At 41.8% G+C, this 144,179-nt stretch overlaps 2 long non-coding RNA genes across 2 annotated transcripts; one reads left to right on the top strand and one right to left on the bottom strand.

Moving 5' to 3' along the window:
• The first annotated feature begins 41,765 nt into the window (after positions 1–41,765).
• Positions 41,766–106,145, top strand: LOC112544211 (uncharacterized). Its single transcript, XR_003087533.2, has 4 exons — positions 41,766–41,950; positions 78,845–78,899; positions 91,446–91,547; positions 103,266–106,145. It is a non-coding gene; the product is annotated as an uncharacterized LOC112544211 (long non-coding RNA).
• Positions 106,146–107,867: 1,722 nt separating this feature from the next.
• On the bottom strand, positions 107,868–119,012 carry LOC142830675 (uncharacterized). Its single transcript, XR_012906124.1, has 3 exons — positions 118,937–119,012; positions 117,854–117,947; positions 107,868–107,988 (listed from the first exon to the last, which is right to left on the bottom strand). It is a non-coding gene; the product is annotated as an uncharacterized LOC142830675 (long non-coding RNA).
• Positions 119,013–144,179: the final 25,167 nt, after the last annotated feature.

Genomic DNA, 144,179 nt, shown 5'->3' with positions numbered 1-144,179 from the left:
ACCGGTAGTTCGAATTAGAGAGCCTAATTCGAACTACCTACTCTGTGCCGAGTGTAGCTGCGGGCACGGAGTCCGCACTAAGGGGGATTTAAAAATGGCGGCACCCGGCAAGATGCAAATGAAGCCCGGGATATTTAAATCCTGGGCTTCATTTGCAACTTCGAATGCCTACTTTAGCCACCCTAGTTCGAACTAGGGTGGCAGTGTAGACATACCCTATGATTTGATTGGAATAATGGAAACATGATGGGATGACTCACATAATTGGAGCACTGTCATGGAAGGGTATAAATTGTTTAGGAAGGACAGTGGGGGGAGAAAAGGAGGAGGAGTTGCACTGTATGTAAGAGAACAGTATGGTTGCTTAGAGCTCCAGTATGTCGAGGGAGAAAAGCCTGTTGAGAATCTTTGGGTTAAGCTTAGAGGAAGGAGCAATAGAGTTGATGTCATGGTAGGTGTCTCTTATACACCACCAGATCAGGTGGATGATGTAGACGAGGCTTTCTTCAGACAAATAAGAGAAGCTTCCAGATCACAGGCCCTGGTTCTCATGGGGGACTTCAATCACCCTGACATCTGTTTGAGACCAATACAGCAGTACACAGATAATCCAGGAAGTTTTTGGAGAATGTTGGGTATAATGTCCTGGTATAAGTGCTGAAGGAACCCACCATGGGCCAAGCTCAGCTTGACTTGCTGATCACAGTCAGGAAGGAATTAGTAGGAGAAGTAGATGTGGCTGGCAACCTGGGCAGCAGTGATCATAAGATGCTTGAGTTCAGGATCCCAATGAAAGAAAGAAAGGAGCGCAGCAAAATACACACCCTGGACTTCAAAAAAGCAGACTTTGACTCCCTCAGGAAACTGATGGGCAGGATTCTCTGGGATGCTAACATGAAGGGGAAAGGAGTCCAAGAGAGCTGGCAGTATTTTAAAGAACCCTACTGAAGACATAGGAACACACCATCCCAATAAGCAGTAAGAAAAGAAAATATCATAGGCAACCAGCTTGACTTAGCAGTGAAATCCTGGGTGAGCTTAAACACAACAGGGAAGCTTACAAGAAGTGGAAACTTGGACAGATGACTAGGGAGGAGTATAAATACATTGCTCAGACATGCAGGTATGTAATCAGGAAGGCCAAAGTACAATTGGAATTGCTGCTAGCAAGAGATGTGAAGGTTAACAAGAAAGGTTTCTACAGACATGTTAGCAACAAGAGACCTTTACTGAATGAGGGAGGTAACCTAGTGACAGATGATGTGGGAAAAGCTGAAGTACTCAATGGTTTTTTTTTTTTTTTTTTTTTTTTTTTTTGCCTCTGTCTTCACAGACAAGGTCAGCTCCCGGACTACAGCACTAGCTAACACAGCCCTTGGTGGAGAAAGAACAAGTTAAAAACTGTTTAGAGAAGTTATACATACACAAATTCGTGGGTCCTGATTTAATGAATCTAAGGGTGTTGAGGGAGTTGGCAGATGTCATTGTAGAGCCTTTGTCTGTTATCTTTGAAAACTCGTGGAGATTGGGGGAGGTCCCAGATGACCGGAAAAAAGCAAATGTATTGCCCATCCTTAAAAAGGGGGAAGAAAGACAATCCAGGGAACTACAGCCTCATCTCAGTCCCCAGAAAAATCATGGAGCAGATCCTCAAGGAAGAGGTGAAAGTGATCAGGAATAGTCAATGTGGATTCACCAAGGGCAAGTTATGCCTGACCAACTTGATTGCCTTCTATGAAGAGGTAACTGGCTCTGTGGATGTGGGGAAGTCAGTGGATGTGATAAACCTTGACTTTAGCAAAACTTTTGATATGGTCTCCCACAATATCCTTGCCAGCAAGTTAAGGAAGTGTGGATTGGATAAACGGACTGTAAGGTATATAGAAAGCTGGCTAGGTTGTTGGGATCAACAGGTAATGATCAACAGCTCGATGTCTGGTTGTCAGTCAGTTTCAAGTAGAGTGCCCCAAGGGTCGGTTCTAAGGCTGTTTTTTTCAGCATCTTTATTAATGACCTGGTTGAGGTGATGGATGGTACCCTTAGCAAGTTTGTGGATGACATTAAGCTAGAAGGAGAGGTAGCTGTGTTGGAGGGTAGGGATAGGGTCAAGAGTTACCTAGACAAATTGGAGGATTGGGCTAAAAAATCAGATGAGGTGCTACAAGGACAAGTGCAGAGTCCTGCACTTGGGATGGAAGAATTCCAAGCACTGTTACAGGCTGGTGACTGACTTGCTAAACAGAAATTTGGCAGAAAAGGACCTGGGGGTTGCAGTGGATGAGAAGCTGAATGTGAATCTACAGTGTGTCCTTGTAGCCACGAAGGCCAACAGCATATTAGGCTGTATTAGGAAGAGCACTTCCAACAGATCTAGGGACGTAATTATTTCCTTTTATTCATCACTGGTAAAGCCACATTTGGAGTATTACATCCTATTCTGCCCCCCTCCCCCCCACTACAGAAAGGATGTGGTCGTGTTGGAGACGATCCAGCAGAGGGTAACAAAAATGATTAGAGGGCTAGAGCACGTGACGTATGAGGAGATGCTGAGGGATTTGGGTTTATTTGGTCCACAGAAGAAAAAAGTGAGGAGGGATTTGATAGCATCCTTTAACTACTTGGTTCCAAAGAGGACGGAGAGAGGCTGTTCTCCGTAGTGACAGATGGCAGAACCGCAGAGCAATGGTCTCAAGTTGCAGTGGGGGAGGTCTAGGTTGGATATTAGGAAAAACTATTAGACTAGGAGGGTGGTGAAGCACTGGAATAGGTTACCTAGGGAGGTGGTAGAACCTCCATCCCTAGTGGTTTTAAGTCCTGGCTGGGATGGTTTAGTTGGGGTTGGTTCTGCTTTGCGCAGGGGACTAGACTTGATGACCTCCTGAGGTCTCTTCCAGCCCTATTATTCTATGATTCTATGAATCACTGTCCTAGAAAAAGGAAGCAGTAGTACATTTAGTTGTTTGTGTGTTTGCATGTTTGTTTTGTAGCTGCTGGAGAATAGTGTTTTCACCAGTCAATTAAGAGATATCTTTTGTAGCTATGGAGCAGAAGTCATTCAGAGATAAGAACAAGCATAAGAACAGTCATAGTGGGTCAAGACAAAGGTCTTTCTAGCCTGATACCTTGTCTTCTGACTGTGGCCAATGCCAGCTGTCCCAGAGGGAATGAGCAGAGCAGGTAATTATCAAGTGACCCATTCCTTGTCACTCATTCCCACCTTCTTGCAAACAGAGACTAAGGACATTATCCCATGGGCCAGCAATAATGGGGTTCAATTTTGCCTAAATTGGGTCCTACACATGTTGATGTTGATTGTCCTCATACAATTATTTGTAATGGGCTATTATGACTGTTCAGAAAAGGGAATACTGGAACTCTAATTTATGTAAATCTACCCTCAAATCAGTACCTAGATGAAAGAATATGTAATTTCTCTTTGGAAGTACCCAATTGATGACAAAGTAGACCTTTATATAAAGTGTATAATTTGGTAGCTTGTTCTTTAAAACTACAACAAAAATGAACTTGACAAGTTATTCCTGCTTTTTCTCCCTTGTTTTTTATTTACAGTTCTTCTCATTACACTTATCTTTGTACTGTACATATCATGAGAAACCACAATTTGGAGTCAATGCAACTTTTAAACATAATTTTAAAATTATTTTTATGCTTCAGTTGCCTATTCAAATTCTGTACAATAAGGTCAAATTGCAATTTACAATCTCTTGTGCATATTGAAAATGCTTACTTTCTCTATCATATGTTTTCAATAGAAAAATAATATCAGTTATGTTTGTCTAAATTTAATTTTAGTAGTTTTTTATATGCAGCTTTCCAGCTTGCTATAATTTCTGGAAATACATCTCTTTCAAAGAATGAGAGTTCTACTGAGGATGCATTTTTACCCTGCTGTTAAAAACTGTGCATCATAGACAACAATTCATGGAGAAATATGTGTTTGTTCCTTTGAGAGAGGTGAACAGATAAATTGTCCAAGGTACAAGGAAATAGAGCATGTATAATGCTGATTTGAGATATTCTGTTGCTTAAGTGATGCATTAAATCAATATTCTACAAAGCCTTTTCCTTGTTAAGTTATTTACTTGGCTGCTGTCACAATACACCATTCAGGTCATCATATTTTTAAAACCTGTTTTTTTTTCTCTTGGCCTAATTTAACTTTACTGAAGGGAAGCAGGAATTTATATAATGAAACTACTTCAGATATTATAATTTTAGCGCCATTTGCATTTTTATATTAAATTCAGTCACTTGCCTACTAGAAAAAAGAAATAATTGTCTTTCAAGTAAATTATTGGTTTACTTAACCTATAGCCATACCTAAATTGTCATCCATAATAATATGATGATGGTGATAATCTGGTAGCACATCTTTAGAAATACTTCATTACAGTTATGAAAACTGGGTACTTCCAAAGAGAAATTATATATTCTTTAATCTGGGTACTATTTTGATTTGGGGGTATATTTGCATAAATTAGAGTCCACATATCCCCTTTACTGAACAGTCAAAATAACCCATTCAAAAATAATTATGGGGATAATCAACATCTTCTTTTAACAGGAGCTGAAGGTGTGCTCTGTAACAATGCAGTGATCCCTGAGGGAAACCTTCATCTTGCCATCACTAAATGGCTGAGATGTGAATGAAGTAAGTGCCCTGGCACTTGAGCACCCTGGAGGTACTCTAGTTTGTCAAAATCTGTAGGCGTCTCCTTGATCAGGAATCACCTCTGCTGTTCCAGGGTTGTACTCAGCTGCAGATAACATCAGTTTAAAACATGCAATTTATACAATTAATTTTGCCTTTAATCAAGACTTAAAAGGATAAGATCTCTCACTTCCTATTGTAAACTGTGTTATAGTCTCTCATCTATGCAATACTGTCTCTGAGATACCATTCACATACTGGTTAATTAATCACAGTACTACAAATGCACATTGCCAAGTTTGCATTTAAACATCACAAGTTTCCTTTAAATGAATTATTGAGACATTTTTAATTACAAATGGCAGACAATGGGGGATTTGTGATTGAAAACAATCCTTTTAAACATTCGCTTGGATGTGGAAATCTTATTTTCAGTGTGAGATTTTATTGTAGATTTATTATATGCAGCCGAATCATTAAAATTGCACTTATTTGCCAATGACTTTAAAAGTTTCAAAACAAACACAAATATTTATTTTAAAATTAATTCAAACTAAATGCTTAAAAAGGTGATAGTCTTAAATTGGATAATATTATTTTAAACCTAGGACATAGTACAGAAAAGGGCATGGACCTAAATGAATACAAGCTAAATGTCCTCATAAAAGTTTTTTTGACTGTGAGGGCTGCAGGAAACTCAGTAGATTTCCTGAGAGAAACATTGCATGGTGTCAGTGTTAAAAGAGAGAGGGTACGTCTACACTACAGCGCTAGTTCGAACTAACTTAGTTCGAATTAGTTAATTTGAACTAAGCTAGTTCGAACTAACGCATCTAGAACTAAAAACTAGTTCGAATTAGCGTTTTGCTAGTTCGAACTAGCAAGTCCATATTGAGTGGACTCTGAACAGGGCTTAAGGATGGCCGGAAGCAGTGCCGGCAGGGCATAAAAGGAGGACTTAGAGCATGGAGATGCTGTCTCAGGCTAGCCGAGGGCTGCGCTTAAAGGGTCCCGACCCCCACCCCGGACACACAGTTCTAAGGGGTGCCCCGCTTGCAAAGAAGTTCTGGCTTGGAGTGCCCTGAGTGCCCACACTGGGCACATCACACCACTCGGCCATCAGCCCGGCTGCACTTGCCGCAGGCTGCCATCTGGGGAAAGGGAGTAATTGGGGGGCTGCAGGAGAGCTTCCACCCCCAGAAGCCCGCAGAGCCAGCCCAGTCCTCCCCATCGGGGGCTCATACCCCATTCCTCCCTCACCTCCTTCCACTTACCCTTCCCTAGCCCCCCTTCTTATTGATGTACAAAATAAAGATAACGTTTCTTCCAACATTGACTCTGTCTTTATTGAAAAAAACTAGGGGAGACTGGGAAAAGGAGGTGGGAGAGGGGAAGAGAAAGGCTGGGAGAAGGGAGGGCAACTAACATGATCAGGGGTTGGGAACAGGTCCCAGATGAAGAAAGGCTACAGAGACTGGGACTGTTCAGCTTAGAAAAGAGGAGATGGAGGGGGGACAGGATAGAGGTCTCTAAAAGCAGGGGTTGGGTGGAGAGGGTGCATTCAGAAAAGTTCTTCATGAGTTCCCATAAAGAAGGACTAGAGGACACCAAAGGAAAGGAATGGGTAGCAGGCTTCAAACTAGTAAGAGAAAGTTGTTGTTCTTCCCAAAGCAATTAGTTAACCTGTGGAACTCCTTGCTGCAGGAGGCTGTGAAGGCTACAACTAGAACAGAGTTGAAAGGGAAGTGAGATAAAGTGATGGAGGATGGGTCCATGGAGTAGTCTTAGCCAGGGGGTAGGAGTGGTGTCCCTGCCCAAAGTTTGTGGAAGGCTGGAGAGGGATGGCACGAGACAAATGGCTTGGTCACTGTCTTCGGTCCATCCCCTCCAGGGTCCCTAGGGTTGGCCGCTGTCGGAAGACAGGCTACTGGGCTAGATGGACCTTTGGTCTGACCCAGGACGGCCATTGTAAGCTCAGGGCTCAGGGTCGGGGGTCTCAGTGGACCCCCTTGATTTTCATGCACACCTGGTCCTGGGTGGCCAGGCTGGCAGCTCTCCTGCCCTAGCCGGCCACTTTCCTGTGCCTAGTGCAGAGATCGTGGACGAGGTCCACGATGTCCGCACTAGCCCAGGAAGGTGCCCGCCTCTTGCGGTCCAGGGCAAGCTCCCGGGAGCCGCCAGCCTGGTCCCGGCAAGGGGGGGTGGGCTGGGGGGCATCGGATGGGTGGCTCTGTGCCGTGCCAGGTGCAGGGTCTGCTAGCTGGGTGCTGGCAGGCTTGCACCTGGCACGGGCACCGTATCCAGCCCGTGCCCCTTTAAGGGGTCCGGGGCCGGGAGGGGGGCATAGAGTTTCCCTGGTGTTGGCCAGAGTGGCCACCAGGGAAACCTGGGGAGGGCTAGCCTCCCACTAGTTCGAACTAAAGGGCTACACTGCCCTTAGTTCGAACTAGCTAGTTCGAACTAGGCGTTAGTCCTCGTAAAATGAGGTTTACCTAGTTCGAACTAAGCGCTCCGTTAGTTCGATTCAAATTCGAACTAGCGGAGCGCTAGTGTAGCACCTATTAAAGTTAGTTCGAACTAACGTCCGTTAGTTCGAACTAACTTTGTAGTGTAGACATACCCAGAGAGAGATGCACACTCGTTCTCTTATCCTTTTCTGTTAACTAGGTGGAGTATTTTCCCATCAGGAAGTGAAGAGATGGATCTGAAATTTGAAAACACTTCTCCACACCATAAGACATTTCTTGGATTGTCAGTTTTTCAAATGAGCTGTTTTTTTCATTAATAATGTCCTTGTTTAAAAAATGAATGTTTTCTTAGAATGCTTTTGTTTGTCAGTGAAAGAAAAGGGTTTAAAAAAAACCAAGAGAGTTATATTTATTTTCTTCCCATCTACCCCTTATTCTTTCTCCCTCTGTAGGCAAAATGGAAAAGGGGTTAAAAAAAGAGGAGGAAGTCGAGAGGCATGACACATAAAATATCAATAATTATAATGAAACAAAAATCATTTTGAAAACTGGCAGAAAAATATTCTGTTATTTTAAGTGTTTGCAATTCATTTATGGACTCCTGTTAAATTTAACTTCAGGTTTAGGCTTCATTCTGTCCATCCATGTATGGAAAGTATCAATTTTGATAGACTGGGAAAATAACACAGCAAGAAACAGTGCATAGTTCCCATCCTTCTAGCTCCTTACCAACAGGCTTAAATGTGAACTGCAGAGTTGCAAGCATTGCTCCACTGAGGGTTTCAAATCGTTGCTGGAACTGTCAACAGGTTTGTTAGTTCTGATTGTAAGACCTGTCCACTGGAAATGAGTTGAGACCACAAAATCATTTCAGGTAGGCCACTAGAAAATAACAACTTTGTCTCTACCAATCTGTACTGGGTTAAAATCAATGACCTGAAGCTCAACATCCATTTACAATCTTACTCTCTTCCAGTGCTCTCGGATCCAAAAACTTGCTCTTATCCTTTTTAACCACTCAGGCTGCTACTTCTGACAGGTAAAAAGTGAGCTATAGTTATTCTGGAAAAATCAATAATTTAAGTAAAGTTCTACTATAATTCAATCCTTGCTAGTATTGCTTTCAAACCTAGTATATTTGTGGTGTTATATGAATACATTGTAACTACAAGCAACTGTAAATGTGTCCAGTTCATACATAATATAACAACATTGAGGCCATGTCTACACTAGGAAATTATTACAAAATAAATTCAAAATAATAACTCTGAAATAACAAAATTGAAATAGCATGTCTCGACGATGGGGGAGCCTCAAAATTAGTCTGAGGCAGGCTCTGTTGTTGTTGACATGCTACCTTGAATTAGAGCTCTAGGAAGAACTGAAGAGTAATTACTTTTAATTACTCTGGGGAGTAGATGTTTCAAAATAGCAGCAGCGGAAATAACTATTTTGAAATAAATATTATTCCCTGAGGAAAGCAGGAGTACAGATTTCTAAATAATCAGCCCATTATTTCAAAATAATGGGCTTGGTAGTGTGGACGCTCTGCTTATTATTTCCAAATAATGAGAGTTATTTTGAAATAACCCCCCGTGTAGACCAGGGCAGAAAGTAATATTTTACTCCTTTCCTTGAAATACTTAGTGTAGTCATTATGAAGAACAATCATGTATATAAAGAGCTTAATCGTTCCATATATTTCACACAAAAAGGAGAGAAAACACCAATTCTAATGCAATTTTAAATATCTGTAATTGAAATAAAATGTATAATAATTTTAAATTAGGTTTGGTTACAAGTGGTCCCAATAAAAATACTTCGCCACATGAGTACTGGCAGTTTCTGACTCTGTTCCATCTATATTCATGTATTGTTTGTGACCACTCTGTCTTGCATGTGCTTGAACTAGATTCCTAGGGCATGTTTGCACTAGGAAATTACTTCCAAATAAGTTATTTCAAAATAATAACTCCCAAAATAACTATTTGGAAATAGAACCTCCACACTGCAAGACACCATCACAATAGTGTAGAATTATTTTGAAGTAGCACATTCATGCTGATTGGTCCCAGCATCACATTTAAAGCCCCTGGAAACACTCCAGGGAGGGCACCAGGAGAGCAGTCACTGTTGTAGCTGCATGTGAGGCTAGTTGAGACTTGCGCTTAAAGGGGCTTCTCTCTACAGCTATCTCACATGCCACTTCCCCACTGCCTACCTCCCTGTGAGACACCAAACTCATGCCATGTGCTCTGGCTGCCCTTGCAGATGCCACTGCACTGACTCCATGGAGCCGGAGTTGCTGCAAAGCAGTGCCAGGCTCACGGGCATCATGCTGCACTTCGTGGCACAGTTGATTCACAGTGCCCACATGATGATTCAGGACCACGACGACCAGCTGGGATGGGAGAACCTCTTCACTCAGGCCCTGATGCACCAAATTATCTATAATCCCCTGCACACAATGGAACATCATTTCTGTAGTGGAGGGAAACCAGTTCCAACTTGTGGGACCGTATCGTCCTGAAGAAAGGGATAACCAGCAATGGCTCCAGAACTTCTGCATGTGGAAGACCACCTTCCTCAAGCTCTGCGAATGGCTCATTCCTGCACTCAGATGACAGGACAACTGGATGAGACTTGCCATCCCCCTGCAGAAGTATGTCACCATTCCCCTATGGAAGCTCATCACGCCGGACAGCTACCATTCCATGGGGAACCAATTTGGCATGGGGAAATCCACAGTCAGGGCCATGCTCAGGCAGGTTTGTCTGTTTTACTATTTTACTGGGAGGGTGATAAAACATTGGAATGGATTACCTAGAGGTCCCAGTTTGGCAATGCCCTTGCTGAGATGCTTTAGTTAGGATTGTTCCTGCTTTGGGCAGGTTTTTGGACTCTGTGACCTCCCGAGGTGTCTTCCAACCCTATGATTCTATGTTTCTATGATTCAATAGGTGGTCAAGGCCATCAATGCCAGCCTGCTGTGTAGAGACATCACCCTGGGGAATGTTGACCCCATCGTCACTGACTTTGCTGCAATGGGCTTCCCCAACTGCAAGGGACCACAGATGGCACCATTATCCCCATCCTGGCCCGTGACCACTGTTCCTTGGACGTTATCAACAGAAAGGGGTACTTCTTGATGGTGTTGCAGGCCCTTGTTGACACAAGGGCCAGTTCACGGTTATTTACACTGGGTGGTCAGGGAAAGCACTCAACACCTGCATATTCCAGAACTCAAGCCTGTTCCAGAGGATGTATGCTGGCACTTTTTCCCCTGACACTACTATCAGAGTCATGGACGTAGACATGCCCATGTGCATCCTGCATGACACAGTTTACCCCTTGTTCCCCTGGCTAATGAAGCCTACGCGGGCAGCCTGGACTCCACCAAGGAGCAGTTTAATGCCAGGTTCAGCAGGTACTGCATGGTGGTTGGTGTGCCTTCAGCTGCCTGTCTTACGCTGCCCTCCCCAACTTTTACCTCTCCCCTCAGACCAAATAAAGAACCCTTTTAAAAAGGAGCGAGGGGTTCCTGTGTGACTGAGACAGTGTCATGGGCCCGAGTGTTCCATGTGCACCCATATGCACAGGCTGTTGTGCTAGTTCCAGGCTGAGAAGGCCGAGTGAGGATCACACAGCCCTTCACAGCCCACCTCCCGCTGCCACGTGTGTACAGGGAAAATGATGGAATTCACCTGAAGTGCCTTCCCCAGTATCGTACAAGCCCTGAGAGACATGCTGGGAAGGGGGCACTGGGTCAATGTTGATGATGACCTCCTGGCTGGCAGGCATAGGGTCCTGGCTAACCTGCTCCTTTTCCACAACCCCGCCCTCATGGAGGCTGACACAAGGCATATCCTGGCTGGAGTCAACAATGCCTCGCAGGGAAGGGGGAGGTGACTGGCCCTCATCTCAGGATGGCATCCAGCTACTCATAAAAGTGGCAGGTGTGCAGTGATGCTTCAGTGTGGGAACTTTGCTCCCTGGCCTTTATGTAGATGTGTGATTCTTTAATTTTCATCCAGACCTGATCCAGGGTCCTGCTGTGTCCTCTGTCTGCAAGGCTGCTGGTCATTCGGCCATAGACATAAGCATTGCGCCTCTTGATCTCCTCCCCGCCAGAACTGGATCTCATCCAGAATTTCTATACCCGTCCAGGCCAGTGCCCTCTTTCTCCCCTGGCCAGGAGCATAAGAGGTTGTTGTGGGCATGCTGGCAACCAAGGGGGGCACAGAGAGAGCACTGGGGTCAGACATGGCTCCTCAAATGCAGGGTGCTGTGTGGCATGGGGTTAGCCGAGATTGCCTGGTTCTACAAGCCCTTTCCCTTTTGCCTGGAGCTTTAAAGGGGAGCAGTGGAGCTGACAAGGGTGTGACCAGAGTAGCCACAAGTGCAACTGTGAGAGGTCTCTAGAGGCCAATAATAGCTGCTGAGCATCCACACTAATGCTGTTTTGAAATAACAATTGCCAAATGAGCGTTATTCCTCAGGAGAAGCAGGAATTACTATTTCAAAAGAACGGGCTTGGTGTGTATGCTCCACCTCCTCTTTTGAAAGAAGGGGAGTTATTTCAAAATAACCCCCCAATGTAGACCATGGCTTAGTGTGTTTTTTGGGTGAAATCCTGGCCCCTTTGAAGCCAATAGGAGTCTTGGCATTGACTTTATGGGGCAGGATTTTGCCTTGTGTCTGTCTGCTCTTAAATTTCCTAACATAGTGAACAATTAGTTCTGAAAAAATAATAATAACATAATAGAATCTGAAGTAATGAACATGTTTGTGTTTTAAATATAAAAAACAGAAGTGACTAACTATAAATGAATTATTTAAATAAGTATTTACTTAAACTTGTTAACTTTTTCATCCCAGATCTGACAGAATAAACATGTACAATTTTCATTGGGTCTGAGTTTTACCAAAGGACGCAAGGATTTTAAATCCCTCAGTGGTAGAAGGAATGCTGCAGCATTATTGAGAATCTGATACTACTTATAGCATATACTTATTTATGATTTGAAGTAGAAATACAGTGTTGTCCAATAGCAGTATTTTTTTAAAAGGTATGCACTGAGAATATGCCGGAGAGAAAAGCTGGGTTTAGTAATAAATAAGTCAAACTGAATGAATAATTAGCAGCAAATCATTTAATCAACTTATGATTCCTGTTTTTTTGTTTTCAGAATATGAGCACGCTTATTTCCTCAGATATATTTCATTGTATGATTGTTGTGTCAGTTTTAATCTAACTCTCTAACATTATTATGAACAGTTGTTGCAAATGCTTCATAGTAGGTACTGAAATCTGAGCAAGTTTGTTCATGGCTGGTCATATGCTGCCCTCTGTATCCTAATTTGATTAATATTACCCTTTATAATCAGGACATCTTGAAGGAGCTACTGGCATTATCAATGAGAGGCAGCAGCTAGCAAACCTTAAGAATTTTAGAATCTTTTCTTTTGATTTCTGGACCACATAACTGTTACCCAGGAAATAATTCACAGAAATATTAGGGTACTGTAAGATTTAATGGAGATGAGGGGAGACATTGTGTATGGAAACACAATTAGATCCTTTGTTATGGGTATTCCATTAAAAACAGTCAATTGTTAAACCTAAGAGGTAGAGTCTATTTCAGCATGTTTACCAGAAAGGATTGTGAAGAACTTCAGAGAGGACCTAAACAAACTAGGCCAATAGGCAACAGGATGGCAAATTAAATTCATTATTGATTAATGTAAAACAATGCACACAGGAGGGGGGAAATAAACTATTCATAAACTTTACAAGGTTCTAAGTTAAAATATCAACTCTGGAAAGAAACCTAAACATTGCTATAAACAGCTCAATAAAGACGTTTCCTTAATGAGCAACTGAAATTTAAAAACAAGTCTAAAATTGGGAAGTTGCATAAGAGAGAAAAGGAAGAGAATTCTATAATATCTTCATATAAATTAATGTTGTGTCCTTATCTGGAATGCAGTGTGACATTCTGGTCAACCCATCTCAAAAAAGGTATATTTCAAAGAGTAATGGAAATGATCAAAGACCTGGGAAAAATCTCAGATGAAGGAAAATTGAAAAGACTGGGTTTGCTCAGCTTAGAAAGGAGATGAATAAGAGGGGACATACGATTATTTAAAATAATGAATGTTCTAAAGAAGTCAGGTCAGGAACTGCTGTTCTCCCTGTATTATAACACTAGAACACGGGGACATTTCAATGAAACTAAAGGTGGCTAATTCAAAACTAACAAAAGGAAATACTTTTTCACACAACATATGATAAAACTGTGAAACTCTTTGCCACAGGAAGTCATTGAGGCCAAGAATTTAACAGGATTTAGAAAGAGACTCCACATTTATATGAATAATGAGACTATCCAGAATTATCAGAATTAATGATAATACAATTTTGGAAGGGATATTAAAACTTAAGGCTTTAATCAGTCTATAAGTATTCGAGACCGTTAAATCTATTTGAGGGGCAGAATATCCATATCTGCCTACTGTGGGGTTCTCACAACTTTCTCTCCAGTCTCTGGTACTCTCCACTGCCAGAGAAAGGATACTGGGTTAGATAGTTCTCAGGTAAATTTTATGGCAATTTGTATTTGCCTTTCTCTGTTCATTAGTGGACAGAGGGGCCAGGAATGCCTTGAAAGGTTTCTTTAATTCCTTCCTTTCCTAAGTTCTTTTCTTTGACTATCTGAGTGTATTTTCCTTTCTTTTATCTTTCCTCTGAAGCTCCTAATTATTCACCCCAACCATTTCTTCTGTCTTCGGCTGGGCTTCTTTTTAGTATATTCCCACACCCCCATCCAGCCACGGATCTTTTAGGCTAGTTTTGCTGTCTAATTTGTTTCTTCTTTTTTTCCTTCTTTCCATCTTTCTCCCTTCTTGTTTGCCTTCCAATTTGGCTTCCTCTTTGGGCTGATTTAATGCCTCTCTGATTTTGTCTTCTACACTAGATGGAGGGTATGTCTACACTACCACCCTAGTTCGAATTAGGGTGGTAATGTAGGCAAATGGAGTTGCAAATGAAGCCCGGGATTTGAATTTCCCGGGCTTCATTTGCATCTTGCCGGGCGCCGCCATTTTTAAATGTCCGCTAGTGCGGACTCCGTGCCGCGCGATTACACGCGGCACGGACTTGGTAGTTCGGACTCGGCTTCCTATTCCGAACTACCATTACTCCTCATGAAACCTGAGCAAGGAATAAGGGATCCTTTCAAGTAGGAATAAGGGATCCTCCGGAAAAGGGCTTATTTTCCAGAAAATCGCGTCTAGACTGGCGCTTTTCTCCGGCAAAAGCCCCGAACCGGAAAAAAGCGGCAGCCATATAAATGCAAATGCCGCGGGGGATATTTAAATCCCCCGCGGATTTGCAATTCTGAAATGTCTAATCTGCATCCCTTTTCCAGAAAAGGGGTGCAGTGTAGACACAGCCGTAGGGTATGCAGGAGGAGTAATGGTAGTTTGAATTAGGAGCTATAGTTTGAACTACCTAGCCCATGCCACGTGTAGCCGCAGGCAGGTAGTTCGAACTACTAGGCATTAAAAAATGGCGGCGCCCAGGAATATGCAAATGAAGCATGGGATATTTAAATCCAGGTCTTCATTTGAAAGTTCAAATTACTACATTTGCCACCCTAGTCCAAACTAGGGTGGCTAGTGTAGACATACCCGTAGAGAGGGACCTGTTTCCTTTCCTAGGCTGTGTCTAGACTGCATCCCTTTTCCGTAAAAGGGATGCAAATTAGACACATCGCAATAGCAAATGAAGCGGGGATTTAAATCCCCCCGCTTCATTTGCATAAACATGGATGTCGCTTTTTTCCGACTCGGAGCTTTACCAGAAAAAAGCGCCAGTCTAGACGGCGATCTTTTGGAAAATAAAGCCTTTAGGAATATAAGGAAGAAGGGATCTTTTGGAAAAGGCTTTATTTTCCGAAAGATCCGCGTCTAGACTGGTGCTTTTTTCCAGCAAAGCTCTGGCCGGAAAAAAGTGGCAGCCATGTTTATGCAAATGAAGCGGGGGGATTTAAATCCCCCCGCTTCATTTGCAATTGCGATGTGTCCAATTTGCATCCCTTTTATGGAAAAGGGATGCAGTCTAGACACAGCCCTACTGTTTCTTCTTTTTCTTATCTTTCCTTCACAACTTCATCTGTAGCTAAAGTCTCAAAGGCAGAAAAGAGAAAGCTTAAGAACAATAGACTCATAGGGCTAGAAGAGGCTTCAGGAGGTCTTCAAGACCACTCCCTTGCTAAAAGCAGGACTAATACCCAACAAAATCATCTCAGCCAAGGCTTTGTCAAGCAGGGACTTAAAAACCTTTAAGTATGGAGATTCCACCACCTCCCTAGGTAACCCATTCCAGTGCTTCACCACTCTCCTATGGAAATAGCTTTTCCTAATATCCAATCTATACCTCCTGCACTGCAACTTGAGAACATTGCTTCTTGTTCTGTCATCACTGAACAGCTTCTTTCCATCCTCTTTGGAACCCCATTTCCTGTAATTGAGTGTGCTATCAAATCCCCCCAATTCTTCTCTTCTGCAGACTAAATAAGCCATCCTTCAGCCCCTCTTCATAATTCATGTGTTACAGCCCCTAATAATTTTTGTTGTTCTCTGCTGGACTGTCTCCAGTACAGCCACATCCTTTCTGTAATGTGTGTGTGTGGGGGGGGGGGGGGGCGGGGGGAGGCAGAATTGGATGCAGTACTCCAGATGTGGCCTCACCAGTGCCAAATAAAGGGGTATAATCACTTCCCTAGATCTGCTGGCAATTCTCCTACTAATGCATCCTTATGTGCTATTATCTTTCTTGGCTACAAGGGCACATGTCCAACTTCTCATCCACTGTAATACCCAGGTTCATTTCTTCACAATTGCTGCTTAGCCCATGGGCCCCAGCCTGTAGCAGTTCTTGGGATTCTTCTGTCCCAAGTGCAGAACTCTGCACTTGTACTTGTTGAACCTCATCGGATTTCTTTTGGTCCGATCCTCCTAGGGCTAATGGGCAAGTAGTTTGTTGACCTGTTAGAGGCTTCTTCTCTGGCAAGTCACTTGCCCTCTTCAGCTTCTTTTTCTATTTCCTCTCCTCCAATGAGTAAAATACAGCAGGAAGTAGAGGAGAATCAAAAGAGAGTGTGTGTGTGGAGTGGCTAACCAGGCAATTGGAGAAAGTGAGGATCAGCCTAGAACTTTACCCCGGGATGAAGACATTGCTGAGCATCCAGGGAGCAATGGGCCATATTTCATACCAGCTTGTAGAATTGTTGTTGCACTTGATTTATTAAAGGTGATCATTCAAGTGGCAGCTATGTGATTGCTTCTCATGTTAGTGTTCAGGAAGGAAAGGTGTTTATTAAATGCTAGAATGGTTAGAACCTCAGTCTGCTATGCCCCAGAGAGATGGCCCTTCAGAGCAATATAGCCAGACCCATAGACGAACATCCCTGAACATTTTTTGAGGAGTAACGTTAGTTTGAATCAAGGGGGTTTGGTTCGAACTAACGCGTCCCGGTACGCACTTTCACTTTCGAAACAGCTGTTGAGTGGAGTAACACGCCGGCGAGATCATGCTAATGAAACGCAGGATATTTAAATCCCTGCTTCATTAGCAATTTCGGTCGCCTACATTTGCATCCCTACTTTGAACTAGGGAGCAAGTGTAGACGAACCCTTAATGTATAGTACTTCTCTTTTGAAAAGTATCTCTAAAATGAAATATGAGAGTTGCCCAAATGGGTAAGACCAAGGATCCATCTAGCCCAGTATCTTCTTTCTGACAAGGCTCTCCCTGGGTGTATTCAGAATCCTATCTGCTTGCATTAATGGCAAAGCTTTTTAATTTTGAACTACTCTGTATGATTAATCATTACTGTTTTTTACTAATTCAGGGAACAGAAACAATATCATGTGGCCTACATGTCCAAGAAAAACTAACCAATACAGGTCAAATTCCATCTATCAGATATAAACAAGCGACCTACACAATTTAAAAAAAAATTATTTGGAAAGAAATTTCAAATAAAAGATGTGAGAAGATTGTGTGCCTTTTACAGCCAACACACAAATAAAAAAGATTAAATTAATTTGAAAAGAAAATTCACTATAGATTATTATACAGCCTAAATTATTCTATCGTTATTCTTTAAGCACGCAGTGGAGCAAAACATAAACTGAAAAATGAAATTTAAATTTGGAGTTGCAAAAATGTTATTCATAAAGCAAAAATGGGATGAAAGGGGACCTGTGCTTCTAAATTATTTTTTCCCTATTTGAATTTTTTCCCTACTACAGATTGGCAATGAGAAATAGTCCTAAGCATCACATACCAGGAAAACATGAGTAGATGTTTTCAACCCGAAGTTCAAAGTACAAATATATTGTTCTTACCCATCATCACAATGGTAATCCAGTTATGCAGAACATTTAAGAGTTAATTTCAAAATACTTTGTTTAGTTAAATATAGTTCATCTTCACTAAGCTAATAGATTATAACCATGTCTAAAGAACAATATTTTAGAAGAATTAAGCTATCTTTTAAAAATATTCCCAGATAACAGAACATATGGTAGAGTTAAAGCATAGTGTGAGTATCAATAATTTAAGGGGAAAATTGCAGGTTTATAAGACAATAGCCATGCAACTGTGATTAATGCGTTTTTAGCATGTGGTACTAGATTAGCTGAAACAAAATCATTTAGGGCTTTTTCAGAAGTTTCCCTTCATGGTGATCAGCACCTCTGTAGTCCTTTTTATTGTATAGTTTGGCATAACCTTGTAGTATAATGTGGTTAATGATATAGTAAAAGTAATTCTTCTATAATTCAGTTTTATTCTTGCCAGATCAGTGCACCAGCAATGTGCTCTTGCAGCTTATGTTACTTATCAGCGTATTAGCACATCAGAAACATAAAAACTTCAAAATATTCAGTGGAGGCAAAGCACAAGAGTAAAAGGGAAAAGGCATTTTTACAGGGGGGGGGGGGAAATCAGGTGCCTAGATACTATGGTGACAGGGCTGTTTAAGTACCCAGATGGACATGAAAACAGCATGTTCTGAGTATAGCAGAATAAATAGTTTCGAGATGTGCAAAAAGACATCACTTGTGGGGAGAAATATTTGTTCCTTGCATAGTCAAAATTCAGCTGACTCTGGACCCAATTCAGCATTATGGGAGGGTAAACTGAAGTCAGAAGGTGGTAAACATATTTAAAGTTAAGTATATGCTTAAATATTTTGGTGTATTGGAGCCTTAGATAACTTTTGACTGAATTTTGAGAGGGCAAGGAATGCGGGATTAAGCATTTAGTGAGGCCAGTACTAAATATGTGCAAGACTTGTTTGAAATGGATTAAAAATTTAAAAGTTCAACTTTTGCCATTTGAAGTGCTACTTAATGAATGTGTGTTTGAAAATGAAACAAATGAAGTTGTGTTGTAATAGCTGTTGTGGGAAGTACTGTGTGAGGAGAATTTTTTTTATGGTTTCTTATACAGTTTAAATAGATCATGCATTGCCTCCTGTATCTGGGGGAATAAAAGCTGTCCTATTATATAAAGTGTTTTTCATTGAGCACATCACATTGTCCTTCACATTCTTATATTGCATCAAATACAATTATTTTTTCTCTGAATGCTTTCTCTGTATGAAAACTTAGTACAATAAAACACTTGCCCTCTTTTATGTTTCTATGCAAGGGGCAAAGGACACAATGCAGTGGTTGAAAATGTATAAGGAAATACAGAGAGATAGGGTGGCAAGTGTGAAGTTCAGCACTAGTCTGAAAGTTTTCCTCCCACAATCATTTAACACACAAGTGTAGCTCACTGAAATGCAGTAAACAACTGTCTCATTAATTGTGTTTAAGTAGGAACACCTGAAGATTATATCAATTTCCCCAAAAAAGTGACTATTATGTTTATCCTTAATATCAAGTACAGAGAGAAGAAAGACATAATAAAAGATACAAACGGACTAATGCTTGGAATCTGTCATTGGATTTCAGCTGTGTCAAATGCATATGAGATTGTGAAGACAGAGAGTACAAATGCACTCAACCCAGGTACTCTTGAAATAAAAAATGAAAACTGCTTCAGATTAACAAGGCTAAGTGGGTTTTCAAATTACTGAGGCAATGAGAAATTATTATAATAAATTCTAGGTAGAATAAAAATCCCCAGGAAAGGGAAACAAAATAAAAATGGCTTCTATCAATAGCTAAAATTTTGCTCTTTGTACTGTCCTCGGACTCAGTTGTCTATAAATGATTTTGCATAGTGATTGCTTTCCATGCATATTGTGAAATACGGTACAGTGCGAACACTGTGGTATAATTAACATCACAGGCATTAAGAATGCAAAATCAGCTTCCAGTTTGGCAAACTATCTGAATAACCAGAAGGCAACAGTCAATGCCATAAAGGCAGCTGTACAGTGTACAGCACAGACACTCTACAGTATAAAAGCAAAATAGATCCTTCACCGAATGAAAAGCAGGCAGATTAAGAGGGAATACCACTGTCCAGAGAGAACAAAGCACGCCAAGGAAAAATGATAGAATAGCTGAACTGATGAAAACAGGGAGTTCCAATGAACCAAATTCACCAGATCTAAAAATGTAAAGTACTGACCTCTGCTGACCTCAGCAAGATGTTAATTACTAGAGGATTAACACCCTTTTCATGTGACAGTGAGCACAACCAATCAATAGAAAATAATGTGCATGCAATCAGAGAACTTTAGCGACTAACAAAGGATTATACACAAAGATTCAAAGGATTATAAAAAAAGAATTTTCTGAATCTACCAGATGGACACGTTATATCTTCAGTTTCAAATAAGGTCCGTTCAAGTTTAGTATAGCAGGAAGATCAATTGAAATGGAAATATATTTTTTTAAAAGTCTGGGATTTATGCAGCCTGAATTTTAAAACTCACTATATCTAATGTTAGCATTTTGCAGTAATAGTTACTATGGAAAATTTTGGGTCAGACAGATTTTTGTATATTTTGAAAAATTACCAATGTGCTATAAAAAAGGGGATCAGGAAATATTCTGAACAGTTCTAAAAACATAAGTCCCCCAAAACTATTAAATATATTTAGATTATATTTTCCACAGCTGTGGAAATAAGGCAACTAATTCCTCTGTATATAAAGCATGGTTCAGAATTAAAACTAAAAACGAAACAAAAATCATTTAAGCAATATCTCTCATCTTCCTGTTATGGATTTCATATTGATGTATAAAATGATGACCAAGGACACAGTGGTTCTTTTACCACATACCCAGAGTAAGGGCCAGCAACATGCTGTTGTGCTTACCCAGAAAAATCTTGGGAGGCACATTTTCTTTTAAAACCAGATAAAGTTTGATTTATCTTTGGCAGTGAGTTCCACAAGTCAGTTATATGCATAAGATATATTTCTTCTTATCATTTTTTAAATTTTTCAGGTGATGCCCCCGATCCTGTATTATAAGATGGTAAGTTACTTGTTTAAACATTTCATTAATTTGCCTCAATCATGTCCTGTTTTATTCATTTCCTTTCTATATTAAATATTTTGTATCCAATTCCTATGCATCATAGCAATTTGATCTATGGTAAATTAGAGATTCTAGTAATTTAGCCTCTGAAATATATTCAGTTGTTCTTTCCAGTATGAATTTTGTACAAGTTGGAAAGAATCAAGTTTGACTTTCAGATTTGAAGCTAATCTTCTGGGGTGACACTCAAACAAAAATGTTTCTTGTAAACTGAGCAGATATGATCTGGGAGTCACTGAAAGACAGTAAACATGCATAATGTCACATTTAAAAGTAATTTCTCAGAAGAGAGCCACACTTGAAGTAAATAAAAGCACCTAGAATAGAACATTTCTATATAATTATGATGGAAAACATCACGTAGTTCTGTATCATAGGTATATTTTCAAAGTGCCGTAACAATATGAAATAATTGTAGATGTGCTTGAGCTGTAAAACTCTGATGTAGATCCACATTTTATCAATTTCTAGAATATTTGAAACCAGCCAAATTTTGTATGGTTCATTTTACATATCATAGAAGTAGTCTGTAGCGTCTGGACACAAAGATTTAGGAACCATCTCTACAAGTAATGAATCGCCACCTAATCTGGGCACGTGTGTAGAAGTATAAGACTAGAAACAAACTAAACATAAAATGTGTCCTTTGATTTCCTCAACATCTAAAAATAACATTGCCCCACCTCAAATTTGGTATATAAATGCCAGGATTTAATATTTAAAATGCAAAACCAAAAATAAACCACTATCTCTCCCTTGTCCCCCACAATACACAGAACTATCTCCTGACCAATCACAATAGATCCTAGTCATCCACAGCCATATATGCAAAAGACTTGGTAATACTAGTAAACTAAACAGTGGCTTCTGATTTAGCTCTCTCTTTCAGATGGGAGAAAGCTCAACATATATAAACCAAAAATCATCATCCGCATTTAATTCAAGAGTTCTCTATAAGACTTACTTCATCATTCTGGTGAAATTCCTCCTGTCAGCTGTTTCTTTTTCTTAACTGGATGGGTGCACAACACTTCTGTTGAAATTCTTACAATTACAGATTTGAAATTCAAGTTCTGTTTCCATTAATATCCACACATGCAACTTTGAAATATGCTTTCTGCAAATGTTTGTGCTAGCAAAAGTTGATCATTCACATGTAGCTGGAAAGCAAACATAAAAAATGCAAAGAAAATAAAATGAATTATTTATGGAAACTGTTTGCCTTGCCCATCTAGTTCTTGTCTATAAATCCAGCAAAATATATAGGACCAGCTCTTCAGTTGTTTTGAGTGAAGTCACATAGCTCCATTTAAACTAATACCGAGTCAGACCCGGATAAAAATGTGGCTTGTATTTTCTAACCTATACTGAAATAAGAGAATATAAGCACCACCTTATTTTAGTATCTTTTACCCTGCCACTTGAAGCCTTAGCAGCAAGATTAGCATGTAACGAGAGCTTACATACTGCTCTCAAGACTCTGTATAATTACATCATCATTTTCATGATTAGGGTATATAAATAGGATCTTACAGTGAAATTTTCTGTTATTGATGATGGAATGCCAGAAGTAACATATCTGAAGCCAAAGCATGAATTTTGGAAAGCTTTAGATTTCTGACACACACTCATTCAAAATACCCACATGGGTATTTACTGTACATTTTTAATTATTCTCTATCAACAGACACACAGGATATATGCAACAGTAACGGAGGTTGCATTTATAGTTATGTATAAATATGTATAGACACTGAGATGTAATTTTGAAATTACTTAAAGTATAGTTGAGGGTTTGGACACTTAAAAATTATGGACACTTTTGGAACTGGTTTTATTCCTGGATGTTTGATTAGTGGACTCAAGGGGAAGTTGTCTGAAACAGCACATTCGGGACAAGCTGTAATAAGATCAAGAAAAGTAAAATAACTTCATGGCACAATGCCTTTTCCTTGTGAAAATATATAGAAGAATTCAGTTCAATTAGGAGTCTAAGTAGATCAGTCCCAACTTTTCCTGAGTCTGGTTTTAGTAATTAAACATTCCCCTTCATCATGCAGGAGTTTGGAACAAGCCAAAGAGCAGGTTTCTGCTTCTTTTGAACACATATTCATACAAAACTCCGTTAATCAATAGAGAACACCCATCAAGAGAAAAGAGTGGGTGGGGATTTAATTATGACAATTCTATCCTCCCACGGCTCCACCTAATTCTAAATTTGCACCATGATTATTTTAGTAGTAGTTATCTCATTGTGAGAACTATTTCTTTTATTATTTTTCATTATTGTTCATCATGACCAAAGATAGTTTTGTAGTGCACAGCCACTTAATCACAGGCAGAAAAAATAAGGCTGGAAAGCCATATGGTGATCAAGCCTGGGAATTATGCCCTAAAGTTTCACACTCACTGCACATCTATGATCCTCTGGCTACTTGGTGTCCATCTGTTAGGATGTCAGGAAGCCCTCTCCTAAATCAGCCAGACTGCTGCCCTAAAGCAGAGATGCCAAACAATGACTAAGCTTCAATGCACAGCATCATGAAAACCCATAGTTTCTCCCTGACACTAACATTATGGGATTATCACATACCTCCTTACACTTGATCACAACTCTTAGCACTTTCATGTGAAAATGAAAATATGGTGCTCAACAACCTCTTTTGTCCCTGATAAGATAGTGTGTTTTGAAATCAGTGTATAGAAATCCATCGAGAAGTACTCCCAAGAGGCAAAAGTATGTAACCAGATGGATTGATGGGCATTCTGTGTGCAGTGAATTTCACCTCAGATAAGATACCAGAGAATAAACTAAGACACAAAATAGGTATGCACCAAAACTCCAGGTAGAAATTATACATGTTCTTCAAGAAATTGGCAATCAGCTTAAGTAGAAGCAATTGCTCAAAGTCTTTCTCAATGTCCTCCATATTTTATGATAATAAAACAAAGGAGACTTGTCTTTGTTTTATTTCATTCAGCCCGTGCCTTATAACAGAGGTGAGGATCTAACACATTATCATAGGAAAAATACAATGTTCCTTCCCAAAAGCATTCTCAGTCTGAGACAGATAAAAATGGGCCATGAAAGCGATAGACGAAGGAATGGATAGAGGGGGAAGGGTCAAACAAAATAAAGAAAAATAGAATGAGCTATATTATATGGCTCTACTCAACATGGGTTAGGCTTCATCTGAAGAAGCGTGTTGCGTTTTGGTCACCAATATATATAAAAGATTAAAGAGGAACTGGAGAGGATCCAGAATCAATCAATCAAAGATGATCAAAGGGATGGAACACAAGCCATATGACCTAAGGCTGAAACAGTGGCATAGCCAGAAAGGCCCACATAGGTGGCTCCCAACTTTGGGTGGGCGGGCAATGGTGGGGATGGTAAGCCTCCACACCCTGGCCCCATTCCCTGGCCAGAGCACTGGGCAGAGTGGGTCAGCCCTCACACTCTGGCCCCACTCCTTGGATAGAGTGCCAAGTGGTGGGCGTCAAAGCATCAACCAAGCAGGGTCCATTCCTGGCTCGACTCTCCAGCCAGAGAAACGGGCAGAGCAGGGTCAACCCCATACTGGCTCTGGAGCGCTGCGTGGCTGGGCGCTGCAGCACTAGCAGAGTGGGGTCAGCGCAGACCTTGTTCCCTGGCCGGTACACTCACGAAGCTGGGTCAGCCACAGTGCCCTAGTTCCACTCCCCCACCAGGGTGCCCAGCAGTGGGGCACCGGAGCATCAGCGGACCAGGGTCAGCCTCAGCTCTCTTTGTGTTTCATGCTCTTGAAGCTTTGGTCAAACGTGCTGAATATTCAGCAATAATGAAATTACGGCTATAAAATGCTAATCTTGCCCAGAATCATATTTTCATATGCATATTTTTGTACGTGTTATATAAATACATTTCCTTGTTTTTATACTACTCTTACTTCATTTTGTAGCAGGCATTTAGAGAGGTCCTATTATATACCATATCTTTTTGGACTGCATGAGATTTGTTAAGCGGAAAATATTTAGATTCCCATTGAGCTTGTTGGAGATTTTCTTTGAGAGGGACAGAAAATGTGAACCTGATTTTGAGATTGGCTCAACAACTGAAATAAAGTGTGGGAAAGCCCCAAAGCATGCAATTCACACTGGAATCAGAACATTAGCCCCAAATCTTGTATCGGATGAGAAATCTGAAATAATGGAAATATAGAATTTGTTAATAACTGGAAGTAATTTAAGTAAAATCATTTGTTTTAATAGACGGACCTTTCAAAACTACTGATAAAGAATGGAGCTTCAGGCAAGTGCATTGATTGGGTCTGTGTATAAATCAATATTATCATAGGTATTTCATACTCCTCTACTGAAAATAAAATGTTGCATACTTACTCATTTGGTAAAGGGAAAAATAACTGCCGGGGAGTATTTTGTTATCTTCCCCACTGCACAGCCACAAATGCACAATGTGTATTTTGGGGGTTGGTGCCATCAATATAATCTTTTAAAGCATGGTCAAAACCCAGTGAAGTTTCAGACTCCTGTTTCAGACTTCTGTGGCTTTGGATTGGGATCCCACAGTCCGTGAGAAACTTCTGGAGTTGGACATTTTGAATTTCTGTCCCTGAAAAATGTTTAAAATTGAGAAATGTTTCCTTGAGAACAACCTCAAAGGGACTCTGACACATGCCATGTAGTGTGATCAGCATTATGCTCCTATTCAGCTTGATATATCATGCAAATATGTGCAATGTCACTCCCCTATAATAATTAAATTCCAAACATTTTTACTGAACTACAGGAAAATGTTCTATAAGCTCAAACCCATCCCTGCACTGTACTTCAGTTGCATAACACATTCCAGTTACTAAAAATGTGACAGAATTTGCAAAAACAAAAACAACGCCCCTCCCCTTGTTTCTAGTATTTAGTTTCCTTGAGCAGTCTGGGAGGTGTTAAATCGAAGTATGTCTTTACCAGATTGTCTTGATTAACTGCACATGAAACCTACAATGGCCTGCGATATGATGCCACTTAAACTGGAGGTCTGGCATAGCTTCTAACATAACCTCTGTGAGAATATTAAACGATCAGGTGTATCTGCAACTCAGCACAGCTGACAGAAAGGGAAACTGGTTGTAAGCCACCTTTCCATGCTCCTGATTCTGGTTAGCCAGGGGAGATGCCATTTCTGGCAGGCCCCATTTCCATATGCTCTACAGAATTTTTCCTTGGGTGTGTGTGTGGGAATTCTGGCTGTCCCCTTCTGAGCAGCTTTCTGGCTGCATAGTTGGAACTGGAGTCAACAATTCTGCCCTAAACTTGTAGGGAAGGGATTTTCTTACAGATGTCAGCTGTAAGATGACATCTGAGGTAGACGGTTTGTTACCAGTAGTGCAGAAGAGGAAGAACTGTCAAAGCAGATTTTCAAACTAGTTCTTCAGGGATTAAAGTTATAAGTATACAGTTCTGCACTTAGCACAGGATTGATACAAGGAATTTTTGGAAATGCCATTCTTAGTGGATTTGTGTTTAATATATGATCTGTACTTATCCTCTTCCTGACATTTACTCTCACTGCAGTTCATCAGCCCAGCCTTACATAAATATAAAAAACCTTCCTAAAATGAAGGCTTCTCTTCCAGAGCCACGATGGGGCACATTTACACTGCATGCTTATTCCAAAATAAGCTTTCTCAAAATGTATATTTTGAAAAGTTTTTTTCAAAAAAGCATTGAGCTATTCCGAAATAGAGCGTCCACACTCACCAGTTGCTGAATCACATTTAAGGCCACCTGGAAGCACTTCAGGCAGGGCATGAGGATAGCCCTCTCTTCTTGGAGCTGCTGCCTGAGGCTATCCAAGGCTCCAGCTTAAAGGGACTTCTCTGTGAAGCTCTGTCTCAGGTTCTGAGCAATCAAACCTGCCTCTGAGCTATCAATGGCTTTTATATATATTGATGCACCTCCTGCTGCAGTTTCTGCCGGTTGCCTTCCAGGTCCTGCAGGAACAGGACCCCCAGCACATTCCCCTCTGCTTTCCAGGTGCTGCTCAAGCAGCTCGACCCTCCCCATGCTCCCCTGCACATCATGCATCACAGCTTCTGGCAACTGGACACCAATTACGACTGGTGGGACTGATCATCCTGGGGTGGTGGGACAACCAGCAGTGACTCTAGAATGTCCACATACAGAAGAACATCTTTCTGGAGCTGTGTGAGTGGCTCATGCCTGCCCTTGGGTGACAGGATACACAGATGAGACCCTGAATCTCCCTCTTTAAGCAGGTCGCCTTCGGCATCTGGAAGCTTGCCATGCTGGACAGCTACCGATCCATTGGGAGCCAGTTTGGCATGAGGAGATCAACCATCAGGGCCCATGATTATGCAGGTATGGTGCTCTCATGCTATTGCCCCAGGAGGGGGGTGAACTGAACTGCCGAAATGGGGTTCTCTAGGCAAGGCGGAGAGGAGGGTGGTGGTGGGCGCGTGGGTGATGGAAGCCCTCTCCCCAGAAGGTTTTTTCAGTCCCGCCTTTTCAAAGCTCTGGCGGGGGATCAACAAGTCAGTGTTGCTCCTGGTGTATGTATGGTGGGGACCGGGACCAGAGAGCTTGGAGAACTCCCAAGGGCCTTGGCACCGCTGTGATTCTCTGTTTGTCTCCTTCTACAGGAGGTAAGGGTCATCAATACCATCCTGCTGCACAGAGTCTTCAACCTGGGCAATGTGGACCCCATCATCACTGGCTTTGCCACCATGGTCTTCTCCAAGGGGGCTATTGATGGCACCCACATCCCTGTCCAGACCTCCGACCATCGGGCATCTGAGTACATCAACCGGAAGGGGTAATTTTTGATGGGCCTGCAGGCCCTCGTCTATAACTGCAGCCAGTTCACTGACATCTGCGTTAGGTGGCTGGGGAAGGCTCATGACACACGTGTCTTCCAAAACTCCAGTCTGTTCCAGAACCTGATTGCTGGCACCTTTTTCCCTGACCTCATCATCTGGACTGGGGACCTAGACATGCCAGTCTGTGTTGTAGGGGACGCAGCCTATCGTCTGCTCCTGTGGCTCATGAGGCCCTACACCGGACAACTTGACCCCACCAAAGAATGTTTTAACACCAGGCTGAGCAGGACCCATATTATGATGGAGGGTGCCTTTGGGCATCTCAAGGAGAGGTTTTGTTGCCTCCTCACCCAGCTGCACCTCCGTGACCAGAACGTCCCCCAGGTGATGGCAGCATATGGTGTCCTCCACAACTTTTGTGAAAGGAACAAGAAGATATTTTTGCCAGGGTTGGGGGCAGAGGCTGACCAGATCAGCAGGACTTTTGAGTAGCCGCACACAGCTGCCATCCGGCAGGCCCATCACAGGGCTGTGCAAATCCATGAAGTCCTGAAGGAGAGTTTCTAACAAGAACCCCAGTGACACCCTTTCCTGAGCTTCCCCACAAGGGAAAGCTCCTCTTTGCCTTTCCTCCCACACCTCCCTTTCTCTGCCATCCCTTTCCCTGAAGAGACAATAAACTACACTTTTTTGAAACAATCAACTCTTGTTTTTTTTATTGGGGTAAATGTAACTGAGGAGGAACTGGGGAAAGAACCTGGGAGATGCGAGGAGGAAGATGGAAGAGGGAGTAGGGGGTGAGCAGAGGCTCTGGGCTGGGCCTGGGAGTGGTGGCACCTATATCAGGTGCTGATATTGCCTCATATGCAGGGCCCTCAGTGGCCACGGGGGGAATGGGAGAGTTTGGGAGAGAAGTTGGAGAGGCGGGACAAGGGGTGGGAGCCAGTGCAGGAGTAGCCACCAGGCAGTCGATGACCCACATGGAAGGCTGCACAGATGGATTGGCCCTGCTGCATCAGCTCCCACCAGGTGTCACGGTGCAGCTGCAGGTTCTTGTCCAGTCTCCGGCCCTGCAAGTCCAGAGAGCACTGCAGAGCTTGTAGGGCAGTGATAAGTTCCCTCTGGAGGTCCTCATGGGCTCTCCAGTGCCAGTGGATCATGTGGGGTTGGGAGGACAGCACAGGAAGTGTCAACTGCTCCCCTCTCTCTGGTCTAGCTGTGGAGAACAAAGAGAAGGGCCGTTATCCCAGGAGACACTATGCATGAAACCCAGCCCTCATCTCTGAACCAAGACCAAAAGAGCTCCGGTCAGATGAAGATATGTGCATTGAACGTCACCTCTGACCTAGACTGTGGGCCCTTTCCTGCAGGGACACAGATGTCCCAGGGGGAACCTTGCTACCCCCATGTGCCGGGGACAAGCAGGCATGGGAAGGTGCCAGCCAAGCTGGGAGCCTGCAGGTGGGAGGAGGTGGCTGGACTTCCTTCTATGTTGTGCACCTGCTGGGCTTGTATCCCTGGCCGCTAGAAGAGGGGAGAAGGGTGTTGTGGGGAGGTGTCTGTGAGCAGCAGATGCTCCTCCTTGCTGTGCTGTCCCTGGGAATGGATGCTGCCCTGAGAGTGTGGGCATGCCTGTGGGCCGAGTACAGCACTCCTGAGAGTGTGTGTGTGTGTGTGTGTGTGTGTGTGTGTGTGTGTGTGTCTATGGCCCCAGCCTCCTTTTACAGGTGGCTTGTAGTGGGAGGGTGTCAGGAGTGATTTTAGGAGTGAGGCAGGCCTCCCCAGACACCCTGTGAGCCAGAGCACAAGGGTCTTCTGTTGCTGCCTCCTGTGGCTGTGTACCCCGGACTGGTTCTCCATGTGCACTGGTTGCTGCGTGAGCCCAAGGCCAAGCAAGGAACACAAAGCAGCCTTTTACCACCCCCCACCTCCACCCATGTGCATCTAGGGAAGGTAAAGCACTCACATGAGAGGCCTTCCTCAGCTGCAGATGATGATTGGGAGACATCCTGGGAGGGGGGTACCAGCTGCAGGTGAGTACAATGTCCTGGCTGGCAGGCATGGAGCTGGCACTGGCCTCGTCCAGCTTTTCCTCCTTCTCCTCATCCGTTCTGTCCCTGGGAGGGCAATGACGGGCATCTCCAGCATTGAGTCCCTAATGGGGAAGGGATGATTGACCCACCTCTGGGGATGTGGTGAATAACATAGGAAGGCTTGCTGTGCCACCCTGGAGCAAGAGCTGCACTGCCTGGCCTTGGCAGAGTCCTGCCTTAGTTCCTTCACCTTCATGTGCACCTTCTCCTGGGTGCACATGTGGCTCTTGGTGGCCAGGCTATCAGCCATCCTACCACAGATATCTGCATTCCTGCATCTGGTGTGGAGATCCTGGAGGTTTGTCTTCTGTCCACAGTCCTCAATGAGGTTCAGAATCTCCACACCAGACCAGGAAGGTGCACGATTCTTTCAGCCCTTGGCAGGGTCCTGGGAGCTGCCTGAGGCAGTATTGGCTGCTGTAGGGGGCTTGGCTGGAGTGGTGGGCTCAGCTATGGAAGCAGGGAAGGCTGTGCAGGGTCCTGCTGCGTGGCATGATGCGAGCAGGGCCTGCTTCATGCCACACGCCCTTTTCTTTCTGCCTGTAGCTTTAAGGGCTCCAGGGGAAGTCAAGCTATAGAGCTCTGAAGAGTGTGGACAGAGCAGCCAGCAGGAAATGTGGGATTTCCTGGAGGCCTCTTATTTTGAAATAACTCCAGCTGCCCCCGCTATACATGCCCTATTCCAAAATAGCTGTTTTAGAATAGGCATTATTCCTCGTAAAATGAGGTTTACAGAATCCAGAATAAGATGCCTGTTTTTTGAAATTAATAAGGGTATGTCTACACTACAATGTTAGTTCGAACTAACGTCTGTTAGTTCGAACTAACATTCATAGCCGCTACACTAGCCCTCCGCTAGTTGGAATTTGAATCGAACTAGCGGAGCGCTTAGTTCGAACTAGGAAAACCTCATTCTACGAGGCTTAAGCCTAATTCGAACTTACTAGTTCGAATTAAGGGGTGTGTAGCCCCTTAATTCGAACTAATGGGAGGCTAGCCCTCCCCAGGTTTCCCTGGTGGCCACTCTGGCCAACACCAGGGAAACTCGTCTGCCCCCCTCCCGTCCCCGGACCCCTTAAAGGGCCACGGGCTGGCTACGGTGCCCGTGCCAGGTGCAAGCCTGCCAGCACCCAGCCAGCAGACCCTGCACCTGGCACGGCACAGAGCCACCCACCCGATGTCCCCCAGCCCACCCCCTCTTCCTGGGACCAGGCTGGCGGCTCCCAGGAGCTTGCCCTGGACCGCAAGAGGCGGGCACCTTCCTGGGCTAGTGCGGACATCGTGGACCTCGCCCACGATCTCCGCACTAGGCACAGGAAAGTGGCCGTCTAGGGCAGGAGAGCTGCCAGCCTGGCCACCCAGGAGCAGGTTTGCATGAAAATCAAGGGGGTCCACTGAGACCCCCGACCCTGAGCCCTGAGCTTACAATGGCCATCCTGGGTCAGACCAAAGGTCCATCTAGCCCAGTAGCCTGTCTGCCGACAGCGGCCAACCCTAGGGATCCTGGAGGGGATGGACCGAAGACAGTGACCAAGCCATTTGTCTCATGCCATCCCTCTCCAGCCTTCCACAAACTTTGGGCAGGGACACCACTCCTACCCCCTGGCTAAGACTACTCCATGGACCCAACCTCCATGACTTGATCTCACTTCCCTTTAAACTCTGTTCTAGTTGTAGCCTTCACAGCCTCCTGCAGCAAGGAGTTCCGCAGGTTAACTATTTGCTTTGTGAAGAACAACAACTTCCTCTTACTAGGTTGAAGCCTGCTACCCATTCCTTTCCTTTGGTGTCCTCTAGTCCTTCTTTACGGGAACTCAGGAAGAACTTTTCTTGATGCACCCTCTCCACCGCACTCATGCTTTTATAGACCTCTATCCTGTCCCCCCTCAGTCTCCTCTTTTCTAAGCTGAACAGTCCCAGTCTCTGTAGCCTCTCTCTTCATCTGGGACCTGTTCCCAACCCCTGATCATGTTAGTTGCCCTCCCCTCTCCCAGCCTTTCTCTTCCCCTCTCCCACCTCCTTTTCCCAGTCTCCCCCAGTTTTGTTCAATAAAGACAGAGTCAATGTTGGAAGAAACGTTATCTTTATTTTGTACATCAATAAGAAGGGGGGCTAGGGAAGGGTAAGTGGAAGGAGGTGAGGGAGGAATGGGGTACGAGCCCCCGATGGGGAGGACTGGGCTGACTCTGCAGGCTTCTGGGGGTGGAAGCTCTCCTGCAGCCCCCCGATTGCCCCCTCTCCCCAGATGGCAGCCTGCAGCAAGTGCAGCCGGGCTGATGGCCGAGTGGTGTGATGTGCCCAGTGTGGGTACTCCGGGCAGTCCAAGCCAGAACTTCTTTGCAAGCGGGGCACCCCTTAGAACTGTCTGTCTGGGGTGGGGGTCGGGACCCTTTAAGCGCAGCCCTCGGCTAGCCTGAGACAGCATCTCCACACTCTAAGTCCTCCTCTGATGCCCTGCCGGCACTGCTTCCAGCCATCCTTAAGCCCTGTTCAGAGTCCACTCAATGTGGACTTGCTAGTTCGAATTAGCAAAACGCTAATTCGAACTAGTTTTTAGTTCTAGACGCGTTAGTTCGAATTAGCTTAGTTCGAATTAACTAATTCGAACTAAGTTAGTTCAAACTAGCGCTGTAGTGTAGACATACCCTTACAGGCTTGCTGTGTAGGTGCTTGTGTAGTTATTTTGAAATAACACTGCTGTGGAGACATGCCCTTAGAATGTAGTGATTTCATGTTCACAGTTGCTTTGCATTTCCATTCTGTTGGTTCACCCAGGCTTTGGAGTGGTTTGATTTTCCTGCTAGTTCAGTAATTCTGGGCTTGATTCCAACTGAGCATGAATATGTTGACCTTCAGGGCATGCAGTTAGACACAGCTATTCTCCTAGACTTTCCATGGGAAAGTGAGTAGGAAGTGAAGGGAAAATGTAATTTTTGCTGGGGGTTTCCTAATGTGGATACTTATTTTTGGAAATGTTTTGTACGTACAGCTTTGATTTAATTTTTTTCTGTTTATCTTTAATTACAAACAAACTTGTCCAAAAGATTCCATCCTGCTTAGCTGACCTAAGTCCCTATGTAAATAATATTAGGTCAATTAAAAAATTCTTCAAATAGTGTCCCTATGGCTATGTCTACACTAGCACATTCTGTTGATGAAACTGCTGACAACAGGCAGCAGGTGCCAAAACTGGAAAACCGTCAAACCAATTTTTCTGGTACCCGATGTTGACATCTTATGGACCTGCATATGTGGCCACTTTTGACAGAAAGACATACCACAGTGCCTTACATCACCTTCATATGCTAAGCATTATGGGAACAGACAACATAGCACTAGCCATTCAAAGAATGTGGAAAACGTCCTGTCAGCCATCTCTCTTCTTCCCAGACATTCCTGGTGTTTTCCAGATTTTGCACCAACTCGCTCAATCACGGATCCCTGCCTTCTGGCCCTTATCATGAGCAGTGTGCAGATGACACTGCGCATTGCAGAATATCTAATTATGGACCAGCTAGCAGACAGATTTGGATTCAGAGTCTGATTAATCAGATTTATCAGAATCTGATTCATGAAAATTAGAGAACAACGAATTGATATAATATTTCATTATAGCAGACCAGATATACTCATCAGCTCGTAACTTTTGGCCTAGGAAAACCAGATCCTAGCGGTAGAATCGCATTGTCATGCAGGTGTGGGATGAAGAGCAGAGGCTACAGAACGTTCAGATGTGTAAAGCAACCTTCCTGGAGCTGTGTGCTGAGCTGGTCCCGGAACACTCTAATGAGAGCTGCTTTCTTGATAGAGAAGCGTGTGGCCACTGTTTTGTGGAAGCTGGCCATTCCCGATTACTACCATTCAATGTGGATGATGTAGTGGCTGGCTTTGCTGAAAAGGGCTTTCCTAACTGTGGTGGGGCAATAGATGGGACACACATCCCCATTATAGCGCTACCTCACTTTGCTCAGAGTACATCAGTCATAGGGGTACTTCTCCATGGTGCTTCAGGTTTTTGTGGATCACCATCAGTATTTTCACAGACATAATTGTGGGGTGGTCTGGAAAGGTGGATGAGGCTCACATCTTCATGAACAGTGGTTTGTACAGGAGGCAGCATGCTGGCACTTTCCAGACCAGAAATTTTCAGTCGGAAATGTGGAACTGTTCATAGTGATTCTAGGTGAAGGAGCCTACTTTTTGCAGCCCTGGCTCATGAAGCCTTACATGGGGTACCTGGATATAACGTCCAGCTGTCGTCATTGAGCTCACAGGGAGTGGGGTGTAAGGGGAAGAAAACATTGCTGGACTGTGATGAGCGTGCAGGGAGGTAGAGGTACAAAGTACAGACCATGGTTGTGCAGCACTAGTATAAGGAAAGAATTTTTAATTCTCCTACACTTGTCCACAGACTACAATTGCTGGTATATCCCTGCTGAAGCAAACCTGGGCTGAGCATTTGGAGGTGAGTGGGGGGCTTCCTTGTCCTTCTACAGCTAAACTGTGTGTTACCTTGGTTCCGGCAGTACACATGGAGGCCTTGTTTGGAAAGTGTCATACTGGGGGGCAGGGCAAAGGCAGCCCTACCATGGAATCTCTGCCACAAAATTAATAAATACATTAGACGAATCTTTGACACCATTTCCCAGGAAGATTCATTGCTATCCATGCATGCATTGATACCGTGTTTGGCCATAGTGAAATGGTCATTCCGTTTGTGGCACCCCTTCCCTGACTGCATATATCACCCGACATGGCTGACGATGGTTGCTGCCAACTTGCACAGTAACTACTTACCGGGCACCACCTCCATCTCACCTTGTATGGCTGCTGCCCACTCAGCCCCCTCCTGACTGTACAGCAACTGCTCACTGGCGAACCACCTCCATCACACCCCACATGGTCACTGCCTATTCAACCAACAACCCTACCCACCTGCACAGCAACGTACCCTGTGTCCCTTCCACTGCTTCAACCTGCACATCTCTTCCATGATAAGTTGCTGAGGGTCCTTGCAAACATAATTTTAGAACAATTCCTCACTGCCAGGTGCACAGGTTGCCATCGGATTGACCCTCACCTCTTGGCCCTCTTCAGTCTCTTCAGCAACTTGTGTGTGTTGTGTATCTGGAACAAGTATTTCTCAGGAAAAAAGAACAGAACTATTCATGGTACCCTTGGGTTTGGTCACGGGATCCCCACACAGAATTCTCTCAAGCTCTTTACAAAACTGTTGTGTTTTGGGTCCAGCACCCGACCAGCTGTTTGCCTCTTTTGCCCTGTGGTAGGCCTGCCAGAGGTTCTTGATCTTGGCTTTGCGTTGTAGGGTGCCTCTCTTATTTCCCTTGGCACACAGGGTTTGAGAAGTGTGACTGTATGTGTCCCAGTTCTTATGGGTCACTGGCACTGAATCATCACCCCACATACTGATTACATCCAAAAGCTCCGCATTACTCCAAGCAGAGGAGTGGTTGGGTCTGCAGTAGCTACCTCAGTTTTGGGAGAAGATGCCATGAGAACCACCACCCAATGTGCCACAGACACAGGAAATAGATTTAAATTTCCCGGGGTTTGCAGATGGGAGGGGAGCATCTCTTTACCTGTAAACATTACATGGTTCAAGGGCAGCTGAGTTCAAGCTGATGTCCAGAGTGGCTAAACAGGCCATTGTGGGATACATGCTGGAGTCCATTAAACTTGACAAAAACCTGCCTGGTACATACTTCGTGATTATCAGCATAGAGAGAAAAGTCTCTCGTGGAGGTGGAAGTTTTCTGTCATGAAAAACAGCTGCATGTTGCAACATTGTTCCTGCTGTAATGTGGATGCTTGGAGGTTTTTGTCATTCAAAGGCAGATTTTCTCAACAGAACGTGCCAGTGTAGACAAAGCCCAAGATTCTTCATCAGCATGAATCCCTCGAGCCCTGGATCAGAAATTTTCTATTAGCCTTGTCTGTTGGGCCATCTATGTGTTCTATCCTACCTCATGTGGCACACCAAAGATATATGGGGCTGTGCAGGAGCTGCCCTCAGTTCCTTTTCAGTTTCCTTGGCCTAATACAGAGCTTTGCTGTATCTGCATTATGCGTGCCCAAGTGTGTTTTGCTATTGTTGCAGTTTAGAATTAGTTGGACAGTTGTGAGAGGTTTGGAATTTTTCCTCTTTCTTTTTTCCCCCTACCTTTTATTTTCATGAAGAGTTTATCTGGCCTGGTTGGATATGCCTGGCTCGCCAGATTTCAAGTGCCATCTCTTTATTAGGAGCTTATTCTGGTTAGGAATGGCCACTCTAATAGTATGTCTATGCTTGCGGCTTCTTGCGCAATAAATATGCAAATGACGCTAAGCATGGAATATTGCTGAGCCTCATTTGCATATCTAATGAACTGCCATTTTTGCAAAAGAGGCTCTTGAGCCAGAAGGAGCTGTTTACACTGCCCCTTCTTGCACAAGAAAAGCCCTCTTGCGCAATGCCGTTATTCCTGAAAATAATCGGCATAGCGGCATTGCGCAAGAGGGTTTTTCTTGCACAAGAAGGGGCAGTGTAGACAGCTTCTTCTGGCAAAAGAGCTTCTTCTGCAAAAATGGTGGGTATGTAAATGAGGCTCGGCGATATTCCATGATTTGCGTCATTTGCATTTTTCTCGCGCAAGAAGCCACGAGTGTAGACATAGCCTAAGTGTATCCATAGTTTGAGAGAGTTCCATATCTCCAAAAGAGTAACTTTTTCCTGGATCTCAAATCTAGAGCACTGAAGAATTACTAAGCCAAACTGAATCTTCCTAACTCAGTACTCCCTTTGATCTGCTTCTGAGTCAAGTTAGAAGATCTGCCCCCTCCTAGGACAGCTGTCTCCAGAGAAATCCCAGTTCTTCTTTGACCATGGCTACGATCTCACCTCCCTGGAGGGAAGGCTCTAAAGAGAAGGAACTCAGCCTCCCACCATGAGAAGCCAGCTCCCAAAAGGCTCTGATCTCCTGCTAAATGTATAGTTTGAGGCCTCTCAACTTGGAACTTTTCCTCTGGTATGGGTGGGAAGGAGAGCTCCAGAGCACTTTAGAAAAGTATAACTTCAGCGCATCTAGTACCATCTGTGAAGAACAAGGAGATCCTGACACACACACACTTCCAAAACATTACCATCTACATTAGACTTATGAATCGTACTTTTCTGAGCAAATGTGTAGTTTCCAGAATTCAAGATGATTACTATGGCCCCTGCAATGACAATACAATTCATAGGGGCATGTGTGGATGTGTTGGCAGCCAGGGCCTTCATTTCCACAGCTAAATTGATAACTTTGGCAAACATGGTCCAAACAATTCAAGAAATCCCCAAGTCATATGGAATATGGTCAGATGGTGCAGCTCCTGGGTCATATGGCAGCATGCACCTTCCTGACCAAAGAAGCCAAACTAGACCTGCATTCCTTCTGGGCTGGTTCAAAAGGATTTATTTGCCAAAGACAGTTTAGAAAAATGGGTTACATTTCCTTTCCAGGTGAAGGACTCCATAGACTGCTGAGAAAATCAACTCAACATCTGTGTGGGTGTCATTTTCATTTGTTCAGCTCCAAAAATATCTATGACGATGGACACCTCACTGCTAGAGTAGGGAGCACAACTTAAGGGCCTTCAAACTCAGGACCGAGGGTCATCACAATCCCAGTATCAACCCATTAGAACTCAGGACAGCCAGGAATGCCAGCTTTCAGTTCCCACTTCTTATCAAGAGCAAAAATTCAAGATCACGAAGAATGATGTTGCTGCATGTTTTATATCAACAAAGAGGAAGAAGCAAGTTCCTCCCCCTATGTGCCAAAACTATGAAATTATTGAACTATCGAATAGTTTATTAAATTCAAATCTCAACTGTTTGCCTAAGGGATTGCAGAATATTGCAGGCAACTGTCAATTCTTCCAGGATTATGAATGGGAGTTGGACTCCCAAATTTCTTGTAGGATAGTCCAGAGGCTAATGTATTTACTGCATTCTGTACTACATACTGCAACAAGAAGTGTTCCTGCTTCTGCTTGAGAGGATTCCTAGGTCATCACTTTTTGGGAGACATTTTTCTCTTTCCCTATATGAAGGGCCTGTTCTATCCAACATCACTAATTTTAAGAGAGGGAAACAAGATGAGACAGGGCAAAGCCAGATTCATTTTTATAGTACCAACATTGCTGAAGCAAGCTTGGTATTAGGCTTGTTTAGTTTGGAAAAGAGAAAACAGAAAGGGGGCACGATAGCAATTTTCAAGTATCAAAAAGGGTGTCAAAGGGATGAGGGGGGAAATTGCTCTCCTTGGTCTATGAGGACAGGACAAGAAGCAATGGGCTTAAACTGCAGCAAGGAAAGTTTAGGTTGGACATTAGGAAAAACTTCCTAACTCTCAGGGAGGTTAAACACTGGAATAAATTGCCTAGGGAGGTTGTGGAATCTCCATCACTGGAGATATTTAAGAGGAGGTTAGTCAGACATCTATCAGGGATGCTATAGACTGTGTTTGATCCTACCACAGGGGCTGGGGACTGGACTTGATGATCTCTCGAGGCCCTTTCCAGTTCTAGTATTCTATGGTTCTATGATTGTTACATGTGTTGCTTGTATATCCAGCCAGCATACTTCCAACCATCCCTCATCTCCGTTCTTAAGACACAGATACTACGCTTCACCCAAGCCTAGGACTCCCCTCTCTCTCCTACCATGGCTCATAAGATTAGAATTCACCTGCTCAACAGGAATAGAAGAGAGCCCACACAAACTACTTTTCCTCAGAAAAACCCAACTACTGGTGTCACCATCCCTGCTGTGTGCCTGACACTTTTTCACTCCCTGCCATTTTGGATTATCTGCTGGACTTGAAGAGATCAGGGTTATTAGTTGGCTCTCTACGAGTTCTCCTGGCCTTGATGTCACCTCAGTGCACCCAAAAGGTTTGGGAAAACTTTACCCCTCGGTTAAGGATGGCAAACTATGATATCTTGCTCCTTGCTTCACTTATCTATGAAGAGGCCCTTTTCAGCAGCTATCACATCAGCCCAAAGGGTTGGGTAGAATATGGCTTTGATGGCAGATCTCCCATTTATGAAAATTTTCAAGGAGAAGGTCTCCTTATGACTACACACCAAATTCTTATCTAAGGTATTGTTGATTTCAATCTTATATTCATCTACTGGCATTTTTTCCTAAACCACATAAACCTCAGCATGGGTACATATACTCATCAGGGCCAAAGTCAAATTAAGCTATGTAACTTTTGTGTAGCTTAAGTCAAAATAGCTGAATTCAGCTTTTGGTGCTGTCTTTGCAGTAGGAAATCAAAGGAAGAACACTCGTTCTTCGACTTCCTTTACTTCTTAAAATGAGGGTTACAGGAGTCGGAGTAAGAAGTCCTCCAGCTCAACATTATTTCAAAATAAAGGCTGACAGCATAGATGTGTACTTTATTATTTTGGAAGAATGTCAGTTATTCCAAAATAATGTTGCTGTGTAGCTGTGCCCCATGAGACCGCCTTTCATACATTGGATCTAGCCTTTATCTAGATAAGACCAAGGAATTTCAGAAACCAATATATGTTTGTCTCCATTGCAGAAAGATCCAGGGTTTCCACAATTTCTTTTGAGATGGATCTGTTGGTGTATTATTACTTGCTACAAGGTATCTGGTATTTTATCTCCCCCAAAGCATAATAGCACACTGTACCAGATCTCAGGCAACTTCCGCAGGATTACTCAGAAATATCCCAGGATCTTAGATATGCAGAGCTGCTAAATTGGCTTAAGTGCATGTCTTTTCTAAACTCTCTCGGTCTATGACATCAGATCTGATGCAGCACATGATTCTGTTGTAGTATCTTCAGTCTTGGACTTGATTCCAAAGCTTGCTTCTCCCTGTGGAATCGCTCAAAGTGGAGTACCTACAGGGACACTGAGAGCAGTTTACCTGAACATCCCTGTGGCCTTGGTGTCCAGCATGAAGAGGCAAAACAGACATGCATACTCATTCATTCAGACACTGCTGATGGAAAATCTCCCATCAAGGACACAAGAGGTGTGTGCTCACTTAACTGGAGCTCTCATAGGAAAACACATCTCGGAGAACTTTAATTAGTTCACAAGGTAAGATCCCCTCCCATCAGTGAAGTTGGACTCTACCCTTGTAGTGCTACAATTATGCAATAATAGCTTTTCAAGTGTAGACAAGCTATGAGCAAAGGTAATGAGGTTGCATTGGTTTAAGTGGGGGTAAAATGTGGTGTGGTAGTTTCAAAAATGTGGAGCCCATAGAAAACATTCAACCATACTCTAAGAAGCTAATACAGTTCTGCTTATGCTAGGGCTGAATATGGCTCAGTCACTTTACTTATGTGTATTATTTTTTTTCTGACTAATAACACATTGTTAGAGAGGTCTGATTACTGTATTACTGTATAATGTCACTTTAAACAAAAACTCACAGTTGTAATGATTGTTTTGTTTCTGATATTTACATGGCAAGGATTTGTAAACCTGGTAATACTTCCTAAATAAATAAATATGTAACAGAAAGAAACTGATCCCAAACTGCCTGATATTTTTTCTTACTGCTGAATAAATAATGGACAAATCCATTCTATTAACAATTATGAGGAATTTAGCAATTTCTGCGTTTATAGATGGGCTCTCCAGATTTTTTTTTTTTAAGCCTTAGTGGTTGAACCAATTTGAATGAGCTTTTATCACTGTAATTCTGGACAAACAGCATTTAAAGGGAATAAAAAGAGACCTCTGCTTTTATTTTGCAGCTTGTTTCTCTTGCCTTGGTTTTACTAATTCTGCAGTGTTATTTGTGAAGCCAGGAAAGCAGTTAAGTCTTTGAAAGGCATGAAATAAATTCTGTTCACTGAGTGGGTAATTGTTCAAGGTCATCTGTTCGTTGTCTTTGTCTTGATTGTTTGAATTAGTTGCTAATAATGGGGCTGAACTGTGAATGAATTATTATCCATGGGGCATATTTTGGGGAGTGTCAGGAAATATTACAGGGTAATTAAGGTTATCCAATAGAAAAGCTGTGTTACAAGCAGATGTCTAGTAATTACTGTATTTAAAAAGTGTGCCTCTTAAACTAAGATTATAGCTTTTATATTGTCTGCCTTCACAAGTCATATTTGGAATTTATTCCGGTTTTTTTCTGCTGCCCTTTTCCTTTTGTTCTGATTCTGTCATTTAAATTCTGGTTTAAACACAGGCCTTTCCTTGTGAATTAAAATAAACATCAGCAGATGGTATGCAATGTATGTTTATATAAAATAGGAATGTGGTTAGTGAGGACTTTAAAGATGACTGCATTGATAAATACCAACTGCACTATTTATTTGTTAACCAATCCTGATTCCATTCTAGGGTTGGTATATCAGCTGCTTAAGTCCCAAAATAGTTCCAAGATGGGCTCCTGAAAACATTCTCCACCAGATTAATCATATTTAATAGAGGCACGAGAACTTTTTAATCAATTGTGAATTAATTTTAAATTGCTGAGTTGACCAGTTCCTGACAGGGCCAAATGTTCTGAGTTCAAAGTTCTGTTGTTGTCACTGACCCTAAGCTGGCTAGATTCTTTCAGGGGAAGGTTAAGCAGGGGGCTGAGTACCAATTCACTTAGTCCCTGATCTATCAAATTTGATTTTAGCAGCTGGGCTGAAGGGAGACAAGGCAATGGACAAGTATTTGTGTCATCTGGAATGTCTGGAATTAGCACAGTTGACTGGCATTGGGGCTAGCTTTTGGAAAGCAATGTATGCATGCAGTGAGCTTTAAAGGTAATGGGAATGCCATTGAGTGTGTAACCCCTCCTGTTGGCTAGCCCAGTGGGCGGTTATTCAGCATAGGGGAAGCTTGTGACTTCTTACACCACTGTGGGGGGAGGGCTAGGCCTGAGGTTGCTTGGTGTGCTCTGCGTTGTGTATGTGTGAGTGCACCTCAGACCAGACCCACTCTGACAAACCACCAGGAACAGGCTTTATTCTGTAAAAAACATAGAAGAGGAAAACAGTTCAGCAGCCCCTTCTCTCAGCATGCAGCCTGTGTGCTGCTTCTAGCACAGTCCTTGCTGAGACCCTGCTGGGGGCAGAGGGCACATCCTGGCAGAACCAGGAAGTTCTCCCAACATGCCGCAGTTTGTAGTCCACAACTTGTTCCCAGGGCTGCTGCTGAAACACACTGGACCTTGGGCTACAAGTGGAAAAGGGAAAAGCTAGCCTGGAGATCTGAGAGACTGCAGCAATCACAGGAAGAAAAATGAGAGATTGGAAAAGAGAGGAAAAGTAAGAGGGGATTATATAATCACATGCAAAAAAAACATTTATGGTTGGTAAACTCTTGCTACAAGTGTTAATGATTTTATTGGTATGCAGTTAGCAGCATTTTAAGTGGAGGGCCTGAATGATCACATAAGAAGTGCCAATATAGACTTCTGCTTTCTCTAGCTATCTGTGTGCCAGCATCTGGCCGCAGTGTGGACTGCTACTTATTCTATTGGATAAAGTCTGTTTACTGTATTCGTTTCATTGTCATTCACCCAATACCTGTTAATACACTTTACATTAGTCTAGAAAAGATTTTAGCAAAATCAACAGACATTTTATTAGGGCTGACTGAATACAAAGCTGCTTTTGAATTATAAGCAAAGTGTGATGAATGTACAGTGTCTATAATGAGGAGTGCAATGAGGAGTAACAGTTAATTCGAGGGAAAGGTTTTAAATCGGACTACCACGTATACATGCGGCAAGTTAAATTGGGCGACCAGCATTTTAAAATGGCAATCGGCCACGAATATGCTAATCAAGCGTGGAATATTTAAATCCCGCTCTTCATTGGCAACTTTGGTATGCTTCATTTGCCTCCCTAGTCTGAACTAGGGGGCAAGTGTAGACATACCCTAACAGATGTATTTGGGCATAAGTTTTCATGGGTAAAATCATACTTTGTCAGATACTCACAAAAGTTTATGTCCAAATAAATCTGCTAAAATAAATAACAAAGCTTATGCCCAAATAAATCTGTCAGTCTTTAAGGGCAAGTTGAAATAACTACATGAGTGTCTACACAGCAAACCCGTTATTTTGAAACAGTTTTGAAATAATGAGTGGCTTATTTTGGAGACTGTAAGGGTATGTCTACACTACCCCGCTAGTTTGAACTAGCGGGGTAATGTAGGCATACCGCACTTGCAAATGAAGCCCGGGATTTGAATTTCCCAGGCTTCATTTGCATAAGCGGGGAGCCGCCATTTTTAAATCCCCGCTGGTTCGAACCCCGTGCAGCGCGGCTACACGGGGCTCGAACTAGGTAGTTCGGACTAGGGTGCCTATTCCGAACTACCGGTACACCTCGTTTCACAAGGAGTAACGGTAGTTCGGAATAGGAACCTAGTCCGAGCTACCTAGTTCGAGCCCCGTGTAGCCGCGCTGCACGGGGTTCGAACCAGCGGGGATTTAAAAATGGCGGCTCCCCGCTTATGCAAATGAAGCCCGGGAAATTCAAATCCTGGGCTTCATTTGCAAGTGCGGTATGCCTACATTACCCTCCTAGTTCGAACTAGGAGGGTAGTGTAGACATACCCTAACTCTCATTCTACGAGGAATAACACCTATAGCTCTTTCGGAATAGAGTGTGTGTAGACAGAACAGCTGGAGTTATTTCAAAATAATTGGTCTTCTGCCCTTCCCACAGGGGACCTGCAGGCTTTAAAGGCGCAGACTCAGTGGAAAGGGCTTGTGGCACAAGGCAGGCCCTGACCGCCCTGAGCCACATTGCAGCAGCCTGCACAGCTGTCCCTGTGGCCGTGAGCCACCCTTGTGCTCCGTCCGAGCCCTCCACAGCTGCAGCCAGTTCCCAGGACTCTGTCAGGGGATAAAAGAGGTTTGCATCTTCCTGGTCTGGTGCAGAGATCCTGGACCTCACTGAGGTCTGCGGTGAGAAGGCAAACCTCCAGGATCTCCGCACCAGGCACAGGAATGAGATGTCTGTGGCTGGATGGCCAAGAGCCTGGACACCAAGGGCCACATGCGCACCCAGGAGCAGATGCGCATGAAGATGAAATAGGTCAGGCAGGTCTATGCCAAGGTCAGAGAGCGCAGCTCCTGCTCCAGGGCAGCATACCAACTTCCCCTGACTATAATGAGCTTCACCATATCCTAGAGGGCAGGTCAGTCCTTCCTCCCACCCTGGTAGTTGACTCACAGCTGGAGATGCCTGTCGTCACCCTCCCAGATGGCAGAGATGGGCAGGAGAAAGAGGAGGAGCAATGGACGAGGCCAGCAGGGCAATAATGCCCGCCAGCGAGAAGTCCTTGCTCTCTCTGGAGTTGGTTGCCCCCACCCTGGATGTCTCCCAAGCATTGTCTGATGCTGTGGAAGGCCCATCAGGTGAGTGTCATTAGTTTCCATAGATACACATGGGTGGAGGTGGTGAGCGGCCAGGAGCTGCTGAATGCTCCTCGCTCGGCCTTCTTGATCTGGGGTTTCTGCAGCAGCCTTTGCATGTGGAGTGCCAGTCCAGGGCACACAGACCCAGGAGGCTGCAACAGAGGGCCCTTGTGTTCTGGTTCACACAGTGCCTGGAGAGGCCTGCCTCACTCTTGACACTGAGCTGTGGACATGGAGACACCCAGACGTGCGCGTGCGCACGCACACACACACACACCCCACTGTCTAGGCCTCAGGTGGCCTTGATGGAAGCACAACACCTTCATCTGACCTGAGGTCTTTTGGTCTCGGCTCAGAGATTGGGCTAGGCTTCATGCATGGTGTCTCCTGGGATGACTGCCCTTCTCTTTGTTCTCCACATCTGGACCAGCTGCAAGAGGGGAGCAGTAGAAACCTCCCATGCCATTGTCCCAACCCTGCGAGATCTGCCAGAGTTGGAGAGCCCACAAGGACTTCCAGAGAGAGCATATTGCTACCCTCAGCACTCTGTAGCACTCTCTGGATTGGCAGGAACAGGGACTGAAGGCGGATCTGCAGATGCACCGCGACTCCTGGTGGGAGCTGCTGCAGCAGGGCCGATCCATTTTTATGGTGTTCTATATAGTCCTCGGGCACGTGGTGGCCGCTCCTATGCTGTCTCCCATCCCTCCAGCTTCTGAACCTACCCCCCTCAATGGTCAACGATGGCCCTTCACCCGACACAAGTGCCACTTCCAGCTCCAGCCCTAAGCTTCTCCTCCCACCTTCTTCTCCCTTCCACCTCACCTTCCCCTCAGGTCCTTTCCCCAGTCCCTTCCCAGTTATGTTCACCCCAATAAAAATAAGAGTTGATTGTTTACAAACAAAAAGTGTACTTTATTATCTCTACAGGGAAGGGGAGGGGAAGGATGAAAGGGAGGTCAATGGAAAAGAAAGATGGAGGAAGAAAGGCAAAGAGGGTTAATGCACAGACCCCTTGTGGGGCGGCCCAGGGGAAAGTGTCACTGGGCTCCTTGTGAGAAACTCTCCCTAAGGGCCTCACGGATTTGCACAGTCTCCTGATAGGCCTGCTGGATAACTCAAAGGCCCTGCCGATCTGGTCAGCCTCTGCCCCCCACACTGGCAAGAATGTCTCCCCCTTCCTTTCACAAAGGTTGTGGAGGACACAGCACGCTACCATCACCTGGGAGACATTCTGGTCAACGAGGTCCAGACAGGAGATGAGACAAAATGGTATCTCCCCTTGAGATACCCGAAGGCACCCTCCTCCACAATATGGGTCCTCCTCACCCTGGCATTAAAAAGTTTCTTGATGGGGTCAAGTTGTCTGGTGTAAGGCTTCATGAGCAGAGGGTAGGCTGCGTCCCCCACAACACAGACTGGCATTTCTACATCCCTAACCCTGATGGTGTGGTACAGGAAAAAGGTGCCATCGGGCAGCTTCTGGAACAGGCTGGAGTATTGGAAGACACGTGCATTGTGCACCTTCCCCAACCACCCGATGTAGATGTGGGTGAACTGGCTGTGGTGGTTGATGAGGGCCTTCAGGACCATTGAAAAGTACTTCTTCCGGTTGATGTATTTAGATCTCCGGTGATCGGGGGCATCGATGGGGATGTGGGTGCTGTCAATAGCTCTCCCTCTGCCCCGCAGTTGGGGAAGCCCATGCTGGTAAAGCTGATGATGATAGGGTCTACATCACCCAACTTGATGACTCTGTGCAGCAGGATGGCATGGATGGCCCTCACAGCCTTGTAGAAGAAGACAGAGAATCACAGTGGTGCTGAGACCCTTGGGAGTTCCCCAAGCTCCACCTCTCCCACACACACACCAGAATCAACCCCGACATGCCCTATCACCCATTAGGGCTTTGTGAAGGCAGGACTGAAAAAACTTCCAGGGAGGAGGCTTCCACCACCACCACCACCACACCTTGCCTAGGAAACCCCACTCCAGCAGTTCATTTCACCCCCTCATCCCCCCGCCTCGGGTCAACAGCATGAGAGCACCATACCTGCATGACCATGGCCCTGACAGTTGATCTCCTCATGCTGAACTGGTTCCCAACAGATTGGTAGCTGTCCAGCATGGTGAGCTTTCATATGGCAATGGCAACCTACTTCTGGATGGTGATGGTGAGTCTCATCTGAGTGTCCTGTCACCAGAGGGCGGGGGAGAGCCACTCACAAAGCTCCAAAAAAGGTGTTCTTCCACATGTGGAAATTCTGGAGCCACTGCTGGTCATCCCACTGGATGTATCCAGGATCATCCAGTTCCAGCAGTCAGAAATGGTGTCCAGTCGCCAGACGCAGTGGTGCGTGATGTGCAGGGGAGGGCATGAGTAGCACCTGGAGAGCCAAGAGGAATTGCCCCACAAGGAGCTAGGGGTCTTGTTCCTGCAGGGCCTGGAAGGCAGCCCGCAGAAACTGCAGCAGAAAGTACACTAAGACATATACAAGCCATCATCTTCTAGGTTGCAGGTCCAGCTCCATGTCTAGAGTGCTGAGGTGTCCGCAAGGGCAACCACAGCAGGCAAAGAAAAGGCTTTTGCTGTCCTTCAAGGAGATAGGAAAAGGAGTAGAACCTGAGACATGCCCCCCTAAGCTCGAGCTTCAGGCAGCAACTCCAGGAAAAGAGGGCTGACCTGAAGTGGCTCTGGGTGGCCTTAAATGCAATTCAGCATCCAATGAGTTTGGACACTCTATTTCAAAAGAACACGGCTCTATTTCAATGGACATTTGCTGTGTAGATGCTCTATTTTGAAATAAACAATTTCAAAATATAAATTTCAAAACAGCTTATTTCAGAATACGCATGCAGTATAGACATGCCCTAAGGTGCCCTAAAGACTCCTCAATGTTGTATCGATACTGTTAGTACAGTTGAAAATTAAGTGGATGCTTTGTTTTTTAAACACAAGTAGTTTAATTGAAGTCAATGGGCTATTCATGTGCTAAAGTTAAGCACTCTCTTCAGTGTTTTGCTGGATAAGAATCTATTTCTGACACATTTCCTTTTGGAACTGTCACCTGAGGAAACTTGAAGTACCGGTATTATTCCAACCATTCTCTTAGCTCTAAAACAGGGCTACTCAATACGTGCCCCACGGGCCGCATGCAACCCATGACCCATTTGTTTGTGGCCCGTGATGCAGTTTGGGTTTACGCGAGGCTCAACACGTGGGCCACCAGGGGGAGCTAAAATTAAGATGGAGTCAATGTAATGGTTTTATATTTAGAGACATTTCAGTAGTTAAATTCCTAAACTGTCATTGCTCATTAAAAGTGCTGTCATAAAGGTGGAAATGGGGTAAATATTGCATTTTATTAATATCTGCAGAAGGGACTTAAATGGGGCCTGTGTGTTGTGTAGTCTTGCCCTCATCTTTGTATTCATGCCCATCAGTGTGAAAGAAGCTATTTGCATATATTTGAATATATATTTGCAGGTATATGTAACCAGACTTAAGTTGTGGCCCTTGGCATGTGCCGTGAGTATCATTGTGGCCCCTAGGGCTTCCAAAGTTGAGTAGCCCTGCTCTAAATTGATTATTTATCAATTATCAGATGTGCTTGTCATGCAACAAATTAGGTTTTAGTGCAAAGTGAATTGTTAGTCTACAGCCTCTGCCCCAAGTATTTGATGGCAAATACTAGTATGTAAGTGGTGGAGAAGTCTCTCTGTACCTGCAACTATACTTATTTTAATGTTCAGTGTTTATAAACCCAAATTGCATCTGGACTTTCTCTGAGTTTTAAAAATGTAGCATCTCTCCAAATCAAATCAATGAGAACTTAAATTCCCCAGCAATTAACCAATGTATTAAACTGTTTAGTGCCATTCCTTACATGAATCACTGTGTCCCAGATCCTTGGGAGTCTTCATTAATGTTGAGCCATTCCAGTATAACTTCAAAGTGCTCCCAGCTTCATTGAACACATCTATTCTAAACATCCACCTGCCACCAACTAAGGTCTGGTCCAAACTTGATTCAAGTTGGCTGTAATATTTCCACTGGTTTCAATGGGTTTTGGAATATTAGAGCCTGATCCTAAGTCCTGTTCTAGCCTGTTACGAGTTTTGTGTAGTAAAACCAGGGACGAAGTCTCAAAGTCTAATATATGTAGGAGCACTGGAGGGCAGGATGGGGGTGAGTGGAAGAGAAGTTGGTTCCAAAATACTGTGTGCATCTCCTCTTTTCAAGAAATGCAGTTCTCTCACCTATGATAAATCAGCAGCCAGTACATTTTATCCTAAGCCTGGAATCATCCAGTTCTTGAATCCTGCATTTTCTTTCCCCATAATACCCAAATGCATTCTGATTGGTATTGACTCTTCCTCTTGCAATTTATGCTCTGTCTCCTTCAGCTTCAGATTGCATGGAAAATACCATTCAATTCTGTCACAGCTCAAATTATACTTTTTTTTTAAAGTATGTAATTAGAGAACTGAAACCCACATAATTTTAGGTTAACGAATGTATATGAAACTGTTTGAACTGCATAACTTTAGAGTTACATTTTCAGTAACCCAATGCAAAACTACTCTGCAATGCCATTTTTGTATAGAACATAAAAATGCCCATATTGGGTCAGACCAAAGGTCAGTCTAGCACAATATCCTGTCTTCCAACAATAGTTTTTAACCTGTTCTTTCTCCACTGAGGGATGCCCGTCTCCTTCCCATACTATGCTGCCTAGTGCCGTAGTCTGGGAGCTGACCTTGTCTATGAAGACAGAGGCAAAAAAAAAAATCATTGAGTACTTCAGCTTTTTCCACATCTTCTCCCTCCTTCAGTAAGGGTGCAACACCTTCCCTGACCAACTTCTTATAGCTAACATTCCTGTCAAAACTTTTCCTGTTACCTATCGCATCCTTTGCTAGCTGTAGTTCCAGCTGCATTTTCGCCGTCCTGATTACACCCCTGCATACTTGAGCCATATATTTATACTCCTCCCTAGTCGTCTGTCTAAATTTCCACTTCTTGCGAGCTTCCCTTTTGTGTTTAAACTCGCCAAAGATTTCACTGCTAAGCCAAGCTGGTCACCTACCATATTTGCTTTTCTTACTGCACATTGGAATGGTTTGTTCATGTGCCAGCGACCAGATAAATAGCCTGGTAAAGACTTAAAAAGAAGGTGCTCGTTAAAAGAACAGAAAAGTGTGGGCTTTGGGGCTTCTCTGCTTGTAATGTGGGGAGCCGATACCCCTTTCTTACATCACACCTTTACCCCTCCTATGAGGGAGAGTGGATGATAAGGGCCTGGCAATGGATGTACTGGATGGAAAAGAGGGGGGAGCTGGTGGCATCCCCATGAGTAATTATAGAATAGACAATGGATTATTTGTACTGTACACAATTACCTATTGTATAGTCCTAAACATCTAATAATAAAGTTATGACTTGAATAAATCCATATAAAGTGTCTTCTGTGCTTCTTTCGATATAGCTGGACAACTATTAGCAATGTGGGCTGAGAGGCAGCCTGATCTGGCTGGCTAGAATTAGAAGATGAACTTTCCTCATTCCTGATTTGTAGAAATTGTGTGGCAACCATGGAAAGTTCTGATTTCTCCGTAAAGCAACTTTTTCTGAACCCCTTTAATTATCTGGAAAGGGTTGAAAGTAAAAAAAAAAAAAAAAAAAAAATCAGTTAAAATTAAAGTTTAAATCTAATGTGCATTAAACATTCCTTGTAACTTTATTTTTGATTAATAAAGAAAGTATGTTCTAGCAGAACAGCTTAAAATGGAGAGCTTGCTCATTGTCTGTGTCTATCAAAGTCTTTCTATATCAGCTATTGTTTTAAAAGAAAAAAAAATAGATAAAAATTAAACTGAAGTTGTTGCATTCGGAGATAAAAAATATTTTGCTCAGTCAGGCTTTTATACATTATATGCTCATCTGATTTAGCGAGGAGAATGGTTGATGATTATTTTTAACATCTTAAATCCGAAAGGAAGCAAGAATACCCATTTCTTGAAATATGATTTGCTGATTTTTTCAGAGAAGGTAGTTTACCAGGGGATCCTGTGACAGGAAAATACATGCTGCATTCACCAGAGGACAGGCCGTGCTGTGGTGGCTAGATGGGTGTTCAAATGTTGACTTAAGACAGAGATACTTACACAGAAAAAGCAACAAGACTGTCACCAGACAGTCTAAGGATTTGGGAGGAGGCAGGGAGAGGTTCCGGGCTACATTAAAAAGGTTCAAGTCATCAGACTCTAAAAATAGCTTATGTAGCCTCATTTAGTGAAAATATAGAGTAATGTGACTATAAAAAGCAAGACAAACTACCAGTTGACTGACTCTTTTATGCCATACACATCTTTTAAACTTACATTTGTTATTTTAGGGAAAAAAACCTATGGTAGGCTGAAAAGAAAGCCCACACTGTTTGAGCTTTACTGTTTATTATGTGAAATCAAGGGCTTCTTTACATTGAAGATGCTTAAACCCTTGTGTTTAATGAAGAATAGTTGTGTCAATAAACACAAGTTCGACAGCCTCTAAAATCATATATAATATTGCTTAGCACTTTACAGTCACAAAAAGACTGCACAAACATAAATGTCTGTCAGTTTATATTTATATATATTTATAAGGGAAACTTCTAATGCAACACACATGCTAAAGGATCTATCTTCTCATATTGAGCTACTGTTTGGTTGTTGAAATCAGGCACAATATAGTGCCTCAAAGTGCACTTTATTCAGCTGCTTTTCAATTAAATGCCAAGTTTATTTTCTGCTTGTTAACACTTGTCATTTACAAACAGAGTACAAACCAATAGTGGCCCTATGCAGATCAGTGAGTGCTTAGTTCCAGTATTACACAAGGGTCAAATTGAAATTGACAATTTCTTTGAAAATCTCTTGTTAAAAGCAGACTTGGAGAAGTGAAAGTTGAAACTTTATACTCCTTATATGTACAGTAAGGACAAGCAAGTCTCAAAATGGGTCAGAATTTAGGTTTAGATGGGCTAGTCAGGATTCTGGTTTAGATGTTTTTCTAATGTTCACCCAAACTACCTGAACTTCCACAAACATTTAAATAGTAATAATCACAAGTACAGACTCTTCAGCACTTCTTGCTTCTATCTTTGGCCCAAAGACATTATCACAGGAGCTGCTTCCTTCACAGTATTTTTGCATTTTAGCACCAACTGGAGTTGAGAAGTGCATGAGCATGAATTAGAAAGAAATTGGAAAAAAAAATAACCAGATCCCAGGAATGGATTGTCTCAAGTTTAGAAACACAGGAGATTCAGAAGAGTTCTGAGAGGTTTTTGTTTTGTTTCATTATTTAAGAATTAGTTTGCCCGTCTGTAATGTGTAGTTACCTAAGTACACTTGCTGTAATTTTGCCTTTTGACTATGAATAGCACAGAATATGAAAATATGCAAGTCTCTAAGCCCTGGTCTACACTAGGCAGTTATTTTGAAATAGCTTCCCTTATTTCGAAATAACAAGTGGAGGGTTCACACTTCGGAGCCCATTTTTTCGAAATAACAGGCTTGCTGCATTTACTCATCTCAATTGTTCACCATCAAACTGGCAAATGAAGGATGATTAATGTTAATTCTATACAATTCCTAAAGTATATTTAGGTGTACAGGATGTTATATTGTTTTCAGCTTATTCTTTCATCCATGTATTTACTGATTTGCCTTGAATCATGATTTTGTGTTTGCCTGGCAGTATTTCATTACATTGTCAAAAGAAATAAATAAATAACACAAATCCAAAGAGAGCTAAATTAATGGCCTGTCTAAATGGAAGACTTTTGAATGATTTAATGAATGTATATTTTTGAAAGGCAGTTGATTCAGTACCATGGAATTACCATGATCTGACATTACAGTCGCCATTATAAAGTTGCAAATGGTAACCATTTTTTTTCCAGAAGTTACAAACATTACTTAATTGAAAAAAAAATTGATCTTTTTTGGGGGGAAATAGTGGTATCCTGGTTATGTAGTTGTAATACAGTGTACTTTTTATTGTATAGAGAGAATGAAGTTTTTGATGTCTTTTTACTGATGTTTTTGTCAAAGGAGTTGTAGTAAATACAAAAGAAAACATAGATCAGAACAGTTGGAAATAACATGGAAAGTGCTTTTGTGAATGAAAAGAGAGGCTTCCTTGGGGGTACATAGCTCTGATTAACTCTGCACACTCAAGATCATTGAAATGTGGTAAAGATCAATGCGGCTTCATAGTATGTATGGGTCATATCGGGGAAGAACTGTATTTGAGTATCTAAATTACATTATAGGCTCTGCCTTATTGCTCCAATTCAATTTTGTGACATGCCTTAGCAAGCTGGGAAATGATGTACAGGTGTGTTCCCCAGCCCATATGCACCACACAAGCATATTTTGTTACAGAAGGAACAAAAATACTAAAGTCGCGTAAATTTCGCGGTGGTGCTTAATTTCAGGGCTCCAGCAAGTAGCGGAGTGAGTAATCTTTCAAATGCTGTAGGCCTGGTTTGGATCCATTTGTCTTTGGTCTGACACACAAAGATGGAGGACATGCATTCATTGAACAGAATTAGGTACAGAGAATACTTAAATATGTCTGCTAAACCATCACAGGACAATATAAGGATTTAAAATGGCATTTAAAAGAAGAACACACATCGTAGTGATCTTGGAGATCTGGAGCCACCTTCAGGTTGTATAGAGCAAACAAGTGGATGATGAACATTAGGGTATTGCCCAATTTTCTTTAGTGGCAACTTTGCCATTGAGGTTTCTGTGGAGAGCTGGAGCAAAGACAGGCTATCAGTCTTGGCACCAGCTATTCCCTGCAGGAGGCACAGGCACAGATGAAGGCTTGGATTCCAGGGGAGTTTGTTCTGTGTTCATATCCTTTATATTCAGTTCAATATGAAAGTGCTCTTTTCTAATTACAAGAGATTAGGTGAATTGCTTGAGATATGACAGAGACAAGGTGAGTGAGGTAATACTTTTTTGGACTAAGCGATGAGCTTTTGAGTTGCAGAGAGCTATTCTTCTGGAAAAAGTACACAGAGCATCACATCTAAGTACAGGATTGGTTTCGGCAGACTCATCTCTTGGGAAAATAACACAGCAGGGCACAGATCATGGAATCATATAATCCTAGGGCTGAAAGAGACCTCAGGAGTCATCGGGTCCAGACCCCTGCCTGAAGCAGGACCAATCCCAACTAAATCATCCCATCCATGGCTTTGTCAAGCTGAGACTTAAAAACCTCTAGGGATGGAGATTCCACAGATTATCCAACAAGTTCTTGGAATGTATTGGAGACAATTTTTTACTTCAGAAAGTGGAAAAAGTTACTAAAGGGGAGGCTGTTCTAGATTTGATTGTAAGAAATGGGGAGGAACTGGTTGAGAATTTGAAAATGGAAGGCAGCTTGGGTGAAAGTGATCATGAAATGATAAGAGTTGATGATTTTAAGGAATGTAGAAGGGAGAATGGCAAAATAAAGACAATGGATTTCAAGAAGGCAGACTTTAGCAAACTCAGGAAGCTGGTAGGTAAGATCCCATTCAAAACAAGACTAAGAAGAAAAACAGCTGAAGACACATGGCAGTGTTTCAAAAGGACATTAAGAGTGCAAAAACACATTAATCCACTGCACTGTTCCACTGTAAATACTGGAGAATGAACTTGTTTTTTGAGGGTAAAAAGTTCATTAATACTTTATTATAGCATTTAGACTGAGAATTTTGTGCATAAGAATGACCTAACCCCTTCAGTTACCAGACAGAAAATTTTTATGTTTTTTAAAAAAATCAACCTTAAGTTTACTTTAAGGAAGTCAGATGCCATAGCAACGGGTATAATACAAGAATATAGGTAGACTAGCACAGTCATCCAACATTTTCCGGGTCTTTGGGAAGTGGGGGGTGCAGGAGGTGAGGGCCATGGGCATGCTCCCCCCCACCCACCTGCTGTTCTCCTCCCTCACACGCACAGCACCACCCCCAACCACCCAGGGCCTGTTCTCTCCACTCAGGGCCACCCACCAGCACACCTGAGGTCTGTTCTCTCCCCCAGACAATCCCCTGACCTGCCTCTTGTTCTCTGCCATGTCGTCCCCCCCCCCCATGGACCTCTTGTTCTCCACCATGCTTCCCCCAAGAGCACCCAGGGACTGTTTCTCTGCCCCCTTCGTCCCTCCTTCCCCCCCTCTCCCCCAGCCAACCTAGGGCCTGTTCTCTCAGCTCAGCCCACCCAGAGCCTTTTGTCTTCCTCCACCTCCTCAGCCCACCCAAGGCCTGTTCTCTTACCCTCCCCCCTACTACAGGACACCCTCTCAGCTTGCCTGGGGCGTGTTCTCACAGACACTCTCTCTCTCTTTTTCACTTTATATATGCTGGTCAGAATATTGGAAAAAGCTATTTCAATTAAGCAGAATTTTTTCATGATGTTCAATAGATTTTAACAATTTCCCAGCAAAGAAAAAAACGGAATTCCCATTTTATAGGAATTTAAAAATATATATTTGTTTTAATTTACATGAAGGTAAAATATAATTTTAAAACAGTATTTCCACTTTGCAAGAAATGTTTCTGAGTTTCAACCAGCTCTATAATCCAGGAGTGGGGAACCTTTTTAGGGTGGGGATCACTGATCCACAGAAAAATCAGTTGGGTGCCACACACAAGGGAGAAGCAAAACAACCCAAACAAACCCTCACTGACATGGCCCCTGACTGAGAAGGAGAAAGATGCTCCCCATGTTCCCTCCCACACTACAGCCTAGACGGGCTCCGCCTATTACCTTTTGTGTGCTCCAGTCCTGCGATGGGGCAGTGGGGAGCTTGGAGAACCAGTGCAGGCTCCCCAGTCCCTGAGGGGCAGGAGCCATGAGCCTCGGGGACAGATCCAGGCATGTTGGGAGCCACATCCAGCCCCCTGGTACTTAGGTTCCCCATCCCTGCTATAAACCAAAAGGTAGACATGTCAGATTAAGCAACAATTCAATCAAAGTAGGAGTAAAAGCTATTTGTATTGAGAGTTAGGCAAAAGATCACGGTAAAGTGGTTTTGGGTTATCACATACTATTTTACTAGAAAAAATATGACTCTCAAATAACTGTCAATTTTCAGCACTGGACAAGTTTGTAACCACCCAGGGAAATATAAATACTGATAATCTTAACTACTATTATTGGATTCTGTTGTCACCTCTGACCTTTCACCAAAAGATGGTTGGGTAGATTTTATTATGGAAGTTAGTCAGTGCTGTTCTTTTCTGCTTCTGCAATGAGTTTATTATCCCTTTATCTCTTCTTAGCACTTCTCTGTCAAGATCCACAACACTATGTTGTCCTATCTGAACAAGACCTTGTCATTTTTGGCCTACATTTGTAGAATTAAATTAGATTAAATTAAACTAAACTAATTAAATTAGGGATTTATGCTTAGCTTGGTGAAAATTCTAAATCTTTCTTTCTAACCTCCTGTCTCTCTTGCATTATTGCAAGCCCATTTCCTTTGCGACTTCTTTTCCTGGCCTCTCCATAGTTTCCTTGTTGCATGTAAGCATTGCTGAGTCTGAGGGTTTATGCATACAAGAGAAAGGTGATGCAGCTGGATTTATATGAACTTTCAGCTTCCTCCTCACTTTGCCATGAAATATTACTTTTAATCTGTTGTTCACATAAGGAATGTTGTAAAATGATACTAGGGAAACAACATTATATTACTTTGTATTTGGAGATGCAGGTGATGGGAAACTGGGCAATACTGTTTTAACAATGACACAAATATTCAGCAAGCAAGGGATGATGATGAAACTGCACTGTTTTGTTGAGGAGACACTTCAGTGATCTTCTTTTGGCTTTATTCATTTAAATGATCCACCACCTTCAACTCTGCCAAAGCTTCAGAAGATTGCACATCTTGGCTCTACACCTGCTTAACTTACTCACAGAAGCCAAGAGATCTGGGTTATAAAAATCTTTTTATTTGTGAGCACTGGGCCATACAGACAAAAAAAAGTGGAGTTTTTGTTCAAATGAGTCTCCAAATCCTAGTCAGCTTGCTGAATGGCCGCAAACTGACCCTCCTGGACAACAAGATGCTTAAAACCCACCCTGAAGCTAATGCACTTCTCTGTATGATTAATTTGATGAAATGGGATATGATTTCCACTCAGCAAAATATGGTAAAATATGTTTGCAATTCAAAGGAAAAAAATAAGTTAAAATAACATGCTTGTTCATTGATAATTATTTTTAAATCTTTTCTTTGGTCATGGGGGAGCACCTTTAAGTGATGGAACTATCATTCTCCCAGTGAAGATATCAACAAATGGGCATGTTTACTGGAGTATCAAGGGGACATCAAAAATTGCTCTCTCGTGTAGCCAAGATTTTAAAAAATGACTAATGATTTTTGGGTGTACGATATGAGAAACCTTGGAGGAATCTGACTTTTCAGAATGCTGGGTGTTCAACACCTTCTGACAATCAGAATTCAGGTCGTTTTACAGTGTTTCCATAGACAGCAAGGAAAAATCTTTCAGTTTCTTGTCTTCTTTAGAAACCTGCAGAATCTGTCTGTTTTGTATTCTGAGGTTTCCAGAGTCTGTGCTGCTCAGTTTAAACACCTTTGGACATACTCCACATTTGCCAAAAGTTCCCACACCTTAGATACAGATAGCCTGGTATTTATAATAAATAAATTACCTTTCAATTTACAGTAATAGGTTGGGGTTTTCAAATTAATAAAACACAACTCATGATACCAAATTGCATTTCTTTCCAACCCATCCAAACTATGTTTATTAAAAGAATGTCAAGTATTTGGTGAAATTAAGGATGCTTAAAAGCCAAATAAAGGTGATTATATGCTTAAGAACGAAAAAAGAAAGCATAAATAGCTTCAGTACTGGCAACTGAAGAAATAATAAATTCAGTAGCATGTCTACCAAGTACTTAGTTTTGCAGTTTATCCTTTTTGTCATTGTTAACAACACACATTTCAAATAAAAATGTATTTACTAGTTTTTATTCATTTTTGCATTTATATGTATAAATCATAGGAATTATTCTTGAACAATTAAATGTATGCCATTAAATCTTTCAAATCATTTTGCTGTAATTGTCTCTGCTCCTCCCTTTGGTTGAAGAGAATAAAACACAATTAACAAACTTTAAGTATGAGTCTGAAAAATAGACATTAAAATAGATGCTTTTGCAACATTTAAAATGTGTTTATAGATTGACTAGGCAAGCATATTGCAAACTGAATTATGCTTTCTGAATCAATGAGTTTAAGTATCTGAAATGTCTGTTAAAAGAAATTAGTCTAACTTTTGGTCAGACAAACTTTTAGTGTTGTAAGCAGTATAACTAAATTGTAAAATGTGTGTGTAGGTAGATTATATATATATAATCTTTTCTATTTATGTAGAAGCAGTATTTGAGGTTTAAAATATTCCAGTTGTTTATGTTAAACCCATAGAAGATCCCTGCAAAGGAGACAAACATTTTAAGTCTGTTTATGTGTGTGTGTGTGTGTGTGTGTGTGTGTGTGTGTGTGTGTGTGTGTGTGTATATGAATATTAACTCTAAAATTCCAGCTTTAGTGACCTACTGCATCATAAAATTTTGCTGATTTTGTCCATCATTTAGAACAATATTTTCTATTGTATAATATTAATTGTATACTGTAATTAATTCATAGGATTTGATTATTATGTTTCTTGGAAAAGAGAGATTTCTGGGTTTGCTACAGTAAAATGTGCAGTAGTGACCTATTTCATTATAGATTTCATATGCAAAAATTCATTATATATACTAAACTTGTTGGTCACATCTGTTGCCTGCACATGTTCAAGAATAGTTTTTTTTTTTCAGGCATTATTGTACACCTAATTTTAAGTCCCTTGAGATGTTATCTCCTTCAACAGCTTGGTGAACAAATATTTGTAAACCTCCTTCCAAATGAAGTGTTTTTCAGAAAGGTGGAAGTGGTAAGAAACCGTTAAACCAGTGGTTAAAAAGGTAGGTGTCTGTGGGTATTGATGGGAAATAGTCGTTAGGGGAAAGCTGCATCGCCACACAGGAAGCAGCATAAAACTCTTGAAAGCATTTCTCCAGCTGTGGCGGAAGAACAATTTACACAGCAGAACTTGAAAGTCACAGATCTTCTACTTCATTTCTATCTGAGAGCATCCTTCCAGAAAAGAAAGGCTGATTAGCTGCAGTCATTTAACAGCTTTCAGAAAAACACATAGCGTCTTCACGGAAAAGACTGGTTTAAGAGCGTGGAAACAATAAGTGATGTGTACGTATGCACTTCTGATAAACCAAATGAGCTTCATGTTTTGCAATAAAATGTTACAAACCTTCATATAAAAATAGTATGATTTCAATTTGGTTTTATATTAAAACACATGGCATCAGCATATTGTTAATCCCCTTACAAAAAGTAGTAGCAACTCAAATCACCATAGAATAGCTATTGAAAATACTTTGTGACCACTAAGTAAATTTTCTTCCCCCCATGCTTTAACACTCTCCTTCAGGGTTTTAGTTACCATATTATTGGCAGAGGACTGGACAAGATTCTCCTTTGATCTGAGTCATTCTATTGTCTGGAAGGGTTGTGGTTGAGTGACTTATGGCACTTGTTCCCCAGACCTATAAGTTGATCATGCTTCCAATCTCTGCCAGCTAAAGAGCTAAAAGGGAACAAAAGAGATTGGGAGAGACATGGCAAGTAATTCATCTGTCTGAAAGGTACAAATACCAAAAATGGAAAAATTTCATTTTGGGTGTGCCCAGGGGTGTACCCAGAATATAATTAAGGAAGGGAAAATTGAGGACCCATATTAGGATAATCTTTGCCAGTGAAATATATTAGATCTGTGTTTTTCAACCTTCTTTATAAAATATCCCTTAAAATTATTTTTGTACCATTGCAAAAAATTTATTTAAATAACTTAATCGTAGCCAGGTGGGCAATGAAATTTTTGGGTGTTAAAAGTACAAAAATAATAAAGCGCTGTAAAACTTAAAACAAAAATTCAGTTTTTCTCCAAATTTCAGTTGTGTTGATGTACACCCTGAGACTTCTCTCAAGTACCCCTAAGGGTACTTGTACCATTGGTTGAAAAACACTGTATTAGACTATGGAATAGTTTCTGAAAGACAAGTGGTGGGAACCTTTTAATATCTTATTTGTTTTAAAAAAAATCTCTTGAACTTCTTTATATTACTGGGATAGACAAAGCACTATAACAAGAACAGTAGCAAATAATCCAACGTTAACATGGGAGAGAGGGCAAAATAATTTCATAGCTATTTTCCATAGTATCTAACAGTAAAAGTAATGCTATGAGCATCAACTTTTATCTAGTGCACTGGCATCAGCAGAAGCTGGATAATTTCAGACCACCAAAGTTTTACATGATGCATCTTTTTCTTTCTTTGTTTATGTAGTACCCAAAAAAATGTAGCCCCCTGTCCAGAGAGCTCAATTTTATGTTAAGTATAAAGCTTCTGGTAAACTGACTACAATTATCACTCTTGCTATTTGCTGTTACTTCCTGTGCCAGCTGTGTTCCTTCTGTGGCTATCTCAGTTGTCAAATTCTTTCCTGCTAGTGACATTGATACTCTGTGTGATAATCCTTGTGGGGAAATTTTTCAATGGCATCTAAATCCTATTTTCAAAAATGACTTTGGTACTTTAGGAGTCTCATTGAAAATGCCTAAGTCGCTTTTGAAAACGGACCATATCCAAAATCCCATGAACACATTTGAAAAATGTCCCCTTGTTTGTAAGCCCTATTAAGGTGACTGAACATATGACAGAAATATATATAACAGACTCAATATTCTTTCAATTTTCAGTAAAACTATACATCCTAGTTTTAGTTAAACAACCAGTGCAGAAAGGGTAGAGCAGATAGCTGGACTAATGCTATTTTATGAAATGCATGTATGAGCACTAACAACTCCCTACATTTTCATAGTTTTGAAAACTCATCATCTCACTGCATATTGGTTCAGAAAGCAAGCAGTCAGAATGACTTCTGAGAGCAAACATCAGATGCCACATGATTCTAGAGAGTTAACATTCTAACAGCATAAATAACATAATATTAATATGTGGATACCTGTCAGTAACTTGCAGGAAAAATGATTGTCCAGGCAATAGGACTAACAAATTTGGTGGATAATTCTGATAAGCCCACAGCAGGGGTGGTCCTAAGATGAGGGCCTTAGCCCTAGAACTATAGAGATTCAGGTGTGATTTCCTGTTCCAGCACAGCCTTCCTGTGTGATCTTGGGTGGGTCACTTAGCCTCTCTGTGCTTCATTTCCCGATCTGTAAAACTGGGAAATGAGCACTGCCATACCTCATGGAAATGTTCTGAGGATAAATACATTAAAAGTTGTGAGGTGCTCATATAAATACCTACTCTCTACTGTGCTGGACAGCAGTGCACAGTCATTGTGATTGTGGAGAACAGAAGTTTCTGGGGTGTGAGGAAATGCATTGGGGTTGCTGTTGCTATGGCATTTAGAAGTCCGCTGCATGTGCTAAAACTGCTCCCAAACTGCCAGATGGTGTGAAAATTCACCAACAGCACCATGCAACACTTCATTTAGGAGGTTCTTAATCCAGTACTAAGAAATATAGGTGAATTATAGCACTACTCAGAGCACAAGGTTCTTGTTGTCCCTTCCACAATGGCAGTGTGGTAAGAGCTACCAGCAACATTACCCTCAAACATCTGTGCCTTAGCCTTGGAAAAGATGATACTGTAGAAATGAGCATCCTTCTAAAAGGAAATGATAACAGTCCACAGTTCTGGCAGGCTGTAAAAGCAAGAAAATTTCTGAAATTCTTCCAAGAATAATGACTTGTATCCCAAGACAAACTTATTCAGGATGCAGGTTACCAGATGGATTTCTACATTCTCTGGGTTAGAGAAATGGTTTGGAAAAAAAAAAGACAGTCATTACACACTATGTCATTCTGAAAATGAAATTGATAGATCATTCTCACTTCTGGAGCAGATGCTAATGGAAAGCCTTATGAGTGTGCTCAGACTGTTTGAACAGACCACTAGAGAGCTAAGTGCTGAAACAAGATGGCTTAGCCAAGTCACAGGCCCAGTTCCTGTTTTGTGCTGATTGATGGATGACTTCCAGCAGAAAAGAAGACATCCAAAAAAAGAAATCTCATTTGTTGCCAAAACCATTTGAGGAAAAAAAAATCTCAAAAACCTCAATTTCATCTTTCAGGATTAAAAGCACGTCTTGCCATTTTGTTGGAATCTTGATTTAATATTCCTAATCTTGTTCTTGACAGTGGAAAAGTTCATACTGGACTTTGGCCATTTGGAGCTTTCTTTCTAAGAATGACAGTAGTACATTTGCTTCATCCTCCTGTAGCTACCGCTGTTCCTACAAATGCTACTTCAGTCATTGTCCCTGGAGGTATACATATGCATCTTTTTTTTTTTTTTGCTAAAATAGAAGCAAGAACAATACACAGCATTTCTTGCATTTTTTTTTTTTTTTTTTTTGCTATCATAAGTACATACAATATTGAACCCAAGTTTAATCAGAAATTTGATGCTTTTGTTTGTTGGCAATCCAAGCAAACCATCTGGCTAACGTATGTGGTAATTATCTTGAATTCCTTCCCACTAATTTGTCATCTGAAAGGGGGAAAATAAGTGGTTGGACCTTAATTTTATCAAACAGCTCATACTTGTATCCCAAAGTCAGCACTATAGTTTGCGTCTCAGTCAGATGATTCAATTTCCACTTTTTGGTATTTGCTGACTTCAAGTGGTATCAGCAGTGCTAGTCATTGAACAAAAAAAATTGATTTAAATGTTTTGGAGCGGTATGGTTGGTCTGTGGTTTCTGTGATTGTATTAGTTATTTGTGGGGGTTTTTCCTCAGCGTATCAAGCAAATAGCTTTTATATTCTGAATTGTTCGTCAACTCTTCAGAAACTATTTGCTATTTTTGGAGTGAAATTGGTTTTCTGCTCTTTGATTGGATGAATGAAACAGGAGGAAAAACAGGCTGAATAGTGAAAGTGAATGATAAATAATGATTACTTTATTTCCAGTACAAGTTTGTGACGTTTTTATAATTTGTAAATACTTTAATGAATAATGATGGTTGCAATGGAATATGACCCCAAGAATATCAGTGAATCATATGTGAGTTATTTGTCTTGTGAATATATTAATTAATCTTTATTTTCATTTGATCAGCTCTCCTCAACTTTCCAAGGTTTTCTCAAAACATTTGTTTAGGCTACATTGTTACTATGATATCATAACCTACTCCACCAGCTAATAATTTATCACTAGCTTTAAGCTCCATTCTCCAACAGCCTATTTTAATGGCCAGATTCTGATACAGATATTGAATAATAGCTTACTCCACAGATAATCATGCTAAAATCAATGGGATAATTAGTGGAATAAGGTGTTCTACAGCATGAGTTATGAGTAAAGGTATCAAATTATAATGGCCAAATTTTTATTAACTTGTGCATGTGTTAAGTGATGTCCTTTTCAGTCCACTTCATTCTTTCGTTCTTTCCTTCTTGTGTGTGTACTGAAATCAGTATATCAGTCAATAGGAGATTGAGACTGTTAGATATAAATATATTAATCTTGTTACTGTATCACCTAAAAAACCTAATAATTAATATAATACTCTTACCAGAGTTTATTACAATCTAGTCTATCTTGAACTAAAGCACCTTTGTATCCTTATATTCAGAAGGAGATGTGGGATGCAAGTAAGAATTTGGGAAAGCTTTGTATAGTTTCCTTGAACTTCCACTCCCTTATATATAAAATATCAGGAAATCCCTTGCTGGTGCCCATTGTCTTGCTTTAGCTTTTAGTAATTCTTGCTCAGTAAACTGGAAACTAGTAACTTTTATTTACTTAAAGTACTTCACTGATTGAAGTTAAATGTAATTAAGCACCATATAACTAGTCTTGAAAGTTGAGAGGATGTAGTAACTTTTCCTGTGGGTGTGACTTCACTTCAGGCTATGGCCCAGGTATTGCTACTCACCACACATCCATCCAAACAGAAAAACTTCTAATAAGTTAACCCTTTAAGCCCAGACTAGCAGACCAGCTGAGGACATAGCTTTATGTTCAAATTTCATTTTATCCCAGACTGGCAACTTGCCTACTTTTTTTTCAGTGAGAACTCACGCTGTTGTTTTTTTTCTGTCCAGTCCTCCAGTTCTAAGAGAACTGTATTTGTTTTTCAGCTCTTGCCCTGCTTATTTTGCACTGGAAATCACCATTTTAACCCGAAATTTACCTGCTGTATTTATACTGAATTTCATAGCATTTGAACACAGATGCTGTCCAAGAAATCCTCTTCCTAGATCATTGCCTGGTGGCCAGAAGCTGACACTAGCCTTCTGGCAAAGGTGTGATGTAAGATTAGTGTCATACTTTAGGGACTGCACCCTCTGAAAGCCTTCCAGTGGAGGAGGTTGAATGGATGCGATCTCAGAGTATGGAGCAAATCTGTTCTATAGGATATTCTGTAAGAATCCAACCCATAAGACTCCTCCTCATGGGTATAGAATTTTGTGGTGGGGATGTTCCACCACCAATAACTATGCATTTAAGACATGCCCCCAAACTTGGGAGAAGTTACAATTAAACAAAACTGCAATTTCATTGGCATCAATGGGATCTGAAGGTGTTTAGCATCTGGGAAAATCAGGTACACTGTAATTAGAATTTTTTAACAGAAGATGCAATTTATTGTTTTATTGTTAACAACAGCGGTAAAAAGTGTACATATAGAGAGATGTTTTAGTAAACAGTTTATACCAAAGTTAGCACCAACTTATTGGAAGAGTTTCAATAACAAGGGTGAACATTTTTTCTCTTTTGGCATTTGGATGATCCATATGCTAAGGAAGAAGATGAAAATCGTCTATATTTATGCTGACCGTACGTCCTGGAAAATCCGGGACTGTCCTGATTTTAAATACTCTGGGCCAGTGCCCCATCAAGTAGAGCAATGTCCTGGAAACCCCTGCCAGACATTCTACTACTTGATGGGTCACCAGCTTGCAGGAAGAAGTGACCAAGTCCATGCACTGCTGTTGCTCATGGTGCAGTGTAGCAGCAACAGCACCCTCCTCCTTGCAGAGTGCATAAGTGGCTCCATTGGAGCTTTATTGTGGAGGCGGGCTTCTGGTGGCATGTGGTTTCCAGTTATTCTGCCACTCGCTGCCCCAACATCACATAGTCTCTCCCTCCCTATGGTGGACTGCCTTTGCAGTATAACATGTCCTGTTTAACTGTGTTTTCCAAAGAAGATGCTTTTAAAAATAACTTAGCAAAAATGAAAAACACACACGTTAAACACAGCTTTTTCAAGATTATTTCTGAGAGAAATAAAGCTATGTACTATCACATTTAAGGTGAGTAGTTTTCAGGAAAAGCACAAGTGTTTGTGTGACAATCAGACACTGATTTAGCATTTGTACATTCTTTAACATAATCATTTAGACAGCTTGTCACTGAAAAAGTACACAAAGTTCCACTTCAAAGGCTCACTTTTCTGCAGAGGAAAAAGTGTGTACTTAACTTGGGAATTATTCCCCTTCTGTAAACTGAATAAAAATTCTTGGGTCATCTTTTAATGGTTTGTAAACTATACTTGTAAATGAATCCCCTTCCTTCCCAACATGCATCCCTCACCCAACCCAATTTTCAATAGGGATAAGCATTGGCTCTTCAACTTAAAAGCCCAGATTTCCATGTTGAGAGCTAAGAGTGTGATGGAGTGCACCAGCCCCACATGGGGAACGCTAGGCTTAAATAGGCTCACCTGGCTGAAGAAGTCCTGCCCCCACAGCCTTGCAGGGCATGCTCAGACTTCAGCCCATGTATAAAAGCCTGGAGAGAGGCTTGATCAGGGCTGGCTTCTGAGGAGGCAGGAGGCACTGCTGGAGTGCTGACAGGTGAACCACCAGAGGGACACACATGCCCCAGGCAAAGTTGGGGAGGAAGGAGGTGCTGCTAGAACTCCTGCAGGCGAACCACCAGAGAGACTAGCCATGGAATCCAGCCAGCAGGACACCAGTGCTATAGAAGGACTGGAGAAAGGACCCTGGAGGGAATTCAGCTGAGTACGATAGGAAGTAGCTCTGGGCAGGAGATTGAGTTGAGAAGCTCAGCATGTTGTGTAGGATTCCTTGCTGAGCAAGAAGTGGCTGGCGCCTCTGCTATTAGGGCTTTGGGCTTGGGACCCAGGGGATCCCTCTGCCCTTCTTTGCCTCACTGCTCTAACCAGTGGGGCCTGCACCTGCTTTATACTGACTCTATCTACCAGACTGCACTGTCCCAGTGAGAGGGGTGTTTGTTACTGACTCCAGCTACTAGGCCACGCTGCCCCAGTGAGAGGGGTTTATCAATGACTCCAGCTACTAGGGGGTTATCAATGACTCCACTGCCCCAGTGAGAGGGGTGTTTGTTACTGCCTGTGGCTACTAGGCCATACTGCCCCAATGAGAGGGGTATTTGTGACTGCCTCTGGCTACTAGGCTGTACTGCCCCTGTGAGAAGGGTTTAATCAGTGACTCCGGCTATTAGGCTGTACTGCCCCAATGAGTGCGGTTTATTAGTGACTCCAGCTACTCGGCTGCACTGCCCCAGCGAGAGAGCTGTTTATTCATGACTCTGGCCTCTAGGACATGCTGCACCAGTGAGAGGGGTGTTGAGTGCTGAAGTGCTACAGTTAGGTCCTACGGTCATATGTGGAGAGCCGAGGGTTTAAGACTGAAGAGAAATTGCTGGATGTGCGGAGTGGTGGTGCAACTTTAAGAGCCTCCCTGGACTACTCCTCCCTGGGGTGGAGGTGGGGGGGGGAGGTGAGTTTACAAATGTTTACTGGTGAGAGGACAAAAGCATAAAGGGATTGGTTCTGCTTTCATAGAATCATAGAATCATAGAATAATAGGACTGGAAGGGACCTCGAGAGGTCATCGAGTCCAGCCCCCCGCCCTCAAGGCAGGATCAAGCTCCGTCTACACCATCCCTGACAGATGTCTATCTAACCTGTTCTTAAATATCTCCAGAGAGGGAGATTCCACCACCTCCCTTGGCAATTTATTCCAATATTTGACCACCCTGACAGTTAGGAATTTTTTCCTAATGTCCAATCTAAACCTCCCCTGCTGCACTTTAAGCCCATTACTCCTTGTCCTGTCCTCAGAAACCAAGAGGAACAAATTTTCGCCTTCCTCCTTGTGACACCCTTTTAGATATTTGAAAACCGCTATCATGTTCCCCCTTAATCTTCTTTTTTCCAAACTAAACAAGCCCAGTTCATGAAGCCTGGCTTCATAGGTCATGTTCTCTAGACCTTTAATCATTCTTGTCGCTCTTCTCTGTACCCTTTCCAATTTCTCCACATCTTTCTTGAAATGTGGCGCCCAGAACTGGACACAGTACTCCAGCTGAGGCCTAACTAGTGCAGAATAGAGCGGCAGAATGACTTCACGAGTTTTGCTTACAACACACCTGTTGATACAACCTAGAATCATATTTGCTTTTTTTGCAACAGCATCACACTGTTGGCTCATATTCAACTTGTGGTCCACTATGACCCCTAGATCCCTTTCCGCCATGCTCCTTCCTAGACAGTCGCTTCCCATCTTGTATGTATGGAACTGATTGTTCCTTCCTAAGTGGAGCACTTTGCATTTCTCTTTATTAAACCTCATCCTGTTTACCTCTGACCATTTCTCTAACTTGCTAAGGTCATTTTGAATTATGTCCCTATCCTCCAAAGAAGTCGCAACCCCACCCAGTTTGGTATCATCTGCAAACTTAATAAGAGTACTCTCTATCCCAATATCTACATCATTGATGAAGATATTGAATAGTACGGGTCCCAAAACAGACCCTTGAGGAACTCCACTTGTTATCCCTTTCCAGCAGGATTTAGAACCGTTAACAACAACTCTCTGACTACGGTTATCCAGCCAATTATGCACCCACCTTATCGTGGCCCTATCTAAGTTATATTTGCCTAGTTTATCAATAAGAATATCATGCGAGACCGTATCAAATGTCTTACTAAAGTCTAGGTATATGACATCCACCACTTCTCCCTTATCCACAAGGCTCGTTATGGGCAAGGGGCTGCACTCGACCTCCTGAGGTCTCTTCCAGCCCTAGGATTCTATGATTCTATGACCGTGCTTTGTAAAACAACGTATAAGTAATCATCACCACCTACATCCCAGGCCTTCCTTTGCCATAGCCCCAAGATCTCATGTGACCCTATCAATCTTATTAAAACAAGAATGTATGGCTAACTATTGAGAGCTCTACTTCCTTTTGGACCAATCGTGGCAGATGGCTATGGATGGAAAGTAGGATCAGTGAACATCTCTCTCTCGCTCTCACTCTCGCTCTCGCTCTCGCTCTGTGTGTGTGTGTGTTGAGAGAGAAACCTACATAAAATAGTAACACTAATCTGGATGTTTTTCTAATTACAGACATCTCTGAGGTTTGTTCAAAGGCTCTATCTTCTCTGGGAATTCTCTGGACCTAATTATAGTTGTTACAAGGGAATCTCACAATACAAATACAGGTCAGCTGAGTGTATCAGGAACAGGAGAATGCTGGTCAGACTGCAGCAGGGCAGTGCAAATTAACCTTCCCATAGAAATGAACAATGCTCGCTATCTGAGCAAATGCATCTGTCAGCAAACCTAGCAATGCTTCTGTGGACTGGATGTGTGGGTCCCTTTCAGGGCATTGCAGATAGCTTATGCTGCAGAAGAACCCTTCACCATCTTGGCTTTCTTTCCCAGGAGTGTTTGTGCTGGCTGGCAGGCTAAGAGGACAGCAGCTCTCAGTTCTCTCCAAAGCATGAACTGATCTTTAATTCAGTCCTTCTGAAAGGCTATAAGAGCAAACATCTCCACTTATACTGAAGTGCAGAGAATTTCAATGCATAAATAAGCACTGAGCCCACAGTGCTTTCTGGGAGTAAGATACATTTGCATGGAGGGGAAACCAGGGATGGTTACTAAGGGTACATCTACATGGCACATTTATTTCTAAATAAGATATTCTGGAATAGTTATTCCAAAATAGCTTATTTTGAAATAGTACGTCTATACGGCAGGGAAGCCTCACAATTAGTCTGAGGCAGGCTTCCCTAGTGTAGACGTGATATCTCAGTTTAGAGCCCCAGGAGGCACTGGGGAGGAATAACTTAGAATGGCCCTGGTGAGGGGCTATTTTGAAATAGCAGAAGTGGAGCGTCTACACACACCATATTTCAAAATAGCTATTTCGGAGTAGGCATTATTCCTCGTACAATGAGGTTTACAGATTTCGGAATAAGCCATCTGTTATTTAGAATGTTTGTGTCTGGATCTATTTAAACCCATTATTTTAACAGGAAAGAATAAAAGTTTTTTTTTCCAATAAAAAGATAATTTATAGTACTGGATTATCAAAGAGAAATCAAAATACATAATGAATTTAACTTGAAAAGCTTCTCATTTAAAGATGTCATTTCCTTTCAGTACTAGAATATAGATATAGTCTATAATATCTTCTTTTGTTATATAGACATGTGCTATAGCTTTAGCACAAAATAAAGTAAAGTCTCTGTCATAACAATATAATATATACAATTCTAGCAGAATTGATTGTCCAATGCAATTTTCTCTCTAGCCAGAAAACCCCTAACTGCCATGTTAAAAATGTCTTTTCTGGCAAGGAAAGCTCTCTTGATCAGAGCTGAATCCCCACAAGGGATTTTCTTTAGTCCCATTTGGTCACAAGTTTGTCTTACTGTATAAAACCATGTTCAGCATGGTAAATTTAGTTTCAGTGGAGCGCTGATTATGTAGCATACTTGGTTTTTCTGATAGTTTTGTGTTCCAGATTGCTAGAACCACATTTTTTAAAGAGATATATATGAAAAAGAGTTTTAAATTATAAATACTCATAGAATACCATATGTCACTTGTGAGTTTATTCTCCCTTCTTAACTTGATGGATTTTTTAAAGTAATAGGTTTCTGGTGGCTTACAGAAGATATTTGAGCATCCTTATTGGAGCTGTGAATTAGGAAGTTAATTAACACAAATCTGTTACATGAGCTAAAGTGTCACTTTCCCTAATCTTCATGAGAGTCTCTTAAGCAAATATTACCTTCTACTTCATGGCAACAATCATGAGAACAATCTGTGAAGGACTCTAAATGCTACTTACAGTTTCACTTATACTTTCCATGCCACTACTGTTAGCACTTGGACAAACAAGGACAAATCACAGTACAATTGGCCCTTGTGAACCTGAGAAACGGAATGGAAGAGAGCATCTTTGGTTCCTGAGAGGTGTGGAGGGATGTAAGGCTCCCTGGTAAGAGATAATTCTTGCAGAGCTCAGGTCAGTGACACTAGCTATACCAATAGAAAGGCATATCCAGACCTCTATTACTGCTTTATCAGTGTGTGACCAGAGGGAGTGCTGACCTTAACCTTACCTTTTCAGGGCCTGAGTCTGCAAGGTGCAGATACCCTTCAGCTCCCATTGATCTCAACTATGTAAATATTGGATCCTGACTGCCTCTAAGCAGGAGAAGGGTCCCCTTTTAACTTAGGAAAGTGTTGTTTTCCTAGGCCTTGTATCAGTTCTGTATGGCATTCTCCCCTTCATGACACAGGCCAGCCAGACACTAGCCCTTCACTGTTAACCAAGAGAATCCCAGGTTTACATTGTTCACCCCCAAATTTCTGGCCCGTTGGATTTGTGATTCTGGAAAGAAAATCGGTGTAATATGAAATATGTAGTGTGTCCAAATGAGAGAACCCTAAATCACATGCTTAGCAGTCCTCTTTTAACTCTTCATACTCTACAAAGTCAATAACCCTTTCTCAGCCCCCTATTCCAGGGGTGGGCTGTGGGTCATATCTGCATATGGAAATTGAAGAGAGGGCCATGAATGCTCATAAAACTTTTTGGCCTTGGGGGATCACATCAGTGTATGGAAATTGTACGGAGGGCAATGAATGCTTATGAAATTGGGGTTGGGATATGGGGGTTGAGGTCTCCAGCTGAGAGGGTGGGCTCTGGGGTGGGTCTGGGGTGAGGAATTTGAGGTGCAGGAGGATACTCCAGGCTGGAACTAAGGATTTTGGTGAGCAGGGGGTTGGAATGGGTAGGGTATTGGGGGCTCCAGCTGGGAGTGCAGACTTTGTTGTGGACCTTGGGATAAGGGGGTTGAGGTGCAGGAGGGAGCTCTGGGCTGGGAGTGAGGGGTTTAGAGGGGGTTCAGGGCTGGAGGAGAGGGTTGGGGTCTGGGGGAAGGGAATCAGGGGTGCAGGTTCCACTTCCAGCTGCTATGTGGAGGTGTGTCCAGGCGTCCCCCTCCCTGTCTGTACGTGCCACCTTTGCAGCTTCCATTGGCCAATGGGAGCTGAGGGGATGAGGCTTGATGTAGGGTGCAGCACTAGGTCTCCCAATGGGGAGACAAAGGGCACAGTTGCCCTGGGGCCTGGAGATGTGAAGGAATCTAGGGCTTCTGACCACCACCACTGCAGCAGATGCAGCCTTGAGCCCTTTACATTGCCACCAGAGTGCCACACCAGGTGCTTTGCATGGCTCTGAAAGCTGGGCTGGTTCAGTGCCATGGTCTGGGTGGTGCCCCTTCTGCCTGAGGCCCCACCCCTTTGAGGGGCATGAAGCTCCCCTCCTCCCCCCCTCCCCCACATACAGACACCTTTCCCCAGCACCTGCAGTGACTGTTGGCCCCCATGGGCAGCACACAGAGCCCTCTGGCTGCCCCTGAGCATAGGAACTGGCTGGAATTGGCACATACTGCTCCTGCTTTTGGGATCCGGAGCATGTGCAGAGCCAGGCAAGCCCCACCCCTCAGCAGGAGCTCAAGGTCTGGATTAAAATGACTGATAGGCTAGATTTGGCCTGTAGGCCATAGTTTTCCCCCTCCCAGCTCTGTTCTCTACATTTGTTCCTTTGCATAGTTTATTTAGCCACATTGGCATGAAGAGGGAATCATCCCTTAACTGTTCATTTTACAAGCCTAGTTAAAAATGCATCTGCTGCATATGGTCAGTATGTACATTTTAGAAGTTTTGTAACTCAGTCAATCAAACCTATAATTTTGTTGCAGAAAGCAAAATGCTTCTCCATAATGTAGAGCTGGCTTGACATGAGTTATAGGACATGGGTGAAGTTTTCTTTCTTGGGAGACAGGATTAGAAAGGTAAATGAATCCGCAAGCTGGAAAGAGAATGTACGTTTTGGTTAAGATAAGAGAGAACACACAGGGAACCATTTACAACAGACAAGATAAGGGAGAAGATGTGTCAGGAACATAAAGATGAGGTAATGAGTAAGTTGTGCATGGACAAAGCATGCTGGACATAGATTGGTTCCTACAGGGTGACCAAGCCAGTTCCAAAATGTGTAATTCAATGTGTAGTAAATGCAACTTAATGGTCAAATGTAGATAACGGAAGAGGTTTGCTGTAACTTCGGGTGTGTTCTATGCCCTGTTCTCCACCTTCTATGGTTGAGTCTGATTCAATGCTGCTTCACTGCATGCCAAATAAAGGAACCTGAATGAGATGGGAGTCTAACAGGGCTCTTAAGGAAATGAGGGGAAGAGGTCAACAAATGAAAGCTCTTTCCATATTCTGTTTAAACGCCCGGTGCTTAGCCTGTTCATATGTAGATATGCTCAAAAATAGCGCAAGCTCTCATTTTAAAAAATGGAATATATGTGGGATTTTAAAATGTTCCTCATATTTAAAAAAAATATGCACTACTTTTGCTCTAAGGATATGTCTACACTGCAGCGTTTTTTTGGAAAAACGGCTATTTTCCCAAAAAAACTTAACTTAGTCCACACTGCAATTGTGTTCTTTTGAAAAAAAAATCGAAAGAACTGAGGGTTTTTTCTGACATTGATAAACCTCTTTCTACGAGGAAGAAGCCTTTTTGTAAAAGAGCTCTTTCGGAAAAAGGCCTGTGTGGATGGGAAAGAGGGAGTTATTTCACAAGAAAGAGAGAAAGGAAAAAGCACAGGTGCTCTAGTGGCCATTCTTACATGTGAGATAGCATCCACACTGAACAGATGCTATCTGTCGAAAAAGCAGATCACTTTTTCAATATTCTTTTGCTGTGTAGATGCTCTCTTTCGGAAAAGGCTTTTTTAGAAGATCTCTTCCGGAAAAGCTTCTTCCAAAAGAATCTTGCAGTCTAGATATAGCCCAAGGTAAAAGTCATGCAAAGAACTTGCTTGGAAAACGTGATCTGAAAGATGAAAGTGAGTAGTTGAAAACAGGATTAGGATGAAAACCTTGATTCAACCTGCACTATGTGTAACGTTCATCGCTGTTGCTGAAATAATAAATCATATAGTACATGTTTATCAGTGGCATATATACAAATATTAATTTGATCTAGAAGAATATACCCAAGTAATATTTTTCCACCTGGAAGTGAATTAGTCTTCATTCCTAGATTGCCAGTTCTTAACAGTAGGAATGAATTCTTCACTCATTAACGATTGAAAAGGCTTCAGTTCAGGAGATTTTCAGAAAGGTTCCTGTATATACAATTTCATAGACTAACAGCTGTTGTTTAATCTTTTGTAATGGTGCTACACAAATTGAATTCATGTGGCTGCTGTCCTGCTCAGTGTATGGCCATATAGGTTTTTTTATTCAAGTGATCCCTGCACTATAGAAATGTGTGCATTATGGACCCAGAACAAATGTAATCAACACATACACAAAAGTTTTCAGTTATTACTGAAATATCCAACTCAACACAGATTGATCTTTTTAATTGGTGAATATTGAAATTTTAAAGCTTAAAATGCTGGCAGTGATGGAAATAAACAACGTGAAAGTCATCAATGGACAGACGGCAATTGACATACGTCTAAATATTTATCAACCACTTAGTCCACTTAAAGGGAAAAAAACAGGAAACTGCAACTCTGGCCTACTGCTGATGTATGTCTTTTTATCACAAACAGGAAAATTTTGCAGTCTGCTTTGTGTTTTCCCATCTCTTGTAATAAGGTCATCTCTCTACACTACTACTAATTTTGAACCATGGTGCAATTCTGCCTCTACAAAACTAATGATATTTTATATACATTAATGTCATTATAAAACCAAAAATTCAGAATCCTAGTTATCTGGGAACCAAAAACTAGATTTGAACAATGAAAAACTTAGCACTCAATTTCCCCTGATATATAGTCTAACCTCTGTCACGTCATGAAATCTCCCTGAGAAATCTCCCTGAGAAAACAGTGAAAATGAATGTTATGTAAACTCAGACACACATGTAAGAATACACTGTAGCGGGACGGAATTGCCAGTGCAATACATTGGAGGCCTTATTCCTATGACTTTCTGAAAAGGAGGTTATATATAACATGATGAAATCCATTCCTTATCAGAAATGGTCAAAAAGATTAATCTTTAAATAAAGTTTCCAATAGGGCTCCCTTTTAAATTGAATGATCTGAAAAATCTTTTTAAAAAAGCCTTTAATAATATGTTGAGGGTTTTTCTGTTCCTGTCTGAGTCTTTTAAGAAGGGAGAAACTGACTACACAGGGGGAAAAAGTGAACTGACACAAAGTGCTGTCAAATGCAAAAAACAAACAAAACAAAAAACCAACAACCCCCCCACACCCAACACCCTGAGTAAATAGAGTAAAAATATTTTCCCAATAGCTTTTCTTCAATTCTAGTAACCCTGGCAGGTTCATAATTTTCAGAGAGAAGTGTGATTTACAGGTTGATGGTGTCCTTCTTTAAGCTGCCAATTCTTATCTCCATAGGTTACGTCTACATAGCCGCGTTATTTCAAAATAACAAAATGCATGTCTACAGAGCAAGTCATTATTTCAAAATCAATTGAGATGGAGGTGGTCTTACTCCAACTTCTGTAACCCTCATTTCTCGAGGAGTTAGGGAAATCGATGGAAGAATGTTCTTCCTTTGATTTCTTGCTGTGTAGACAGCACCAAAAGCCGAATTAACCTATTTCAACTTCAGCTACACAATTGACATAGCTGAAGTTGCATGGCTTAATTCAACTTTTGCGCTGCTGTGTAGACGTGCCCATTATTTTGGGTGTGTCTAAACTACATGGTTCCATTGATGAAGCCATGTAGATTAGGCTGATTGGCAAAGGGAAATGAAGTCTCGATTTAAATAATCACGGCTTCATTTAAATTTACATGGCTGCCGCGCTGAGCCGACAAACAGCTGATCAGCTGTTTGTTGGCTCAGCACGCTAGTATGGACGCTCCCGCGCCGACCTGAAAGCCCTTTATCGACCTCCCTGTTATGCCTCGTAGGTTTACCGGGGAGGTCGATAAAAGGCTTTCATGTCGACAGGGGAGTGTCCAGACTAGCGTACTGAGCCGACAAACAGCTGATCAGCTGTTTGTCGGCTCAGCGCGGCAGCCATGTAAATTTAAATGAAGCCGCGATTATTTAAATCGTGACTTCATTTCCCTCTGCCGATCTGTCTAATCTACATGCCTCCGTCAACAGAGGCATGTAGTCTAGACACACCCTATAGAGTCCTTCCTATGGAGCTTAATCAGATTTGGATCATGTCTGGTTGACAGGCATTGAGTCTGAGGGACTATACGCATTGGAATTAATGGTTTTGCTTCACAAAGATGCACATCTGAGGAAGGGACAATGTGTAGGTTCCCCATGTGACATCAAGCAGGAAATGAGAGAAGGCAACATATTATGTAGGAGAATAAAGCAGAAAGCAACCTAGCTGGGGAAGGCTTTTCTGAATTCCTCTGCATCTACAGAGGATTCCAGCCTATGAAGCATGTGATGCAAAAGGGCTTAAAGCAAAGTGCACAAGTAACTTGGTGATGGTTTGGTTTTGTTTCTTTGAGATGGTAATTACATGAAGGCTGTGTCCAGACTCAGGGGTTTTTTCGAAAAAAGTAGCCTTTTTTCAAAAAAACTTCACCTGCGTCTAGACTGCAGCCGCGTTCTTTCGAAATTAAATCGAAAGAATGCGGCTTTTCTTTCGACGGTGGTAAACCTAATTCCACGAGGAAGAACGCCTTCTTTCGAAAGTGCTCTTTCGGAAGAAGGCGTTCTTGAAAGCAAACAGGCTTTTTAGAAAGAGAGCATCCAGACTCACTGGGTGTTTTCTTTCGAAAAAGTGGCTTGCTTTTTCGAAATTCCGCGTGCAGTCTAGACACTCTCTTTCGAAAGAGGCTTGCAGTCTAGACATAGCCGAAGTGTTAGGTGAACAGTCCATGTATCCTTTCAAGCACTTACCTCCCTGTAAAAAGCCAAAAGTAAATGTTAACTACAATTACCAACTTTTTAAAAATTCATCTTTGTGGATATTTTAAAGCCAGCTTCTTTCCAAATAATTAGGTTTGATAAAAACAGATAAAACTGATGGAGTTTTTTATTATCCTGGCAAGTATTACTAATGAAGGCTTATTTTAAATCATAGAATCATAGGACTGGAAGGGACCTCGAGAGGTCATCGAATCCAGCCCCCCGCCCTCAAGGCAGGACCAAGCTCCGTCTACACCATCCCTGACAGATGTCTATCTAACCTGTTCTTAAATATCTCCAGAGAGGGAGATTCCACCACCTCCCTTGGCAATTTATTCCAATATTTGACCACCCTGACAGTTAGGAATTTTTTCCTAATGTCCAATCTAAACCTCCCTTGCTGCACTTTAAGCCCATTACTCCTTGTCCTGTCCTCAGAAACCAAGAGGAACACATTTTCTCCTTCCTCCTTGTGAACCCTTTTAGATATTTGAAAACCGCTATCATGTCCCCCCTTAATCTTCTTTTTTCCAAACTAAACAAGCCCAGCCTGGCTTCATAGGTCATGTTCTCTAGACCTTTAATCATTCTTGTTGCTCTTCTCTGTACCCTTTCCAATTTCTCCACATCTTTCTTGAAATGTGGCGCCCAGAACTGGACACAGTACTCCAGCTGAGGCCTAACTAGTGCAGAGTAGAGCGGCAGAATGACTTCACAAGTTTTGCTTACAACACACCTGTTGATACAACCTAGAATCATATTTGCTTTTTTTGCAACAGCATCACACTGTTGACTCATATTCAACTTGTGGTCCACTATGACCCCTAGATCCCTTTCCACCATGCTCCTTCCTAGACAGTCGCTTCCCATCTTGTATGTATGGAACTGATTGTTCCTTCCTAAGTGGATGCCATCCTTTCTTCTGATACTATTATTGGATCATATACTAGGCCTGCTTTAATTTTTTTAATACACAATAAGGTTTAATGCAATGTTAAAGTTATTATATTTACCTTCCTTCTATTAACTGCACCTAGGAAGAATTAACATTAAACTTCAGCAGCTTTTTTATATACCTGACATTTTTTATTTTAATTTTGTCTCATTTTCTATTAAGCTTTAACACAAAAAAGCAGTTTCCCCAATATAGTGCGCTTCATAGATTGTTTCATAGGGTCTATTCCAGTATAAAGTTTATAATAAATGCAATGATTTTTAGTCTCTTTGGTCCAAGTAAAAACAAAAACATGTTATATTTCAACTGATATTTCAACCCTCCCTCCTGCCCCTCACATTTTAACCTGCCCTTCTAATGAGTTGCTAAAATGATATCTATTTGTTTATCAATTGATTTGTGTTTGATGAATGCCTGTCTTTAGCTGCCCGTTATCCATTGCCATAACTGGCTTCTCACTCAGGGATGTTCCAAATAAGCTGACATAAGCAGAAATAAGTTCAATACTGAATAGTCATTCCTTGTTATTTTGATTTGCAATGACCCACCACCTTCACTGCCTCATTAAGATGTTAAGAATGACTTCTTCTGTTGTGCTGATTTTTCAGATCAGTTTCAATTTCTAGTGGACATATTTATTCAATCCCCTTAATTTAACCTTTCCTGAAAACTACCAGGAACAACACTGGAGTAACTTCCAATCAGAAGAACTAATGAAACTTTTTAATGATTAGCCTTAAAAACTGTGTAAGACTTTTCCAACCTGGAAAACCTCATATTAGTCTGACTTATTAGACATTGCTGAATTTAATGACAGTCTCTCAGAGATCCAGGAAGTTGCTGTAGTACACTGACAAGATGTATGTTTCATCCATCTGTATTGTGCTGTCCATGAGAGGACAACAACCTTTGACTCCCAACCAAATGGAGAGATCTGTTAGGTTCAAGCAACATAGATATGTAATGCAGCACTGAAATTCCCAGATTTCCAGTGAGCTCCCACATTTGAGTTGTTACATAGCACACCAGTTTTATATTCAAACATGGAAGTTTTTGCCACTTTCTCAAGCAATTAGTATTTAAATGGTGTTGGAGACGGTGCCATTTCTATTTTCATCTTGGAGCTACTGTTAAATATTATTAGGTTCTGTCCTTTTTAGAGCAAACTCCACCCTCACAGTTCAGCTCTCATTCCAAGTTTCCCCATAGTTTGTGATGATGTTTGAGTTCATCAACAGTAGTTTTGGATTATTACTTTATAGATGGGGCCAGCTGCTAAGGGCAAATACGGATTCATAACTGAGCTTTCCCAAAGTTTCCAAGATATCTGGACTGATGTTCTACTTTAAATTTACCTCCAGTTGGCAAGCATGTTCAGAACTAATTCCCAAGCATGATTCTTCCTGAGTAGTGATTAAACAAAATTGGATTTGACATAATAGCATGTCTATAATAATGTATCAAGCAAGGACACTTTTCAAAATCCTTAATTGAAGCTATGCCATCCAAAATGCATAAAAACAACAACAAATGAATTCTGTGGAATGGTTTATTCAGTTTGTAAAGGTGTCGACTGTGGGACAAATCATATTACACCTGTATGTGTATTTAAGAGCTGTTTAAATAGATTGTTACAAGATACTGTGCACGTGGAACTAAAGCCAAACTTTCAAAACTGCCCACCAATTTTGGATGCATCAGTTCTTGGATGCCTCGCTTTGATACAGCTAGGACTTAAATTTCAAAAGTGCTGAGCAAGTCTGTTACTAGTGTAGGAGAGGCCCCACTTAGTCAGACTAATGGTCCATTTAGCCCACCATCATGTCTTCTGACAGTAACCAAGGCCAGATGCTTCAAAGCAGAGCAATTTATCAAGTGATTCATTCTTTGTTCTGACAGCTTTTGGTTGTCAGAATTTAGGGAAACCCAGAGCTTGAAGCTGCGTCCTTGACTTAACTAATATCCATAGATTGCCTATCCTCCATGAAATTATCCAATTCTTTTATGCACCCAGTTTTACTTTTGGCCTTAACAATATCCACTGGCAACAATTTTGTTAGTCTTTATGGCACTGCAGAACTCCTTGTTGTTTTTGCTGAAACAGACAAACACGGCTACCTCTCTGAAATTGTAAGTTAACCATACACTGTTTGAAATATATGTCCTGATGTTTGATTTTAAACTTACCATCTATTAAATTCATTGTGTGTCCCTTAGCTCTTGTGTGATGTGAGGTGGTAAAGAACACTTCCTTTGTCACTTTCTCTACACCATGATTTTATAGACCTCAGTCATAATCCCCCATAGTCATCTCCTTTCTAAGCTGAAGAGTCCTAGTTTATTTAACCTCTCTGTATATGGAAATTTTCCATAATCAATCATTTCTGTTACCTTTCTCTCTATTTCTTTTCCAGTTCTAATGTACCCTTTCTGAGATGGTGGTGACCAGAATGGCACACAGTATTCAAGGTGTGAGCATTTATATTTCTGTATTATGATATCTTCTGCCTTATTATCTGTCCCTTTCCCGATTGATACTCATTTGATTAGCTTTTTTGCCTGCCATTGCACACTGAGAAGAGGTTTCCAGAGCACTATCCACAATGACTCCCCAATCTTTTTCTTGAGCGGAAAAAGCTAAATTTATGCACCCATTCTTTTTGTGTGCATCACTGGAATTATGTTATCCAGTCTGCATTAATTTACACTTATCAACATGGAATTTCATCTGCCATTTTGTAGCTCAGTCACCTTCATTTTTCCCCCCAAAATGCCCTCTGTTAACACATCAGCCTAAGACAGTTCCTCATATTTATCACCATAAAAAGTACAGCTCAGGTGTGGAAATCTCCCTCACTATCCTATGAGTGAAGATAGATGCAGAGTTCATACAGCCTTAATTTCCTTGAGTGTTCCTCTAGCACCCCAATCGTCCACTGATTGTTTGGCAGGCTTCTTGCTTCTAATGTACTTTAAAAATATTTCCTGTTAGTTATGTCTTTTATTAGTTTCTCTGAATTGTTTTTTTGCCTGCCTAATAATAGTTTTACACTTTACTTGACAGAGTGTATGCCCCCTTCTATTTTCCTAAGTAGGATCTGACTTCCAGTTTTTAAAGGATGTCTTTTGTCTCCAACCTTCGCATTTACTCTGTTTAATGATGGTGGAATGGAGGCTTTTATTTTGTGTTTGTCATCTTACTGTTGTTCATAGTGTTTGCCTCTATTATGGTGTTTTTAAAAGGTTTTATTCAAATTGTGGGCCTCCATTTTCCTATTTGAGTTCACTGGGGTCATTTACAAACTAGGACCAAATTAACTCCATTGTGGGCTGATTCTTCAAAAGTGGTAACACCAACAGTTTTACTTAAGTCAATAAGGGCAGGTCTACACTATAGGGAAGATCAACGCTGCCACAGTCGATCTTCTGGGGTTCAGTTTAGCGGGTCCTCTATCTTACTTCAACCATCTGATGTGGCATGGACTAAGAGCTTCAGAAGCAAGGTAGGTCGGCTGAGTGACAGCAGAAATTAATTTGCACTTAGATTTTTTTGGGGGGGGGAGAAAAGGAAATATGTATATATGGAAGCTTTTTTTCATTCACCATAATTCCTTAATTCTTGTGCTCTCTTTCTTTGATGCTCCTCTTGATTCAGTTAGCTTTTTTTTTTCCAAGCTGACATTGTCTTCTACCAAAAATTCTAGTTCAGAATAAAATCAGAATGCAGTTGTTCAACAGGTGATCACATTTTAAGAACCACTCTGAAACTTGCATGATGAATATTCAATTTTCCCAACGTTTGGAGGTTCCAGGTCTAGCAGTCATGTTAGACTTTCATTTAAGTTGTTTGCAGTTTGAGGCATGTCTATGAAATACACTTTTTGTTCACGTGGGGGATGATTCAAGTCTACAGCTGTCACAAACAGTACATACGACCTAATTCATGAAGTACCTTTCAGTTGCTGCATTTCCACAGTAGGAGTAAATTAGAGGTAAAAAAGGGAATTGGCATGAAACATAAGATTAGAGTTTAAAAAAATCCTAGCAATATTATCTGAATGAAAAGCCACATAAAATATTTTGAATTAGTATTCTTGTTCTAGTCCCAATTTACTTTATTATAATTAGCTTTTGGTATAGCAGTTACATCTCACTAGTGATGATAAAATGATATAGATGAACTATAGAGTTTAAGTTCAATACATGCAATAATCCAGCCAGAGATCTGCAAAAATAGCTATAATGAGAATAACATGCTATTACCTTCTCCATACTGTTCTCTTAACAGTTAAGTCATCAGTCTACCCAAGTCTACAATGCAATGGAAAAGTTCCTTAGTAACTAAAACTGTAATCCCTCAAGAGACTAAAAACCAACAACCTCCTTACCTAAATCTCTGATGTTATCTCTTGGGCTGGGGTGATAAAGTCAAACACACCATGACCTTCCTTGAAGTTGTAGATGTATTTACTTTTCTCTGGACTGGACACTTTACCCCTTATGGTTCTATTATCCTACTACCCGGCGTTACTTGGGACAGTTGATATAACTGAGGTGAGGAGCCAGGGGAAGGGAGCTGTGTGCCTACCGCCAGCGCCTGAGCCCGCCCTCCACTTCCTTGTCCCTTCGCTGGCCTTAGTGAGTGACTGTCCCCGCCACTTCCCCCAGGAAGCCTCTTCTCCCTGCACTGCCAAGCTCCATGCAGCCCTGGGGAGAGGCATCTGTCTCTCATCTCTTCCCTCCCACAGTATCTTAAAATATTCACCTGGATAAAAAGGTTATCCCATGCAAAGTTTGGTTGTGGTAGCTCTTATAGTGTCCAAGTTATTAGCACACAAACATTCTCCTTTATATATTAGATTACAGGCAGTCCCCGGGTTACGTACAAGATAGGGACTGTAGGTTTGTTCTTAAGTTGAATCTGTATGTAAGTCGGAACTGGCGTCCAGATTCAGACACTGCTGAAACTGACCGCCAGTTCTGACTTACATACAGAATCAACTTAAGAACCCCAGGCGTCCCCAAGTCAGCTGCTGCTGAAACTGATCAGCAGCTGATTCCAGGAAGCCCGGGGCAGAGCAACTCTGCCTCGGGCTTCCTGTAGTCAGCGCTGGTCAGTTTCAGCAGAAGCTGACTTGGGGACGCCTGGGGCAGAGCAGCTGGGGTGCTACTGGACCAACCCAGCAGCACCCCATCTGCTCTGCCCCAGAAGTCCTGATTCAGCCGCTGCTGAAACTGACCAGCAGCGGCTGAATCAGAACCTGGGGCAGAGCAGCTGGGGTGCTGCCGGGTTGGTCCAGTAGTGCCCACGGGCGCTGCAGGACCAATCGGCAGCGCCCCAGCTGCTCTGCCCCAGAGTCCAAAACAAAAGCCTGGTCTGCTGGGGGGGGGGAGCACACTAGCTGCGCCCCCCCCCCCCCAGCAGACCAGGGACACGGGGAGCAGAGCCACAGCGGCAGCGGGGTGCCGCGCCTCTGAGGCTTTGCTCTGGCAAAGCCTCAGAGGCGAGGGACCCCGCCACGGCTGCGGCTTCAGTCTGGGTGCCTGTGGTCTGCTGGGGACGGTCCCCAGCAGACCACAGGCGCCCGGACTGAAGCCGCAGCCGCGGGGGGGTCCCGCGCCTCTGAGGCTTTGCCAGAGCAAAGCCTCAGAGGCGCGGGGAACCGCCGCTGCTGCCGCTCCAGTCTGGGTGCCTGTGGTCTGCTGGGGACGGTCCCCAGCAGACCACAGGCACCGTGACTGAAGCCGCAGCCACGGGGGGGTCCCGCGCCTCTGAGGCTTTGCGGCTTCAGTCCGGGCGCCTGTGGTCTGCTGGGGACCGTCCCCAGCAGACCACAGGCACCGGGTCTCAAGGGGCAGCAGCAGCGGTTCCCGCGCTTCTGAGGCTTTGCTCTGGCAAAGCCTCAGAAGCGCGGGAACCCGCCCGGTGGCCCTGGTCTGCTGGAGACGGTCTCCAGCAGACCAGGGGCACCGGAGCAGCTTACGAACGGGGCTTTCTCACCCCGACTTCCGGGGCGAGAAAGCTCCGTTCGTAAGTGCGGATCCGACGTAAGTCGGATCCGCGTAAGTCGGGGACTGCCTGTACTAGCTGGAGTTATACGGCGTTGCTTGGTCTCACTCCCCACTGGCCAATTTGCTTCATCTCCCTGCCCCTCGCCAGCCCTGCTTCCTGCTGGCCAGTCCCCCTCCTCCCGATCTCCCCAGGCCATCCCTGCTCCCGTCGGCCACCCACCACCCCGATCTCCCCCGACCAGCTCTGCGGGCAGCCCCTTCCTCCCCCCGGCCAGTCCCAATGCCCCGACCCCTCCCCGCGACCAGCTCTGCTTCCTGACGGCCGCCCCTCTCCCGATCTCCCCTGGCCAGCCCCACTGCCCCCACCCACCTGCTCTGTTTCCCGCCCTCCCCCCGCTTCCAGCCAGCCCTCCTTCCCCCCAGCCAGTTCCTCTTCCTCGCCTCTGATCAAGTGTCCATTTTTTTTTTTAAGACTACCTGGTAACTGTAGCCACAGGGGACAGGGCCGGGTGCCTGAGCTGTTGTGCATGTGGGGGGTGGGCTGAGTCTTGGATGGCTCTGGGGGCTGCAGGCAGTAGGCACGTGACCTAGGGTGGGTGGGGCTTCTGAAGCAGCGTAGCGCAGTGGGTTATTTTTTATTTTTACATTGAGATTGGGTCCGATTGGGTCCAAAAGTACCTTAAAACCTTTTCTGGAGAAAAGATTATCCCATGCAAAGTTTGGTTGTGGTAGCTCTTATAGTGTCCAAGTTATTAGAGCACAAACATACAAACATTCTCCTTTATATATTAGATATATAGAAATAAGCTGGTGGCAATACATGTATTTAATGACGTTATCCTATGTTTGTTATCTTCATATATGTGCAAATAATGTTAAGATGTATATAATATGAATGATCTGACAACTGTGCTTGTGGATGGAGTTATTTGGAAAACAACTGTGTGGCCCTTTTTTTTTTATTATAACATGGAAAAGAATATTATAGAATAAAACACTCACAAAAATATAAATATGAATGTTCCTTTTTTGGCACTAAACATGTATGATTAGTAGAAAACACTTTGAATTATTTACACTAATATTGAAAAGTGGCTATCACATAATTGACTCAATATCTGCTGAAAATATCATGCAATCAGAAGGAAGCAAGCAATACCGTGATAGAAAAATAGCACAAGGGATGTTGTTTCATATTAGACATTTCTTGTCTTGTTCTTCAGGCTCTGTTTTTGTAATATTGCTCCAAAGCAAACAGAGTTTTAGACTGGGGTATCTCTCTACTGCACAAACTTCCCACACAGTACATGGCATTAGTACGGTGCCCTAAACAAGAAATATCAAAAATCTACTGCCTAGTTTAGGATAGAAAGGCTCTGCACAAAGCAAGTGGAGAAAGACACATGAAATATTGTGCATTATTACTGTTTTCCAGCAGTTCTGCACACATGCAGTACTAAATGTAAACTAATTCCAAGTACAGGTAAGGGTCTGATCACTTGAGAAAGTGTCTTGAAAATGAATTACTCAGTAAATTGCTATAATGGATGAAATTATTCAGTAAAGAGAAATAAAGAAAAATATGTATTGTAGTTCTGCTTCTGACTATGAAGCTTTTGGGGAAAGTATCCAATGTGTAACTTAAACAATAACAGTAATATTTGCATAAACAGGAAAGAAAAATACCAATTTTGCCCATGTTTCTGCTATCTGATTCAGCAAGATCAGAAAGTACTGAACAGCCCCTTGAGGGTGGAGGTGACAATTTCCTTGGTGAGAGCCTGATCCACAGACCATTGGAATTAATGGGATTCTTTACCTTCAATTCAAGGTGCTTTGATTAGGGATGTGGTGTAAGTTGTGTGAGAGGAGATAGAGGTTAGTGTATTGCAGAGTCTTAAAGAAAAATTATTAAAAATAAAAGTATCAGCTTTATTTTTAGTCAGCAGTTGAGAAAATACAACATTTGTTAATAGAATTCTCTGGAAAGTTTATAACCATTGATAACAGGAGTACCTAGTTTAATGTATGTTCCTGTTGGCAGTAGAGACAAGTGTTGCTATACAAACATATTCATAATAGGATTCTTCTTTTCTGATCCTACTGCTGGGTGATCATATAATGTGTCTTTACTTGTTTTCATCAATTATTTAGAAAATGGCATAGAGAATGGCATAGAGAAACTTTATAAAGTTTGCAAAGGATACCAAGCTGAGAGGGGTTGCAAGAGCTTTGGAGGTTAGGGTCATAATTCAAAATAATCTGCACAAATTGGAGAAATGGTCTGAGGTGATCAGATTGAAATTCAAGACCGACAAATGCAAAGTACTCCTCTTAGAAAGGAGCAATCTGTTTCACACATACAGAAAGGGAAGTGATTGTCTAGGAAGGAGTACTGCTGAAAGAGATTTAGGGGTCATAATGGACCACAAGTTAAACATGAGTCAATAGTTTGCTTTTTTTTGCAACAGTGTCAAACATGATTCTGGGATGCGTTAGGGAACTAGGGGTCATAATGGACCAAAAAATAAATAGGAATCAAGAGTGTGACACCATTGAGAGGGAAAAAAAGGCAATCATTCGGAGAGGCATTAACAGGTGGGTTGTAAGCAAGACACAAGAAGTGATCCTTTCACTCTACTCTGCACTGATTAGGCCTCAATTGGAGTATTATATCCAGCGCTGGACTCCACATTCCAGAAAAGACGTGGAGAAACTGGAGAAGGTCCAGATAAGAGAAACAAAAATGATGAAAGATCTAGAAAACATGACGTATGAAGGAAAACTAAAAGAATTGGGTTTGTTTAGTTTGTAAAAGACAAGACTGAGATAATAGATTTCAAGTACCTAAAAGGGTGTTAAAATGAGAAGGGAGAAAAATTATTCTCCTTAATCACTGATAAGACAAGAAGCAATGGGCTTAAATTGCTGAAAGAAACATTTAGAGTGGACGTTAGGAAAAGCTTCCTAATTGTCAGGGTGGTAAAGCACTGGAATAAATTGCCTAGAGAGGTTGTGGAATCTCCATCATTAGAAATATTTAATAACAGGTTAGACTGACATCTGTCAGGGATGATCTGGATGGTGCCTGGTCCTGCTATGAAGGCAGGGGACTAAACTTGATGACCTCTCGAGGTCCCTTCCAGTTCTGGTATTCTGTGATTCTAAGAGTCATTCATATCATGTGCATGTACATTTAGACTGGTAGTTTCAAAGGAGTCAAAGAGCATTAGACCCAAATCCCATTAAAATTTAGTGGGGATTTGGCCACTTAGCTATCTTACACATCTTTGGAAAATCTCATTTTAAAATGCATATTAATTAATCTTGACTGACATTTCAACAATAGTAAAACACTCCTACCCTTTTTCTGACTGGCGAATACAGAACTGCTACCTACTTAACCTGCCTTTTCTTGCAGCGGGGCAGGATGGGGGAGAAGGTGGCACAAGCCTGCATAAATAGGCTTTGAAATTGAATAGAATCAGCCTCTGGCATGCCAAAGATGGTACAAGTGAGTAGGCTATTTCCCCAGACTCACACATCTTGGCTCTAATGCTGTGAATATTTGCACCACTACATACAGGACTAGTTTGATATCACTGAGACTCTATGCATGTATACAGTTATACACAAGCCTAGACCCTTCATGATCAGACCTTTAGGGTACGTCTAGACTGGTGTGTTTTTCTGGGATACCAGAAACTCCACCGCGTCCAGAGAACGCGTTTGATCTTCTGCTTTTTTTTTGCGGAAGAGCAAACGCTCTCTTTCGGGGAGCCCTGTATACTTCATTCTATGAGGAATAAGGGCTCCTTTGAAATAGGAGTCTTTTCCATCATTTGGCCCTGTCTAGATGGGGAAATGGCGGAAAAGCCTCTTCTGGAAAAGTGATCGGAAAAAGCTATGCAAATTGCAGAGCACAATTTGCGTAGCTTTTTCCGACAAAGGACTGTAGTCTAGACCTAGCCTTAGAGAGACATCTGCCTCATCTTATTTCACTTGTCAGATAAGAGCAGTTGAGTGCCAATCTTAATTATTAACTCCAAACAGGCATTGTTGGCTTAATCCTCCAGCTAGTGTAAACTGGTGCAACTCACAATGCTCCATTGTTTTAGGTCAGAGCTCCATTGTTTTAGGTCATTTACTGCACATAGATTTTTGTGTTGATTATTTATTTATAAGTTCTAATAAAATGTTGCATTCCAGATCACTGAATATTAAATTAAGCTTCAAAAAGCTTGTGTTAAGGAAATTCCAATTTTCCATATTATTTTTCAGTGGAAACAGTACGTTTCCAAACATGTTATGTCTTTAAAGATATCACCAGTTTTATTAGCCTTGTATCTGTAAGCTTCTATCAAGTATGAAATTCAATTAATTAAATTCTAACACTGTGAGTAACACTAAGGATTTCTTTAGTGCAAGTAAAGCTCTACAACCCAATGCATTATTTCTATACCAAACATCACTTCTGATTCAAGTGTCTCTAGTACAAATCACTCAAGTGCTCTTATCTTGCTTTCTATAATCTTGTTCTGAGAGGTTTGAATCCTGGTGACTTGTTCAGAGGCAGTCAGTCTTTCCGGCAATCTCAGCTTAGTCATTTACTTGTCAATTCACATGCAGTACAGTACACGCCCAGTACACTACAATCACGGTTCTGTACAAACTGCTTCTCTTTCAACTAAAAAATCAGCAAGTTACAACTTTCCAAAATTGTAAAAACTTAACATCTCTAATATGGAAGGAGTTCAGTACGTGGCCAATGCCAAGGAAAGTTTAAAAACTGTGATACTTAGAGTAACTTCTTTTTGGTTTTGTTGATGACTTATGTTTCTGGTTTTACACAGCTTATCTGTTCTTTCAAAATTCTCTTGACAAAACTGAAGAAATGGTCAGAGGTAAACGGATTAAATTCAATACCGACAAATGCAAAGTACTCCACTTTGGAAGGAACAATCAGTTGCACACATACAAAATGGGAAATGATTGCCTAGGAAGGAGTTCTGTGAAAGCTGGTCTGGGTGTTATAATAGATCCCAAGGAAATCATGAATCAATGGAATACGGTTGCACAAAAAATAAATAAATGAAGGGGCAAACATCATTCTGGGATGTTTTATCAGGAATGATGTAAGCAAGACACAAAAAGCTATTCTTTTGCTGCCTCCATTCTGCACTGATGAGGCCTCAGCTCTATGCAAATTGCATAGCTTATTTAAAGGTAATTTTGAAATAAAGCGTGATTCTGACACATCCCTTAAGCCTCGTGAAATAAGAGTTACAGGGATGCTGGAATAGCACACCCGTAATTTCAAAATACATTTTGAAATTAAATAATGGTCATGTTCAAAGTTGTGGAATAGCTATTTTGGGATACTTCTAGTATCCTGAAATAGCGCCACTGTCTAGACATAGCCTGTGTGTTTAGTCTGGAGAAGAGGAGACTAAAACATAAAAGTTTTCAAGTACATACATTACAAGGAGGAAGGTGAAAATGGTTCTTGTTTACCTCTAAGGATAAGACAAGAAACGGCAGAATTAAAATGTAGCAAGGGAGATTTAGGTTGTACATTAGGAAAAACTTCCTAACTATCAAGACAGTTATTCATTGGTACAAATTGCCCAGGGAAGTTGTGGGATCTCCATCTCTGGAGGTTAAGAACAGGTTAGACAATAGTTCGAACTAGGGTGGTAATGTAGACAACCGGAGTTGCAAATGAAGCCCGGGATTTGAATTTTCCGGGCTTCATTTGCATAAAGCCGGGCGCCGCCATTTAAAAATGTCCGCTAGTGCAGACTCCGTGCTGCGCAGCTACACGCGGCACAGACTAGGTAGTTCAGACTAGGCTTCCTAGTCCGAACTACCGTTACTCCTCGTGAGTAACTAGTTTGAACTAAGGTGGTAGTGTAGATATACCCAGAGAGTCTTGATTTTTACTTAATCATGTCTCTTCTGGTCCTAAACTTCCATCATTCTATGATTTTGTGTCCAGTGCATTTTTAGAAAGTCTCTAATCCTAACATTAAAGTTTGTGTTCTCATTGGTTACTTATTGATAGTTTTAATCAGATTTCTGTTTTAACACAGTGGCAACTGAATGAAATATTGAAATACAAGCTTCCAGTAATGTCTTGTCCCATTCTTAATATGCAAATGGTTATTAAAACACAGATTTAGCAATTTGGCTAAGCCTGAAATATATTTTCTGAACAATTTCCTAATCAATATATTTTTAAGTTTTAGTAACTTACATGATGACATTTTCATATCCAATTTAAAACTGGTTTGACATTTTAAACTAATTCATAAGATACCTTTTCATATACAGATATCAGTTCTTGTTTAGTTTTGTATAATTTGAACATTAAGAGAACTTACCTAGGGACATGTATCTTCCATCATCTGAAGTCTTCAGACCATAACTACATTTCATTTCTATAAAATATACTGCAGCACAAACAGAAATTATGGGCTTACTGCAGCAATTACTGGGGAAGGTTCCCTGTTATATAGAAGGTCAGACCAGATGATCATGATTGTCCATTCAGACTTGGAATCTATGAATACCTTTCACAGTGCTTGGTAGGGTGTTCACTCCATACTTGCCTGGAAAGGATTAATGTAGACTGAGAAAGGGACTAATTATCTCAACAGGTCACGGCTGAGGGGCATCAGGTGGCTAAATAATTCCCTGACTGAGGAAGCTCAGTTGAGGTATAACAGCCAGTCTGGATTTATACAGACGAGGGGGCTACTGAAAAGGAGCTGGGAGAAAATGGTGTTATAGGCCATAGGTATAGATGGATTGCAATTGCTCCCTAGGAAAAGAGAGGCTGGAAAATGGAAATCGGAGAGTGCCAAATGGTAAGGAAAAGATGCAGGGAAAGCAGTAAGGTCTAGAATGCAGCAAACCTTGGCTGCTTACTTAAAAGGTTATTGAGATGGAAAGCGAGAGCAGTCAGTGGGCCTGCTTTCCCTGCCAGTGGAACTATGGGGCGGTGAATTGACTAAGGTTGCTAAAGGAGGATTTTGGTACACTGGAAGGGGAAAAGAGTCATGAAGAGGTTGTAGTATCTGGTGGAGAAGGATAAAGAAATGGTATGCAACTCTGGGAAGATGTGTCAAGCCTGTAAAGCTAATTCCCAGAATGGTCAGAAGGAGACACCATCTAATAATGAGTCAAGCAATCAATCACACAGTGGGAAGGAAATAGAAATAAAGATGTAAGATCTAAACAATTATCCAGAAAAGTGAATCACCAACAAAAATGACTACTCAAGCACCGGTCAAAAAATATTCCATGAAATTGCTTTCCATTAGAATATTATGTTTCAACTAAAACATGTTATGGGAATGTGTCAACTTTGGTGAAATTTTCAATGGAAAAGTGTGGAAAAGAATTGTTCCTTTTGTTTGTTTAATGCCAAACTATTTCCACTTTTATATTTTAATATATTAATTAGAGTTCATATTATGAATATTAATTTGCATTATAATGGATTGGCTTTATTGAAAACTATTTTTCAGAATTCCAAATCTGCAAAAAATTTCAAAGTTTTAACTTTTTGTTTCTATTTGGAACCAAAACAAATTCTGAAATTTCTCACACAACAAATATTTTGTTCTCAGATCAGTTCCGCAATACACAATATACAAAAAAGAAAGCAAATGGGGAAAAAAATATAGAGAACCGCTTTTCTTTTAATTCTTTTTTTTTATTATAGTTGTCATAGGTATCACTTAGCACTATACAATATTTTCGGACAGAAATGTGGTATTTTTAATTTTATTCATTTGTTATGTCTCTTTAATTCACAAAATGGCTTTGTGAAAATATTTACCTCTACAACTTATCTCTTTTCTTTGTGACCATTCTATCTGTTGTTTCTCATATTGTAAAATGCTTATGGATATGTACTGCTGCAATAGTGATGAGAAATACAATTTGACCTATGAATAGGTACAATCCACTGGAGCTGTGCTCCCAAAGGCTAAGGATATGTGATGTCTAAACAGCATTGGAGTGAGCCTCCCACTCCAGGCCAATATACTTGGACTAGTGGAGCTCACACAAATGCTCTAACAATAACTGTATGGACAGCGCCTTGAGTTTGGGGCTCAGCCTCCCTACCACCCTTCTTCAGAGCCCCAGCTGCAGCCTGAGTTATGGTTTCAAAGCATTGCTGATACAACTATTTTTAGTGTGCTAGCACATGAATTGCTAGCAGGGTCGGCCCACAACATTTTGGCACCTGAAGCGGGGAGCTCAAATGACTCCCCCATGCTCCTTCGCTTGGGCCAAAACTTTGAAAGGTCTCAATTCTGCTTTTTTCCTGTTCTTCTCCTCTCATGGTACTGCTCTGCTACCTACCCCAATAAAGGAGAACTAACTGCAGCAGACACAATTTTCTACATTCTAGGTCCTAGTGGCGCCCCCCCCCTCAGTCTGGCACGTGAGGTGGCAGCCTCAGTTCGCCTCATGGTAAGGCCAGCCCTGGATGGTAGTCCTAGTCCAGGGGTTCTTAAATTATGGGCTCGGGGCCACAAGGTTATTATACAGGCATCACAAGCTGTCAGTCTCTACCCCCAACTGCATTTTCCTTCCAGCAGTAATAGTAGTGTTAAATATAAAAAATGCATTTATACTTTGAGGGGGGGTTAGATTCAAAGCTTTGCGGTATGAACTGGTCACCCAAACAAAAGTCTGCAAACCACTGCCCTAGCCCATCAACCTGCGCTACCAGGTTTGTTCCCACTCGCTTAGAAATGCTGTGTAGACATACTCATAGATTCTGCAGTGATGGGATCACATCAAAACCATGATAGATGCACTTCTGTGCTGCTAATTGCCCTCAGAATGTGCCTGTCATTGAGAATTCCAATGTACGCAAGAGGCTCCAGGCCCCTGTAATATAGTTTGATGCTATGCTGGGTTTTGTGGTGTTTTTGTGAATGTCCACACACCACAGCCTCACTCTTGTCTCTCCTCTGGCCCTAGGTTGACATCTTGGCCACACATGGATTCCATAGCCACAGATGAGGCTCTACAAATGCTGGGGAAATGGTGTCTGATTCTTCCTCACCCTTGTGGCAATAATGGGTAAGACTGATATGTAAAGAATCCATTTCATGTGTGGCTTCCAAAGGGATATCAAAGCCCAATGTGTGAAACTTTAACCTCACATTTGAGAGTTTTCATTTTATCTTGTCATATGCTACTATATTCTTTTCTGTTCTGGCATCTTTTTAACTGTTTTGATTATATGAGCTGGTACCACCTGATCTATATACCTGAACTCAGTGCTTAAGTTTTGAGTGTCCTGCTCAGTATTTTATCTTGCAATCAGATTGGGGGGAACATGTTATTCTCCCAATTTCCACTAATGATGCCAAAATGAGATACAACTCCAGCAAATACTCAGCTTTATAATAGGATCACCCCTCATTCTTTTTTCCCATGCTTTTAATGCTGTGAAACAGTTAGCACTGACATTTAAATTGTCATAAAGCTTCTGTGTCATGTGAACTATTTCTCAAGTCAGTCTGCAAACTCAGGAAAGGTACCTGGCATTGGTTTACATATTCAAATTTTGAAGGTTATTTTTCATCCTATTTGCCAGGGGCTTATTCATTTTAATAGCAACCTAGGTTCAAAGCTCAAAATGATACTCACTTACTATGAGCTGACCCAGTTTGACCTCCTACTTTATCCATTTAAAATATGTCTTCTGGTGTGATGAATTCCTCTGTGCCAAAAACAGTATTTAAATTTTGCAAATCCTTTGAGTTCCAGAGGCAGAAGCTGTTTCTAACAGTCAAGGCTCTTACATCAGTGCTAATTTAGCATGGGGAAGGCTAACGTGATAATAGCAGTCACCTATTTTCTAACCCTAATCAAAGAGCTTTATTATAATCAAGAAATTATATTCGACACAGTTTTGTTAATATGTTTAAGTGGCGAGATTTAATGCTTAGATCATTTTTGAAAATCGATCTTAGCCAGCCAAGTCACTTGGACCTTGCACTACTAAGGGGAAAAAAAAACCTCTAAATACATTTGAAAATGTAGGCCTTATATTATTGCAACTCTTATTTCCTCATCACTGTTGATCTTTTGGCTAGATAAGATTGTTCTGAGAAAGACCATCCTACTTTATACACTGACTCTGGGATAGGACTTTGAAAACTTAGTTGGTGCCATGTGAATACTTTTGCAATGCAAATACGATGAATCAGCTTCTCAAACTTATATCCTGACTAACATGTCTTTGATGTAAAGATCATACCATAAGTTGAGGGGCATTCAGTTCTTAGAACTCTTGACTGGTTCCCTTGAGCCAACACAGGTATACTAAAGTTACAAGCAAAATGTATTAATCCAATTTTAAGTTATAGGAACATGACACAAACTACGTCTACATTGCACCTCTCTTGCGCAAAAGCCTATGCAAATGAAGCATGGATTAGCATATTGCCGCATTCCATGTGCATAATTAATTAGGGTCCGTTTTTGCACAAGAGGCTTTTGGTTTGTTTTTTTAATATTGTGTTTTATTAGACTTGTAGTTTATGTTTAAGTATAATCTTGACTAAGTATAAAAACTGAGAATAGCTACATTTATCTAAAGACCGATTTTATAATTCTTTTCTTTATTAAAACACACATCATCAGGCTATACTTTTAATTATAGTTGACCATATGAATTCCCAAATACTACATATCCATCTCCACTTAAAATGCTTCTCTCATTTGCATCAGACTATAAAATATGGCATTCCCAAAAATTGCCTTCTCCTGCCGATATCCTCCATATGCAGAGAGCATAGTTAAGCAGTTAAGGAACATGTGGCTGGACACATTGGCTATGTCTAGACTGCAAGCCTTTTTCTAAAGATACTTTCAAAAAAGTCTCTTTCAAAAAAGAGCGTCTAGACTACAACCAGTACTTTCGAAAAAGTAAGCTGCTTTTTCAAAAGAGAGCACCAAGGCAGTCTGGATGTTCTCTTTCGAAAAAGCACAGTTTGCATTATATAGCGTCTTTTTTCAAAAGAGCACTTTTTAAAAAAGGCATTATTCCTCGTAAAATGAGGTTTTCCGTGGTCAGAAAAACTGCCGCATTCTTTTGATTTACTTTCAAAAGAACACGGCAGCAGTCTAGATGCAGGGGAAGTTTTTTTGAAAAAAGCCACTTTTTTGGAAAAAACCTTTTAGTCTAGATACACCCATAGTGTTTCAATTTATATTGCAAGAATACTGATTAGATACATCTTATTGTATACTCCAGAACTAGTACTGGATGGCTACTAACATTTCATCTCATTTCCTTTTATTTGTAATCATATTTTGGTGGTATTTAACCGATCCTTGCATTGGTATATCAAAAGACGTACATGCCATTCAATTTTTGTTGGTAGTTAATCAGTTTCTTTTAATGATAAAATATTGTAATGGAATAAAAGGTTTGTGGTGAAAACCAGATATCTAAGTTGATAATGATCGTGTGGTTGTAGGCTGTAAGCCTCTTCCCCTGCCGTCTAAGCTTTAAAAAGAATTCACTATTATTTTTCAATAATATGGGTCATTTCAGGTCACAATATCTAATCAAAATATTTTTGATGGACACTTACCTTAGGCTATGCTGTGTGGTTAGTTAATTTTGTACTTTATATAGCACCTTTTATCCAAAGTGGCCTGATTAGAGGACCTCACCTAAGCATGAAGTCTTCGCTTGTGGGTTCTCTCTCTGACCTTGAATTATATCTGAGCTTCCTAAGGAGGTATGGAAAATACACTCTGAACTTGGGATGCCTAGCTTTCAGCTACTTAAAGTACGGTTGTCACATTTTTGAGTGCACTTGCATAATGGGGTGGGGGCTCTGTAGAAGATCTGTTCATCCACCATGGCTTTTCTAGCCACAAAAGCATGTCTGCTAGGCCTGGGACAATAGGCGATTGTTATGGACTAGCAGCACCTGAATATGTCATACCTGGGAAGATCAAAAGAGTAACTGTCTTCAGGCAAACTGGTTTTATCCACCTTCTGTGCAGAGGCCAGGTGTTTGGAGTAGTGCAAAATATCCAGATACAGAACGAAGACACTAAGGCTTAATTATTCCAGCCCCCAGAAAGCAGCAGTAGCGATGTTGGTAGGAGACACTCTCCTGCTGACATGGCTCTGTCACCACTGGTCCTTCAGTTGATGTAGCTTACATCACTCAGGGGTGGCTTTATTCACACCCTTGAGCAACAAGCTCTCTCCTGTTGGCTTATTGCCCGCACTAGCAGCAGTGCGTAGGTACATTTGAACAGCTGTAAACTGCTTTGTGGCTGTAGCTTGTGATGGTCATACTAGTTTAGAAAGAAAACAGATTGTTTGGGTCATGAGAAGTCTCTTAGTGAGAGAGAAAGCGGGTGGGGAAAGGGAGGGAATTTGCCCAGCTAGGGAAGAAGTCTCCATGTTCCAGGGCAAGCCATGCACTGGGAAGATGGACTCTGGATAACCCAAGGGAGTCTGACCCTCTACAAGGGATGCTCTGGAGTGGTGAGTAAACTGAGGCAGGGAAAGCATAAGGGTTATTTTTGTAATGATCTATATATTTCTCATGTGATTGAGAAAAGGGGCAATGGCATGGCACTCTGTGCAAAATATCAGTGTGTTATCTATGACATCTACTACTAGCCTGCTGAGAAAGTTAAATGGTAACCTAGGGTATGTTTAGACTACATGGTTTTTTCGAAAAAAACCAGCCAAACAAACAAAAAAACACCCTGCCTTTTTTTCGGGGGGGAGGGAGGGGGGGCAAAAACAACAAAAAAAAAAACACTTCACCTACATCCACACTTCAATGGGAATCAGGAATAGGGGAGTATAAACTAGAGGGGGAGAGTCTGAGAAATAAGTGAACACTGGCAGCTGAGTCACATGGTCATCGTTCTTATTAGAGGTTGCTAGACAGAGAGTCTGCATTCCAAGTATGTGCATGGAGGACCCTAGAGTAGGATAGTGCTAAGGCTATGTTCATCCTACAAAACCTTAACATGTGCAGAGGCAGGATTCCCCTTGCAGAAGTCTGGTGGGTAACTGCCAGGGGCAGCCAAGCATGTCTGTGACAGTTTGTAGCTTAAGTTGTTTGTTCAGGTTCAGTGACTGCAGGGGGAAAGAACGGTGGTTGTTTGTCATGAGAAAAGGACCTTTCTACATGCATTATGGTGGCTAAGAGCCTGACCTAATTCTTTGCAGGCATAGGGCACCCTGCAAAGAGGAAGTTGGTGGCTGGCCAGCCACACTGACAGCGCTAGGAAACAGAAAAATACAGAAGCCATTCATTCAGAAAGTCAGATGTTTTTCATGCCCTTAGGTTTTAAGCCACATGTATTTAGAAATCAAACATGTTATAGCCATACCTTTGACAAGGGTCATTCTGGGTATGTCTACACAGAGGAAAAAGCTGCACAGCTAAGCCCTACAACTCTGGAAGCAATGAGTCAACGAGCTTGAGCCAACGGACTTAGGCTAACAGGATTCACGCAGCAGGGCTAAAAATAGCAGTGTAGATATTCAGGCTCGGGCTAGAGGGAAGAGGGTTCTTGGAGCCCAGGCCCCATCCCAAGGCCCAGTGAGTTGTTTAAAGGCTTTTTTCTGGGAGGAGAGTTGTTTCACAGATGTACACTCTCTGGTGTTTAACCTAATGTTAAACTCTACAGTGGTAGCCACTAGCCACTGTAATATGCAATTGGCCTCTGTAGGGTAATTTTACTTATTATAGACTTCTGGGGAGTTTACTGTGTTAATGGGGGAGATCTCCACTTCTGTGCACTTGCAGGGCTAAAAGGCAGATTACTGGTTTGTCTCACGCACCTCTGGATTTCTTGTCAGTTTATAGTGTCAGCCGCTGTATTGACCAGTTCAAACACTAATCACAGTGAGCTGAATCCTGACCTTGCTGCTTTGTAGGCTCAAAGTTCAGGCACGGTTCTGCAGTTGAGCAGGAATCTGCACTCAAAGGTCACTAGTCAGATCCCAAGGAAAAACTGCCTTCTCAGCAATGGCTGTGGGAGTATTCTGCTGCCACCCCACTCGTTTCCCTATTCTGAAGGTGGAATATGTTCCTTCATTCCCCTGCTGCCATGTCTTAGGAATGGAGATTCTAGAGGAGATGAAAGACCTCCTTGCCTTGCCCTGAAATGCCAGATCTTAACAATGGCTCTAGTATAGGGCTGTAAGTCAAGGATGACCAGGGCTCAATCTGGCCCCAAGATAGAAGGAAGGATGGCCTGCTGGTTTTGGCACTAGCCTAGGATTTTGGGAGAGAAGGCTTCAAGTTCCTCCTCCACCACAGGCTTCCCATGTAACCTTGGGCAAGTCTCTTAGCCCCTCAATGCTTCCATTTCCCATCAGTAAAATGGGAATAACAGCATTGCCCTGCCTCATGGGGTGTTGTCAGGGTAAGCACATTAAAGGTTGCTGTGATGGATGATCTTTGCTAATTAGGTTCTGTAGATAGCTTTTCTCCCTCCCTAGTAACATGAGGGTGGGGGACAAAGAAGAGCCCACTGAGTCATCCCAACTTGCCAGAAATGTTTTATGAGGTTCTGTCCAAATTTTCCATTGCTGCCCTCTTGTTTCCCCATCAATCAATAGAGCTCCCCTGTACAGGAGTAAGGGATCTGCACTTCCCCCATGATTTTCCCTTCTGCAATTTGACATTTAAATCTCCTATAATGTCACATGGACAAAAATAACATGCATGGACCAATGGGATACCGACATAGTGCATAAACTAAGTTGCAATATGCTCATAGACCCTGGGTCACAGTGAGACCCGATGTAAACAGGAGATTCATTCACATGGATGGACTAGGCCCTCCTACTCTGCATTTTCCCCTATGTATTCAGTGGTTAGTATCTGAAATGTGTGTGAGGGGTTAAAGTAAGAGGAAGCTGGGTTGCAAAATTCCCTTTTGTCTGCTAAAAAGCTTCCCTGCCTGTCCCTGGCTTGGGGAGTACAACGTTCCCCCTTCCCCCCCCCCCTTTCAGAGTGAAGAAGCAGCAGAATAGAAGAGGGGATCATTTCTTCTGGCTTCACATGCTGGGGAACACAGATTCTGGTGGCTTGATGCACTTTTGTTGATATTATAATAGAACATAACTTGCCTCCAGCAAGTTAGTTAAATGTCAGGTCCAATTATATTTTGGCACAAACTCTTCCTCCTCTAGCATTGTAGAATGGTAGAAAATTGCACTAGCAGTTTAAACATTTTCCAGGGGAAAGAGAATCCCCTCATCTGTATTTTTTGTTTTGTTTTAAAGATTTTGCACCCTGGCCAAGTGAAAATGATAGTCACATAAATAACACAGATCTGAGCAGGCACATTTTGTTTGGGTGTCTATGAGCTTGCTTGAGGGACATCCATTCCTTTTTATATACCTTTCTTCTCTTGTCCTCCTATGGAACATGCTGTGATCAGAAAATAATGTGCTGCTAATCTTCATGCATCATCAATTCTGACCCAAAAAACACTAATAGCGGGGAGCTCCTATGTCTTCAACCTCTGATTAGCTGCTCCTATGTTCCATTACCAACACACCAGCAGGGTACTGGTCATTTTACAAGAAACCAGTAAAAAGTAAATGTTGGCATCATGGAAAATATGGCAGGTGAGTTCTGTCACCATTTTTTACCAAACATAATTTGACACTTTAGCAAAGATTAAACCAAGTCTGAGGCTAGATCTACACTGCAAAGATAAATCAGAAAAAGAAATGCAATTTGCGGTACACAAATTGCGTGTCTTTTTCCGCTTTACTGTCAAAAGAGGCTTTTCTGAAATTTGGCATGTCTACACGGTGCCACATTTTGGAAAAAAGTCCTCTTTCAGCATATCCCTTTTTCTTCATAAAAATGAGGTTTACAGGGATGGCGAAAGAGTGTGCCACTTTTCTGAAAATTTTTCCAAAAAAGGGAACACTTTCCTTGGATGTGGCATTGCTTTTCCAGGATACCTCCAGTATCCCGGAAAAGCGCTGCAATCTAGATGAAGACTGAGAGAAGATAGCTCTCCCAGTGTGCTGATTACAGACTCGCTGCCCAAATTACAGGAATTGGCCTGGATTGTACCTGGTGCATATGGAGCTACCCACGATACCTGGCAATGGCTAACTCCCCATTGTGTGAAAGAATAGTGGACTAAACACACTCTTTTTCTTATGTGCTGGTTAGTGTTGTTGTTAAGTGATCATTTGCCATGCTGATTTTTAACTAATGGATATAAAAACATTCTCTAATTGGTACTAAAGAAATGAAATGATTAAAAACTCGGCTACCCCCTGAAGTTCCTTTAAAATAGTGGGGACAGGGTGAGGGAAGAAGAGGGAAGAGCAGAAATGGGATGGGGGGGGGGGACGCTTGGACTCCAAGGACTCTTTCCATTGCTTGAACAGAGGAAAGAACTAGACTTTCAGTAGCCAGTATGAGGCTTGTACCTATTGGAGACTTTATTTAAAAATTAATATTGTTTGTTAAATGAGTGAGGTCAATTCTGAACAGAAACGTGCAAGTTAGCTATAGTCTTAGCCTGAGGCGATTTTAATTGAAAAATATCAGACAAGACTTACCAAGTAGGGAGAGGATGTAATGCTATTAAGTAAGAATACCCTTTCCCCTGATCTTAATGTTGACAATGATCCTGCCATACACAGTTGTGCTTGATGGTCTTGCTTGCAGATTTCAACAGCTCAAATATTCTTGTCAAAATGACAGTTTTCTGATATTCACTAAGGGTGCGTCTAGACTACAGGGTTTTGTCGACAAAAATGGACTTTTGTCGACAAATCTATACCTGCGTCCACACTGCCTTTGAGTTATGTCGACATAACATCGACAAAACTCAGCAGTTTTGTCGACGTATGTAAACCTCATTCTACGAGGAATAACGCCTTTTGTCGACAGAGTTCTGTCGATAGAAGGCATTATTGCATCTACACTGTCCTTTGCATCCACACTGTTATGTCGACAAAGCGGCTTGCTTTGTCGACAGAACTGGATGTTGTCTAGATGCTCTTTGTCGACAGAAGCTTTGTCGACAGTATCTGTCGACAAAACTTCTGTCGACAAAACCCTGTAGTCTAGACATACCCTGTAGTATGTAATGGATCAACACACTCAGCCTGAGAAAATAACTACATGTTTTTCCCATTAACTATGTGGTAGTATCTGTACTTTCTAGGGCCTAGTCTACACTGGAGTGAAAGGTGGACTTAAGAGATGCAACTCCAGCTAAATTAATTACATATCTGGAGCTGATGTATCTTAAATCACCATCCACACGTTGGGAGGTTGATGGGAGCAAACACTCTTGTCAGCTTCTCTTATTCCTCATGAGGAGCAGGAGTACCCATGCTGACAGGGGTGCTCTGTAAGTTCAAATTAGCGAGTCTTCACTAGACTCACTAAATCAAACTTTGGAAGATCGACCACGGCAGCATCCCTCTTCTGTGTAGTATAGATGTGATCTAAGTGAGTTATATTTTGTGCTTATGCATGATTATGAAGAAGAAATGCACTCACTAATGTAAGTTTAATGTGCATACATTTCAATTATTGTACAGATAATTAATATTTCTAACATTAGCAATAAAATCTCTTATTTAATTTGTCTTGGAAAATTAACATATTTTACTTCAGCGTGTATCCCAAATCCTGCATACAGTCATCACACATAATAGGCTTAAAAAAATAAAATTTACAGCTGAATCTTATCCTCAGATGCATGTTCCGCACTAATTAACCCAATTTAGTTGTTATATAGTTCAAGATGCTCTGCTTCTGCCACTTATACGCTCTATTTAACTCTTTTCAGGCAGAAAACAATGTGAATATATGCAAGCAAGCTCCTGCATATGTTAGTCTAGTGCATCGCCCATTGTTTGATGCATGTGGTGGATGCAAAGTGATTATTGTAACTGAGTAGAAAATTATTGTTCTCTGCTTTAAAAAAAATCACACATTTTCTAATACACTATGTTCCTACAAGTGAGAGACTGGATCTATGCAAAACAACAGATATGTACTTAAAATTCAAATTTAAAAATAAACACTTTTCAAAATGATCAAATCTGTATAATTCTGTATAGTGAAATCTATCTGCACACTTGTAAAACACATTCTTTATAAGTTGCATTGATAGACTCTCTAAATGAATTTAAATGTTTGGAAACACTGCAGCAAATATATTTTAATGCCAAAAAAATGGTGATTTATATCCCAGACACTGATCTGGTAAGTAAATGTAACTAAGTGGTTTTTACCTATGAAAGCTGTTAGTCTTTCAGGTGCAATAGGACTCCTCATTGTTGTAACTATACCCCTAGTACAGTTGAATAGAATTGTGTGGATGGCAATATAATTCCTTGTACACTCAAACAAGATTTGTGTGTCTGTATTTCTGCTGGGATTTTCCACCTTTAACTTGGAGAATGAGATGTCATCTTTTTTTTCCTGAGTGTGTGCATGTGTGTGAGTGTGTATAATCACTTTAATAATAAGCTTTCAGAATAATTACAATGAATTCTCCAAATTCTACATGTGCATATTATGTCTACATGAATTCTGAGTAACTGCAAATTGCATATGAACAAAAGCTTCTATTATTTATTTGGATTCATATAAAAAAAAAAAGGCATGTTGGTTTTTTTAAAAAAAATCATGGTATCATCCAAACAAAAACTGGTTGATTTGTAGAAAACATGATGGAATGACAGGCCTGCATATGGAAATGCTCCTTTTTACACAGAACAGTCATACTTGTCACCATTAAGAGCTTTACAGTTACACATGAAAGTATCTAGTGTTACAGTGGTGTTCCATGGATTACATAAAAGGAATACCCCAATTATATGAGAGAGAAATGTTTTTCTTTGTCATTAATTATGTGGAAGCCAGGCTTCTGCTCCTGGGAAGATGTGCAGACATGCAGAACTTGGAACTGTGGAAGCAGTGCTGTTTTGACTCATGTTATCCCTGGCCATACTGTTTCTAGTACACTAGCTCAAGCAGATCAAGCACATTCGCATCTCTTACATCTCCACCCAGGCTATGTCTACACTACACTACACTGTTCTTCCAGAAAAAACTACGCACATTGTGTACCCCCCTCCTCCACCCTGAGGCCTACCCCCCCCCCATCAGCCCCTTCCCTTGAGGCCCTTGTTCCACTCCAGTCCCCTGCCCATCGCTTGCTGCCAGCACTCAAGAAGTAAAGGGCAGTGGGACGTGGGGTGGATTTGGTGAATGCCAGGAGGTGGGGGCCTCAGAGCAGGGGTGGAACAAAGACGGGGGAAGAGCAACGTGGGCAGGCTATGGGGGAAGAGTGAGAGGGGGCCTCAGGACAGAAAGCAGGCAGGGTCATGGCCCAGGCATCTGTGATCTCAAAGATCAACAACTTTTGGGGGAGGCTTAGTATCCCCTGGCTTATTAAACCTGCCACCCATTAACCTGATTAGCTTTAGGTATTTGAGTTTGAAACTTAGCTTTGGTGTCATTATGAGCTTTACAGCAAGTACATATAAAGTATCTTTCCCTAGAATACCTGGGTGCTCTTCATATGATTAGAACTGCTGCAATACAGTGCTTTCAGAAAGGGAAGCTGTATGCTGCACTCTGTCAAAAGGGTCAAATGAACTTTCTTAAGGAAGTCTCAGAGGGGTAAGCGTGTTAGTTTGTATCTTTAAAAACAACAAGTAGTCCACCTTAGAAATTAACAAATATTTTAGGCCATGGGCTTTTGTGGGTAAACTTCACTTCATCTAATTTAGTGGAATCTAATGAAGTGGGGTTTACCCACAAAAGCTCATGGTCTAATAAGCCCTGGTCTATAATATTTTGAGATAACTCCCCCTTATTTCGAAAAAAAAAACAAGTGAAGTGTGCACAGTACCAAGCCCATTATTTTGAAATAATGGGCTTGTCATTTCAAAATAGTAACTCCTGTTTGTCATGAGGAATAACGCTTATTCCAAAACTGTTATTTCAAAATAGCGTAAGTGTGGATGATCAGCTGCTGCAATTTCAAAATAATTGGCCTCCAGAGGCCTCTCATAGCTGCACTTGTGGCTGCTCTGGCCACACACCTGACAACTCTACTGCTCCCCTTCTCCTGCAGACTTTAAAGCTGCAAGGAGAAGGGAAAGGGCTTGTGGCACTAGGAGAGCCCTGCTAGCCCATGCCACACAGCACCCTTGAGTGGAGCCATGAGTGACTCCAGCACTTGCTCTCTGCCCCCCTCGGCTGCCAGCACCCTCTGATGCCCCCAGCTAGGGGTGAAAGAGAGCACATGCCTGGGCTGGTGCAGTGATCCTGGATCTCATTGAGGGCTGGGGAGGAGGCCAACGTCCAGGATCTCTGCACCAAGAAGAACAATGCCGATGTCTATGGCCAGATGGCTGCTAGACTGGCAGAGAAAGGGCACACCAGGACTCTGGACAAAGAGGAGGGGAACTCAGTAGTAGTGTCTCTGTCAAGTGGCTTCTGCTACTCACACACACCTCCCCCAACACACACGCACCCTTCAGAAGGAAGCCAAGTTGCTAGTCCCCATCCCGCCCGTGCCTTCTTGTCCTTGGAATGTGGGGGTAGTGATGCTCCCCTGAGACATCCGTGCCCCTGCAGGAAAGTGCCCACTATGTAGGCAACAGATGGCCTTACTAGAAGCACATTGCCATTGTCTAAACCGAGGCCTTTGGTGTTGGCTCAGAGATTAGGGCTAGGATTCATGCATAGTGTCTCCTGGGATGACTGCCCTTGTCACTTTTCTTCACAGCTGGGCCAGCTATGAGTGTGGCAAGTCCACCACCATCTTCCTGATGCTGTGAGATCCACCAGAGGAACAGTTCCTCATCCAGGGTTTCGATATGGAGTACTGAGAGCGGGCTGCTGACCACAAGGAGCACCAGGCTGACCAGGAGAAGAGGAAGGACATGTGGGAGCAGCTGTCATGCCAGCATGATGCTATGTACTCCTTAGTAACATCAGTCATGACCTCTTTTATGGAGTGGGCCACCAGACACCTTCCTGCCCCTTCCCCACCAACTCCCTGCCCAACTACCTTCCTCCAACTACTTGCCCAACTCCCCTGCACCCACGCCCGCTCCCTGGTTTCTCCTCCTAGCCCCTCACAGGTAGCCGAAATCTCCCAAGATACCTGAGGCAGGTGCCAGTCCCAGCTCTGTCCCTGAGGCCCCCTTCCCATTCCTCTCCCCTGCTCCCCCATTCTGGGTTCTTTCCCCAGTCCCTCCCCTGTTGTATAACCCCCAGTAAAAAAACAGAGTCCTTTTCTTCTAAACAAAAAGACTTATTTGTTTGATCTTCAGGGAATGGGGAGAAGGAAGGGCAGGGAAAAGAAGGGGTAGGGGAGGAAAGGCACACAGAGGCAATGAAGGGGCCCCTTGTGGAGAGGCCCAGGGGATAGTCTCACTGGTGGCCTTGGCTGAAACTCTCCCTCAAGGCCTTCTGGATGTGCTTGCCCAATGGCACTGTTGTCTGGCTGCTCGTAAGCCCTAGCCAGCCAGTCAGTCTCTGCCCCCCATGCTGGCCAGAAAGTGTCCCCTTCCTCTCATATATGTTGTTCAGCTCACAGCAGGCTGCCACCACATAGGGGATATTCCAATCACTGAGGTCCAGGCAGGTGAGGAGATTTCTGAACCTCCCCTATAGGCAGCTGAAGCCACACCTAACCAATATGCGGCACCTGCTGAGCCTAGTATTGAAGTATTCTTTAGTGGAGTCTAGGCTGCCCGCATAAGGCTTCATCAGCCAGGGGAACAAGGCATAAGCTGCATCGCCCAGGATGCACATGGGCATGTCCATGTCTCTGACCCTGATGGTGTGGTTGAGGGGAAAAAAATGCCAGCGTGCATCCTCTGGAAAAAGCTCAAGTTTCAGAATATGTGGTCATCATGAACCTTCCATGACCAACCAACATTTAGGTCTGTGAATTGGCCCTTGAGGTCCACCATGGCCTGCAGCACCATTGAAAAGTACCCTTTTCTACTGATGTAGTCCAAGGCATGGGGGTCAGAGGCCAGGATCTGGGTGCTGTCTATGGCTCCCGTGCAGTAGGGGAAGCCAATAGCAGCAGAGCCAGAGATGATTGGGTCAGCGTTACCCAGCGGGATGACTCTACACAGCAATATAGTGTTGATAGCCTTGGCTACCTGCATGAGTATGACCTTGACCATGGATTTCCCCATACAAAACTGGTTCCATGTGGAATAGTAACTGTCCAGCATGGCGAGCTTCCACAGGGCGATATCAATGTTCTTCTACAGGGGGATAGCGGATCACATACAGGTGTCCCATCGCCTAAGGGCAGGGGAAAGCCACTTGCAGAGATCCAGGAAGGTGGCCTTCCATGTGCGGACGTTCTGGAGCCACTGCTGGTCATCCCATCACTGCAGGATGATGCTGTCCCACGGAACTGGTCTTCCTCCACCAGAAGCGATGTTCCACAGTGTTCAGAGGATTATAGATCATTTGGTGCATCAGGAGTGCCAGGGCCTGGCTGAAGAGGTCCCCCTGTACCAGCTGGTCATTGTGGTCCTGGATCACCATGCAGGCAGTGTGGATCAACTGAGCCATGAAGTGCAGCACCAGGCCCGTGAGCCTGGTACTGCTCCAGGTCCATGATGTCAGTACTGTGGCATCCGCAAGAGCAACCAGAGCACATGGCATGAGTTTGGTGTCCCACGAGGGGGGAGACAGTGGGGAAGTGGCGTGTGAGACATGGCTGCAGAGAGGAGCCCTTTTAAGCACGTCTCATCTAGCCTCAGGAAGCGGCTAGGCTATTTCGATCTTGCCTTGTAATATGGATGAGCTCTTTCAAAATAGTTATTTCGGGAGTTATTTCAAAATAATTTCCTAATGTAGACATTCCCTAAGGTGCTAGAAAGCTCCTCATTGTTTCTTAAAGAAGGCCATCATCAGAATCTGGCTTTTCAGCTTTAGTTGTATAGGCTGAATTGATCCTTTTATTACTAGAGATCCTTAGTTAAGTTCCCAGTGTTAGTTATGTAAACTTTTAACCAGAAATTATGGCTTAATGTAAAATTTTCTGGTGAAATTCTATGATTGCTGTATGATAGTCCCTTAAATCTGTGAATCAGAGGAATAGTAGCCAAGAGACTAATTGCTAAAGGATTCCAACTCCTTTAATTAGTAGAAAAAGTCTGAAAAAGGAGACACGTCTCACATTATGCTGTAAAAAGACAAAGGGGAACACAGCACCACTCATTAATTTGATCTAACTTACCATGCTCAAAGGTGTGAAAAGAGCACCCCTCACCCAAGCACCCCCACCCAACTATGCACATTAGTGCTATGTTGTCAGGAGATGCTTCTAGCTGAGGTGGAGTAATTATGCCAATAGATGAGCACTCTCCTATTGGCACAGTGTGTCTTCACCAGAGGTGCTACAGCTGGACAGCTTCATTAGTGAAGCTTCACTGATGAAGGACTGTAGTGTAGATTTGCCTTGAGGATACAATTTTCAGAAGTGCCTAATTAATTTAGGAGCTTAAGTCCCATTTATAAAAGGAATTTAGGAATGAGACTTGAGTTCCATTTAGGTTTTTTTTACTCCAAATCAATATAAGAATACAGGCAGTCCCCGGGTTACGTACAAGATAGGGACTATAGGTTTGTTCTTAAGTTGAATCTGTATGTAAGTCGGAACTGGAGTCCGGGGAGCAAAGCCTCTGAGGACACCGGCAGTGGGACAGCCGCGGCGCGTCTGGGCTGTCCCGCTGCCAGCGTCCTCAGAGGCTTTGCTCCCCGTCTCCCTGGTCTGCTGGTCTGCTGAAGACCAGCAGACCAGGGAGACGCGGAGCAAAGCCGCGGAGCACGCGGGCAGTGGGACAGCCCAGACGCGCTGCGGCTGTCCCGCTGCCGGTGTCCCCCGTCTCCCTGGTCTGCTGGTCTCCAGCAGACCAGGGAGATGCGGAGCAAACCCCGTTCATAACTGCAGATCTGACGTAAGTCGGATCCATATAACTCGGGGACTGCCTGTATAAGAATGGACATACTGGATCAGACCAAAGGTCCGTCTAGCCCAGTAAGCTGTCTTCTGGCAATGGCCAACAGAAAATGAACAGAACAGGTAACCGTCAAGTAACCCATCCTCTGTCACCCAATCCCAGCTTCTGGCAAACAAAATATGGGAATGTCCTCCTTGCCCATCCTGGCTAGTAACCATTGACAGACCTATCCTTCATGAACTTATCTATTTCTTTAGGGACTAAGAGCTCAAGTCTGAAAGATAATGAGCACCTGGATTGCAATAGGAGATGAGGACACTCATCACTCCATTTAATATACTCAGCATCTCACAGGGCTGGCCACTTCTTGATCTTTGATCTAAGGCAGGTGTGGGCAATAATTTTTGGTAAGGAGGCCACTCCAAGATTTTGGTAAGTGGTCAAGGGCTGCACTTTTCTGAGGAGGGGGTACAGGGTTTAGTTTGGAGGTTGGGTGCTGAAGGTCACACATGGTAAGGGAGTGAGGTGCAGGACACAGCGTAGGGTCTGAGACCATGTTTGGGTGAAGGAGCGGGTTGTGACCTAGGTCAGGGGATTGAGGTGTAGGGTCAGAGAGGGAGTGAGGGTACAGGAGAGGATTCTGATCTAGGGGAGGGGTGTAGGAGGCGGTACAGCATCTGGGAGGGAGTTGCACTTGTAGCAGGGGGTGCAGAGGGTTTGGATGGTGATCTGGGGGGAGGGAGTTGGGATGCAGGAGGGGTTGGGGTGCCAGAGGCAGATGCTGGCTGGGAGGAGTTTACCTAAGTGTCTCCTGGCCAGCAGGCTGTATCACCACCAAGGCAGGCTGAGCTCCTTGCCTGTCCCAGCCCTAGTCTGCTTGCAAATACAGGCTGCTACCTCCATGTGGCTCTCAACTCCGGCTGCCCCAGTCTCTCAAGTCAATCTCTCAGCTCCGATTTGTTGGCTGTTTCCAGCCAATAGGAGCTGGGAGATTGTCTGAGTTCTTATTGGCTAGTAATTTCTGGCCAATAGGAGCTGAAGCTTGGGCTGGGGGTGGGGAGATCGCACGAAACCTCCTCTTCCCTCGTCTGCCCTCCCCTCCCTTTCCAGGGACTGTGTTTTAAACCACAGCAGCTGCATGTGCCTGAGGGTCTGTGGGCTGGGTCCGGTGGCTTGGCGGGCTAGATCGTATTTTGCCCAGCCCTGATCTAAGGGATCCATGTCTAATTGCCCTGTCTATCCATTATTTCATGAATGATTAATAAATCCTATTTATCTAAAATATATCTCTGGCTGTCCTTGATAGCACAAAAGAACTGAAGCAGGAAATCCATAGGTCAGAGATATCACCTTATATTTGGTGAGTCCATGACAAGGACATTCTGAGAAAAATGATGTGGCAATTGTGCCTGGAAGGTTCCAAAGTAGTGTCATCTCTGGCAGAGAAATGGTCTGGACCAGCAGTGGCAGACTTGCTGATCAGTCTTAGGAAATTGCAAAAACATCTTCACTCTGAAATGTAAGGAGAAACAATAATGAAAGAATCTTGCTAGTGACAGTAGACCACATAAGAGTTAAATATAAGCAAGGTTAGTACTTACCCTCTGCATCCTCAAAAGGGATTGATGGGGAAATATATTAATCCCCTATTCCATTAGGTAGAACATGTGCATTGCTAGTCTAAATATGGGTGGGGGGGAACAGTTCTCTCCTATACCATGCAAATGGAGAGCTCTTTGACTCCCAATGCACTGGCCAGTAGAGCTCAGCCAGTATGGAGAACTAATCTCCTATTCATATAGAGCAAGAGCAGACTTCTTTCCCCCTGAAGCAAGGAATGAACCAGGACTCAGTATAGCCTTACATTAATAATAATTTGATACGTTTTGACGCCTCAGAAGATTAAATCAAGATGAGATCAATTTTAATTCCTGTTCTATTTCTTTTCAAAGAAAATTCCCGTTTTAAAATGGATACAGTAAGTTGGATTAGGTATTGTTTCCTGTATTAAAGTACATTCATAAAACACAGGCCAAATTCTCAGTTGATGAAAATTGCTATCATTCCATTGAAATCAATGCTGAACAACTCGGGTGGAGGATTTGGCCCCTATGAGGATTATACATAATGACATGAAGAATCTGATTGGGACAAAAGATCCATAAATACATATTTCTTACAAGAAAAAAAAAGCAAAGTTTTACCTTTTCGTTACCAGTATTTACTGGAAATACCACTTTAAAAATTAAATTGATATTTGATGACTTTTCCCGTCAGTATGTTGTTGATTAAATCATAACAGATTCCAAAACTTGGGGAGAAGGATGGAATTCATAACTATAATAATAAATTCTAATTCTTTCTGCTTTGATTCTTGTCTAAAGTAGAATAGTGGTCATTGGAAAAGTAGGTCAGTGAAGTAATTGCAGAACTGAAAATAATACAGATTGACAGTTCCGGGGTTAAGCTGCTGTATGTCCTTAGCGCTGTTAGCACTGGAGTTTGCATGTAAGCATATAGATGGCAATTTGTGGCATTCTGTATAAGTGTCTGGGTAATATGTATCTCTACTGTAATTTATTATTTCCTTTCTAAACTGATTCTTGTAAAGAGAATTGGGTTTTAATTGAAATAATCATAATCATAATTGCTATTTGAAATGCTATAGTTTTTAAATATAACAGCCCCCCTTTCTGCATGCATTTATATTCTCCAACATTTGCACCTTTTGTACTTTTCCAAATTTTGTCATGAAAATCAGTGTATGGGACATTTCACAGTGCATTAATATTAATAGATGACATTGTTCCTTGTACCATGAGAGGGTATTATATGAACCATTTTATGAGACAAATGCAGTGATAAAATATTAGGTATTCTCACATATATAAGGAGTGTAACATTACTATGCATTAGTGTCAACATAAAATGTGGTATATTTTACAGAAATCTAAAAGAGAATATATTTTCTTGCTTCAGTAACATTGTACTTCACCTTTATAATATATGTTTATGTTGAACTGAAATAAAAATTTGGGGGCAGGAGGAGGAGAAGAGACTGGCTGATTAGGTTGTTGGGAATTTACTGCAACATAAATACTTCCCAAACTGCTACTTATGGTACATGATTTGCCACTGTCTGAGAAGTTGGAATCAAAGTAAATACTTTTGCCCACATTTTCTGATCTCATGTCAAATGTGCTGTGTACTAGAAAATGCATTAACTGAAAGATAACTTCTAAACCAATTAGTAAATGTACACTTTCCTGACTCATTTACATAGAGCAAATGTAAAAGCAAGATGCGGGCTCTGGCTTCAAGCCAGATACATAAATCAACAGGAAAAAATGAATGCATGACTGCTTTACAGAATAGTATGAAAACTTATTGATAACCTGTGAATTCTTGTATTTACAATTTAACACAATGCTTAAAATGTGTGTGTAGTCCTAGAAACCACTTTATCACATGTTGCCTTTAATTGTTCTATTTTTAGACAATCAAAAGCACCAGTGTGTGCTTTCGCCATGAATTATGCATTTGTTTTTCACTTGACTACAATCCTTTTATGCCATATGCATCATTGAGATACAGAAGATGTATGTATGGTATGTAGAGATTTTCTCTGGCAGTATGCTGAGATGTCTTCTGTTCATGCTTTGTGACTTGTTTTGTACACTTATTTGTTGACTTGTGTATTTACAGTTCTCATCCTGACATATTTATGCTAATAATTTTAAATAGGTTTTAGAAAACATTGCTTCGGCCCAGATTAAAATACAATGAATGAATCTTGGAAGATAGATTTTTAAACAAATGTGGTTATTGTAACAGTTTAAAATATTGGATAAACTTGTCCTTAATTTACCGCATTTTATTCATTGGAGTTATACAGGTATAGTTGAAAATACATTACAGCTCACTATATTTCATTGTTTGATTCAGCATTCTAGGAATGTCTAGACTAGGAAAACAGACAGGCGGTTTTTAAAATCACATTAGCCGCACCATTTTAACCCATACATTTTGAAGCACTAAAGTAGACAGAGTTGCCTCTGCATATTGAGATGCCACCATCTTATTTTCCAGGGAGGAAAGCTTTCTAAAGCTTTTCTTTCTAGTTAGCTAATGGAAGTTGTAAATAATTTCCAAGGTATAAAACATTAAATTGCAACTGTTATCTCTCCATCTGAAAGAAACAACCTCTTCCCCTTCTCCTCCCATCTCCTAAGTCCCCTTTGAAACATTCAATTCAGAGACGAGTGTACAAATTTCTAGGTGCAAATTTTAAAAACTTCCTTCCCATAAAATTCCTCATTGTGGCATTGTTTGAATAACAAAGATAATTTAAGTAACATCTGTGACTAATGCCCCAGAAACAAGCCTGCCTTTCTTTGACCCTGAGAGGAATATTGAACATAAAAAATATTGATTTGCTTCACATTCTCACAAGAACATTTACTCCAGTTGTGAATGGATGGGACTGTCTTAAAAGAAGCTCTCTAGACCCCCTGCATCCTTTTGTCTTTATCTAATTCCATCATCTCAGATGCCACAGATTCTTTTCACAGTTGTTTGCAATTGCTTGTCATGCATGACCCTTAGTATTTTGCCTGTTCCTTTCTTTGTCCAATATTTTAAACTATTACACTAACTACATTTTTTAGTATCTACCTTCCCAGACTTATTCATTGTATTTTAATCTGGGCCAAGACAACTTTTCTAAAAACTATTTAAAATTATTAGCATAGATATATTACTCAAAAGCTGGAGATTTTTGTAAAGTACTTTTACCACTTTCCAAAAGTTCAATTCATGTTAATTGGTTTCAACCTAGTGGTTCAAAATAAGTGAAGCTAGTTTGTTGTTTGTTTAACTCTGTTTGACAAAATAATAGTTGCATAACAAAATGCATGTAATTTTTTATCTTATTGCTAATGACGAAAATCTAACAAAAGCATCTGATGGTAGACGTTTGATTATTAGCTCCAGTGTTTAGCTATGAGGTCTTTGCCATGTTATAGGGTCCAATCCTGTAGTCTTTAATTGGACAAAACTCCCATGAAAATCAGCTCATATTCTAGACTTCAGGATCTGGCTGTATTTATGGATATTGAATGTTAAACTGAATACAGACAGGTTCTCTTAAATTATTTCTCTAATATAAATCACAGAGGATTATGCCAGCTAGAAACTGAAATGAATTAATGATATTGAAGTTGATAGAAGAATTTCACTCACGATGCAGTGCACATAAGTTTTCTTTAGTCAAAATATAGCCCTCCAGTTTGCAGCTATCATGAACATTTAGGAAAATTGGCAAATTGCTTTTCTTTTTGACACACTTGTCATTGAGTCTTTCTTTTTAATATGGTAGTTATTTTAAAGTAAATGTCTAGCAATTTAATTTTTCATAGAGATCCCTTTTGGTGTATTCACTTTTATATTGATATTGATAAGGAAAACCACAGTAGAAACACTTTGTCATGAATCATTTCAGTAGAAAAATATGGGATTACATTTTCCGCATCATTCTTTGCAAATGAAAGGCTATATAATCCCTTTCATTTTAGCTCTAATTGAGGAGGTGACACACAGTTTGAGAAGCACAGCTCCTTCCATGCTCTGTAGTGTGGCTGGCCCATACTAAATATAGACTATTGCTCCTGTATCCAATGGCTCAGCAGCATTTGGCTGGTATATCTGTAGGGTTGAAGTGCAAATGAGACGCTAATCCCCCTTTCTCTATTCCATGTTCACCTGTGCAGGATGATGGTATAATGTGTGGGGTCCCCATCAATGCTTCTACATCTGCAGCAGAGACTATACCAGCACAGTGTCTATGTGAATGAGAAAGGAACCTATCTCCCTGTTGTGGGCCCAGGGAGTCACATAAATTGTCCCATAATCTGTATTGAAAATAAAAAGTGACTCTGTGCAGCAGGATGGTGTTGATACCCCTGACCACCTTCAGAAGGAAAAAAACAAAGAATCACAGAGGTGCCAGAACACCTGAGAGTTTCCCCAGTCCACCCTTCTGCCCCCCGACTCCAACCCTTGGCAGGGCTTTGTGAGGGTGGGACTGAAAAAAACCTCCTGGAGAGGAGGCTAGCACTATCCCTACCCTCTCTTTCCCTAGGGAAGCCCATTCCTGCAGTCCACTCCTCTTCTGGAACAATAGTTCGAGAATGCCATACCTGCATGACCAGGGCCCCAACGGTCAATCTCCCCATGCCATACTGGTTCCCCTGGATCAGTAGCTGTCCAGCATGGAAAGCATCCAGTGGGCGATGGCGACCTGCTTCTAGAGGGGGATAGTGGGTCTCATATGCATGTCCTGTCCCCTAAGCGCAGGGGTGAACCACTCACAGAACTCCATGAAGGTGTCTTTTCTCATTCTAAAGTTCTGGAGCCATTGCTAGTCTCCCCACCACTCCAAAATAATCCAGTCCCACCAGTCTGCACTGGTGTCCAGAGGCAGCGGGCAGGATCTAGCTGCAGGAGCCATACCCTTGTATATCCAAGGAGGGTCTCCCAGAAGGGCTGGGGGTTTGGTTCCTGCAGAGCCTGAGAGGCTGCATGACTTGCAGCAAAAGCTGCAAGGGTTGAAGACTGCCCAGAGGCAGCTCCTGCTCCATATCAGAGAGTTCTGTGGTGTCCTGAGGCAGGGCAACCAGAGCACACAGAGGAAATGCTTTGTTGTCCCTCAGAGAGGTAGGCAAGCAAGCAGGAAAACCTGAGAAACGGCTGGCCAGGCGGAGGGGAGTTCCCTTTATGTATGAACCTCAGATAGCCTCAAGCAGCAGCCACATGAGGTAACTACTGACCTGATGCCCTGCCTGAACTGGATCTGGGTGGCCTTAAATGCGATTCAGCATCCAATCAGTGTGGATGCTCTATTTTGAAATAGCTAAGTGCTATTTTGATGTGCATTTTGTATGTAGATGAGCTATTTCAACATAAGCTATTCCGGAAAATCTCTTCCGGAATAGCTTATTCCAAAATAAATGTGCAGTGTAGATGTAGCCAATAGGAGCTGAGGATGCTTATTGCATCATCAGGCACTTTAAGGTTTAATCCTAAAAGGTGCTACTCATTTTCAGATCTCATTAACTTCAGTGAGTCCTTACTAAGCTGTATTGCTTGGGATAACAGAGATTTTTTTCCCCCTTACAGAAGTAGGATTCCAGGCTTTTGCATTCCAAATGACATCACAACAGTTTAGATTAACACAAAAGTGTATTAATATAGAGACCATTTCAAAGCCATGTTACTTTTTAGATCATTCTTATTTTAAATCCACTACCCTGCTTTGCTTTTTTTCTCTTAAGCAGTTTGGGGCATGTTTTAGTTAGGATTTGTATGTCAGGGTTTCTACACCTGTTTTTCTTTATCAAGCACTAAGATCTCCAGCCAATAGCAAGGGAAATGGATCTCATTTTCCCCTCTAAGCATGAATGCAGGAAAGGCAATGCTGTAGCCACAAAGAAATTAAGTTTGCTTTCTTGGGCTCTAAGCCATTGAAGTACAGTGTTTTAAAAGAGTAGTTAATTATTATATTATATATTATATTATATTATATTATATTATATTATATTATATATTATATTTTATATTTATTATATGAAGCACTGGAACATCATCTTCAACAGTTAATTTAAATGTTGTACAATCATGGTTTCTATTTTTCTTAATATATTTTATATTGTATAAATAATTCATGTTTCTGTTCTGTATTTATAAAGTGCAATGTAGCCCTCATCCCTGAATGGGCCTCCTAGACATTACTGCAGTACTATTACACATACAAATATTCTCAGGGTCCATAATGCACTGGGGAAAACAAAGAGGAAAATGCAAGAGTTTCAAGTGGATTTTTTGATACTACACACTGTGCAAAGGAAGTTCTTGTGGTTTGTTACATATCTAGAAGCATAAGTGATTTATGGCATTAGTAAACCATTTTGCCATTTTGTAATAAATGGAGGATAATTACAATGTATCTGATGCAAGTTAATTGTAACAATTGTGCATCTAAATTGAGAGCTGCTGTATTTATAGAAATGATGATGGAGCAAAATATGTTATTAGAGCTGAAAAGTTTAGAATGTATTCATGTAAAGTATTGATACACCATGACTTTGGTAAATGTGGTTACAGAGATGCCAAGTTTAATTATGGGTTAGATTCTTCCATCATGAAATTATCATAAATTGTCCATTAAATATCAAACATAAATAACATTTTAGCTATTTCAGGTAATCACCATGTAGCATTCATTTTATTAAAAAAAATTCACACCTCAGCTTTAGATTTTTTAATTTTAATGTGTTACACCTGTTTCCAGTACTTATTTTATTTGTCTTTAACTTGTGTTGAGCCTTGATCCTGCTTCAATACTGGCTGGGACAGCCATGTTGGCAGTAATGAGATCTGCTCTGCCCTGCACCCCTTCCTCTCACCCCCCAAGAGGTCTTTCAAATGTGTGATGGCCACTTTGTCATTGTGATTCCTTCCCTACTCCTCCCTCAGAGAATCCATAATTAAGCCTTCAAATGAAAAATATAAGGAGTGGGTCGAAGTTGGGACTCTAAGGACATGTCTATATTGGGGAATTATTTCAAAATGACTCCCCTTTTTTCAACATAACAAGGCGAGTGTCTACATTAGCCAGCCTGTTATTTCAAAATAATAACTCCTGCTTGTAAAAAGGAATAAGATTTATTTCAAAATAGTTATTTCGGGAGTTATTATTTCAAAATAACGTATCTTGAAATAATCTAGTAGTATAGATATTGCCTAGGAGTCCTGAGTGCTGAAAATTCAGGCCATGAGTAGTGAAGCACTTAAGCCTGTGATTAAAGTTAAGTATCAGAATCATGCTGTTGATTTCATTGATTGCACTAGGTCTGCCCATGTGTTTTAAAATGAAGCAATGCTGCAGAGTTAGAGGGGGAGGTTCATTGAGGACAACTGTTGCAAACAGCCTATACATTTGCTCTCTACCTTAATCTCTATAGGGTACGTCTACACAGCAGCACTATTTCAGGATAACATTTGTTATCCTGAAATAGCCTTCTGTGGGTCTTAACAGCATGCCTGTTATTTCAAAATAATTCAAAATTCCAGCTTCCTGTAACCCTTGATGGACGAGAATTAAGGAAGATGCCGGAATAGCAATTTATTTTGAAATTAGCACTGTGTAGACAGTGCCAAATTTTGAAATAAGCTATTTCAAAATAAGCTATGCACACTGCTGTGTAGACATACTCTCTATATAAAGTCAATTCTTGAGGCAGAGTTGCTCTCTGGAACAGTGAGTGCTGGTTTGGCTGAGATTTCTAAAAGGGGGATTACTTACTTATTTCAGAGACTAGTGTGTATCATGTAAATAAATAAATTACACAAGCAAAAGAAACAACCCTAAGTCAGTATTATAGACTTTTCTCCTGTGGGAAACTGACTTGCAAGTCTCAGCTATCATTTAGCAGGGAGTTGTAAATATAATTTTATAAAACTAAAGTCTTTTCCTTTTAGTCTGACTGTTTTATCAGTGTCAGATGCATTAGATTAGAAATTGATAAAATGTTCACACTTGGTATATTACATATTCATTAACATTTTAGAAGTGTTGAAAATTAAAGATACTATGACAGTTAGTTAGCATGCTGATAAAGTAACTAGAAAAATGAATAGGGTAATAGCTTTGTAAAATGCCTGGCAAAATTCTGGAGCTTGATAAATAATGAATAATAAAGTACACTTAGGTGAGAGAGATTGAATTTCAGTCCTAATTCTGATGGTCTCCCCATTTAAGGAGTTCACTTGACATTATTACAGATCTGTGTAAGATTTATTCATGTTTCTTCAACCAAGATGCAAAATATCCCCTAATATCAGTTTCAGTAACTTACTATCCTTTAAAGGAAACTTTGCTTTAATTACATGCCCTTTGAATTTGGTAACATTTAAGCAACAGCATTAAAATATGTTGAAAAGAAAACTCCAAACATAGAGAGAGGGGAAAAAACACCTTAGAACTAAGAAATCAAGATGAGTTTGTCAGCTTCGCCAAGTACTCAATGGTTGACCAAGGGGCTTCTACCTGAGTAATCAATACTGTAGCAGAAGGAAACTTAGCCTGAGAACAAGAAATAAAGGCTAAGGGAGGTGAAGCAGTTCATGGGGAGGTGAACTGAATGTCCACTCTTGATATTTTATAACACAGGGGAGTGAAACTAATAATTCTTGATGTAGTGTTCAGGGGCAGGAGTGAACCCTTGGCCTCCTGCAGAGGTGAAAGGACTGCATTCCACTACCCTCCTTCCTTTCCCCATTACATAAATTTGTGAAGCTGTCTGAAAGCAGCGTTAAAGAGGAATGGAAATGTTCGGCTTGTTTTCACCGACCATGGTGTAAGTTAAACTAACAATACCAGAAAGCAGATGGATTGCTGGTTGCTTTATAATGGGCTATTTTTGTGCCAGCTATCTTGTGGGTTAGGATAATTCTAATTGTTTGACCATTCATGCTGGTAAACCAGGGAAAACTTCCATTTGTTACTTGTATCCTTATTCCTGGCATTATCTGAAATGAAGCATTAAATAGCAATGACATGGTGTGTGATAAAGGTAGATGATTATTTCCCACTCTGGTATTTCCAGAAGCCGGGTAACGTGTTACAGGAAGGCTGTGCGGCCTGAATATGGTGACTGAGAATAACTTTTGTTAAGTGGTGCTAGCTGTTACAACAGGGCACTAGTTTGGCAGAACAAGACCCTACCCACAAACACTGTTGATACAATTGCTACTCAATAGGCCATGCTCTCAGAGGAAGGCCAGCTCCAGCAGCTAATAAGCTTTGGTCTGCTGTTGCCCAGATCGCGGGAGCCTCCATGCGTGTTTTATCAATGGGGTTGCAGCAGTGTAAGACGTGCATCTGCAAAAGAGACTTTATGGGATAAGTTGGCAAGAAGAGAGGCATCTCTTCCTGTGTCTGCTGGAAATGTATCCATCAATGAACCTGCAAAACTCCCCATCCCTTTTTTTTAAAATTTCATATTGTGAAAATATTTTACCAAAACCACAGAAAAATTCCCAAAATGTGCTATACTCTGCATCATATTTTAAGACACAACAAAATGTTATCTGTTCATCTAGGAATGATTGCAAGTAGGAAGATAAGCAAGAGCAATAGTTATGTATTGTATTTCTGTTAAAATGCCTTGTATTTCTGTTGTGTGGAAAGCTAGGAAAAGCAAGGATTTTTGAAGACTAATTGATAAAGAATAGGACATATTTTTATATCGCAGTACACCCTGGGCAAACCCATTAAGATTCAGAGTTCAAGATTATATAAAAAGTTATGCAAATGAACCTTATAAGTTTGGGTTCTTCTGTCCCTTATCTTCCAGTACTTTTAGAAGTCTGTGTCCGGCCTTCATTATCCAGCCAGTAGGTCCGCTAAACTCCTGAGGAGCAGAGATGAATGAATATGAAACTTCAACTAAATCTCAGTAGGTTCAAGCAAAAACTTAGTGTTTGGGTTTGTCATGACCATATACAGCACAGACTGACTGTTGTGATTAGAGCTGTACAGATATTGCCAAATGTTCAGGGATTAAAAAAATGCATAAGATGACATTTCCAAAGCAGCAGCCTAGGAGATATAAATACACAGACTGTGTTTGAATGCCCTAGCCTGCTTTCAAAATATCAGCCACATTTAAAAAAAAAGAAGATAAATATTAGTATTAAAAGCTAAAAAAATAATTTTATGTGTGTTGACATCCAGGGTTTCTTCAAAGAAAATAAGCCTTAACACAGCAATATAGATGTAAAATATTTCCCTTCTTGAAGGGAGGAAGAGGGCAGAATAATTCACAAAGCTGAAGGAACATAGGCTTACAAATCCCAGATAAATATAAATGTACAACAGTGGTTTGACATGTATAAGGGCATGAGTCCCTTTTAATTATGGAAGATACTATCTTCACTGCTAGCAGCATTTTCAGCTGAAAATAAGCATGCTTTATTTCCCCAAGAGACACCAAAATAAGCAACCAAAATATAAAGCTTTATTATGTAGTCTTGTTTACAACAAGGAGACCAAATTCAACTACTGTAGAAACAGACATGTGAGTCACAAAAAGAAAGCTAATAAGCAGGCACATCTTTCCCATGGAATCATGTTTGCAAAAAGCATGTTTGCAAAAACCCTGCACAGAGCTGCAGAAGAATACTCCAGAAGATGCTGCAGATTTGGCAAAAATTTGCAGCAAGTTAATTGGTATATCTGTCCAATTTGGGATAAAATCAGCTAAAATTAACAAACACTGCTAGCAAAAGCAACCTTAAAGTCTGGCTGGCAACATGAAAACAATATTTCCTAAATGTAGCCAGCTTCTTTTGTTTTAAAACAAATTATTTTTCAGTCTAATGAAAGCTACATGGCACTTACTGTTTAAAGCATTCAACAGCTATTATTATTTAACTTTTATATTGCCACAGGGCTAGAGGACTCAGTCAGATTAGGCTGCGTTATTCTAGGCACTGTACAAACATATAATAGATGACAGCCCCTGCTCCCAAATTAATCATTAACTAATCCTCAGTACCCCTCTGAGCTTATATAATTAACCCAGTTTCTCTCATGGGGTAAACGGAGGGAGAAAATTTACTTGCTCAAGACCCCTGCGAAAATGCCAGAGCAAGGATCAGAGTCAGTAAATCATCTGTTAGTCCTACCCTCAGTCCACCAAATCACATAGACTACTGACATGATTCCATGTGAAAAAGGAAAAGACAGGCTTACATCTTAGTTCACAGAAATCTGTTTGTATTTGGACACAACCTCTCTTAAAGATAGAAGGATTAATCAATGCAGATGTAGGTGAGGTACAGGTTTGAGGTTCGGGGTTTTTTTGTTTAAACTTTAGAGGTTACTATATTTTTTACAAGATCATTTAAACACTTTTTGAGAGAGAATCTCTCATGGTTTATGGCTGTGTGCCAAGCAATTTGGATGGGCTGCCTTTTAAAAATTTTAAATTCCATTTTAAGGAAAACCTAGCAATTGGGTAGCGAGGAGCAGTGGCTTGGCTTTTTTGCATTGATAGCACCTGAAGGACGGAACACTTCACTGGCTAGGGGCCACAAAAGGCAGCCAACTCTCCATGTTTCCACTGCATGAGAAGTAGGGGTGGCAGGGGGCCACAAACTAATGTGCAGGTAAATCCATTCATATGGTGTGCTTCAGTCCTGCAATGCGTGCAGTCTGGCATGAAGGTGAATTTTCAGATGAGCATTAAAGGGCAAGCCACTGGGTCTGTGAATCTGCAGTTCTAGGGCTCAGTGACTGGGATTGTGGAGCTGCCAAGGAGCTATCTTCCTAAGATTCTGGTAGGTGGATTTTGTCCTCCCTGTTATGAGTTAATGGAAAGCACTGGACAGACAACACTGCATGGTCCCATGTATAAAACCAATGTTCTCAAACGTTATGTTTGTAGGACCTAGGAGAGTGGTGATTTTTCACTTTAAATAACCACTTGAGAGAGAATCAGACGGGTAGCCGTGTTAGTCTGAATCTGCAAAAGCGACGAGGAGTCCTGTGGCACCTTATAGACTAACTGAAGTGTAGGAGCATAAGCTTTCGTGGGCAAAGACCCACTTCGTCAGATGCATGTAGTGGAAATTTCCAGAGGCAGGAATAAATATGCAGGCCAGGATCAGGCCACCTCGACATCTCCAGCCTGATCCTGGCCTGCATATTTATTCCTGCCTCTGGAAATTTCCACTACATGCATCTGACGAAGTGGGTCTTTGCCCACGAAAGCTTATGCTCCTACACTTCAGTTAATCTATAAGGTGCCACAGGACTCCTCGTCGCTTTCAAGAGAGAATGTGGTGTATAATTTTAAAATGTTATCTGCAAAGCTGGTAAAGAATAAAGACTTTAAATTAGGATTGAAAAAGGAGCATGAAACATATCTATAACATAGGCAACACTATGGGATAAAGCTTGTTGTGGTTCGTGACTTCTGTTGGCTCTGTGTTGTGCACCAAAATATACAATAAGGGTCAACAAATGTAATGGCTGGGAACAATTCAAGTCACCACATTGTCCAAAGCGAGGGGTGCTGATGCTGTAACTGAAATAGTTCAAGGTGGTGTTATAAACCCCCATGTAGTCTGGGCATTGACAACTTGTAGTACAGCCCTGGGACAATCTATAATAAATGGGCTGGGGTTTTGTGGGGGTTTTTTTAAGAGTCCCTAAATTTGTACATCTGTGTGCTGGAGGCAGAGGGTTCTCAGTGAAAGACTATCAGATCTAGAATTTGCTTCCCTTGATAATCTGTCAAAGCCTGTCTTTTGACCTTCAAGGTACAGAGTACGGCTCATCTATTTGCTCACGCTTTTGCCTGAGGAAAGGCAACTGAGGGAAATCAAGCCTATTCTAGGATTCGAATTCTATTTGGTTTGACGTTGTCAGTATGTGTTATGTATTTAAGTTTTTACTGCATGTGCCTGTTGATGAGGTACACTTTATGAACTGAAAAATACGTAATAATGACATGTGTGTGCAGGAAGGCAAGCACTAGCCGTTGAGCGATGTCAGCACAAAACAAAGAAAATGTCATATAATTCACCACAATCCACCCTAACTTTTGTATCACTAGTGCAGAAATTGACAACCACTAGCACACAGGTTTCCAGATGAGCAGGACAATTTCAAACTAAATGGAAGGCTTTTGATGTTAAATATGTTGCAAATGAAAATCAATTTAATCAGTTCTGTGTCTATGTAAAAGATTTGGATTAAAACTAGAAGGAGCAAAGGGGAAAATATTTACAGAAGTTTGCATGGATCTTTAGAAATTTTTTCTGTGTATCAGGTATAAGCTGGTTATGAATGCAAGGAGATTAATACAGCCAGGACCAATAGGCCACTAAGGGTAAATCTACACAGCAACATTATTTTGAAATAACTTAGTCAGGGTATGTCTACACTACCACCCTAGTTCGAACTAGGGTAGTAATGTAGTCAACCGGAGTTGCAAATGAAGCCCGGGATTTGAATTTCCCGGGCTTCATTTGCATCTTGCCGGGCGCCGCCATTTTTAAATGTCCGCTAGTTCGGACTCCGTGCCGCGTGCAGCGGGAAATTCAAATCCCGGGCTTCATTTGCAACTCCGGTTGACTACATTACTACCCTAGTTCGAACTAAGGTGGTAGTGTAGACATACCCCCCATGTCTACACAGCAGGCAGTTATTTTGAAATAATGTCAAAATACTGTCAAGCTGGAGGACTTCTTACTCCAACTCCTGTAACCCTCATTGTATGAGGAGTAAGGGAAGTCAGAGGAAGAGTGCTCTATTTTGAAATAAGCGCTGTGTAGAAGCTCCCAATTTTGAAATAAGCTACGCAAGTGACATAGCTCAATTTGAGTAGCTTATTCTGAGTTAAGCCCTACTTAACAGCTGTTATTCCAAAATAACAATGCAAGCATCTACACAGCAATTACGTTATTTTGAAATACATTTGAAATAACGGGTGGCTTATTCTGACTTCTGTAAACCTCATTCCACGAGAAATAATGCCTATTTTGAAATAGATATTTCAGAATAGCAGTAGTGTGGACACTCCAGTGCTGCTATTTTGAAATAGCTCCTCTTCAGGGCCCTTCAAACTAATTATTCTCCAGTGTCTCCTGGAGCTCTAGATCGAGGTAGCATGTCAACAGTAGGGAAGCCTGTCTCCGACTAATTTTGAGGCTTCCCTGTAGTGTCGACATAAGCTATTTCAGAGTATTTCTTCTGGAATAGCTTATTTCAAAATAAATGTGTCGTACCCTAAGTGTCCAGAATGCCTATCAAATATTCTTGCATATGAGGTTGCAGCAATTCTTTCAAATTTGAGAAGGTAGTTGTAAGCACAGCCTTTGAGCACAGGAAAAAGGATTGAGGCCCTTAACAAAGGGTAAGAGATTTACTACTACTAGCTTTTAGCCATAGAATTCGTCATTCTACCTCCATTCTACCTCAAATGGAATGAAGCTCACCTATCTTTTCTTCTTAAATTACAATGCTGCTTTACTTGATCAAGTGCCTCTACTATTAATACTATCTAAATGTAATGTATATTGCCACTAAATGGTATAGAAGGGTTTGTCAAAGTGTGAGGTACTCCCCTTTGAAGTGATAAAGTGGGCTAGAAGGAAGACATGAAAGATGTATAAATTAAGAAGTCTTTGACAACATATGGTGTAGTTGAAGAGGGGCATAATTGGTTTTATTTTCCTGAAGGGCAGGGATTCAGTTTTCAAAAGTTTGGGAAATATTCCTATTCCTTTTGTGAATATTCGAGATTTAGATGCCCCGACTCTTTTTCTTACAAATACATAATTCCTAGTTGGATTTTTATGAAAACTTTTAATGTTGGAAAAATGGGGTTTTGCTGAAATTATTTTTCAGGAAAATGTTATTTTAATAATTTTATATTTTTGATAGGAAGTGTTTTAAAGTACTATTTTGTTCAGTTTCCTTTTTTGAAAACCAAAATAAAATTTATTAGGTTTTGAAATTTCTAGGTTAAAATTATAAAGAATTTTCTTCAAAATGTTTGAGAGGAGGAATTATTTTGCCAGCTCTATGAAAGCTTACATGTATGAAAGATTGCATAGGAAAAATGGATTAGTAGAAGCAAAAGGCCATCTTAGGTATGACTACACAGCAGCATTATTTCGGAATAGCTGATGTTATTTTGAAATAACAAAATGCACGTCTACACAGCAAGCTGCTATTTCAAAATAATGTTAAGATGGAGGACTTCATACTCCAACTCCTGTAACCTTCATTTCATGAAGAGTAAGGGAAGTCAAAGGAAGTGTGTTCTTCCTTTTACTTCCTGCTGTCAAAAACTGAGTTAAGCTATTTTGACTTCAGCTACGCAATTGATGTAGCTGAAGTTGTGTACAGGCGACCCCTGCACTTAAGACCTCATTGGTTCCTAAAGAACCATCGTAAGTCAAGCCATTGTAAGTTGAACCCTTATTTCCCATAGGCACAATATTATAAATGGCGGTTCCATTCCTGGAAACACATTTCATGCCCTAAAAATACCAAAATTGACTATAGAAATGGAAGCAAACTAAATAGTTCAAATAATGCACAAAAATAACTAAAAAATGAAGACCGATGTGGCAGAGATGCACTCAGTTCAAGCAGCAGCTTCACACTGGCGAGTCTGACTGACGTTGTGTGTTTCCTGTTTTGGGATGATTCATGGAGTCTGCGTCATACACCGTCATCAATGTGAGCTGCGAATGTAAATTGGGGGTTTTAAGAGCTATCTCACATGAAAAAAATGGTTATCAATCAGGCATTCGTAAGTCATGGGTCATCTGTATCTTAATTTGACTTTTGCCCCGTTGTGTAGATGTGTCCCTTGATTCTATCAGAAGAGACATTTCCTTTCTTTGCTTCTAGAGTACATTAGTAACATATAGTTACTTGTACCATAAACCTTTCACTGTTTCATGGGTAAACACAATGAACTTTATTCTAAACCTCTCAGGACCTCATATAAATGTTAGATAACATTACTCATACAGACAACCACTTACACCTGTGTTTACTGTGTGTAAAACAATACTGAATCAGAATTGCAGTGTTTTACATGCTCTTAACAAAGGAGGTGACATGACAACTCAACGGGCAATGGAGGGTCAAGCCCACTCTGTCTTGCTTTCTTGATCCTGAAATGTGGTATGTCCTGTGCATCACAATCTTTCTGTACCGCTACTTTCTTTCTCCCTTGTGTTTTCAGCCACCATGGCTTGTTAGGAACCTAATTTGCCTTGTCCAGCAGTTCTCAAACTGTAGTCAAGATCCCAAAGTGAGTTACAACCCCATTTTAATGTGGTCACGAGGGCTGAGTTAGACTTGCTGGCTAAAATCCAAGCATGATCACCCTAGGTCAAAGCTGAAACCTGAACCCTTAGCAGTAGGGTTCCAGTTTACAATGCTAGGATCTCAGTATAAACTTTGTTTCTAGCCCCTCTCTAGGATTTGAATACAATCTTGAATGCTTAGAAAGCTCAGATCTGAACCTTGAAGCTTCAGCCCATCTCTAACACACAATATTTATTTTTTTTTTAAATCTGGCATTAAATTCTGGAAGCACTGTATTAAGATAGGAATGAGGAAATTCAGTAAATTAGAAATAGATTAACTCAGGCTATTAGAACCAACCTATTTTTTTAAAATGGTTTTCTAGTTTATTTCTGCTGCAGCTACATCAGACCTTAAAATGGGATTAGGGACCGACGTAGCAATTCTTTTTCTTGGACAGAGCTTTCGGACAGAGACTAACATATGATTCCTTATTGAGAAGTTGCACTTCTTTAATGGCAAGGAGAAAGTACCTACAAGGACTGAGCCAGAGCCTGATTCAGGCAGTGAATTCAAATGAATACAACAGGAAAGCACAGAGAATGGACTCTTAAAAATGGGCTGATCCTCATTTTGTTCAAGTACAAACATCCTCATGACAAAGTATCTTTAGTGAAACATCCTCATGACTAAGTATCTGTCTAGGTGAATGCTCCAAAAATACCACTTTCCCACAGTAAGGCTGCGTCTAGACTGGCAAGATTTTCCGCAAATACTTTTAACGGAAAAGTGTTTCCATTAAAAGTATTTGCGCAAGAGAGCATCTATACTGGCATGGATGCTTTTGCGCAAAAGACATCTTTTTGCACAAAAGCATCCGTGCCAGTGTAGATGCTCTCTTGTGCAAGAAAGCTCCGATGGCCATTTTAGCCATCGGGCTTTCTTGCGCAAGAAATTAACTTGGCTGTCTACACTGGCCCTCTTGCTCAAGAATAGTTGCGCAAGAGGGCTTATCCCTGAGTGGGAGTGTCGGAGTATTTGCACAAGAACCACTGATTTTGTACAGTACAAAGTCAGTGTTCTTGTGCAAATACTCGCGGCCAGTGTAGACCGGCAGCAAAATCTTGCCAGTCTAGACACAGCCTTGAAGGACCTCCTATGAAAGAGTGTGCAATCCACCTCTGCTACTTCAAGCATATACAAAAAGAGAAGTGTGATTAACAGCTAGCAAACCTCAAAAGCTTTGGAACGTCAGTTAAAAAAAGAAGTGAAGGTGCGTATTGAACATTATTTCTGAAACTTTTGAGCCCCACTCCTCTTCATACTATTCTTCTGACAGGCATTGGGCACTCCCTTCTCCTCCGGTGTTTAGATTTTCAGAGGAGAAATTCTTCAGGTTCTACAACAAGTGTACTGTGAAGAAAGCTCAACAGTCCTAGCAACCAGCTTTTGCCATTTGATAGGGAGAGAGCCAGGTGATAATCCTTGAAAAGTTGTTGCTGAGTACAAAAAGGTTCAGGACAACTACAGTTCTGATTACACTAGCTTAGCAGGTGGACTGACTGGCTGGTTATCTATCTTTCCTTCTTTGTGGCATTTGCTTAGCCCCCATTACCAGAGGATCTGAGCACCTCATAATTTTTAATGTATTTACTGTCCAAAAATGCTGGGGAAAAGGGAAGTGCTGATATTTACCAGTTATGTTTTTTAATGGGAACCCCCTGTGAAGGGATGGCCAGGAATCAGTAGCAGACAGTGTTTACAACTTGTGTTTTGAAGGATGAAATTACATGTGCTGCACATGTGTGCAGCAACAGCAGTGGAACAAAGAGGTGGTTTTTTTGAAAGCAGATAGAAACTGAAGACTCTCTCAGCAAAATGTATGTTAGCATATGCTTCTAAGGCATCCCAGGATTATCAACGCAAACTTCAGTTTAGCAAATCTTTATGGGTAAGGATTGCTGCATTATCATATTGATGGACTGCTTTGCAATTGTATACAGGGATAGGACTTTGCTCCATAAGTTGTGTTAGAGGAAAATTGATTGTTTTTCCTGTTATGTAGTTCAGCAGTTATTTTGGGTTACTGAATTACTAATATTTTAAATGGTTCTGCATATATTTCTGTATATTTGTAAAATGTCTAACACAAAGAGGAAACCTGGTCTTGACTGTGGATTTCAGAATTACTTGAATCCAAATAATGAAAAAGGAAAAGAGCTAGGGCATAGGCGGAAGACACTGCTAATTGGTAGCTATGTAGAATACATTCCAATTATTACTGCAAACAATAAATAGAGGTTATTCAGCCAACTTTATGACAAGAGCAAACATTCTTTAAGTATATTTATTATGATGAAGTTTAGAAACAAGCCATGATTTAAAAAATTTGGCTTCAGTTTTCCTAATAGCTTGGATTGAGTTTCAGGATGGACCCAATTCTGATTAAATGTAAAAGGAGACCAGTTCACTATTTGTGTCTAAGCTGTTACTAGATACTGGCTGGGAGACAGGATGTGTGATTTCTTTTATCTCAAGGAAAGTAGAATTTTCAGCCAGCTCTTAGAAGGACACAGCCAAGTTTTGGTTAACATATTATGGTTTTCATCTCTGAAGCATGCAAACCCTTCTGAATATATGAAGTCCTTTAACTAATGCAGAATTATGTGCTTCCTTATACTTCCCAATCTGCTGGGGTCACATTCAGAAACATTGAGAACAATGCAGTGATTTATTTTGCTCCTGATTTAAGCAGGATTATGGGGGGAAAACATTTGAATTGAGGTTAAATTGTTCATCTTGTAAATCTGCAGTATGGGTAGTTTCAGGACACACATGCATGGGTCAGGGAATTTTGTTTGTGCTGTTTAGTCAGGGTCATAATGGGGAAACTTTGCCACACAATGTACTCTAACAGGACACAGAAAATATCAGAATGGAATTGGTGGCAATAAACCTGAATGATATTCTGTATTTATATAGCACATCTGTACTAAAGAACATTCATTTGTAATACTAACCTTTAGCAAGATTTGGAGACACTACGGAGTTATACATTTTTAGTGGTTCTGTTTTAGTGGTTCTGGTTTGAGCAGGATTAGAAGTTATAAAGTTGTTAATAGGAAGTTGACTTGTAAAGCCTTATTATGTAGACAGTAGTTCTAGAAAATATGTATATCTTATTGCACTTCTGATGTTAGGTCTAAGTTGACCCTTTTGGGTCCCAATTTGCAGCTGGGTTAGACCTCCCTATCAACAGTGCCTCTGCAGGCCACAGGCCTTAGCCATGACCACTACACTACACTGCCAAACTAACTGGCTCTTGGGAGATGATCATCACATAGTGTTTGCCTTGTTTAGTCTTAAAGGAGGCAGGATCAGACATTATTCTGCTTTTCCTTCTTTTCTGTATCTTTATTAAAATATCAAAAAAATTGTCAGGATCTTGCAGCTAGTACCAAGGATTGTTCTATTTACAGAGGGAAATGATGGTAAACCTCAGGTAAGCATATGTAGTATTTTGTAATAATGGGGTGTACAGATTTACCTTATTATCAGTTCAACTGTAAGAAGTGAGTGAAAGTTTATAAAATGTCATGAGTTCACGTTGATGGGTAAAAATGTAAAAGGAAGACCAAGACTGAATTAGTACAAACAAAAAGGCCTACTGATATAACTCAGGGACTATGTTAAGATCATTCCTGATACACAAAAAAACCCAATGTGATCCAAAATTGGGTGTGTTGGAAATTAAGCATAATAAGTGAGCAAAATAATTAGGGTTATTCTGCCCGTCACCCCCTTTTGATGTTCTCAAAAAGAGTCTTGAGAGGGAGAAGAGTTAGCTACCATGATGCTGGCTGACTGATTAAAAAATGAAAGAAGGGCCCCCCAGAAACCTGACAAAAAGGTCCCAATTTTTCACACTTGCTATCTGGTCCCCCTAACTGGAAAAGGTGTTAACAAGCAGGGAAATGGCTCATTTTGTAGCAACACAGGGAAGAGCTACCTGCAGTTTCAGCAAAAGAGGGTGTGGGTGGGAGGCAGAAATTTCTCCTGAAGACAACTGCCCAAAGGTACCCCAAGAAGTAAGGAAGGACCTGCCACAGAGATAGCAGGAAAGGGAAGCTTCTCTCTCTCCCTCTCTCTCTCTCTCTTCTATGAACTCTGGACTTGATAATGCTTCTCATTTTTTGTTTGGACTACTCCAGCAGTAGAATGCTGTTGGACTGAGCAGGCGCAGGAGGGTGGGCCCATGGGGCAGAGGTAGTTGTCAGCTGAGGAAGAAAGTTACCATGCTACACTCTGCTACCAGAATATGCCTTGTGGTGAGCACTCACCCTTCACACTTCCTTAACCTTAACAGTGACTTTGGTGCAATCATAGTGGTAGCCTTGCCAGATGCTTTCACCAAAAATCCTGAACATGGCAAAAAAAAAAAAAAAAAAAAAAAAAAAACAGGAAAACAAAAAAAAGGTTGCTGCACCTATAAGAATCCCCACGCTCCTCGCCTTGCTTCCCCACGCCCATGCCAGACACGGCAGGGGAACAATGTCCCAGCCGGCCTTCCATCCAAGAAAAACAAAAATACCGGACATTTTTCATGTCCGGTATTTTCTGGTTTTTTTAACCAGACCAGGGCCAGAAATAATGGACTGTCCAGGCAAATACTGAACACCTGGCAACCCTATGTAGTGGGTGAGGGGCATAGGAAGTGACTGAGGGAGAGTAGCCTTAAGCAGCCTCACCTGACAGATCACTGATTGCCCTCAGAGGACTCTGGGTTAGACCTCCCTACCAACAGTGCCTCTGCAGGCCATAGGCCTTAGCTGTAACCACTATACTACACTGCCCAACTAACTGCCTCCTGAGGGACGACCATCACATAGTGTTTGCCTTGTTTAGTCTTAAAGGAGGCAGGACCAGACTTGAATTATTCTGCTTTTCCTTCTTTTCTGTATCTTTATTAAAGGTCAAAAAAATTGCCCGTGGTACTAAGCAGCCTTAGGTCTCTGTCAGGCCTGTTGACAGCGGGGGAAAAGGGAGCAGTTGCCTCTGGGCTTGGCAATTCAAAAGGGTCTGGGATTCCTGGCTGCTGCTGCTGCTACTGCAAGAACAGTGGCAGCTTGTGCACTAGGCTTTTTAAATGTACGCTGAAGCAGCTGTTTCTCTGAGGGCTGGCTAAAGGTGTGGGGGCCTGTGTGGTGCACTCCAGGTGGTGCTGAAGGCTGACTGCCCCAGGCCCACCCCTTCTGCTTGAGGCCATGCCCCTTCCAGGAGCATGGAGCTGCCTTCCCCACACCATGCCCAAGGGCCTGGTGAATATGTTGCCCCCCTGGGCTCTATATATCAGACATTGTTTAGTCCTGTTTAATTTTGGACAGGTACAAGTCATATTAATACCTCTACCTCTTTGGACTTATATGTTCCATCTAAATTAATACAATAGGTATAGACCCTAGACACAAAGGAGGGAAAACCCCCAAAATTCCTTTGTCCCAGTCTGAAATTCCTACCTACATTTCTATTGGCTGCCTGCCACCTGGTTTAGGTAAGGGACATATTTAACGCCTTAGTCCCCAGGATGCTGGCCAACCCTCATGATTATGACAACCTCTAACAGATCCCCCTTTAGTCTTTTTAATCTCTCCTCTTATGGAAGCTGTTCCATACTCCTAATAATAATATCCGTTGCCTTTCTCTATACCTTTTCCAAATTTAATATATCTTTGTTGAGATAGGGTGACTAGATGTTCATGCAATATTCTATATGAAGGCATAACATTTATATGGAGGCAATATGATACTTTGTCTTACCCGTCTCATTCCTAATGATTCCCAATACTCTGTTGGCTTTTTTGATTGTCACTGCACATAGAGTGGATGTTTTCAGAGAATTACCCACAGTGACTTCAAGATCTCTTTCAACAGGTAATAGATAATTTAGACTCCATTCTTTTATATGTATAGTTAGGATTATATTTTGACATGTGCATTGCTTTGCATTTATCAACATTTAATTTAATCTACCATTTTATTCAAGTCACCCAGTGTTGAGAGAGCCCTCTGTAATTCTTTGTAGTATGCTGTGGATTTAACTATATTGGGTAATTTTGTATAATCTTTTTCCAGGCCATTTGTGAATATGTTGAACAGCACTGATTCCAGTATAGACCCACAGGGAATACCACAATTTACCTCCCTCCATTCTGAAAATTGACCAATTATTCCTACCCATTTTTTCCTATCTTTTAACTGGAGTGCCTGGCTATACTTTTAGGATCATATAAGGATCCTTAATGGAATTGAATAGAATTGAATTGAATGATAAGCCTTTTGTAATCTTAAACATCCTGCCTCTGCTTATAAGCAAATTCCTGGCTCAAGGGCTAGACCTTGGGGCAGTACAGAACTCATCACATATTACACTCAAGCTATGTTGCAGTTAATAGCTTTGTCTGGGGCTAGGATGTACAAAGGCAAAACTTGGCAGGGGTGCGGAGAAGTTCTCTCGGGCTGCCGCCCACCACATGGCACCCCTGGATTAGGCCCACTGATTTATGCTTTGTCATTTAGATTTTATTTACCTACTTGAAATTTTATCATCCTGTAATCACGCCTTAGTTCCTATCAAAAGTAGGAGGTGTGCTGAATGAACTAGTTTGACTCAGGCTTTCCAAAGGAAGCATATGGTTTGAGGTCTGAAACAGTACAAGCTCTATAATTAGATATGTCTGCAGTGCAGGGTGTTACCCATAGCCAAAAAGGGGACTGACAGAGGTTTCTGCAGAGTAGCTGTAAATTTATACTCCATTTTTCTATAGGAAAGAAAGAATTTCCCCCATACCTATATTTTATTTCAAACGAAAATGCACACTCTCCCTGTTCTACTCCAGCCCTATAAACAGAAACACAGACACAAGCCTTTATTAGAACTGTTGTGCAGAGAATTGAACTCTTGCCAATAAGCCCCTCCATGCTCTCTTTAAAACAACTCAGACCCAGTATTACGTTTACCCATTAGACTTATATTGGCATCATGCAGGCCTAGAAACGAGAGAGGAAAAATCATTCTGGGGTTGGGGACCTTCAGGGGGGAGGAAAAGAGAAGGTTCCAGGCCATTGGAAAGGCTTCTGCAATAGACCCTTAGTGAGAGAGACTAAGGAGCATAGAGCATGAGAGCTGAGGCGAGGGAGGAAGCAAATAAACTATACTGGCTGACAGAGGCTGGGGAAAATAGCTGAAGAGTGAAAACTGAGAATTCTCCAAAGAGATGTCTGTGGTGAGGTAATGTTGCTGCTGCAGAAATGTATAAGCTAGAAAAGAAATACATTCCCATAACAATGACTGTATAGTTAGCTTTGTAATTCATTGAATTCTGTCTATTTGCTGTACGCTGGGGACTTTCTCTGTGCCGATCCTAACACTACACCAAGAGGAGGATTCTGATAGGAGACTACAGCAAGAACAACTTGCAGTGCAGCTGGCTAGTCACAGAGTTCACAGAAGCCTCTCTCTGCCAGACTTCACTGCAAATTTTCTTCAGTGCTACTCCATTCTGGGATTGCCATTTAGGAGCATCGTGAAATATATCTAGGCTGCACAAGATTTGGTTTATTCTGAGTGAGACCCAAATGGGATGAAATAACTGACTTAATTTTTTTGCCCCATACCAGAGCCAACCCTTTTTGATATAGGAGGGAAATAGTTTTTAGTTTCTAACTGAGACACAAATGAAAAGCACTGAAGTGGCTGTTTTTTGCTACTGTTCCAACCCAAAAAGGAACAGAAGGAGCTTGCAGAAATTGTGTGAGAAAACCTGTTCTCGTGAGAGATTCAACATAAGTTAGGCTCCAGGCCAAGATTTTTGAAAATAGGAACCCACAGTGAAGATCCTAATGTGAGAGGGTGGGGTCATAGAACACCCCTTGGAACTATTCCCCGGTGTGCTGATTATGCCACTGACACTTGCATTCTTGCTCTCTGGAGTGCTGCACCAACCTGTCCTGCTGGCCCGGGTCCTCTGGTCTTTCCCAGACAAGGCACAGAGTTGGGATAACCATCCCCCTGAAGACCAGTGCAGACACTGAACCTCTTTAGCTCTAGGGGTGTCTACACAGCAAAGTTATTTCGAAATAACTTCACCAGCGTCTACACAGCCAAACCGCTATTTTGAAATTAAAATGAGGCATAGCACCAATTTCAAAATTGCTATTTCAAAATAAGTGTTGTGTAGATGCTTATTTTGAAATAGGGGGCCTCCAGCCTTCCCAGGGTGCCCTGATGGCCACTCTGAGCACAATCAAGAAAACTCCCCTCCCTCCCCGCCTCTCCGGAGCCCTTAAAGGGGTAGACTCTGGTCACAGTGCCTGTGCCAGCTCCAAGCCTGCCAGTCCAGAGCCAGCAGTCACTGCACCTGACCCAGTGGCCCCAGTATGAGCCAGGCAGCCAGTGCTAGCCAGCCCTCCACTGCTCCCCAGGAGCAGTCTGCCAGCTTCCAGGAGCCTGCCAGGGGCCAGAAAAGGTGGGCACCTGCCTGGTCCAGTGCGGAGATCAGAGACCTAATTCAGGTTTGGGGGGATCCCTCCAACGTCCATGATCTCTGCACTAAATGGAGGAACACAACCATTTACAGGCAGATGGCTGCCAGCCTGGCCACCAAAGGCCACATGCGAACCCAGGAGCAGGTCCGCATGAAAATAAAGGAGCTGCAGCAGGCGTATGCCAAGGCCTCAGGGGGCAGCTCCCAACCAGGGGCATACCCAGGCCCCTGCCCCTATTTTGATGCCATGGACCACATCCAGTGTGCCCCCCAGGTGGTCATCAACGCTGGGGCAGAGCTTGCTGCCACCTGCTGCTCCAGCCTCTGCTACTTCCCCAGCTACTGCTCCTCCTCCCCCTCCCACTTCTTCCTCCCCACCCTCCCCACACTCCAAGGAACGCTGAGGCCCCCGCGCCCATGGTTCTGGGAGACAGTTGGGCCAGCAAGACTCCCCAACCCTGAGCCCTGAGCTTCTCCTCCCCTTGCCTCCCCTTGCCAGCTCCCTCTCCCAGGTTTCCCCCTCCCCTCTCCTACCCTCCCTCCTCCCCTCTCCCACCTTCTTTCCCCAGTCTCACCTCAGTTTCATTCTCCCCTCCCCACCCCCGTTTTGTTCAATAAAGAGGCTTTGTTGTAATGAACACGTGAGGGAGGAATGAAGCACAAGCCCCCAATGGGGCAGACCAGGGAGACTGTTACTGCCTGCAGAACTTGCTGCCAGGCTCACAGCAACACATCCAGGAGAAGCACCAGATGGGGTGGCTCTGGCTCCATGCTGCAGAGTGCTGTGGAGTCCTGAGTGAGGGCAACCAGAGCATGCAAAGAAAAAAATGCTTTGCTGTCCCTCATGGAGGTAGGCAAGCAAGCAGGGAAACCTTAGAGCTGGCTGTCTGGGGGGATGGGATGGTCCCTTTAAGCACAGGTATCAAATAGCCTCAAGCAGCAGCCACACAAGGTAACTCCTGACCTGATACCCTGCCAGAACCGATTCCGGCCAGCCTGAAATGTGATTCAGCATCCTATCAGTGTGGATGCACTATTACAAAATAGCAAAACGCTATTTTGAAATGCATTTTATGTCTAGATGTGTTATTTTGAAACACTGTAGTGTAGACATACCCTAGGAGAATGCAATTCTAGGGCACTGCACCTGGGAAACCAACCCTCAAAAGGGAACAAACCCCCAAAATAAATCCGTCTTTTTCTGAGTAAAAGTTTTTCACAAAGAAAGCTCATGAGAATGTGCGCCCTCTTTTTCAATCAAAGAAAGGTATGTACAGTGGTTGCTGCATCCATGGAATGATTATTTACACTGGATCTGATAGTAAATAAGAGTGTTTTTATTAAGTACAAATACTTTAAGTGGTTGTAAATGAAAACAGACACATCAAAGTAAGTTATCAAAAAAAATAGAAGAAAACACATAGCTAGTTATAATTCACTAAAAAACTTACTGCAAGTAGATTGTTATCCTAAAGAATCTGGGCACAACCTTCAGATCACAGATGATCTTTTACTTTGACCTGGGTCCCCAGCTCTCCTTAGGATGTGTCACACCAGCCGAAGACAAAGATCTGATAACTTTCCCTTGTTTAAATAGTCTTCTTAGGTGGGAATCATTTGTTCTACATTCCCCCTCCCATGGAAAGTTATCTGGGTTAAAAATGAACCCCCAGTACCAGGTGAGATGGTCATACATCTTACAAGAGGTTTAACCTACATTGTCCAGCATCCTTGGAACCTTTGACCCATTCTGAAGGTCCCCTGCCACCGCCCTCCAGGGATGCTGTCCCTCTCTGCAGCTGGCTCTGCTTGGGCCCCACTGTCACTGGGCTTAGGCTTGGGCTCCATCGCTCTGCCTCTGGCTGGCTGGGGCTCCATGGGGAGGGAGCTACCCAGTTGCCATAGCTCCACCTCCCCCTTACACTCTGCATGGTTGGAGTTCCCCCAGCACAGCGCTTGCGAACTGCCCTGCTTTTGCTGAGCTCCAGGGACGAGGAATGCCAACTGGCTCGTCTTCTGCTGCACCCCACTGGGGCTCTCCAGGGATTGGGCTTGCTCACTGCCCTGTTGCTGACCCACACTGTCAGGGTGCCCTGGGGACAGGGTTTCCAGCTAGCTATCTCTCCCAGAATTGGGGCTATCTGGTGCAGCAACATCGACGGTCATGTTGGACCACAGAAGTTGCAGGACCAGAGAGTCCCTGATTCAAGGGCGCCATTTTGGGAAGGTAGGGGAGGCAGCAGTAATGCGTTCCGGGATGCAGCTTGCTTTTCATCCCATTCCCTGGATTATCAGGGAGTGAGGAGAAAGTACTTGCATTCCATGCATGTCTCTCACATCTGGCTGGTGAGCTCCATGGAATGCAAATACTTTCTCCTCATTCCCTGATAGTCCAGGGAATGGAATGAAAAGCAAACCACATCCTGGCGTGCATGGCTGCTGCCCCACCTACCCTCTCAAAATGATGCCCTTGCCCAGTTTTAGGAGGTTCAACCTGTAGTCCAATCACCTTTGGACTTATAGGACGAACAAGGCTGTTTACAAGTCATTAAGTTGATCACCCAGTCATAAAGGCTTATAGGGCACCAGTAATAGCTTTCATTAGCACGTTTAAAACTATAGTCTCATACTAAATTTCTAACTTTAGATACAAAAATGATGCATACAAAAAAATAGTATATGTGGACCCAGCAGATTGTAATGCCATTCTTCTACAAAGGAATTTCAAAAGCTAACTACAGAGAGAAACTGCGGAACTGGCCTTTCCTATGCAAATTTGACACTAACTCTTATGGCCTGAACAAAGACATGATCTGCATGGGCCATTATAGTCAACAGCCAATTGACAGCAAAAGGTAAGTATGGGACACTTCCAGCCCACACAGTTAGCCTCATTAGCACCGGCACTACAATTGACAGGTATTTTTTTCTCCCCCACCCTCCACCTTCTTCTTCTGTTATATATTGTGAGGTTCTTCCTTTTTTCTCTACTCTACTCCTTGGAGGAAGTGGGTGTTGCTCACCAAAGCTCATGATACTATATATATTTTTTGTTAATCTCTAAGGTGCCACAGGACTACTTGGTTTTTTTTAACTTACAGTCTAATATGGCTATCCCTCTGGGACTATTAAAAATGATAAGTTACATGAGGTATTTTGTCCAAAGCATCTCCAACTTATGCATATTTATATTCATGAGCTAATTTTCATATAGCATGGGGGGAATTGTCACACCTAAAATCTGTATTTAGGTACTTAAATCACTATTTATATCTTCAAAAGTATTGAGAACCCAATAGCTTCCACTGGATCAACAAAGTTGAAAATTATGCCACTTAATTTGTCCTCCAGATGTGAATTTGGGAGACTAAATTTAGGCTCATGCTTTTAAAAAATTTCGATCAGGAAGTACAGATAAATTTCTAATATTTGGGGTTCTTATCCTTACCAAATGTCCAGACCACCTGAAGTTCTGGGGTTTCCAGGGAAAAGTAGGAACACTTAGATACTATTAATGATATGGGGGTGGCCAAAGGGCTCAGTAGAAAAGATCATTCAAGACACTGACCTTCAAAGTTATCTTGAGAGGAGAAGGGGCATCAACTTACCAGTAGTAACCCAGAACCTTGAAAGGTGCTCAAGACTAGAGGTTCTATGGAGAACTGAGTTAAAGGGCTATAGGCAAAAAACTCTTCATAGAGCTAATGATTTGTTTTTATGAATATTTCACAGTGATGTTGATAGGGCAGATTTTCTGCTATTGTAAATAGTTGCATTTTTCAGACTTAATTTGGATTTCAGTACTACTAATATATCTTCTGTCTTGCATTGGTTTATACTACAGAATAGTTATTTTCCTTCAAAATACTGTTAAGCAGGACTTGCTGAGAATTTGGCCTGGTTTACATTATGGGAAAAGGAGGGCCAATGGATCTAAGGTACACAACTTCAGCTATGTGAATACTGTAGTTGAAATTGATGTACTTAGATCTACTTATCATGGTGTCTTCACTACACTGCGTTCAAGGAACAGCATCTCCTGTCAATGTCTGAAAGAATTGGGCTTTCAGTTGGGAAACGAGAAGACTGAGAGGGGACACGATACCAGTTTTCAGGTATCTAAAAGGGTGTCACAAGGAGGAGGGAGAAAAATTGTTCTCCTTAGCCTCTGAGGATAGGATAAGAAGCAATGGGCTTAAACTGCAGCAAGGGAAGTTTAGGTTGGACATTAGGAAAAATTTCCTAACTGTCAGGTAGTCAAACACTGGAATAAATTGTCTAGGGAGGTTGTGGAATCTCTATTTCTGGAGATATTTCAGAGCAGGTTAGATAGATGTCTATCAGGGATAGTCTAGATGGTATTGGGTCCTGCCATGAGGGCAGGGGACTGGACTTGTTGACCTCTCGAGGTCCCTTCCAGTTCTATTGTTCTATGATTCTATTCCCTTATGCTTCTCACAGAGAATGGAAGGGAGAGCTCTCTCCTGTCGATTTAGTGGGTCTTCACCTGACCCAGTAAATCAACACTTGCTTCATTAATTGCAGCAATGCTCATCTACTGGCAATCGTAGACAAAGCCTTTATTTAAACTCACCACTTTATTTTGCTCGGGGGTACATTTTCGTTGGGTGAATGAAAGATTGGCTGCACAGTGCCAAGAATTCTATTGTTAATCAGAGTCACATCCCTCAATGACTCCCAGGCTTCCTGGTGAAAATTCATTTTTTATTTCTATCTCTAGGTGCAAAAATCAAAAGTGATAGAAAATAATTATTTTATGCCAGATATATTATTTTAATTTGTGATTTTAAAGATAAATGCTTCCAAAGTTGCCAGACAGCCATGCTATAAATGTTTTAACTGCATAATGTGAAATATATTTGCCAAATCACTGGGTAGCTGACGAAACAGAGCAATTTGGTGATGAATAAATCCCTCTTTACTTTAATATTTTATGTCCTTACTGACTTTACCAAGCAGGGTAAAAGCCCTTTGACATGACCTTTATTGCCATTCTTTATTATTTGAACACTATTATATATCTGGTTTTCAGATATATTTATATACACATATGCTAGGAGAGGGAAATGTATGAGCAAGTGCCCTGGATCTTCTGCATGACTTGAGCTGCATAATTGTATCTTTAGTTCTAAAAATGGATGAGTTACACAAGGGAGCGCTAGCCTGCGGACAAGTTTTTAAGTGCACATTTCTGTAAAATATTCAAATGTATATATGAGTTTCTAGAGTAGGAATGACGTATTCACTTATTTGGCAAGCTCTGGAAACACCATTTTCCATGCAATGGAAGACTTTGGGTGGTGTGCTGAAAAACACAGATGGTGCTCATAAAACAAATATAGCTTAGTGCCTTGTACCACTGACCAAACACCAACACAATGCAGACTGTTGTCTGATATCAGTTGTCCACATTGTGACCATTTCCATTGCAAATGAACAATGCTCAAAAAGTTCAGGGGTTCAGCTTGAATAAGAATGCTCTCTTCAAAGTACAAATGTTTATCAAAATCCTTTTGCTCTGAAAATGAGAGCTGAAATCTCAGAAGAACAAAATTTCTCTAGAGATTTCTAGCACTCAGGCTTTGGTCTATGGAAATTGTGAGAGGGAACGGGCTTGTCATATATAATTCAATACTTCTTATCTTAGTTGAAACGGGGAGGAAGAAGAAGAATACATTGTGGATATACAGGGCTTTCTAATTCACAGATCTTAAAGCATTTTTCAAAGGCCAGGAAAGTTTTATTACACAGATGGAGTAATTGAAATATAGAAAGGTTTATGACCTGATATTTTTGATCTCCTAAGCAGCTGCAAGTGCCAGTGAAGTAATTTTATTCTCAGCTCTGCCAGATTTCCTATGGAATGTTAGGCAAGTAACATAAGAGGAGTAGCAAATGGGAATTAGAGAGTTTAGACAGGGAGAATGAGAAGCTTTCATTCTAGGTTCAGTTCTATGCTCAATATTGCAATGGGTAGTGTAGGAACAGTAGTTAAGATGTGCAATGGATCTGCCAGATTTTCTTTCCTGTCTGATGCCAAAAGGGATTTCCACCATATGAAGTGCAAGTTGGTGGTTGTGCTGGGGAAAAGATTTATGGGTTTGCAGGATACATATTGACTCTGTGGTGATCTGAAAGACTGAGCAGTACTTATACACCCAGATTCAAAAATCCACCAGCCAAATGAAGACAGAAAAGAAATTGCCATCCAAGAACCTGAGAGTATGGAAATTAGAGAGGAGGCAGTTGTAAATCATCATAGGCAAAAGGAGAAGGCAGCATTTTATACAGCTGAGGCTGTGATCCCCAGAGGGATGAGGATCAACAGGAATTCCACAGAACCAGAAATATCCAATCATTATCAGGTTCCCAGTCAGGGAACTGTAGAAAATTATTCTGAAAATTAAGCTGGCTGATTAGAAAGGGAAACTGTATGTGACATACATGAGTATCCTGGGAGTGTTTAAAAATTATCCATGACAATTTCCTAACTCAAAAAGTGTTGCATGTAATCCGGGGGAATTCTGCAGTAGATTGTATCTTGACCGATGAAGAGGAACTGATCACGGAATTGAAAGTTAGTAATAATGGGGTGCAAGTCATCATTACTTGTTTACATTTGCAATATGTAAACAGAACAAAACCCAACAAAATTTTGAGGATTGAAGTGACCAATTAGGAGCCTAATCATCTAAAAGAAAGAATTTAAACAGGAAAATATGACCAATAACTGGGAACTACTTAATGCTTTACTAAATGCCCCAAAAAGTTACAATCTCACTGTAATGTGGTATTCAATCCACCTCACCCGGAAGTGATTAATTAACTTATTAGGCAACAAGCTGGGAGAGTTAAGGCTGAGAGGAAAGCCCTAATTAGGAGAAGCTCACCTGTGCAGGAACAGGTGAGACTTTTGCAAAGCTGGGGAGCTGAAAGTGGGAAGGGGCTGCAAGGAAAAGTCTACAGCCAGTCCCTGGGAGGAGAGAGTTGTGAGGCTGGCTCAGCTGGAGAAAGGAGAGAGGAAGAAAGTAAGAAAAGGCTCTGAGAAAAAGGCAGTAAGGTCCAGAAGGGAACACAGCTTGGCTGCTGACTAGATGTTCCCTGAACTGGAACCCAGAGTAGAGGGTCATCCTGGGTTCCTCTGTCAGCCACTGGCTGTTGAGCAGTGAATGGAAAGTCTGCTTGAGCCTCTAAATGAGAGAAGAGGCTTTGATACCCCAGAAGGGGGAAACACTCATAATAATGACCTCGTTAGGCCACATCATGAAGGAGCACCCAGAATCACAGAAAGAGTCAGAGACTATGTCAGCAGGATGTGCAGCAAACAGCAGACAAGCCCCAATACTGGAAAGAATTGATCCCAAGAGAGGAGAGGAGAGGAGGCACAACTGCAATGAATGGACTCTGACACCCACAAGGCTATGGTAGTTTAAAAAAAACACCCGGAAAAAATGCGAGGGGAAAGGGGGAGTTGTTAACAATGAATCAGAGGCCAGAAACCACAGAAAATTGAGCAGGAAGGCAGAAGTACGCAAGAAGTAATCTATAGCCTGCAGCATTAAGGACAATGAGAAGGCTTTTATAAAGTATAGCAGAAACAAAAGGAACGTAATAGTAGTATCAGTCCAGTTACTCGATAAAAATAGAATCATCATAAATGTGGAAAAAGCAGAAGTGCATATTAATTAGTTCTTAATTAATTAATTATTTGGGGAAAACCAGATATTTTAATCCTATCATATGATGGAAGTACTTTGTTGTAACCTTAACTAAGGGGAGATTAACTATTAAACAATAGCGGCTGTCAGACATCTTTAAATCAGTAGGTCCATATAACTTGCAACCAAGATTTTAAAAAGAACTGTGGAAGGTGTTCTCTGAACCAGTACTGTTTTGGGTTTTTTAAATCAATCTTGGGATACTGGAAAGAAACTAATGTTTTGCCAATATTTTAAAAGGGTCAATGGAATGACCAGAGGGATTTTAGTCCTGTCAACCTTACTTTGATCCCAGCCAAAATAATGCAAAGGCAGATTTTTTTATTAAAACACAAGAACAGTGCAAAAAAATATGATAGACATTAAATACATTTTTGAAACTAGCTATTTGATGGGTTTGATAGGTTGAAGTTATAAATGAGGACACATCAGTAAGTGGGTCTGTTTCCAGCAGATTTCTGCAGGGATTGTCTCTTGGCCCTATGCTATTTATTTTTTTAATCAATGATCTGGAAGATAATATGAAACTTCGGCCATGATCAGATGACAAGTTGTGGAAAACAGTAAGTCTATGAAGAGTCATGGAATAATCCATTTCTGATTCAAAGTAGTGTTCTTATTTCACCAGGTTATATTGTGTTCCAGGAAATGCAGAATGTTCTTAGAAAATGCTAGCCATTTCTTTTGAACCTCAGCATTTTCCAGGCTACTTTATTTAAACTAATTCTGCTGTTACTAGTTTTACTGCATATTCTAGAAAGTATTATATCAATCTACACTGTTCTGTGAAATATAGCAAAGATGTTGATAATCTTTAGTAGAGAAAATATAGGTGTATCTAGCACCAGCTGCAATCAAAGCAGGATGCTCATTGGTATACCCTTATTTACAATTATTTTAGTTAATAATTTGTACTTCTACTGGACCTTAATATTTTATTGTACCTTCTATTCAAGGATCTCAAAGTATCAGACAAACATTAATTACATTTCACAACATTGTTGTGAAATAGGTAAATACAATTCTGTCAGTCTTACAAAAGAGGAAGCAAACAAAGACACACATAGCTTGTAATACACAGAGAGTCATCCGGGAAAACTTGAACACTTTCTTTCACATAACAGATTTAAAACTGAGATGCTTACTTATTTCATATCAGTACTCTAAAATTTCTGTAGCTATCTCAATCCAGGCAATGTCTGATGATTAACTGCCTTCTCGCACCAAGGGTGGTACCTTGTTGGTGACAGACCATCAGCATAGTTCCTTCCAGACCTCATGCTTGCCCAGTTATCTCCCAATAGACATCTTGCAAGAAGGCTGTCAATAGTTGGGTTTTTTAATTTTAGTTACAGAAAGGGTGGGAGGGTGAGAAAAAACATACTAAAAAGAAATTGTAGGGCATCGTTGTACTTAACAGAGAGTAGCTATGTATATAACATTAAAATGAGTGTGACTATTATTTACACAAAGTTTTAAAGATCCTATGTCCTGCCAGAGTGGTGTAATATGGATCCCTTGTGCCTCCCTTCTCTTACTATGCTCAGAAGAGACTATATGCAGCAGAGAGCCCAGGTCTTGATTTTGGAAATCTTAGGCACAAGCAGGTATCTTTAGTTATTCAAGAAACATTCCTTACTGTGACCACAGACAAAGGACGCCAAAAATTACCATATGGCACAGTCAATGAACTTGCACTGTTTCAGGGAATAATGGTTCAAGTTCCCCAGGAGCATGCCATCTGTTACACTGGTGAGTGGGAGAAATACACAGGAACGCTTGAAAACCAATAGGTTCTGAAAATATTGCATAAAAACATAGTTGTGGATTTTAAAAACCAAAGAGTGCTTTCTTCTGGAATCAAGCTGTTTGTTTTGGCGACAGTGCAGAGTCAGAAGGGATGTAGTCATTGAAAATGAAAGCATTTACTATTGAGATTTGTGATGTACCCCCTCAAAGGTTTCAGAGCTGAAGTATCTTTAATGGGCTTAAACTACTACTACTACTACTACTATTATTCCAAATGTATCAACATTAATAAGATAACTTCACCTGAAACAGGTGTGGGTCAAAGGGAAAATGTTGCATTTGATGAAGCAAAAGTGAGTAGTTAGCATTTTAATCGAATGCTTCCTATATTATTATGTGATGCTTCTCTGGGACGGGGTGAAGGTTATTATTCCATACATAAATACTATCCAAGACTGAAACCAGTTTGTTTAACGTATGAACAGTTTTTTGTCCAAATCCAAGTAATCAAGTAGAAAAAACAGGTACTACATTAGGTTTTATGAGGACAATTAAAAGTAATGAGAATTTTAAAATATTCATCAGGAGGAATTCAGCAAAGACTTCTGTATCCGTGGTATTTCACCCAGTGCTTTGTTCAGAAACATCAAGGCTACATCTACATTGGCAAGATTTTGCGCAAATACTCTTTAACATAAGAGATTTTGTGTTAGAGTATTTGCGCAAGAGAGCATCTACACTGGCATGTGCCTTTCCGCAAGAGATGTGCTTTTGTGCAAGAGCGTCTGTGCCAGTGTAGATGCTCTCTTGTGCAAGAAAGGTCCGATGGCCATTTTAGCCATCAGGCTTTCTTGTGTAAGAAATTCATGTTGCCTGTCTACACTGGCCTCTTGCGCAAGAATAGTTGCGCAAGAGGGCTTATTTCTGAGTGGGAGCATCATAGTTCTTGCGCAAGAAGCACTGATTTCACACATTAGAATGTCAGTGTTCTTGCGCAAGAACTCCCCACCAGTGTGGACAGGCAGAGTGTTTTTGCGCAAAAGCGGCCACTTTGGTGCAAGATCACACCAATGTACACACAGCCCAAGGGTTTGGTGGGCAAAACAACAATGCATGGACAGTTTTTGATGCCATTTAGGCAAAAATCCTAATCAGCCACTCAGAAGGGTCTAGCAGAATTTTAAACTTAATCATCAGTCATGAATCTGATTTAACAAAAGGTTGAAGAACCACGCAGAGTTACCAGGAAAGAAAGGCCTACGTAAAAGGGGGTTTTCCAAAGGTAGTAGAGCCCATGATGTACCTGATAGATGATCTTTGTTATCTCTTTTTTATACTTTATGAGCTAAAACTTCAAAAGAGGCAAAAGGCAGTGAAACTGGAGCTGATGTCAATGTAATATCCAGAGAGCAAACATGATGCCGTTAATTGGCCTGAAGAAGTAAATGGAAATGTTACTGAAGAAAGTGAATCTCAAAATAATAGATGAGGAGGCAGAAGAAGGTGCAGAAAGCTTTTCCCTTCCCCCAACCATTATGGAACCATTGTCCTCCCAATAGATTAATCATAGAAAGGAGGTAGACATTATTGTATGTGTAGCTATCAATGTGTAGGTTGTATTGCACTTCTATAGTCGCGCTGCTTGTTTGCTGTGGGGAGTGCTGCAAATGTATTTAAAATTGAGACTTTTAGAGTGAGGTCTCTCAAGTACTTTCTCTTATGCATGCATTTCTTCTTTCTTCCCTTGCTCTTTCCTTTAGGCTCAAATAAAATCAT

Source organism: Pelodiscus sinensis, chromosome 9 (assembly GCF_049634645.1).
Source record: "Pelodiscus sinensis isolate JC-2024 chromosome 9, ASM4963464v1, whole genome shotgun sequence".
Taxonomy (NCBI): Eukaryota; Metazoa; Chordata; order Testudines; family Trionychidae; genus Pelodiscus; species Pelodiscus sinensis.
The sequence above is the reverse complement of the archived record's forward strand: the minus strand, read 5'-3'. Positions and strand labels throughout refer to the sequence as shown.